The sequence below is a fragment of the Anastrepha obliqua genome, chromosome 3 (genome assembly GCF_027943255.1).
Source record: "Anastrepha obliqua isolate idAnaObli1 chromosome 3, idAnaObli1_1.0, whole genome shotgun sequence".
In the NCBI taxonomy this organism is placed as follows: Eukaryota; Metazoa; Arthropoda; class Insecta; order Diptera; family Tephritidae; genus Anastrepha; species Anastrepha obliqua.
In genome coordinates this window covers 73,031,285-73,153,180 of record NC_072894.1, presented here as the reverse complement: position 1 = coordinate 73,153,180, position 121,896 = coordinate 73,031,285, and the positions used below count along the sequence as shown (strand labels likewise).

Below are 121,896 nucleotides of genomic sequence, written 5' to 3'. Positions count from 1 at the left end.
ATGAGTTTATGCTCAAGAAAAGTTATTGAAGCTCCCTGAAGGCGATATTTGAGATCGAGATATTCGATGAATTACCCTCAAAATAAAATTTCACGATTTCTGCGCATTTTGCGACTGCGTAACGCTCCATGGTTAATATTTTACTGCACATACACACATTTCTGAATGAAGAAGCTAATTAAGCAAAAACTGTCAAAACATCTATTATAGATAACACCCAATACATAGGCAAAGCTCCTTATCATATATCATATCCCCAATAAATTTAGATGGACCTTTACGACGCTAGCTCTAAACAGAAATTAAATGCGCCTAAAAATAATAATAAGAAAATAATAAAATTTTTGTAATTTTAATATAAAAACATATACATATGTACATCTAACATCAATCATCAATCATTTATTCCACATTGAATACTACTCCTTGTGCACACGCTAGCTTTCCGGAATGATTCACTGTGATTGTAGCTCGCTTGCAATATTGTTTCCAGGCATCGGATCCTGATTCTCTTCCACCGCCGGTGTGTTTTTCTCCACCAAAGGCACCGCCTATTTCCGCACCGTTAGTTGTAGTGTTTATATTCACAATACCGCAATCGGATCCCTGCGAGCCGATCCATTTAAATGCATTCGAAATGTTTTCCGTAAATATCGCTGAAGACAGACCTTGGTCTACTTCGTTATTCCAGTCAATCGCCTCTTCAATGGATTTGGCTTTCAGAATGTAAACAATCGGTGCAAAAGTTTCTCGGTGTACTACGGGTGAGTTGTGTGGCAAATCTGTGATAATTGTTGGTTCAGCATATAATCCTTCCTTCTGTATTACTTTACCACCAAACGCAACATTTCCGCCGAGTTTAACTGCTTCGGCAATAGCGGCTTTATAGTTTTCTATATTTTGTTGCGAATGTACGGGACCAACTAAGGTTTTAGGATCTAATTGATGGCCGACTTTAGGCAGGACCTGAAATATATGCAGTATATAAATAGAAAGCCAAGGTAATTAGAAAAAAAGAAATTGTTTTAAATACTAAGTTACATAAATTAAAGTTAGAGAAATGCCTAAGCTTCAAAATAAAAATTATTGGGAAGTATCTTAAGGAGTTGCAATATCAACAAAATGTTATATGATTTTAGGCTACTCTATCTACTTATAGTAACTAGTCAAAGGCCTTCAACTGCTAGTGCTTGAAGTTAAAATTTAAAATTTGTAACTGATTTACTTTTCTAAATAAATAATAATAATAATCCATCCAGTGGACCAGTCATGACACACAGCCACTAATGCTCGAAAAAGGGGTCGAAAATTTTCTCTGCAGAATAATATAGTATCTAATATCCAGCACCCGAATTTATTGTTTATAATTTCTATTATTATATGTTAAGTCGATAATGTTTTCTCTCTCTCCCACTCCCTTTCCTTCTCTATCTCTTCTTTTTTTCTCACTCTCTCTCGATTACAGCATTTAAGATGAAATATATAAATGAAAGCTCTCTCGAAAATGATGGCGATTTTCAAATTATTATTTGTCAACCATTTCCTACATACTTGCTTGTATTTGGCAACCAATTCTGTAACCAGACGATCATACAATTTTTCGTGTGCGATTATCCGACGTGTAGTAGTGCAGCGTTGCCCAGATGTACCAATGCAGCCGAACAAGGCAGCTTCCAATACCATATTGAAATTAGCATCCTGATCGACGATCAAAGCATTATTGCCACCTAGTTCCAGTATAACTTTGCCAAAACGTTTTTGTACTTCCACACCGACATTACGTCCGGTTTCACAACTACCCGTAAACGATACGAGTTTCACCCTTGTGTCGGATACAAGCCTCTGGCCGACATCGGCGCCACCCTGGCAAAGTAACGCAATGGGTGGTAAGTTATTGCGTTTTAAAACTTCAGAAAGGATTTTCATAGTAGCCACAGAGACAAGGGATGTAGTTGGTGCTCCCTTCCAGAGGACGCTGTTTCCGGTGATCTGCGAAACATTTTAGAAATCTTATGTTAGGTATCAGAAGTTCAACAGATATTAATGTAAGGCCGGGTCGAAACTTTCCGAAAGAATAATAGCTTTTATTTAAATGCGAAAACAAATAAAATAGAATCAAAATTTAAAAATACAATCAAACTTTTTCTTTCTTAATCTTGAAATAGTCAGCAGCAGATGCAGATGCAGTCGACATCCAAGGCTTCATTTTTAAAAATGTTTTTATATATTCAAGAAGTATTTTACTACTAAATGTTCCACCACTAATCAAAATTTTTTTTTAAGTAAATTTGTTTTTAATTTTATCTGAGAAAGTAAACTACCCTTGTATTTTAGAAGAATTTGTAGTTCTAGTGGTTAGTTTCATAATGATAAGTCATATTTCGCAGGCACCGAAAGAATTTCAATTTTATATGTAGTAGCAAACCCTTGTTTCTCACCAAAAATATTTTTTTTATTTATAAGGTACTCTCTCAAGTTAAGCTTTCAAATGTACTCTTTAGCATTATGCATTCCATGATCCATCCTAATACATATGCACAGTTATCTGCAAATATGTCTGTTCTAGTAATATTTGTAGACTTACCAACGCAATTGCAGCATTCCAACCAAAAACGGCGTTCGGGAAATTATACGCAGATATTATTCCTACCAAGCCTAACGGACGCCATGCTTCCAATATTGTATGATCAGAACGTTCAGAATTAATCACCTGTCCCGAATATATGCGCGATAGTCCCGCAGCGTAATCACAAATATCAATAAACTCTTGAACCTCTCCCTGTCCTTCACTTAATATTTTTCCAACTTCTAAACTGACGAGTTTTCCCAGGGGCTCTTTATATTTACGCATTTCGTCACCAATTTGTCGAATAATATCTCCACGCACGGGTGGTGGTACCTCACACCATTGCTGGTATGCTTTAACTCCAATTCGTATCGCCTCATCCATCTCTTCAGTGCTACCCATTCGAATATTGGCAATCTTTCGCCCTGTTCCGGGATCTACGGATGTTATTACCTCTCCGGAGCCTTTCCATGTTCCATTGTATACTCCGCAATTGTCTTGTTCTATACCAATATCCTTTAGAAATGAATACTCAGCCGAATCAATTAGATAGTCATTTTTTGATTTGATCGCGGGACTTTTGTGGAAGAAACATGACTGGACAATCAATGCCGTTTGGTTTTGCTTAAATGGCAAACATCTGTTTAAATGCCTTAAAACTGACATGCTGGAAATAAAAAGAAAAATCTTTACATTATTTACAAGGTCTTTCAAATTCGAGCTAAATTTTTACATTCAAATTAAGCACTTAAAAGATCTTCACACAGAGCTCGTATTTCTGCCATGAAAAGGCTCCTCAAAAAAAACCATCTGCCGTTCGGAATCGGCTTAAAGCTGTAGGTCCTCCGTTTGTGGAATAACGTCAAGACGCACACCACAAATAGGAGGAGAAGCTTGGTCAAACACCAAAAAGGGTGTAATTTCTGTGACAAATTTTGCGTGCTGTTCGTGGCAAATTTCGTTAGTTAACAATGGATTGGGGAGCTAAGGAAAATCGCATTGCAGTGATTGCATTAAATAACTGCGGAAAAATGCAAGTGATTTTTACGAATTGCTGAAAAAGTTTTTTGTTTATCGATGAATCGTGTTTCCCAAACGTCTGAAGTGACAGACAGAAAAAGAAGTTTTCGTCCTCGCATAGTACGCACCAGTGCAACTATAAAAGCCATTCGAAGAAGAGTTCGCAGAAATATCCTTAGAGAGCAGAAACATGTGTCCAGGGAAATTAATGTACCGACCAGATCCATGTCAAGACTAATTACAGATGAGATGATCTCAACAGATGCAAGCAGCTTCTTTCGTGGCACGCGGTCAACGTCCATTAAAATATTCTTTTTAACGATGAGACAATTTTCGCTGTTAAAGAAGTTTTTAATAATGAAAACGACACAACCTATACTAATACTTCTAAAGACGCAAAAAATGTTGTTCCAAGAGTTCAGTGTGACCACCATCCATACTCCGTAATGGTTTGGTGGGGGGTGTCTTGTAAAGGCGTTACATTGAGGTGAAATAGGGGTTAGGATCGAGGCAAAAATGTATCAGGATGATGACTTAGAAAGCGTGGTAAAGCAGTTGAGCAGTACTCTCCTCAATGGAGAGCGTTGGATCTTCCAGCAAGATTCCGCTCCAGCCCATAAGGCAAAAGCCACCCAGCAATGGCTAAAAAACAATATGTACATATGAATAAAAAAATAGCAAATTCTATATGTCGATCAGCCATGATATGAATATTTCTTAAATTTATATTGTTTTAATATATGTATGTTGTATCTCTAGAAGGATTGTGCTCTATTTGGGATTACTCTAATCAAAGAGCTATTGAAATATTACATTTAGTTATGCTTCAGATTACGTTCTCGTATCTATAGGTACGTATGTATGTATGCATGCAAGAGCACATTTTTTATCATCTCTGAATGGTGCGATACCTAATCTTGTTATTCTGAGTTAATTTATAACGCAGATATTGTGGTTGACAAAAGTGTTGATTTTGATTGCTTGTGTATTTCATTGTTAGCTGCATGCTTCGTTTTGGATTTCAAACGGTGGAACAAATGCAACAAAATTTAAAAAAGTGCTGAAAATAAGCGAAGAATCCAAGTCAAATTATAGTTCCTTTATTTTCATACGACTAAATGTATTTATTTGTGCCATTATAGATTGGATTCAATATTTTTTTTTTGTATAAATGTTTGTTTTTATTTACGTATTTATATATTTAAGTAATTAAATAAATGGCATTTTTACGATATTTGTAGGAATTTCAACGTACACATTGCTAATTTTTCCTCAAAACTGTAAAAAATTACCGGCACACACCCAATACGACTTCACACAGCACCTTGAGTCCTTATACAGAATGGACAAGAATAGAGTTTTGGGCGAATTTTGATGAATTTTTATATGTACCTCTATACTATATGAATATACATATTTGAGGTCCCAGAGCTATCAATTTTTTTTTGTATAAATTGGCTTTAAAGTTACATTTCTGGCTTTTAGCACTTGTTCATATTTATTATTTGATAAATTTATTGGAATGCATTAGTGCCTGGCTACCATTTGGAAGGACCCAGGTTCGAATACGAAACACCAATTGATAGAAACAAGTTTTTCTAATGGCGATCGCTCCGCGGCAGACGATGGCAAACCTCTGAGTTTATTTTTGCCATGAAAAAACCGTTTATCGTTCGGAGGCGGCGTAAGACTGTAACTTCCTCCATTTGTCGAAAAAATGGTGCAAGTTTCCCTTTTATATATATATTGGGTATGGGAATAAGCTTCCGTTCTTTCTTAGCCAAAGGTACGATTTATTTAAACAATAAAATAATATATGATATAATGTGAGAATGTGAGAATGTGCCATTGGAAGCTATAACTTTACTCTATCTTTCAGGCAGCATACAGATTCCTCTGACGAAAAATTCGAGTTCTTTTGACTTGATCCATTCATTGAGCCAGTTTACGATAGCCTCGTAAGAAGTAAACCGCTCTCCAATTAGGGCTGACTGCATTGATGGGAACAGATGGTAATCCAAAGGTGCAATGACTAGGGAATACGGTGCAATGTATCATCAATCATGTCTACCGTCCCATTCCAGCCGTTTTTCTTTGAGAGCTCGATGCAAACGTATTAGCTGCAGTCGGTAACGATCGCCAGTGATGGTTTCAGATGGTTTAAGGAATTCATAATAGATGACACCCTTCTGATCCCACCAGATGCACAACTTAACCTTTGAAGCATGAATATTTTTTTTCGCTGTCGATGGACCTGGTCCACCTGGCAGGCTCTAACATTTTTGACGCTTAGGGTTATCATAAGAGATCCATTTTTCATCGCCAGTGACGATGCGAAGCAGAAAACCTTTTCTTTTTTGCCGTTCAAGAGACATCTCACACATCACCAAACGTCTCTCGATATACCTCTCCTTCAATTGGTGTTGCACCCAGTTATCTGCTTTCTGGACCATTCCCATCACGTGCAAACATTTACCGACGGTTGATCTGTCAACATATAACTCTTAAGACATATCATCTAGGGTTCGACATGCGACTTCGTCCAATAATTGTTGTAGTTCAGTATCTTCGAATTTTTTCGGTGCCCCTTCGCAATCTTTATCACTCACGTCAAAATTGCCACGTTGGAAGCGTCGAAACCACTTTACAAGTTGTATTTGATGGAGCGTGATTACAATAAATATTGATCAATATAGGACAAGTTTCAGCTGCACTTTTCTTTCTTTGTCTTTCTTTTTCTTTTCAAACGAATGGCTACTACTGCGATCGAGACCTCACATATGCGCCTTCAAATGACCAGTATATTACTGGACAAAACTGATGCTACCTGGTATGTCCGACTGACTGTCGCAGTTCCTCCTGTCACTAAGCAGAGGGGACTGTAGGCAGCTGATTGGACTGATGACGGTCCACTTTCTATGGGCAAAGCACTTGAAATAGGACGTTTTGTCCTCTAATTACTAATTATAAAATATAATGTAGAAATTCCCATGCGTATTGCTGTCATAATTTTTTGCAACCTCAGTAAACGTCGCTTACGGATTTCCTCCAACTGTTTATTATTATTAATCTTTGTCTTTTCTTCTTCTTTCTAAACAAACCAAAAACACCGAAATATTCCACCAAAATAGTTTCTATGAAGAAAAACCTTTCACAACAATATTGACAGCTGATTGTTAATTTTGAGGCAATCTGCCATATGTGAACGGGTAGATTCATTTTGTGGATTTATTAGTAATTAATGCATATGTGAACGTACTTTAACTCGTAGCCGCGGGGAGCATATTCATATTCATACTCATATTCAAAAAATAAATGCCATGATATTATCTACCAGATTATAATAAAAAAATTCTTTCCAACATTATTTCCGTTTTGTATTAGCATTTTAAGTTCTCAAGCTCTTAAAAAAACACCTGATATAACGCTTTATCGAATTTGAAAACTTAGCGGAGAGCAAGCTAACGCCGCGTCATTGCGAGATGTTTCAATTAAACCGACGGTACCAAACTAAGCTACATTTTCATATATCCTATTTCCTATGTCATCACTTAAGGCTTTCTATAGTCTCAGTCATGCATCAGAAAATCGAGTATTTTTACACAGTTCTTTCGCAAAACAACACACACTTGTACCACAAAACGTATTATTCATTATTATATTTTACTTATGTATAGCTGAACTTACGTTACGAATAAAAGAATTTTTATGCAAAATGAAAAAAAAGCTGTGTCAGAAGCCGGACCGTTTGCGCTCACTTTTCTCTTAAAACTGAATGCAGTGTAAGTTTCTACCCTACTCAATGGACCTTTTTATGATAAGCTATTCTCAGTTGCTGTTATCAGTACGATGATAACAAATGTTTTTAACAAACAAATCGTGCGGATCTATATACACATTATTGTATATATATGTATACATATACGAGTATATACTTTATTATTATTACCCGGTAGTAAATTGGTTTTTGTCAAAAATAACGAATACTGTAACTGTACTGAATAGTAACAATCACCAAGAAATAAAGAATTGAAAATTATTTGTAATGAGAGTGCAATATTATGTACAAATTGCATCATTTACTCGTATTCATTGATCATTTTGAAGTTTAACGGTAAAGCACTACTCATTAACACGGAATCTGCCATAAAAATAATTCCGTTAAACACGCAAATTTTGCTTAACCATTTCATTTAATGTTTATGAACATGGGACTCTATTTTTTATAAATTTGGACTTTACTTTTGAAAAGCCCATCTCTATTACTTTGCAATCCATCTCCCAAATGTAAATTTAAAATTTAATCCATTCACAAGAAGCAGACAAAGTTTGTTAACGCTTTCCAATTTCGAATGCATTTTCGAATTTGGAAACAGCTTTAGTAAAATTGATAATGTCAACCACTACTGAATTCAACACGACCACATCCTCTTCATTAAAAACTCACTCCTTACATACATATAATATTATAATTATAATTGTACGAGTATATATGTATATATATATAATTGCCGCGTACACCCTTTTATGGGTGTTTGGCCGAGCTCCTCCTCCTATTTGTGGCGTGCGTCCTAAAGTTGTTCCACAAATGGAGGGAATGCAGTTTCAAGCCGACTCCGAAAGGGCAGATATTTTTATGAGAAGCCTTTTCACGGCAGAAATACACTCGGAGGTTTGCCATTGCCTGCCAAGGATCGACCGCCTATTAGAAAAATGTTTTTCTTAATTTTGGTGTTTCACCGAGATTCGAAACGACGTTCTCTCTGTGAATTCCGAATGGTAGTCACGTACCAACCCATTCGGATCTGGATCTGACTTACAATGCTGAGTACGAATATTTCAAAGGTTAAGGATATTTTATGTACCACTCGCCACACAATTTCAACTCCGATTTTACTCGTTTACAAATCGTATGTTGCGCTTATTATAGAACTATAATTTACTTAAAATGTCAAACACCTCTGCTATCGGTGTTTAGTGCTGTGTAGTATTATCTTTTTTTTGAAATATTTAAATAATTCAATTCCGTTATGCACAAGTACGCGGGTACAAAAATGTTGGATGTTTTATTTATTACTATATATATATTAATCTACCAAACTGCAGCATTGTGCTTTCAAAAAAGTCAGCCTGGCGTATTTGAAAGTAAGCCCCTGTGTGACAGCCTCCTTAATACAGTATATCGATGGGCAATATAATAATGGACGATAAATGCGTAAATGTGCCGCTTATTCACAGACAATCAGCCATTGACAGTATTGGTAGGCAATTCTTCATAATATATGCAAATATTTATCCTCATATATATTGCCTTTATGAGCAATGAACGAGCTACAAACGTTTACCTGCACACAAATGTTTTTTTTTTATTTTCTGTACTGACGTCACTCAATTCCGCCAAATCAATCAACAAACCTTTGTATGCTCTATATTGAGCCTGTAATGAATTCTCGCATAGTAAGTTCGCTATAGCTGCTTTTTCTAAGGGGGAATGTTAAGGTGCCCTGCTTCCTTTTTTTTATTTATTTGTTTACATTCTCATTGAATTAAGGGTATTCGAAAAACCAAATTGGAAAAACAAAATACATACATGTAAATCTTGTTGTTACTCAACTAAAGTGGCGTCTTATGAATTCGACTTGGAGGTTTCTGAATTACCTTCTTCTTGATTAGCGCGATAATCACATAACCCTTTCAATACGGATTTTTTTTTAAGGGGAAAAAATATTTAACCATGAAAAGTTATTACTAGTGATCTAAATAGTATGTCCTCTTGTATAAATAAAGAAATTATTTCTAGGAATTGAGAAAATGTCCTGGGAAAACATTGTCCCACCCGTAATGAACAGTGGGACACACGTGTCTCAATAGTACCTATAAACGTAAACTATTAAATTAAGGACTCGGTGATATCCTTCTTTATTTTCATTTATTGAATTCATTTAGTTCCTTTTACAAGGTAACAAACAGTATTTTGAATCAAAGTTTATGTATATGAAATTAGCTTGTGTGATATTTGGCAAAACAGGCCTTGCATAAAGGAATATTGCAAGAAGAACATATAGTTTTCGTACGTTGTTCTTTCTTCTTATCGGCGCAACTTCTGCAACGACGTCGAGTTGTCTCCTCTATTGGAAGATGCTCTCCAACTCCGGATAAAAATTTTGATCGGTGAGAGAGCCGGCCGCTTGTACTACGACGTTTAACTTTTGCGCGATCTTTTCCATATGCCAAAAGCTGTTCTGATAATTCTACGAGAAAGGAAATCAATGGAACCTTTGTATGCCGAGTTTCATCAAAAGTGATCCAAGAATTAGAAACGCAAACCATAAGAAGCTTTTGAAAAACTCTTTTCCACCATTTCCCAGATTTTCTATTTGGATCGTAGAGAGATGAAAATTGATCTGAAAGGTCTACTCCGCCCATATATTTATTATAAAATGCAATAGCTTCTGCGCATGGAACAGCTAATTTCTCTCCTTGTCTATTGGTTCTTTGTACGGTTGTCATCTTATCAGTATGGCAATTTCTGATCAGTAAAACTTCTTTGGTGTCTTGCCATTTACAGACCAAACACCCTTTATTGTTAAATTTGAAGACGTAGGCACTTCTTCCCATTTTTGGTCCATCAGAACTTGGTAATAGCTTCCTATTCTTCATAATGGTGCCTACTAAACCAAACTCCAAAGATTGTGCTAAATGTACGGTAGTAAAAAACCGATCACAGCAAATTAATGCCATTGGATTCGATATTGTTGCACACAATTTTTTTACAACTCGTTCTCCAAGAGTACCCTCTGCTTGAACCTGTTCCTTCCCAGAATAAATATCAATATCATAGCTGTACCCAGTTATGGAATCACATCTTTCCCAAATTTTAATTCCTCTTTTGATAGGCTTCATTGGGTTGTATTGTTTCAAAGTAGACCTTCCTTTGAATTTTGCCATAGCTTCGTCAATCGATTGATAAACGCAATCAGTGAAGAGATTTTTTAAAAGTATATTTTTGGCAAGACACCATTTCATCAATATAATAAGTTTTAGTAGCATCTGATGGCTTCATTAGATCAGTGACATAAAGTTTTGATGACAGAAGGAAAAACCGATCTCGGCTGATGCAGTCTTCATAGCCATGTTGCCCAAAGATTGATTTTGTGACCAATACATATGCATGTGGGGTAGTTGGTTATATGACATGACCATGTATACACCGACAACGATCATCATTTAGTATTGATCAGTTGGTTGTACTAAGGCTTTTCCCTTCTCAGATGTAGAAGCATTTCGGTTACTATTGTTTATTTTATTGTTAAGTATTTCGATTCGCTTATTTGTGCAGTCGGCAATTTGTATAAACAAGCTTCTTGGGAAAATCTTGAAAAAGATATCGAGTTCTCTTGAACTTCTATCAATTTTAGCAAGAATGGTCGGCATTTGCAAAGCCGAAATAGTTTTTCTGGGAATGAAATTGGAATTATTGTTGTCCCATACTAAGTGTTCTGGGACTGGTTCTTGCATCTCCTCAACACGTTGCACTGGCAAAGTAAGGTCATAATCTAAGTCCGAATCACTTTCGTACGAACTTTCATCTGAATAATTTGGGTCAATAACTCTATCATCGTCGAAGTCACTGCAGCTCTCAGAATCACTCTCTTCTAATAAGCTTCGTATTACGTCTTCATCATTTATTCGTAAACGCTTTCTATCCCGGGTTGTGTCGCTGGTTGAAAAAAGTTGAAAATTGTAATTGTTTAATATGATACTGTTGGGACACATGCATCCCAATGGCAAGCTCTGCTGGGACACATATGTCCCAGATTTAGATTATGATCTATATCATATACAGTTTTAACACTATCAATTCCTCAAATGTTTATTTTTATTCGCACGATATTACCTGTCCATGTTTCCACCAATTTCATAAAAAAATCACACTCAGTAGATCTATAATTGTTGTTTTTCCACTTACTGACCTAGCACGTGCTACGATTTAACTACGACTACTACGACAAAACATGTGTAGAGAAGAATACAAAGTATAACGGGTCATATGGAGCATAATTGATGATAAATCTCGTAAAAAACTGATGGGAAGAAAATACACAGCGATGCAAAGAAATATTTGGCATGTAGTAAAACGAAAACACTCATTGGGACGTATGTGTCCCGTTAGTATTGAAAGGGTTAAGCGATTTTAACCGAGTTTAACAAAGCGCGCCAGTCATTTCTTTCTCGAGCTAACCGGCACTAGTTGGACACACCAAGTGAAGCCATGTCCTTCTACAACTGATCTTTCCAACACCGAGTAGGCCTTCCTCTTCCTCTGCTACAACCAGCAGTCATCACCAACATGCAAAGGTCCAAAAATCTTTAGTTAATTCTGATTAAAATTATAGTGTGAGAGATTAGTGAACAGCTACATAGTTCGTTTATTGGATGGTTTTGTTAGTAAAAGGCGGATCGCACGCGACAAATACTGTTGTGCTCATCATATTGTTCCAGAATTTTAATGCTGCAATGATTGTTTTAAGTCTTCACTTTAAAAGTTTCATTATTTTTTATTTACAGTAGTATTAACTATCATTTTTCGACAATGTTGCCATCGAGAATTGCCCTAACTCACTTATATTATAAGAATTAAGTCTAGTTGTCAATACGCATTAGATGCACTTCATTCCTGAGATAATTCCGAATTAAGTCTAGTTGTCAATCCACATGAAGTGCAGCTAACTTCATTCCTGAGATAATTCCGAATTAAGTCATTTATTCCGATTAACGCCACCGTCTGTCTAGGCTATAACAGTGGTGGAAGCGATCAAATTGTCTTCAGATGTAGCATACACTCAGCAGGGCATCTTCGTTCACAAATCCTCGTTCATTTTTTTACCCCATTTCTTCATCAGCGTTTTTCGCCATCCTGCTGCCTTTTGTTGAAAAATTGAAGAAATATATTAATAAAATCTTCGCTAAAAAATGAAGCAAAATCTTAATTTTAGTTACTTTTTTTCAAATTTATAAAATTCAAAAGCAAAATACATATATAAACGAGAAGAAAGATGTCAAAGTGAACTACAGGGAAATTCAGGAATAAGCTTGCGAATTACGCGTCGTGAGAACGTAGCATTAGCCAAAGCGACTCATAAACTATCGAAAAAAGATTGATATTGGATACATTGATGATCAGAAAAATACCATCATTGCCATTTTAATGCATCAGTATTTGGCGAGTACTATTTTTGGATTTATTTTGCTACGCCCACTTGTTTTTAGTAAAATAATGTTTTAGTAAGCTATAATGAACGATAATCAGTTCTACTATAGCGAAACGACCCGGAGTTATAATCGGCGACGGATTGCCACGCTACCAGCATTATATAAATATAATATTTATGCCTGTAGGTATGCAGCGAGTTTTCTTTCTTGTTTGTCATTTTATTTGGCAAGATAAGATATAGAAATTAACAATTGCACTTAAAATTAAATGAACTAATTAAAAAATAAAATTGAGTAATTTTCTACCGCTTCTCGCTCACTTGTCGTTAAGCCTCTTGTGTAATTTAGAAAATTTGTGTTTGTTGACACTTTTGTTGTTTTCAACACTCCAATGCAGTTCTTCCTATTTTTCGACAGACACCTTTGGTATGTGCCAAGGTGGATTTATTAAGGTGACAGCATTCACCCAGCTGAATTTTTCGCCGTAGGTATGGCTTACGTCAAAATGATATGCTTTGTTTGTATGTATTGGTATGTTTGCATTCGTATGTTTACATTTGATTACTGATTTTGACGTGATGCTTGGACCAAACGCAACAACAAATACATGTAGGGTTTTACTTATCTGTGTTTGCTGTCACCTGTAATAAATTCGCCTTGGTATGAGCTTAACAGGCTGTCAATTATGTAGTGGAGTGAGTGCTTGAGCGTACTGGCGGGGTTGCTATATCAAATTAGAATTTTTATGGTACCATTAAAAATAATAGAATATCGACCACAGAAAAATGCAAAATAATATCTTCCTTCTTCTTTTTCTTCATTGGTGCGATAACCGCTTACGCGATTTTGGCCGAGCGTTTCTTTCTCGTGCTAACCGGCGCCAGTTGAACACACCAAGTGAAGCCAAGTCCTTCTCCCCCTGATCTTACCAACGCAGAGGAAACCTTCCTCTTCCTCTGCTGCCACCAGCTGATACCGCATTGAATACTTTCCCAGTCGGAGGAAAATAATGTATCGGTTCTCGGAGCGCGACACCTTCTGTATACTGACACCGCAAGAATAATAGACTACCAGGCTTGGCCATCTGAAGCAAAATTGTGAGAATAACTTTGGCTGACACGTCAACGGTGATTCCGCCACAGAATTCTGCCCGCTCATATGACACTTACACAATCACCAATCAGTCATCGTTCAGATGACTTTTTTCGCGTATCACCCCCACAATATCAGTTTTTTGGGGATTCTGCTGTTTCCGTGGCGCCGCAATCTGATGACGGATTCTTATAGAACTCGACAAAAGAAAACGAAATGAATGAAACATACACGCATATGATGTTTTAATTTTGGGTTCAATGGTTTTAACACGGAAAGAAGTTCTACGCAAAAATACTGCGGATTGCGTAGCCGGAGTTGGACTGATGAGGGTTATTTTTTTTGAAGCGCGGCCGAAGGCCTCCCACGCGAAAAGGAGTTCTACGCAAAAATACTGTGGATTGCGTAGCCGGAGTTGGACTGATGAGGGTTATTTTTTTGAAGCGCGGCCGAAGGCCGCCCACGCGAAAAGGAGTTCTACGCAAAAATACTGTGTTAATTAATTTAATTTTAATTACTTTATTATTTTTTGAGATACGCTTAATATCATTGTTATTAAGTTTGAATGAGTTGTATGTTTTTATTTTCAAAATTATTTCTCAACTTAAAATTAGAGCAAAAAATACTGCAGTTTTACAATGAACCTTCTACTGAACATCTCTGCATACGAACTTCGTTTTTATTTCAGGTGTATGGCAACACAAAATTTCGCTAAATTAGAGAACTTTAACATTAAATTACTTGAAAACTAAGCGAGATATCAAAAAATTTTACTTTTTCATTTCGTTTTCTTTTGTCGAGTTCTATAAGAATCCGCCATTAAATTGCGGCGCCACGGAAACAGCAGTATTGCCAGTTTTTTCATAAACGGGGCCGGCTTACGTCAGCAAATCAACAGATTCCTTTAAAATCGCTGGTAGCCAGTTAACGGTCTTATGTTGGCCACACCTCTGCATTCTGTAAATCATGACCATACCGTGCTTAAAGTATCGATTTGTGAAGTGCATAATTTTATGTTAATTATAATTAATCGATCGTCCAAAGCTCATACCTAATCTAAGAGCTTTTTCTGCATCAAGTACTGCAGCAGTATTTATATAATGTAATTATATTTAAAAGCGTAGATGATTTTGAAAGTTAGATGAGTACGTCATAAAATGGTGACCGTAGGAGACGTTTATATTGTATCCGCCGCGCGTACAGCTATTGGTAATTAAAACGATTTATAAATACAAATAGTTTCTTGAAATTTCTTTATTGAATTAAAGGAAGCTTCAATGGATCACTTTCTAAACTGAAAGCCTCGGATCTAGGTAGTATAGTTATTAAAGAAGTGTTGAAGAGAAGCAATGTTGCGAACGGTGATGTGGACGAAGTCATTATCGGCCAAGTGAGTTTTGATAAAGCGTATAATTGTAGCAAAATGTTTTAATCATGCTAATATAATATATCACTTGCCTTTTCAAATAATTTCTTAGAGTCTTACAGCTGGGCAGGGACAAAACCCTACAAGGCAAGCGGCACTTCAAGCTGGTCTTTCTATAAGTACTCCCGCTTATAATATAAATATGCTTTGCGGTTCTGGTTTAAAGTGTGTTAAAAGTTTTTTTTTTGTGTTTTGAGTTATTGTTCATATTACGATATTTTCCAGAACTGTTGCATTGGGCTTCCAATCTATACGTTGTGGAGATTCTAAAATTGTTATTTGTGGGGGCCAAGAAAGTATGTCCATGGCACCACACGCCATTCATTTACGAAATGGTATTAAAATGGGCCCTGGGACGATGGTAGACACAATGACATATGATGGACTCACCGATGCTATGCATAATATTCATATGGGCGTCACCGCCGAAAACTTAGTGAAACAGTATAATATAACACGCAGTGAACAAGATGAATATGCCGTTCGTTCACAGAACTTAGCGGAAAGTGCCCAAAAAAATGGTTTCTTCGATAAAGAGATAGTACCCGTTGAGTTGAAGACGCGTGCCGGAATACAAATTTTTGATAAAGATGAGTACATCAAAGTTGGCACCACAAATGACTCACTGAAAAAACTAAAACCCTGTTTTGTTGATGTAATGAAAATATTTTTACTTTAAATACTAAATATTAAAGCACTCATGTATTTGTATAGAATGGGACCGTAACGCCCGGAAATGCTTCAGGCATTAACGACGCTGCTGCATTGGTATTGTTAATGTCAGGCGAAGAGATGAAGAAACGATCTATAAAACCTATGGCTAAAATTGTGGCGTGGGCGCAAACTGGAGTAGAACCTGATGTAATGGGTATTGGTCCCGTATCTGCTGTGGAAGCTGTGGTATGTATACAATTTTTTTAATAAGTCGGTGGGTCCATTTGTTAGTTTACGTTTACTTTTTCGTATAGCTGCTTAAAGCTGGATGGTCGAAGGAAGAAGTAGATTTGTTTGAATTGAATGAAGCATTTGCGGGCCAATCAATTGCAGTATTAAAGGGTTTAAATGTAAACGCTGACAAAGTGAATGTTAATGGTGGCGCTATTGCCTTGGGCCATCCGATAGGCGCCTCGGGTTGCAGAATTTTGGTCACTTTAATATATGCATTAGAAAGGTTAAATTTAAAAAAAGGTATCGCGTCCTTATGCATTGGCGGTGGCATGGGTATCGCTATGGCTATTGAGCGTATTTAGAGATAATGAAATGCATTCATACACCTATAAATTTTGCATTTCTATGTATGTACATCTACATTTTATATAATCATCTAAACATATTTTCAAATGCAAATGTTGACAAAAGCTAAAGGTTGGTTTAATGTCAAGTGTTATAACAATATAAATGCAAATATACTGTCAGTGTCAAAAGAAAGTGTACGCCACCACGTTGACAAGTTGTGACTATTGATTTATTATTTTTCAATTCAATTCAAGAACAATTATTGACAATGTAATCTAAATAAATGCATAACGTAAATAGTATAATAGCATTGAAGCAAACATAAAATAATCAGATCATGAGACGTTTATAATAGAAATACCTGTTGGAAATAAAAACAGTATTTCGCAAATATACAAAAAATATAGGATACTTCTTTTATGATGAAATATTTTTCAACAAAAAAAAAAAAATCCCAACGGTAGAAATGTAGAGTACAATGAAGGGTAACGTAATAAAGGCATAATTTCACGCAGTCCAAATATAAAGATAAACAAGCAGAAAAATTGAAAATGCTCTTGAGAAATGGGCAGGATATACAAAGATGAGAAATAAATAACGCAAGGAAATGAAATAAATACAGAGGGGCAAAAACAAATTTTAAAAATTTCAAAAAACTAGTTTTATGCAAAGAAGCAACAAAAAATAGATTGTAGGTATAAAAGTTAAGCGTGGAGTATGACAATAATATAATTGCAAATATATCAAATATTTTATATAAAGCAAAGAAGAAATTAATAAGTAAATTGAGAATGTGAAACCAGGTAAAATATCATTTACGGGTGGTGTATTTCCAAACTCACTGAAAGAGTCAGTGATAACTCCGGTCCAGAAGGTAAATCGAACAAAAAGAGCTGGAGAATTTACGCCCAATAATACATTTAAAACTAATGAAAAAATTTTGTGAAACATACTGACATAAAGGGACAAATTTATTTACAAGAGCATAATTCAAGAAGTGATTCTACCATTTGCTGAGCAGAGTATGCACTTCGGTGGCTTTTTATTCAAGATAATGACCCAAGGCACTGCTCAATTTTAATACATGAATGGTTTCTAAAAAATAATGTTAAAATTATTAGTTAGCCAAGCCAGTCCAACCGACTGAAACCACATTAAAAACCTTTTAAGAGATTTAAAGAAGCGAATCGGGAAGGAAACATTCAAAAATATAAATTTATGCAAAGAATCAGAGAAGTACGGCCGTTCCCACGACAGTCGGTTCTACGTTACCGAAACGACCCGGATTTATATCTGGCCAAGGACTGTCACTCCAGCAGCATTCCCCGTATGTAAGTATGGGAAATGTTTATGCTGCTACAACAACAACAAGAAGTACGGCCAAACGGCTACCGTAGCCGAATGGGTACGCGCGTGATTACCTTTCAGATAAAGCAAATTTTTTCGGAATTTATATGGAAAAAGACATATAAAAATGTTCCAAAAGATCAATGCGAACACTTGAAACTTGCCATCTTATTATACCAAAATTCAATGAGCTATAAATTAGATAACCCGGATTTCAGGTGATATAACTATTAAAAACAAACAAGCTCTTGATTTTTGACTTCACAATAGAATGATATGTATGTATGTTATTGCTCGATTAACGTCGCCATTATTCCATTAATAATATTTTTACAACAGTCCGGTTTACATTATCAATACAAAACAATTACAAATGTAGCTTCAATAAAATGCATCCAAGTCAAAGTATTGCATATATTTATATTAAAATTAACTTGATATATTCCTAAAACTAAATTTACAATATGAAATGTATTTTGAGCTTGTATCGTTAAAGTAAATTTCAGCTTCGATCTCTTCTTTTACTACTTAGTATTTTTTCAACTTTATCTTTGTACTGGAACTTTCTCAAAAATATCAATAGATCGTAGCATTAATTCCATTGCAACCTTCCCGGATAATATACCATTCAGCTCCATGTAATTCCATACAGACCCCATAAAAATGCAAAACAATAAAACCCCTGATATAGAAAATTTTAAAATTATGTACAATGTTCTAAATCCTGTTGGTGCCGAATATTCTAAGAAAACCACTAAAATGAATGCGAAAATAACAGCAACACTGTAGTAAAATATGCGATCAATATTTAATTGATCTAAAGACATCTCACATAAAGATATCGATTCATGCAATGCCGCAATGCGTCTCGATATGAGACACTCGTCAGCTTTTACAGAAGTCTCGTAAGATTGATCGCCATTTCGCTCTATATTATTCATAAGAGTGTTAACAGCATAACAACTATCTGCAGCAACAGAATGTCTACGGGAATCACTTAAATATAACTTAGCTAATACTGCTTCATGGTCTGAATAGCTGAAATTATGGCCGGGTACTCGCTCGGTTAATGGCAGTCTATAGTCAATGATGGATAGGTGGGTGTTTTCAGAACTACGAGCGAATATGTGATCAATATGCACTCCCAGCGATTTATTTCCGTCGGTGTTTGCAGGAGTATACGAATTTTTGTAGAATTCATTTGTTACAATGTTTTCCGAAGTGCAACAATCTTGCATTTTTGAAATATACAGGAGAACCCTGTAAGAATACAGAAAAACTACAATTAATACAAGTGGTGAAATATAATACAAACAAGTCAATACTAAATTCTATAATTTCTGCTTTAACCATTATTGGCAATACATATATATTTTATTTTTTATTTACTTGTATGTTAAATCATGAGGTTGAGCATTTAAGTCCCCAGCAAGCACTTGCAAAGTCGAATCACCTCTCGTTGCACGTATGAACTGTGCAGTGTCAAAGGCCTGAATAACACGATGAGTTTTGTAATCGTCATGGTTGTTGCTATATTCTGCATGTAACTAAACATTATTCCATAAACAGAAATTTTTTGTTGTATTTTTTAGTTTTATAAGAGAGTTAATATACATTTTTTAATAATCAACTTAAAAAATGTTGAGTTTATTATAAAGCCGTTCAGAAAGAAAAAAATATCAATATACCTAAACATAACAAGTGGTATTACTAAAATAGTATTTAATAAGGGTATATTTCAAAAGCAAAACGGTAGTCCCTTCAGAACAACTTTGATGGGTTAGACTTAAATATATATCTTACATGGGTGTTATACAGATGCACAACGTGCTTGTCAACTAGTATCCTACATAATCCAACACCTTTGCCTCCAAACCAATCTGCATGCTGAATCCGATGAAAATAACCATTAACACTCCACGAGTGAAAAAATGAACTTAAAATGGGATATTTAGACAATACCAGCAAACCAGAACCAATAACACCGCTAGAATAAAAATAAATAATATAAAATAAAAAATTAATTAAACCATAATTTAATGATTTTTACTTTACCTGTAGAAATAGTGAGCAAAAGGCAAAATCTGCTCGGTGGCCTTTTTTAAAGCCTCGCAATCTTTTCGAGACCAAACTTCCTGCAAGGACACTATATCATATTTGCCTGAACTAAGTTCTAGGCCAATAGCCGTGATTCGGGCTTCCCGATCCTTGGATATAAATGGGAAGGGAATTCCCCTAAGAAGAAAGTGAAGAGGATAAAACCAATATTTACTTTGTTATCTGATAGATTTTATTAACACCTTGAGATAATTTTCCTATATAGCAGATATTTAAAGAAGCGGAGAGGAACTGGGTCAAAGCACCTGGTAATGGTGCTTCAAAAAATGATTGTAAATTTTATTCTAGCATGGTTATCTACTGCACTTCCTTGTAGGTGACAGTATTTAAGCGCAAATTTCTTTCTTGCTTAGGCGTAGGCACCAGCATTTTTGTGCAGAAGTTCTTTCTGCATAGGCAGCCTTAATTAGTTTGTTGGATTTTTCTTTCCTTTCTCCGCAATAACCGTTTGACGGATAAATGATTGTATAGTTAGTAATAAATAATAAAGATACTTGTAAACAAAAGCGTGATCGCTTCGTGCGAACGTGCAAAGCATTAATTTCAGCCACCTATCCGCACATAATAGTCGAAACGAATACGATACATTTCTTTATAATCTATTATTTATATATTGATTTATAACATCTCAATCTAACTTTTTTCAATTGTAATATTAAATAATAGAAGTAATTTAAAAAAAAGTGTGATCTTAAAAAATGTTAATTTCGGCTTACCCATTCCGAATTAATAAGTAAAACACAAACGACCATAAAGGAAAGCCAACCCAACGTTTTTTCTGTGATTAAATTGTAATTCAGTTTTAAAAAAGCTGTTGGTGATCGGTTTGGGTGCATATACGTTCGGAATGTTCCCATCTTCTTCGTCCAACTTTTAAGTGAAAAAAACCTTAATATCCAAATAGAATAATATCTTACCAAACATTGAGAGTCAGAATACTTAGATTTAGTAACATTTTCAAGAAAATTAGAGAATTCTATATTCTGCCACATATTAGAAGCAGAAACTATTTATCAACTCAAAACTAGGTCTGCGACAACCACATCGATGGTTGTAAAATTTCAATATTTTTGCGATAACATTATTTGTTCAAAACGCCGATTTTTGTTGGCCGATATTTTTTTAAATTCGATACCTACTAATAATACGTTCACATATGCATTAAACACCTATAAATCCAGCAAATTAATAACCCGTTCACATATGGCAGATTACCTGCAAAATTGGCAATCAGCTGTCAATACTACTTTGAGAAGTTTTTCTTTATAGAAATTATTTTGGTGGAATATTCGGTGTTTTGGTTTCTTTAATTATTATTAACGATATGGAGAAATCACAAGGAGAAGGAATAGCTAATTTAATTGCGCAATTGGCTGCTAATAATAAACAGTTGGATGACATCCGTATGCCACGTTTACTGAGGTTGCAAAAAATTATGGCTATGGATATTCTATATTAGGGATATTCTATATTACATTTTATAATAAGTAATAAGAGGACGAAACGTTTATGGGCATACGATTTTTTCTGAAACAATAGCAGACACGATGAAACTAATGAATTTTCACCACCGTTCCGTATTATCGTAGATCTTTGTTTCATCACGTCAGCTGATACGGGCGTACATTTCCGTTCAAGTGTGTGAGCACCTTTAGACGTCAACAACCTAAGAAGGTTCTTAAACCGCACAAACTGGATATAGTCTTGCTGTAAATAATTATTAAATAAGTTGGAGGAATAAGTAGGAACGAGGATGTAGAAACAAAATGGTGCGGAAGTTCAAGTTGGATTCTGGATGAATCATCACTTTAACCAACCAACCAACCCATTGAATTAAGAGACTTTGTAGTATTCACAAGTCATGCCCGATGCCACAACGCTAACTTAATCGCCGCCGACCAAATAGTTGAATGTGCAGCCCATATAAAAATGTACAGTTTTAAAAAAGACAATGTTGTCGTGAAATAAAGTAAGAAGGCAAGGTAAAAAATTTTGTGTAAATTGCTTTTGATAAATTTATAAATCGCTGAGTGGTTTTCGTTGTTTTAAAATAAAAATTAAATCTTATGCCCATAGAAAATATGTATTTCTTTTGTACGTATAATTTTTAAAGCGTGTGAAGTTTTTCAGTTACTAATCCTTCTTCGCCTTTCAATAGTAGCAATAATAACACTTTGGAAAACATTTTGTCAATGAGCACAATGTAAATGAAAACTCACTATCGTTGATCGTGTACGTGGGTAAATGAAAAATTTTGGATTGTTCCGTAGAAATGCATTAGCTGATTTCTGTCTTAGCACACAGTGTTACATTTCAAAATCATTTACAAAATAAACTTAGATTAAAATAGATTTAATTCTTATTAAAATATCTTAAAAAAATGGTCATTATAGGTAAATATTGGTTGTTGGTTTTTGATTTTGGTTTATTAAACAATGAAAAATTGTAACTGATAATCCGGATGTGTGTAAAAGTATGTAGGCATAAATGTGAACGGCAACATTGTGTCGATACAACCAAAGACAAACCCACAGAAACCGATGTATTGTGTAAATATGTAACACGAAAGCAGCTATTTTTTACGAGCACAAGTTTTACTCAATTTTGTGTATCTTGCGGGCAAGAGACAGGGATGACGATAGGGTCAGTGGCTGGCATCATAACACAGATGTCCTGCGATAAAAAAAACAAAACGCTTAAAATATCTAGTTCGATGAATTGGACCGACTACATTGGTCATCGAAAATGCAAATTTTAAACTTCTCACCCTTTCATGACATACTACTTGATTTCTATTTTTAATATTGAATAAAACATCAGCCAGATACAATTAATCCTTCTGTATATACATATCATAATTTTTATTCAATAAAATAGAGCACCACCATGCTGGCATTGGTAGACGTTACTTTTCGCAATTCTCTGACACATATACACTCAACATTCTTCATTCATTCGGTCTAAATTGGGTTGAATTGAGTTATAATCCCGTTTTTTATATAAATCGATTGGAGATAGTTTTTTTATACTTCGTATAATCTTATATAAAACGTTTTACAATGTTAATGCTCCAGAGGTTTGCACGAGTTCAATTATTCACGATTTTTTAGATCTAGACTTATCGAAGTCAATATTCTATAATAGATTGAAGTTCTATTTAGTGTGTAATAATTTATCATAATGTTGTTGGAATTTATCCTTAGGCGTATTTAAATAAAGTATATTTTGAAATTTTTCTTAATGTTTGTACTATTTAACTCTAAACATTAATAAATAGATTGAAGCAAGTGAATTCATGTGTCATTTTTGACTTACGATTACTCAACAAGGATGATAGAATACGAGATTACTTATCTAATATATATCATATATGCAAAAAAAATACATTTGGAGGTAAACATGGAGCACTTCGTTTTCATCAGTTTGTTTAATTTAAACGTGACAAATCTTCAAATTACAATATTGAAAAGAGTGAATATTTACAAATAAGTAATTTTCTTTCCTTTTTTTAGTATTCTAACTCATGATGTCAGCCGGTGGTCAAATCGCGAAAAATAAAGCGGCTTTTGGAAGGCGCCACCTTTAGCTTCTGTATACCGTGACCTATCACCACATATCAATTTGCGATGTTCTACCCAAGGTGGATTTATTATTTTTTATTTTTATTAAATCCACCTTGGTCCAACCGCATGTGGACCAATTATCGTAGATATAGTTTTTACCTTGGCATTTCACTGCATAACTTTTCTTAAAAAACTTCCTCCACTCCTTACATTTTCAAGGAAAAGAAAATTTAGTTTAAAAAAATAATGTGGGTAAATTAGCGCTACCTTTATTGACTAATAATAGGATTAGAAAAACACTTCGTTTCTGAATTTCTCTTTTCATTTTATAATGTTGCCATTTAGACCGAATCAAAATTTGCGTTTAAGAAATCAGTTCCCAAATTCCTTTTGACCAGTATAATCTTATTTTCTTCCATTTATGATGTTTATCTAAAACATTAACCGGTTCAATCAGGGAAATATACCACAGCATTGACTTGATGAACAAAACTGACAGATAAATCGTATTTTGAGGTACGGTTGAATATACGGGACTTACTGGGGCTGCAGCCCTTGGTCGGGAAGAACCCGAGTCATTCCGGTAACGTAGAATCGGCTGTCATGGGAACGTAAAACGGCATTCATCGGGAGACCCTCAACATCTTCCTAAACTCCCAACCACCGAATGTCGTTATCGAAGTCCAACCAGCACCTGCCTTACGAGACCCGCGTAACTTGACCCAATTACGTTCTGTATTGTTCTATTGTAGTTTGTTTGTTTTTTAAGAGTAATAGAAGCCCCGCTATTGTAGGGCATATCACCAGGTTCAAGCAGGTGTCTGCAGGGGTGAAACCTGCGGTAACATCCTAACAGGAATTGCTTGCTGAGCAATTTGTTATGCTCCATTACTGGGAGCATTCGTGCCTCGTTGTGAAGGTGTTGAACGGGGGACATCAGGAGGCAACCGGTCGCTGTCCGAATGGCAGTATTTTGGCATGTCTGTAGCTTTATCCACTGCGTGTTACTAGTTCCAGGCGACCAGACAGGTGCAGCATAGTTCAGAACCGGCCGACCGATTGCCTTAAACGTCGATAGCAACAGTTCTTTGTCTTTGCCCCAAGTGCTGCCGGCAAGCGATTTGGGGACCTTGTTGCGATTTTGGACTTTAGTGGCTATTGCGGTTGTGTACGCTGAGAACAAGAGCAAAAAAGATTTTGGGGTTGTTTACCGTCGGAATTGGTGTGTTGTCGTGTAGTAGGTTAAACTGCTACTTCAACATACCCAATATATGTACATAAGTCCAACATATGAAGACCTACAGCACGACACGTACCCCATCAAACCTACTCGCCTAACACCACTCTTCCTCTGGCCCCAACCTCTCGAAAAAGCTCGTTTTCGGAACCTAGTATTAGATGACTTTGACGAAGACGATCGATGACTACACTGCACTGACGGGGTTTAGTAAACTGATACAAAACAACATACATCGTATTTTGCTTTTTATTTAAATAAGTAATTTAATATCATAAAACATGTTTATATTTCATAATCGCCATCTTCACTCTGATCATCCCCACCAACTTCTTCGTAATCACGTTCTAATGTAGCTAAATCCTCGCGAGCTTCTGTGAATTCTCCTTCTTCCATTCCTTCGCCAACGTACCAATGAACAAAAGCACGTTTTTTGAACATCAGATCGAATTTATAGTCCAAATTGCTGAATGCAACAGAAATAGCAGTCGTATTTGATAACATACACACCGCCCGGGATGTTTGAGCTAAATCCCCATCTGGTACACATGCGGGTTTTTCATAATTAATGCCAATTTTAAAACCCGTTGGGCACCAGTCCACAAATTGTATATGCCGTTTAGATTTTATAGCAGATACAGCCGCATTTACATCTTTTGGTACAACGTCACCTCGGTAAAGCATGCAGCAAGCCATATATTTTCCAGCACGGGGATCACATTTAACCATCATGTTTGAGGCCTCGAAGCAAGAGTTCGTTAACGACATTATTGCATTGTGCTCATGGGAAGCATTTGATGAAGAAACTAACGGAGCATATGCCACGAGTGGAAAATGTATGCGTGGATAAGGTACTAAATTTGTTTGAAATTCATTTAGATCAACATTCATAGAACCACTGAAGCGTAAAGATGCTGTAGTTGAACTCACTATTTGAGCAATAAGGCGATTTAGATTACGATAATTGGGTCGATCAACATTTAAACTATTTTGGCATATTTCGTAAATTGCCTCATTATCTACAATAAAAACACAATCTGAAGTCTCTAAAGTTGCATGAGTAGTAAGAACTGCATTATACGGTTCTACGACTGACGTTGAAACTTTTGGTGATGGATATACGGCAAAATCCAATTTACATTTCTTACTAAAATCAGCAGTTAAACGCTCCATAAGTAATGACGTAAAACCTGAACCAGTTCCACCACCAAGGCTATGAAATATTAAGAAACCTTGAAGGCTTTCACACTGTTCTGATAACTTCTGAATACGATTCATAACTTTATCAATTGCTTCTTTTCCGATGGAATAATGTCCACGTGCGTAGTTATTTGCTGCATCTTCCTTACCCGATATAAGTTGTTCTGGGTGATATAAGTTTTTAAGGCTACCGGTACGAACGTCATCGATAACTGTAGGCTCAAGGTCAACAAAAACTGTACGCGGTACGTGCTTGCCCATTCCAGTTTCCATAAAAAATGTATTTGAGTCGCTTGTCGCCTCATTACTTTGGACTAATTTATCCACTGTATTAGAATTTTCTTCTTTACTTTTCAAAGAGCCATCAATATCAATGCCATGTTCTAAAAGATACAATTCCCAACAAGAATTGCCGATTTGTATTCCTCCTTGGCCAATTTGTATTGATATGACCTCACGCTTAAATAAAACAAATAAAAATGAGTAGAACTTGAAAATTAAAAGAAATATTACTTAAGTTTACCATTTTTTAAATTTATTTATGTGTGTTAAAAAAGGCGGTTCGTTAGCCTACATCTGCTTATGAGGGAATGCAAAGCAAATTATAAGTACTTTAAGCATGAGGTATCGGAGGCGCCGTTACTAAAAAATGTCCTTAATGTCTAGACAGTCAAAGCATCGCATATTAACTTCTTGCATGTACACATATCCTTAGGCTAAGAAATGGTATGCAACGGAAGGAAGATAAATATACACTGCATCTTATTTCGAAATATTTTGTTTGAAGAAAAAATATCCGCTGAAGCCGAATATTTGCGCGTGTCTACCATTCGGTATGGACCGATTTGAGTCCCAATATTGGTAGGAAACATCGAATGATACAAAAGGATCCCTTGGCAGGCAATGACCAACCTCCGAGTGTATTTCTGTTATGAAAAAGGTTCCTCATAAAAACGATATGTCGTTCCGAGGCGGCATAAAACATATACATATGCATATAGGTATACATATGTATGTATAATGTTTTTAGATAAACGTGCAGGAATTGCCATAATATCTTTTTATCTTATAATGTAATGATGCAAAGTGTGTGAGATAGCAATGACATTCGTTTTCAGAACGAAGACTAGGCAATTAAACAGTAATTTTTTTTTAGTCTACTTGATTCTACCTCATTTTTCAGAAAATCTATTTAAAAAAGAAAATAAGGAAACTTCAAATTTGCGTACATTAAACTGCTGGCACACTTTGTATATACGACAATATGTTTTTATGCTGAGTAAAAAATACTTTAGCATATCTATTAATGGTATCTCATTCTTATCTATTATCTATTCTCATTCTTATTATATCTATTAATGGTATCTCATTCAGCTGCCTTTCTCGACATTTGTTTTTTTGTTTTTGGTTCTGGCACTCATGCAGTAAATGAGGATAATTATGTGTGCAATGTCTTTCAGGCGGAAGTACTGGCAATTGGGGGAACTTGTAGACTACTAATCGCAGATCCCTCTTTTAAGGGCAATATCGCTATTCTTTCGGATAGCCAAGCTGCAATCCAGGCACTGGGTTCGGCTACAACAATCTCTAAAGTGGTGGAACAAAGTAGGAATAGCCTCACCACCTTGAGTGAAAACTATGAAGAGACCAGACGAAATGCAAAATCAGCAGGACGTTATGGCCAACCCACAACCTCAAGCAATCGTCGACATTGATAAACATGAAACGACGGGACGCCTGTAGACTAACGACAGTCATAACTGGCTTTTGGTCTGTGGGAGAACAAGCAGCCACAATGGGGATCCCTCACAACACATACTGCCACAGTTGTAAACAACCGAAGAAAAAGGAAACAATCTTCCATTTCCTCTGCGAATGCCCTGCCCTTCCGTAACCCTAAGAAAACCGCTGTTCGAGAGTCTGGAACAACTGTCTGACTTAGATGTCAACAACCTGAAAAGGTCCATGAACCGCACAGACTGGATATAGTCAGGCTGTAAATAACTAGTAAACAAGTTGGTAACGAGGATGTGGCAACAAAATAGTGCGGAAACGCTAGTTGGATTCTGGAAGAATCACCACTTAAACCAACCAACCAATCAACATAAACAAATCAGGGCACGAGAAACTCAGAAGCAACGAGTTGAAGCAATAAAAGTAGCCCTCTATGAATGCAGTCTTATGAAAACTATCTATATCATAGATATGAGAGATTTTCAAAGGAAGTATTTCGATATCGCCACGTTTTCTATGGGTCTGTCACAATCGGTCCGCTGCGGCACGACTTTTGACTACCGTGGAGTTTAAAATAAATGTTGGTGCCACAATGACTGTATTCCCGAGTATAAAAAAATTTAGTACAAATACATAGGTTTCGACTTTTATCTCAACTTGGTTAAGCTTGACCTGTTTCTATGCTCTTCCCAATTTTAGTCGAAAATGCAGGTGCACATATAAATTGACTCTTGAATTGAACTTATTTGTATTTAATTAGATATAATAAAAAATACCACGGATAAAAATTTCAATGACACAAAATTTTTCTTCTTTTAATGTTGACTTTACTTTTGTACTCTCGGCATGACGTACGCCACATATGTAGCGCTTTCTATGTATTTCAGTCAATTACGTTGCCGGTTCTATTAGAATGGAGTTTTCATAGATATATATCGATATAAAATTAGATATTCGATGAAGTTTGGCATAACATTTTCTATGAGGCGCATTCATTATTTTCTATCGACCAAGGCGAATTCGCCTTGCGATAGTCTATTAAAAATTTTAATAACAGTGTTTTGTGAAGATGAAAGAAAGCTTCGTAATTGTTTCTGGGGCTCCTACTCATATAATTACTTGGGGTCGTTGGATCGAGGAATCTATAGAAGATGTACCAGAAATTGTGTTATGTATTCCAGGCAATCCGGGCTTGGTAGGTTTTTATATCGAATTTCTAAGCTCTTTGTACGATCAACTGGAACAAAAAATTCCTGTTTGGATAATTGGCGAGTATATTAGTTTTTGAAGTGGTCTTTGATCTTTATTTTTTTTTTTTGTTTTCAAAATAGGTCACTCAGGTCATGAAGAACCATCGGAGAATAGCAAAATAGCGGTGCCCTACCTTAAAGGAAATGAAAATAAATTTGACCTAGATGGCCAGTTACAACATAAAAAAGAGTTTATTCAGCGCTTTGTCCCAACTAACGTGAAAATTCATCTTGTTGGTCACTCAATTGGAGCGTGGATGGTCTTACAATTATTAGAATATGCAAATATTCGAGAGCGGATAAAAAAATGTTATCTTCTATTTCCAACGTTGGAGCGTATGCTTGATTCATCAAATGGCTGGAATTTTAGCAAAATTGGCGTGCCATTGTACACAACACTTGGTTTTCTAATTCCACTATTTAATCGTTTGCCAAAAGTTATGCAGACATTGGCTGTACAATTTTATTTTTGGCTCTTAAACATTCCGAAATCATTTATTGATACTGCTTTAGAGTACTGTAAAGCTCCGGTGATGGAGAAAGTCATATTTTTAGCGAAGGATGAAATGAGTCGTGTACGAGATTTAGATAGGCACTTAATTGAAAAACATTTGGCCTTGTTGAAGCTGTATTATGGAACAACGGATGGTTGGGTACCAGTTGAATACTATAATGAATTATGTGCCCAATTTCCTGAGATTGACGCTGAATTGGATAAAGAATGCATAAATCATGCATTTGTCTTGCGACATTCAAAACCTATGTCTCGTATTGTAAGCAAAATGATCAAAAGGTATTCTGAAATAAACTAGTTGACCATGAACTACAGTCGGAACTACATACGTGAATTTATATCCGGGCAAGGACTGTCACTTCAGCTGCATTCCCCGTATATGTATGCTACAACAACAACAACCATAAACTGCACTTCTATAAAAGCAATAATTCGCCATTTCTTCAACAAGAGGCATTATAGATTTAACCGAGGACATGCCTTGCAACGAAGCTTGCCTAAGCAATCATACATTTTTATTCTTATTTTCGAGCAGTTGGACTTAAGCTTAAAATATTGCTAAAAGTATGTGCGTTATTTTTTCAAATTGTTCAAAATTTATTACTAATGAGTTTCCATATGTAGATTTTTAAATTTTTTGATTTTCAACTATGGTAAAGATTTACCACAGAAATTATCACAAGGAAATACAAATAATTCAAGTTTGGCTACTTTCATTTTGTATTAGTTGTTATTGAGTTTTCCTATTAGGCATACAAAATAATTAAATAATCTGACAAATTTTCGTGGGGTTTATTATATACTTTATTAGTTGCACATATAATATTTTGGTAGTATATATACATACATATATTATGATGAAAAACATTCATAGTGTTTTATTCCGAATCTGAAATCGAAGGGCTGCGTGAGGGTGATTTCTTTGAAGACTTGTTTTTTGAACGTATCGGTGAAGACGATGGTGAACGTGAACGAGAAACAGATCTCGATCGTGAAGGAGATTTTGATCTTGAATTTGACTTTGAACGCGATCGTCTTACTGATTCGCTGCCAGAACGTGATCTATTTTCGGATTGTGAGCGTGATCTAGATCTAGATCTGGATTCGGAATTCGACCGACTTCCACTATGTGAACGTTGCTCGGATGGCGATCTTGAAATACGACGCACACGCTTCGATGCCACACTTCCATCACTATCATCACTTTGGTCTCTATTGATACTGTGTTTTCGCTTTCGTCCACCAGCATCGCTATCTGATTCGCTGGTTGATATAGTAGCTTTTGAAACAATTTTAAGACGCTGCTTGGCCGACAACTTATTTTTCATTTCCTTCGTTTCTTTAGGCTTCTTTTTGAGTTTCTTTTCCTTCGATCGAACCTCACCTTCACTGTCACTATCGTATTTGTCTGCAGCGGATTTTCGTTTTCGTCCACCAGTCTTTTTACGTTCCTTTGGTTTCTTTTTAGAAGAGCGTTCAGCACCATCTATTTCACCAACATCACTTCCTGAATCAGAAACATATCCATCTTTGCGGGGTCGACCTCCTCCTTAAAAATATCGTAAGATATAATGAAAATATGCTCAGCTTAATATTTTTTTACATACCTTTCTTGCGTTCTTTAGACTGGGAAAGGTTTTCGGGTATGATCAATATTCCCTTGGTTTTTTCAACATATTCTTGACGCTTCACAAGCATTTGCTCTCGAGACGTTTTCTGTTCTTCTTCGCGGCGTTTACGTTCTTCTTCTTGTTTCATTTTGAAAGCTAGGCGTTCTTCTTCTTGTTTGCGACGTAATGTCTTTTCTTCTTCATCTATACGACGAGCACGGGAAACATGGTACTGGGCTTGCGACAAAAGATCCTGACACTGATTAGCCTCAATACCAGCTATCTCAATGTTAAAACGAGTCTTATCGCCACAAATCGAAAGATATTGAAAATATCTATTAACGAAACATTAAATGTTTTTAAATTTGGTAATCGATCAAACAAAACCGTATTTACGAACAATGCATAAAAAATTAAAAAAATTATTGCATGCAGGTAGCCTTACCTTTGAGCTAACTCCAATTCATGTACGGCTTGCAAGACTACATCAAGGGTTGATTTTTCGTCCTTAAGTATGGCCATAGCTAAACGTTGCAGAACCACCGCAATGTTGAATAGTAATATCTGATATGGAATAGTTTATTAAAATTTTGTACTATTAAAATAGTGTTTTAGATTAGTACATATAATATCAACAATCGCGAGTTTTTGAAAATTGTCATTCCGTTATTTTTTGACTTCAGTTACAAGATCTGATTAAAAAATTAAAATGTTTGCACTGAAGACGTTTTTAACAACAGCAGGAATACAGTACGTCCCCATAACAGTAGTTGTTGTTGTAGCAACATAAACATTCCTCATATATGTATGGAAAATACTGTTGAATTGACAGTTCTTGGCCGGATATAAATTCGGGGCCTTACGGTCAGAACCGACTGCCGTGGGAACGTTATTTTAAAAATTACCTCCAAAACACTGTTCTACTGTAGATATTATTAAAAAAGACTTGACTATCTTACCGTATCCTGGGGCGCTACCTTTCTCGCTTTCAATAAAACAGTCTTTGCTTCCTTGAGTTTGCCCACGCGCAAGTATGCACGTGCTAAATACTGCATCACTTCAACGTTGTGATGTTTGTAAAATTTTTTCATACAATTTTCATACATTTGTATTGCACTAATGTACTGCTTCTGTTCGACATATATGTGAGCAATGTTTAACCATACATCGGAAAAATCAGCTGTAGCCTCTCGGACTTGTGCAAATATATCGCGTGCTTCTATAACACATCCTTTGTGCGCCAATACAGCACCAATTCCATTAGAGGCCCAAATGTTTCGAGGATCATTACGTAGTACCTGTAATTTTAACAAATCATTATTGAAGTAAGCATCGGAATAAAATAATCAAACCTGTTTATATATGGATAAAGCCTTTTCTTGATGTTTACGCTCCTTTTCCTTATCCCTTATGGGCTGATGAAGAGTTTGCAATGAAAAATTTCCTAGTGCAATCAACGAATATGCATCCGTAGAAGTTGCAGGATTTTTCAAAATGGTTTCAAAGTTTTTCTGTCCTAAAGCAAACTGCATTTTTGCCAAATGTAGGTTTCCCAACAAGGATCTAGAAGGAAAATATTAATTTAAATAAACCACAACATAAATTAAAGCATCAATAATACCTGGCATCTGGATTGTCATTATTGATATTTAATGCGTCCTTAAAGAAATCTGATGCTACGAAAATGAGACCCTTGTCACGGGCCATGCATCCCAAACGTAAATAACAGTCAATATAGTTTGGATGCTCCTTTAATATATCTTTAAATAGTTTGTCGGCTACGTCATAGCTGCACATAGCTTCGTTGAGGCGAGCTAAATTATAGGTCATTGTAACAGATATAGAATCATAATATTGCTTATCTGCATTCGAACTATCTGCTTCAACTTTTGCTCGTTGTATCGCTTCATTTAACTTTTCTTTCGCTAATGTTAAATTACCAACTCGATAATGTAATGCAGCAACATTATTTAAGATCTCTGCCGGTATGTCAACTTTAACTTTCTCAGTTAGAATACTAGATGCCGTAGCGTAAGCATTAAGTGACGTTTGTAAATCATTTTGTTCTAGTATTTGAGCTAATTCAATCCAAGCTTCTACGTCATCAGGAAATTGCTCGGTGACCTTTTTTAAATGTGACTTCGCCATATCACGCTTTGCTTGAGAGTTAGAATTTGCATAAAGAGATCCCAAAATCTTCATAGTTTCATAGTTTCCTGGCTGTATTTTTAAAACTTTTTCAAAACATTGAGCAGCCTACAAATACAAAAATTTTTAAATACATACGTGAAGCATAACTAAATGCGACTTACGTTTTCGGTATCACCGCGATATATATACATTTGACCAAGACCGTAATGCGGCAGGACAAAGTTAGCTGGTGCGATTTGCGTCGATTGATAATAGTATTGAAATGCTTGATCATAATCACATTGAGCATGGAAACTGCGAGCCAGCTGGTAACAGCTCTCTGCCCTCATGGCTTCATTTTCAGTGTTATGAAACGCGTGTAAGGCTAAATGTTGTACTTTTTGATAGTCTTTTTTGAAAAAGAAGTGATTTGCTAGGTGATTTAGCACCATCGGACTGGTAGAGTCAATAGTGTAAGCTCTGGACAGCATTTGAACACCTAATTTGTTAGAGTCGGGTTCATGCAAATTGAGTTTTAGGATTGCTAACCCAATGAGAGCACCCACACAGTTCGAGTCTAGTTCTAGTGCTCTCTCAAATGCCTGTTTCGCTTTTTCTTGATTATTCATTTTGAGGAAACAATGGCCCATACCCATGCGCACGTTTGCTGGGCAGTTTGGATTTGTACGCAAAGCTTTTTTATAAAATGCTAAGGCACCTCTATAATCCTTCTTATTGAACGCAATACATGCTTTTCCTAAAAGCGAAGGAATATTTGCTGGCGATTGATTAAGCACGAAATTGAACTGGGCGTCTGCTTGCTCCATTTTATCGCCTTCTAATAAACAGAAATAGGCTCTACCCAATAAATGATTTTGATCGTACATTATAATCTTGTCAGCAGTTGTATACAAATTCGTAGCTTTCATAAATAATTCTCGTTTTTTCTCTTTTGACTTCTCCCGGTTGGCTTCCTGTACGTAATGTGCAGCCAACATGTCATATGCGCGCATTTGATCCTTTTCCATGTCACGGTAGTCGGTATTGCCTTCTGTTCTCGCGGTTTCCAGTAGTCTTATAAAGTCACCCGTTTTCTTTTCTTTGTAGTATGCCAACTGAAATATATTAAAAAAAGGAAAAGAAAAGCACAATTAATGGCAATTAAAAATTTATTTTTAATCTAAAATAAATATATTTATGATAATGTAAACAATCCCGTATCATAAATTAACCGAACGCGCTCAAATTTACCGAGCAACACACAGCTCCGTTTAATAAAAATAGTGCTCATTTAGAGAAAAGATGGTTGCGCTGTTTAGGGTTTTGCGACAGTGTGTTTTCAATACCCCTGGAACTCAAACGGTTGCACTAAAACCAGAAGTACTTTTTTCAGATTTTGATATGAAGCAAGTGATTTCTCTCGAATTTGTTCTGGAAGTAAATCACTGTACTTATTATATCAGCTTTTTTCAGTGAAATTTGGGACAAGTAGGATACTTTTTAATTAAATTCATCGTAAAAACCCGACATTGAAATCTATGGTCCTATTCAAGCGACATCCAATATTCCGACTACGCTCACCAAAGTCGATCATAAAATTAAATACCAATTCTTACTGGCATCATCTCATGCCGAATACTTAAAAATATAAATACAAACAATTATGCAATACACTCTAACCTAATACAGTTACACCTTATCGGGAACCCGTTATTTAAGCATTCCTTGGAACAAAAAAACCGACTTAATTGCCATAACTACTAAGATAAATCAGGAAACAGAGTTTAATGAACACGTAAATTTAAGTTTACACACTGTACGAGGTTTGAGGAGGAAAGAAAAACAGAAACTCATGCACACAGTGTTGGACAAAACGGCACCACCAAAGTGTATAGGTGGAGCCCCGTTGGACCTTCGTACACAACAGTTCGTTATGGAATACTACGTGTAGGAACAACCTGACGTTTGGAGGAGAAAGTTTTTTCTCAAAAATTCAGACTTCCGATATCTATCAATACATTTTGGTACAATCTGAAGTCCGCTCTTTTAGAACTTTACATAATTGTGCTCCGTTAAATGAAGAGGGAAAAACATTTTTTTCTTCACGTTTTAAACATTATTGTACAAATGTTGGCACTTAAAGGTAGGTAGCATAACCTTTATATAATTTGAATATACGGTCGTCAAATTGACAGGCAAATCTATCGATCTTTAGGAAGCTGATCTTTCAATAACCATTTCCTTATTTCATTTTTAAAATTTTTAGAACTGGAACTCTTCTTTCTTTCAATTTGATACAAAAACTTTGTTCAAAACAAGAGAAAAGTCGTACATTTTTTGTTCTTTTTTTCAACACTGACTACTTTGTTGCATACATTCTAACACAAGTTTTGAACGAGCTGACTCCAGAGCATAAGGAGCGCTAGTATGCAAATTCGAAGCCTTGAATGCTAAAGCAAAAAACGGACCTTTGGTCCACAATGAGTGAATTTTTATTTTACAAAATAATTATACTTACGGCGACGTTGACCCAGGTGTTGAGCTGAGAACGCTCTTGGCGTAAAATTGCTAGTACTTCTTGACATTCTGGCAACTGATCTGGATGTACCTCAATAACCTGTTAAAATTGTATAAGTTATCATTGATACATGACAAAACCAAAATTTAGATAATGATGATTATTTACTTCATCCGTGTCCCGTAAGGGAATTTCTATCGGTGCCGACATGGTGAGATATAAACAAACCAAAATTTTTCTTTCGACAATACTAGTTAATTATGAGACCGAATTATCGCAAATACTACTAATCGATTATTCCTCTTAAGTAGCTTACGCACGGCAAACTCGCTGGCACCATCAATCTAGATTCTTAACCGCACCAGTCTGTTTATTCAATATAAATTTCTTTAATAAGAGGGCGTTGGGAAGATCGTTATGAATAAATATGCAATTTGTGAGGCAAACACGGCATAGACTCATATAACTCTCGGAAATCAATAAACAAGTTTTTTCTGTACTTTATTTAGTTTAAATCCCACATATCATAATATTACCAAGCAATTCACTGAATTATTACAAGCATGTAATATCTCCTCCTTTTGTTTGCTTTGTTCGTTTTTTTTTTGTATTGGCAAAGGACCTGACGTGTTAAAATCACGAAAAATAAAGTAACTGCTTTTGGATGGGGCCACCATGAGTACTCAATTCGCCTTGTATACGAGCAGTATTACCTGCATACACATGATGTGACGTAAAAAACGCTGAGCGATACTACAATGTACGCATTGTCTTATACCAACATATCAGCTATTCTGTTGTTGTTGTAGCAGTATACTAAACCCTGTCAGTGTAGTGTAAATCACCGGTCGTCTTCGTCTAGCTCATCTAACGGTAAACCCTGGAAACATGCTGTTTCGAAAGGTTGGGTCCAGAAGGAGAGGGGTGTTACAGTATCCAGAACGTAATTGTGCCAAGATTAAGCGAGACTCTCAGGGAAGCTGGAGTTTTTCGTCTGCAATAGGAGGTGGTTGAACTCCGATAACGACATTAAGGTGTCGGGGGTTAAGAAGTTGGTGTCTCCCGATGAATGCCGTTTATTATCTGTCTGTATACTGTCTGGTGCAGTAATTGTCGGTCTGTTTTGTCCTAGATCTCGTCGGTGTAGTTCAAAAAATGCCTCCTGACATGCCTGGGGAAAGAAGAGTTATCGTCCGATAAGAACCCCCTTGGTAGTGGGACCACTCTCGCTGATTTCCACTTGTCCGGAATTACGAGAGTGGCCATGGACATATCGAAAACCCTTGTGAGGTATTCTACTCCCAATGGACCCAGCTTTTACAACATCAGCATGTTTAGCCCGTCAGGGCCAATGGGTTTTGATGATTTCATTTTGTTGATGGCCCCCTGAACCTCATCACAGGCGAAAGTAAGTGGCGCACTGTTGTTCGTAAGCTTGTGTAACCGTCTGGGGGTATGGCGCTTGGATTTGACGGCCGGAGGATGCAGTATGAGTTGCCGGCTAAAATAGCTCCTGCATCTCTTCGGGTCCGACGAAGTGCAACCGTTGAAGTTATATCCACTTTCTCATTGCGCTTCGTCGGGTTCGACAGGGACTTTTCGCTGGACCAGAACTTATTCACACCAGAGGTGAAGTTGAAGCTCTTCAAATGTTCTTCCCATTTAGTCCGCTTGTTTTAGATGACCAGTTGCCGGATCTCCAAATTGAGATTCTTTATGCGAGAATCCGTGGGACAATCTGACGTAGGTGATCACGCTAGCTTGCTAGAAACTGGGAAAGCGGCGGGTATGAAGCGAGCCGCAGCAAATGTGAACTGTAAACACACATCGGTGGGGATTAGGAAAGCGGCGAAGGTGTCCTCAGTGAATTCCGCGAAGCTGGCCCAATTAGCTATGTTAAAGTTAATTTACGACCGGTGATCCGTGGAAACAAATTGTGATGTCAGGCGAGCTGCTGTAATTGCCCACTACCCTAGTGGGGGCGTCGTCGTTTACCGTGCGGAATGTCGAATCGTCTATCTACCCTGCCAAATGCTGTCACCTACTATCGTTTGGTAGGCTTGAGTGCCAATCGGTTTTCACCTCTGATGAGCGCACCAATTCTAGGGTGATATCCTGCTGAACAACGGTGACAGGGAGTATGTAGATGTTGAATATTTCGAGCTGGGCATCACCTGACCGAACGGCTATACCTTGACACTCTAAGGTCCTTCATCGATGAGACGATACTGTACTGGGTGGTGGACTTTAAACGCTACGTCTCTACCGTTGTCTTGCTCGCGATCCTTTCTCTGTACGTTTTATCCATCCCTGGTAATCAGAGAGGAGCTAGCGCGCAGTTTTGTCTCTTGGACCGCAGCTATCTTAATTCCCTGACGGCTCATGAGGTCGACTATCTCGTCCATCTTACTAATGAGTCCGTTGCAATTAAGTTGGAGGAGCTTGAAGCTCGGGGTGTGAGGGGTGCGTGCGGTTGTCTGCGTTGGTCCTGCTGTGCGTTCCGCAGTTGTTGTTGTGGCCTGATGTTGACGGGCGGACGTGCCACGGGGGGCGGTTGCGGGTGATTGCTCTGCAGGAGGGGGGAAAGAAGTCGCGTGTTCACTCACGGGTGGTGCGCAGGTCAGATCACCCCCGAAAGTGGCATCAGCCATTTCAAGAATTGCACTTAACTGATGGCAGGTTCCGAGGAACCCTGGTTTGACACACGGAACAGACTGTGCGGGGGACCAAGAGTCCCTGCACTGGGATTGCAACAGGAGGGTTGTGGGTCAGAGGGGCGTTGTGTTGCACCGGGGGCTCCTAACCGTTGAGGCTGGATTAGAGGCGACAGTTTGAAGTGCGGGGGAAATCCGACGATGAAGCCTTTGAGGCAGGGGCCGCCTGGTGGCGGTAGCAACACGTGACCCCATACCCTGTGGACCAATCTCTATGTGTTTTAAGGCCTGAGCACCACCTGTTGCACTTAGTGGCAGAAGCAGCAGTAGAATACTTTTGGTCCAGGGTTGGGTTCGATACCAGCCCTGAAGAGAAGGAAATTGTCAGCTATTCTCTATTGTATATTGCTTTCACTGTTCTGGACTTTTACAGAAAATAAAAAGAAAGAAAAGAAAATAAAAACAAATCAGCTGATTTACCGATACCACCTTTAATAGATTCGCCCTTAATTTCGGTTATATATATATTTAAATAATTTCGGTTATTCTAATGTAAATTTTAGCTTACGTGAATTTTAAATTGGGCTGGATGAAATGAGCTGACAGAGCTCAAGACGGATTCGTACAAAGTGATAGCAGTAATAGTAAAAAAATATTTACATGTATTTTGTTTTTGGTATTTGGTAGTTTGAGTGCCAAAATTGCAATCAGAATGTAAACAAAACAACGATTAAAAAAGTATATATATATATAATTAGCGCGTACACTCTGTTTGGGTGTTTGGCTGAGCTCTTCCTCCTATTTGTGGTGTGCGTCTTGATGTTGTTCCCCAAATGGCGACCGCCGTAGCCAATGGGTTGGTGCGTGACTACCATTCGGAATTCACAGAGAGAACGTTGGTTCGAATCTCGGTGAAACACCAAAATTAAGAAAAACATTTTTCTAACAGCGGTCGCCCCTCGGCAGGCTATGGCAAACCTCCGAGTGTATTTTTGCCATGAAAAAGCACCTCAATTAAACAAGTAATGAACTTAAATTCAGCCCTTTCAGACCTTTTTATGCCCGTGCACATTTTAGTAAAACTTATTTGGGCACGGGCATAATAAATATTAAAAAAAATTCTTTCAAAATTCTTTCAGCTCAAATTATATTGTACTAAAATGTGTACAGGTATTTAAAGTTTGCTTCCATCCGCAAAAATATCTCAACTTTTTCATGAGTTATAGCTTGTAAAAGTTGAGATATTTTTACGGATGTAAGATAAGATGAACGGACGGAAATTTAGTGTGAGCATATAAAAACGACCGCCGTAGCCGAATGGCTTGGTGCGTGACTACCACTGGGAATTCACAGAGAGAACGTAGATTCGGATCTCGGTGAAACACTAAACTGAAGAAAACGTTTTTTCCAAAAGCAGTCGGCCCTCGGCAAGCAATGGCAAACCTCCGAGAGTATTTCTGCCATGAAAAAGCTCCTCATAAAAATATCTTCCGTTTGGAGTCGGCTTGAAACTGTAGGTCCCTCTATTTGTGGCACAACATCAAGACGCACACCACAAATAGGAGGAGGAGCTCGGCCAAACACCTAACAGAAGTGTACGCGCCAATTATTTATTTTTTATTTTTTATTTATTTAAATAAAGTGGAGAACAGTACGATGGCGGAAGTCTGCAAATAAATTTTTATATATGTATGAATATACTATTTTCGATGAAAAAAAAGTACCAATTTTTTTTGTATGGAGAGTAATCCATCCTAATATATGTACACATATTATATATATATTTTTGTTATTTTATGTAAATATAACTTTTTCTAACAATTTGTCGAATGTAGGCTTGCTCACGAATATAATTTTTAAAATCGTTTTCAAATAGATATATATATATTAGGGCGGGCCGATTTAAAAATCGCTCATTGCTCTGTGAAAATCGTATTCTAGGGGTCAAAATAAGAAACTTTGACGAAGGAACCATGCCTCTAAAACGAATTCTGATTTCCCCCAATTTGAGTCGAACGAAAAATCCCACTTTGACCCATTTAGAGTGCTGCAATCGAGTCCAAATGTATGACCGACACCCACTAACTTTGGACGGCCGATCCACCCATGCCAGTGGCACACCCCCTGGAACTCCCCTGGGGGCTTCTCCACACAATCATTTCAAAATATCACCATTTTTAGCCTTTACATGAGAAAAGAAACTAAAAAGTTCGACCCAAATTGGGGACATCAGAATTCGTTTTAGATCCCTAGAATATGATTTTCACAGAGCAATGGGCGATTTTTTTGCCTCCCCACAAATCGACACGGCCTAATATATATATATGTACCTATATAATTATATAAATATCATTATTAATCTTCCCTTTGTAATATTCAATATATTACCCTTGAGAAAATTAAATTACTTCTAGCCAAAGCTTATTTGAGTACTACGATTACGACTATTATACTCGTATATAAGTATTATAGTATGATTGTGAATTATTCGTGAGTGCATGCAATAAAAAGTAAACTGAATGTTTTATATGAAAAAAAAAAAAAAATGGCTATACATATTTACGGTCTAAACGTGAGCACATTTCAATATAAGCGCCTATGTCTCTATGTCTGCTGAATATTTATTAAAACTGAGATGACTTACTATGTTGCACTTGGTCTGCATCACATTAAGTCGATCATATCATTTCAACTATTGCACGCTAAATTTATTTTATCAACGCCATCATCTGAATGCCAATTCTCTGTTTTCGTTTTCGGAACAGTCCTCCACTTATGTTAAGTTGAAAAATATTAAAAATTTATTTCGTTTTAAAAACGAGCTTCGGAAACATTTTACCAATTGATAAATAGTATTTTCTGCCTCTTGTCTTTCTTCCCCATTGGCTTAATTAACTTTCTCATCCTTGCCATTAACATTTTCTTTCATATTTTAAATGTTCTCGTCTTAGAAATAAGTTTTACATTTGAAATGCAATATATTATATAAAATATAGACTCGATTTTAGTTATAGTTGCACGTACGTTAAGAAAACCACCAACAAAAAGAGTTAAGAAAAGAGTAAGGATTTCATTACAGCTGTCATTTAATTGGAGATTAATTTATGGCGTGCGTCTTGATATTGTTCCACAAATGGAAAATTTGTCAATGTCTAGTAGTTTCGACGGCAAGGTTGTTAAAAACTATATGGTAATATAGTCGCGTATACGTACGTAGTATGTAAAAAATGGTGCCATAAGCATCCCCAAAAGTATCGAAGAATTAGTCATTTCCCCGCTCATAGAAATTAAATTTTTCACTTATCCCTAGAAACAAATCTATGCTTGGGGTGATAATTTTATTTTTTTATTTATCACTTTATTTCGGCATCCCTACAATGGGTATTCAGTCGATAAGTGAAGGTTTTTTTTCAAATTACTAACTAACGAATTCGTTCATAGTATATTATAAATATGTAGAGCTCAACGAATAAAACACAATGTATAACTGTTTATTGATCTCTGTGCGCTTTAAATTTGTTATTTTTAATAAAAGAAATCTCAATTTGCTCTTGTTTTAAATTGAAATTTATTCAATTTAATAGAAGTGATGGAGGATTTTATTAGAGCCTTTCAAAAGACGCTCCTAGATGTTGTTTTAAAATAAAACACGTACAAATTTTGACCCTTTCAGATTTCACAATTTCACAGCAGCAATACTACATTCTCTACAGAACGTCGAGCTTTTGGCCCAGTTCTGCCAGTTTTTTTCTATCCTCGATGGAACCAGTTTCTTGAAATTCGTTCACCAACCTTTGACATATCGGCTCCTTCAGACAATTATTTCTACCAAAAAAATCACAATTTTGCGATATGTTGCTCTTAAAGATCGACCATTTCCATAATAAGTTTCAAGCGTTGTTCTTTCGTGTAAAATTGTACATCTGTCTTCTTGGCAAATATCAAACATGACATAGAAAAAAGGTACCGTCTATCAATTATTCACTGCTGATATCTAAGGGCAATTTTTGAAAGACCCTTTATATGCACGGCGGGCTACAGATATGTGAAATATTAAGTGTGCAAAGATGGTGAATCAGCTTCTGAAAAGTATATAAGTATAGTAGACTGCGCGCCCTTGATCTGATTTTTTTTCTTGAAGTTTTTCTTTCATTTGTGTAATGGCCGTTATCCTACGGTAAGAAGTTACGAGCTGCCAGTTTTAAAATTACGATAGTTATTAAGCACATGTATATAAGCAGAGGCGTATGCCCATAGGGTATTCAGTTGGAAGTTGAACTTGTAAGCGAATAGACGAAAAGTAATAGAGTGATTCAGTCTTAAGGTTACATGTAAAGGAAAGAGTTGGAAGTAAGGTAAATAAAATGTGTTACCATTAATTTCTGACTTTTATTCGGCAATTCAGTGATCGAACTCAAAAAAATTATTGTGAGAGAATTATTTGGATTTTAATCTAAGAAAATTCGTAACGATATCTAGTAATTTGCAATTACAATGTTCGGTTTCGAATCGATTTGTTTTGCATTTTATAGTTTAAGAGCTGTTCATTTGACCCAGAAAAAACGAGGCGTAAGAAATTATAAACGAACGACAAACTAGCATATCTTTTGTTTAAATGTTATAAGAAACAATTTGCATTTATTTTCTTTAATCCACTGTTATCAACGGCAGTTGTCTTGTGCATTGTACCAGATAAGCTTTATAATAGTGAATATGCAGTTGGTAGACCCGCCAAAGGACGTACTCTTGTTTACAAATCTTTGGCAGAGAGAGTAAGGTAGACAATTTCGCTTTTTCATATTAGATACGATTTGAGAGAAAACTATTTTCTTTCGCGTGATTACTTTAATATGAAGTTTCCATGGAAGTCTTTGACAAAACCATTACTCATGCACGTAGTAGGAACAGGTTGTAGTATCATCTTTTATCAAAATATGCGTCATTAGTTAAATATTCTGCTTACTAGAAAAGTTAATTCAGTAAGTACGGTACCGGAACGATTCGCTTCAGCAGCATAATCAAACATTTATGAGGAAGGTTTTATGCTGTTATAGTAACAACCTCCGAAATTTCAAATTTCAAAAAATAGAGTTTAGTATCAGTTTCCAATAGATGCACACAAATAAAAATATCCTCTTATTGCTTGACACTAACAGACTGTCTGAAAAGCCGTAGACATGTCTGTTGACACTTACAAACTCGACCATGGAACATGCAAAAAAGTTTCATAGTAATGCATAGATCTTACACAGTTACATTGTTTTAGCGAAAACTTGTATAATTAAATTAGTGGAAATTCGTTTTTTAATTCATGTTTATAATATTGACTTTTTAATTGTGCTGTGTTAATAAGTGTTTTATATTAAAAAAAAATATTTGTAAAATATACATATATATGGGTGTAAGCTTATTAACTGGTAAGTACAACAACGTTCAAGTCCAACTCATGACTCAAATTGGTCCAAGTTAAATACGTATGAGTATAATTTAGATTAATACAGAGATTTTATGGATTCACAATTGTTTTAAATATAAATTTCGCTCTCCAATTCGTTAACTTATAGAAATAGTAATTTCTCTAATAATGATTACTGCCACGGTCTGAATACTTTCCGCTTACTTTACTTATTGAATAGTGGTCCGAATAACCGTCATATTTATTTCCTTTATAAGAAATTTCTTTGGTAGGTACATAGCCAATGTTATTTTGCCAATGCCGTGTCCAGTAAAGATTTTCGTTGCGCACTTGAGAAGGTGTTTTGGCATCTCTGCAAACATGCACGCAGTATATCATGCACCCAATGAGAGTAAGAAATCCAAATATCAAAAATATGATGCCAAGTATCCTTTATCAAAAACGAGCGGTAGAGTGAGATATTAAAAATATAACGTTATTATTCCTCATATATAAATCTTATAATACAGCTCAACGATGTGTAGAATACAAAGATGGCGCCATCCACAGTACCGTTATTTTGTTTCTGGTGAATTTGACATAATCAAGTCTTTTGAGGGATACCAGCACAGAGAATAAACAAACCTTTGTGTGAATATTTCTTTGTGAATATTGTGATTTTTAAAACTAAACAAAATAATAAATATAAATATCTATTGCAATTTTGTAAACAAATTACACATCTACTGCAAAATATCACAATCAACAACGCAAATTTATTGCGAACAAATTGAAAGACGAAAAATTAATTTGTTTGACAGTTCGTCTTGTTATTGCTTTTTCTTCCTCTTCTATTCTTTCTTTTGTTTCTGTGCTGACTTTACGGTCTAGGGATAGCGCAATCTTATATTCAGTCCCACTTACCACACATATAGAGGTTCATAAAATTGTACAACAATCACAAAGCCTAATGTTACAAGAATTAGGCCTAGATTAAGAAGCAGCATAAGGCAGCAAACTCCTTTTATATTAGGGCAGAATGGGTTTGGAGCTGACATCGCATCGATTTTTACTCCACGTTTCGTTGTCGAATGAGTACTCTGTCCAGTTTTTGCTGTGCTTGCCACAGAGTAAACGCTATGTGAAGCCCCGCGTGACTGTGGCCGATGGCTATAGCGACTATATAAAATATAAAATAAACAACAAATATTTACTAATTTTTTAACAACAAGAAAAAATATATAATATGTAGGTGTATTAACAATATCGAACATAACAAGTACATAAGAAAGTAAGGCTAAATTCGGACCGGCCCGTGCTTCATAAGCATACACGCCCAAATTTAAAAAAATCTAATTTTGAATGCCTGTTTTTAGAATCAAACAAAGTGGCGTCAAAATTTGCGTCGTATTTATTTCCTTAGGTTCATCTTTTGTATCAAATTTGAGTAATTTTTCTTCTTTTATAACGGAAATATTAGGGGTTTTTTCCTTTTGGAAGTTACTCTTATATGCAAGGTGGCTTATTGACCGATTTCGCCCCTTTTCATTACCAAACTAGATTGGACAAAGAGTAATATATGATAGAATTATAATACACTTGTGCACAAGTTTCTTTTTATTACGAAAAAAGTTAGTCTCTTTCCATTGCTTTCAATGTCATCACGAGAGGATATATTATATATATGTATATATATAATTGGTACTTGCATTCTTTTATGGGATATTTGGCCGAGCTGCTCCTCCAATTTGTGGTTTTCGTCTTGATGTTTTTCAACAAAAGGAGGAACCTATAGTTTTATGCCACCTCCGAACTGCTGAAGGTTTTTTTATGAGGAGCTTTTTCATGGCAAAAATATACTCGTAGGTTTGCAATTGCCTGAAAAGTAGCCACCGCTATTAAAAAAAAAATTCAATCATTTGATGTTTCGTGCCCGTGGTTTCGAACCCATGCACTTCCGAATGGTAGATCCATTTGGCTACAGCGGCCGCTAATGCTCCTATGGGATATTAGTTTTGCTGGTGCGTACCTTTAGGACCCAATTCTATTGCTCGAATTAAGCTTATTCTCACTCATCAGGTAAAGGAATCACCCTGCTTGGTTATGAGGCCTAAATTGGAAAATGAATTATAATTTTTAATTATATTCCGACAACTCACATGTGTACCCATTTAGCCGTTGACGGTGCGACTACGTAAGTCGTTTGATATTTAAAAAGGCTATAAAGTTATATATTGTGTGGAGTTGCCTGATCTCCCATCGGGCGCGTCCCAGGTGGTGGATAGGGAAGCCCTGACATCACACGAGTGGCCTTCCCTGATGGGGTGGGTTCAACACTGGTGTGATGACTCAAAGTTGGCATAGAATCAAGGTGCCATCCGGGAACCAAACTGGCTAGGGAGGAACCCGGAAGGGCTCTGCTGGCCCTTCTGAGTCTGTGTCTTCCAAAAGACCTCGGTCAGCGGAAGTGACACCCACGGAAGCTACCGAATCCTCGGTGGGCACGGGCGCTCTCAAGCTGTCTCGCTCTCGAGGTAAGCGGAGCAGGACGGTGGCTGAAAGCAGTACACCTCCCTGCCCTGCAGCTGCCGTCAATGGCCGAGCCACGACCCCCCAAGGTACGAGCACCGTCTTGGCGCCAGTCAATGTGGCGGGAAAAGGTTCTGCGGAGCCACGTCCCTATCGGCGCCTCGATAAAAAGTCCAGCGCAGCTGTCTGCCTGGCGAAATTTTCGTCAGTGGAGGATGGTCCAAGCATATCCAAGGGTGCGGCCAAGCCATCCTATAGCGAGAAGGCTGCTGACCCACGACCTGTGGCTGTGATTGGGGCCTGACCATCAGCTGACGGATGCAGAAATCAAATACTGCAAAAGTCGACTGATGCGCCAGGTTATTGCCTCCGGTCTTGAAGCCAACGCGAAGGGCTATGAGACAAAGGACGGCACCATAAAGGTGACGTGCGCGCCTTTGGCCAATTTCGAGTGGATCAGGACCATGGTCAATAGCGTGCCCCCCCATGGGGACCAGTCTACAGCGAGAAGAGTGTACCCCTCAAGAAGGCCATCTGCTGGATTCCGGATCCAGACCCGTCTACGGCGGATGTACTATCCTGTCTACGTGCCCAAAATACGGGCATCAGGTTGAGGCTTTAACGAGTCCTCTCGTACACCAAGAGCAAAAACCGGGAAGGAAAGGAAGGGGCTGCTCTTGTGGTGCGAGTGGATGAGGGCAGTGTTGATGTCATTGGCTCACGGTACGGTAACCGTCTGAGTCTCTTCTTTGGGACGGTCAGTTTTCACGTCTTCCCCAGATGATTGACTCAGACGGTTCCTGTAGCTACCGTCCCTTGACGGTGACGCAGATTAACTTGCAGCATTCCAAAGCCGCTACTGGACTTCTAAGTAGAAGGCTTACCCAGCTGCACACATTATCCCACGTAACAACAGTGCAAGAGCCATGGGTATTTAGGGGCCGCATCTGTGGCTTAAGAGCGTTGAAAGGGGCCACGTTATTATATGACAGGAGTTAGAGTAGACCTAGGATCGGTCTTATAGTATCATCCCATCTCACTGTGACGGGTCTTGAGCAATTCTGTTGCCAAGTCCTGGTAGCGGCTGAGGTGTGTTACAGAGGTAGACGTGGATGGTCGAAGTGTGTGATTGCACCTGCTTATTTTCCTTACGATGGTCTGGAGGGCCACCACCCGGGAAGGCCAATAATCTCGTGAGGTTCTGTGAGCGGCGCAATCTGGGCCTCATCCTATGTTGCGATGCAAATGCCCAGCATACAATCTGGGGCGGCAGCAAGTGCAGCAATGGACGGGGCTCTCGACTATTCGAATTTATCGCGTCCTCTTACCTAGACATACATAACAAGGGCTCACAGCCAACATTTGTAACAGCTAGAAGGCAGGAGGGGATTGATCTCACCCTCAAAACTTGGGTGGTCAATCAATAACTGGAGAGTCCTTGCCGAAGATTCGTGCTCAGACACATGTACATAAAGTTTCAGTGTGGCGAGGAGACACAAATGCCATTGCTCTCTAGAAACCCCAGAAAAACAGACTGGCAGAAGATTAGAGGGCTTTGCGGTACTTTGACGTTACGCCACCAAGACTTCGAAAAGAACAGGCCATTGAGGCTATTGAGAAACTCAACGCTGCCCTAACTGAATGTTTTGAGTCAGCCTGTCCAATTCGACCTCTCCCTAACCGGACTCCCGTTCCTTGGTGGAATCGAGAGCTCCAAATGTTGAGGCGTGTGTCGAGAAAGCTTTTAAACCGGGCCTTGAAGACTAACCTTGCTGAGGACTGAGAGCGATACCTTGATGTTCAGAAGAACTACAAGAGGCTTATTCGGGAATCGAAAAAGCCTCATATAGGGAATTCTGCAGCGGTATTGAATCTTTGAGTGACACGGCGAGATTGATAGAGGCGGTTGTCAGAGCTGCTGCACCTTCTAGGCATGACTGGTTTGTTGCCAGATCTGTGGTGAATGAGGCCACCATTCGATTTGCCATCAAATCTTTTGGCGGCTACAAGTCGCCCGGACCAGATGGCATATATCCTGCCATGCTGAAGGAAGGCGCAGAGTCCGTGACAGCAGCCCTGAAGAAAATCTTCTCTGCATGCCTGGCACTGGCCTACATACCACGCCATACCAAAGGTTGGAAGAGACGACTACACCAGCCCCAAAAGCTTTAGACCCATCAGCATGACTTCTTTCATGCTGAAAAGTCTCGAACGACTGGTGGAATTGCGCATACGTCATAAGTCGCTGAAGGCTCACCCTCTATCTTCATTACAACATGCCTATCAAAGAGCTGGCCATCGACAGGAGAGACTACGCTATGGGTATCTTTTTAGACATAGAGGGGGCGTTTGATAATGCCACTTTTGATAGTATGTGTAGCTCTGCTAGTAGGCACGGCGTAGACCGGGTGCTAGTGACTTGGATTCGTTCGAAGCTGGCCCAAAGAATCGTCTCGGTGCGAGCAGAGGAAGATCTGTTGGTGTCATCGGGGGTTAACAGAGGTTGCCCCAAAGGCGGTGTGCTGTCTCTATTGTTCTGGTGCATGGTAATCGATCCTCTGCTCACCACCTTAAACGATTCGGGAGTCTACGCACAAGCATATGCGAACAATGTTGCTTGTTTGATAACAGGCACCTCGCTTATGAACATCTGCAGAAAAATGCATAAAACTCTGGATCTGATTGACACTTTTGCTGTGCGAATGGGTTATCGGCAAATCCCACCAAGACTGTTATTGCCCTCTTCACCAGAAGGAGGAAATTTGAGGGACTCGTTCTGCTAAGCTAAAAGGAGTCACAATCCAGCTATCCAAGGAAATTAAATATCTTTGAGTAATCCTCGATAGTAAGCTCCTATGGAAATGACACGTTGAAACAAAGACATCAAAAGCACTGACCGCTTTCTGGCAGTGCAAAGGTGTATTTAGGAAAACGTGGGGCCTATCTCCTAGCAAGGCCCTATGGATCTGCAGGCTGAAACACAATGGGAACTGGTACGGCCTCTGTCCGGCATTGGAAAACAGAGAAGGCATGGACGTCGATCCAACGATTCTCTCCATGCCCCTTGACTCCATGCTATCAAGAGTCGTACTTGAAAAGAGATACAGTGTAGTGCTACCAGAGACTCAGTTGTGGTCAAACTCAGAAAATGAGCCCGGCAAACACTGTTTTCGCATTTTTTCGGATGGCTCTGCCTCTCGTGTCTACGTGGAATCCAGCGGGACAAAACTGCACTTTGCTCTTGGAATGCATGCATCTGTATTTCAAGCGGAGGTGTATGCAGTTCAAGAAGCGATGAACTTTGGAGCGATGGAGAGGCAGATCTATATGTGTCTGCAGCGAGAGCCAAGCTGCGCTTATGGCCTTAGACAGCCCCCCAACCACATCAGGGGTAGTCGAGTCCTGTAAATCCAGGCTGAACCATGTCGGTAGACATAATAGCCTGATGCTGACATGGGTCCCGAGACACGTCGGTATCGCGGGTAACGAGACCTCTGACTCCTTAGCTAAGATGGGCTCTGAGGCCAACTTCTTTGGCCCAGAGCCCGTTTTGCCACTCCCTTCTACGGCCATCAAAGCCACGGTTAGCAAATGGGTAACTACCACTCACAAGCGAGCTTGGCAGGCTGAGAGAGGCTGCAGATGGACTAAACTGATGTTACCTGTCATGCCCTATCGACTGTCGCAAACCCTTCTGATATTAAGCAGAGGGGAGTGCAGACGGCTGGATGACGGGCCACTTTCTGTGGGCGAAGCACATGGAAAGGTTGGGCATCTCAGACAGTGTACTCTGCCCAGCTTGTGAAGAGGAGGATGAGACGGCGGACCACTTTCTGTGCGTCTGCCCCGCCTTCGATCGAATCAGGTTTGAGGTCTTTGGCACTGATGTGTTAAGAAACGACCATCTTGGCTCCTTGGCACCACAACATCTGTTCAGATTTCTTGGGAGATTGGGTAGATTTAAAGAAAATTAAATGGGAGTCCAAGTGTAGTACAATGGACTTAATTAATGTCTGAGTGCTGCACTTGCTAGTTGTCCCGATAAAAAAAATATATATATGTATATATATTGAATATACAAACATTTAACATATTATATTTTCTAAATGTGATAAATAAAAAATAACAATGCCTTTGAAGTACTGTAATTTTTTACCTTATCTCCGAAGGTTCCCTGTAAGCAGCACTGGTCACATAGATTTCACTACTCACATCTCCGCCTTGATCATAACTTAGCGCTGATAAAGTACGTGCTTGCGGTGAACCATTTGACCATTTTTGATTATAAATTACGCTACTTTCATCTGCTGGCCTTTGATGGCTTTGATATAAATTCATTTTGCGCGCAGAACTGTATGGATACTCTTGTGCTACTGTATATCCCCCGATTGCGGGACCAGATGTGGCATTATGTGATTCCTCCCCATCAGTAGAGTAAGCACGATTGGAATGCGTATACGGTTGATATCCTATGGGTTGACTGTGTGTAGCAACATAGTGTCCACCTTTAATTCTATAATAAATAAATGCAAAATGGTTTTATTTTTTTTTATAACAAGACTGGCCGATAGATAAAAACATTAAGTAATTATTATTTATGTATGTATATATATGAAATTATGTTAGAAATTCTTATATACTCGTACTTACTTTTCAACGCGCCTTTCGTGCATCTTGTATGGATGTATTTTTTTTTTTTTTATTCACAGCAACTTATTTTCTTTTTAAAATAAAAAAATTCTCCATTTAATTTGAGTCAAAATCTGAAATTAGATATACATATGTATATTAATAGGTACATATTATATATTGCCATATGTGGTTGAAAATTATTGTAATAAAGTTCTCACAGACTATGGCTTTATTGCAGCTGATCAGAGTATTGCATTGAACATTTTTTTATACAACTTCTGTCATCTGCCCTTTTTAATTTGTGTTTTGATATATCAGGCCTGAGTCAGTTTTACCTACACCGACAAGTAGAATACAAGGTGGCTCCTTCAGTACATTATTGGGTGGTATGACCCTGAGTACCCCATCTAGCCCGTGAAGGATTACTTCGAAACTTTTTATTTTTCTTCTGGAACTTCTGGGATGATGTTATCACGACTTACTGATATATTTAAACCACTTCAACTTGTAGTTGACACTGTTTATGTTAGTCGAGAAACCCTTTTTTTTGTGGCGCTCAATAGACACCAGTGTAGAACTGAAAGTGAAATCCGCGCTGCTGTTGGTCCTGCTACTGCGAAGTTACCCTGCTTGAAATATCATATATATATGAAAAGGAAATAATGTTACTGCATATTATGAGTTGTACGTACATACATATGCGGTTCAAAAAAAGTTTGTAAACTATAGAGCAACTCACATTGCATTGCATTATGCACAAATTCCAAATTTCTTATGTTTTAAGTAGACGAATTTACTTCTTTAAATTATTAATATAATTGTTGTGCGTTTCTTAAAAAAGACAAAAAGCGTGCGTGGCAATGATATTCTATGCCCATAGAAGCATTATTCTGCTTGTTGTTCTGGAAATTCTTCGATTAACAAATTTCGTTTAATTACTTTTAGTTGAACTGGGGCATACTAGTGTATATTATTATTAATATTACTTATGCATTTTTAAATTAATTTCGTTGTAGTTTTGCTACTGTGCTACATTTTCAAACCATCCGATAACTTTAATAAACGAGCAGAGCTTCGTTAGTTTTAGATGGGCTATGTCCGCTACAAAGGATAACTAAATTAACAGCCCAAAAAAAATATCTTTATATCTTCCAACGAATAGAAATGGTGTACAGATTATTTAGAAACTTGGCACGTAATGGTCAACTACAGTTGCCAAAAAACTAACGACACAAGAAGGTAATATAAAAATAAATAAAGAAAAGCGACTTTTATTCCTAACAGCTATAAAACAAAAGTTGAGTTTTAGAAAAGCGCAATCTTTAGTGCCAAAAGCAAGTATAACATTCTTCAATGAATTGGATGGATGTCATATGGTATGACATTGGAAATCGTTTGGGGCCATATGTGAGCTCAGGGACTAAGATGACACAATGAATAAGCATCTTTATTTGTCCAATCCGGTACAGAAAAAAGGGGTACGTCAAGAAACGAGTTTTCATTACAACACAATAACGATCATCAACATACAGCTTATGATGTTAAAATGTGAATACTTTTTAACACCAAACACCTTTCCGAAGTTGAGGAAGACAAAATTTCATCAAGAAGTGATCGTAAGGTTATTTTGCGCGAAGAATGGGAGAAAAATACCTGCCCGTAAGCAATTTCTGTGAACGCGGTCTCTTATAAGCGTATGCTGAACGATTATTCTTTGCCAATAATAAGAGAAAATCCTTCCTTCAGTACACAAATATGGTTTCAGCAAGATGGCACCACGCCGCACACGGCCAGAGAGACCATGGCGATATTGCGTGATTTTTTTCCTTAGAAACTTGTAAGCAGTTTCGTTGACATATCCTGGTCCCCAAGGTCGCTCGATTTTATCTCTAGAAATTTTATTCTGTAGGGGTACCTCATAGGAAAGTCCATGAAACAAGCCCAGCGAACATCTTAGCGCTAAAAGAAAACGTTCGCGATATTAATGGCATCTCAACAAGAAGCACTGAGTAGGGAGGCCAGATTCCAAGAGTGTCTGATCCGACGTGACGGTCAATATTTAGATCATCTTTTAAAAATACGATCCCCACTTGTCTTCTTTGCTATACCATAATTATTGAAATAAACTTTTATCATTAATAATCCTTTTTTAATTTAACATTTAATTCCTAAATCCGCCACCCGACACCCTATATTTATACACCATTAGTACTCAAAAACAAATTATTTTGTGAGCAATGAATTCTGATTTTTTTACGTATTGCTAAGTTTATATGAAAAATAAAAATTATTTTTAAGTATCGCTGAATTATTTATGTAGCATAAAGCTCTAATTAATGATGTGGGAAATAAATTATAAACAAATACAAATATTTTATGGTTTTACTAATCGTCATTACATGGAAAATACTTATGTGAGCCACTGCATAAAATTGCGTTTTGTTGTATTTTTTTTTTTTTTTTTTTGGTTTTAATGTATTTATTTAAAAGAGTAATAATTATGAATAACCACTCCAATTTGAGATATGAAACGCATGCTACTAGTTTGCGTATGTTGTATATATGTATATTTATATATTTTATTACTTTCAATATTTACATATATAGTAAGGCTAGTATACGATTGCCAGTATGGATATTTTACAACAAATTTTTATTTTGGCTGCACATAAGTACATACGTAGGGATTGAATATGTATGGACATATGTATAAATGTGTGTGTTTGTGTATCTGTACACATATTTTTTACCACTGCTATACATAAAGAAAAAAAATTACAGAAAATTCGTCTGAATACAGCCCTCGGAAGAAACCTTTTGAATATTTGCATAAACATATGCGTTTGTACGTACGTGGGTGTGTACATATACTCGTACACCTTTGGAATATGCAAACATGCACGTATGGATATTTTTTTATGAATAGTTCATTTTTATGAGTATACTTACGTAATAACCTTAAAATAGCACCAACAAAAAACTGTAGGCTTAAATAAACACGCACAGATTTTGACTCGCCATCAAGGTTAGATATTGAAAAATATATTGAAATATTCTCTAACTATGTCTATGTAACACTATATACGATTTTTTGTTGTAAATTTAATATGAACGGATAACCAATATATTTTCGCAAATCTTAGATCTACTTTGTTCGCTATATATAAACAAACTAACTATTCTCCATTTTCTTATTCCTACTGTGGAGAGCTTTTTGTTATTGCCAAGCTTTAAGAACCTACGCTAAACTCTAATCCGCTCATACAGATATCTCTGTGCTTTTTGATTTGAACGTAAATGCATTTTTTAAACCGGTTTTCTTCATCAAGCTCAAAAGCATACTGATACAAACAAAATTTAACCTACGCCTAAGCGTTTTGTAAGTAGTCGGTTTTTACTAGTTCAGTGTATAGGTATGTTTGTATATACATATGCACATGCGCAATAACCAGTGAATTATGTTGTTTCTCGCGCAAGCGTGTTAATACACCTAATTCTCTTGTTACAGAATAGATACGTATCCAAAAAAATCGTGTTAAAAGAGAATTAGGTGAAAACAGTATTAAAATATTTTCTAAGGTTCACTTAAGAATTTATTTCGCGCTTACATATTTTAATTCATTAAAAATATTGTAAGAAATAAATTCCTAAACGGCAAGAGAAAAATCTACCGAGTCTCACAAACTTTTCCTGAGACTAATTCAAATTCGTACATGCGTCGAAAAATCTCACTCTATTTATAATCGTAAACTATTAAAAATCGTGTTAAAACAAAACAATTCTTGTAAAAAAAGATTTTTTTCTTTTTAACTCGTGTTAAATCAAATATGTTCATATATATATTATATTAGCAACTCAAGAATAGAGCTGAATTAAATTCCATGTGTTTGTTGAGTTATACCAGTCTAATGAGGTATGGTTATACTCGCGAATCTTGCCCGATAACTTTGTTGTTGCTTTGGCATGCAAATTTTTCGCCAAGTTAATCAAGCATTAAGACAGCGAGCGGCGAAATGGCGAATAGAAGAGGCCTAATATTAATAGAGGCCAAAAGTTAATATATTTCAATAAAACTTTGTTCACATACAGGGTACGGGCATCAGCTGTCTGTTAGTTGGCTAAATGAAAGCCCGGAGTATTGTTTACAAGCGGGCGGAAGCATTTTGCCGAGAGTAAACGCAAAAAAAACCGTAATGAATATCAAACGTAATAGTGTGATTGCATTATATTTGGCTGGGAAATCACAACGAGCGGCTGTATCGTGAGCTCGAGCACCTTAAAGTGAATAAAGTTTTTGTTTATCGAACAATTACTCGTTGCAATGGTACTGGTAGCATCACGGAACGTCATGGAGGTGGTCATCAAAAGACTGCAACGTCACGTGAAATGGCTCAAAAAATGAAGAAGCAACTTGACCGAAATCCCCGTCGAAGTGCCAATCAAATGGCGAAAGAACTGAAAATATCTGACCGTAGTATCCCCCGCATACTGAGAAATGATATCAAAGTCAAGACCTACAAATTCAAAAGGCGCATTATCTCACACCAAAGTAGCAACAAGTCAGACTTGAGAGAGCGAAGGAGTTGCTGCACTTGGCCGAAAGCGGTCAATTTCCGAACATTGTGTTTTCTGGCGAGAAAATTGTTCAAATTGAGTAATTCGTAAACTTACAAAACGATAGGGTTTATTTGAGTCATCGATTGGCCACCAGGAGGCAGCACCCGCCACAGGTAATAGTTTGGGCCGCTATAACTGCAGATGGGCACTCTCCAATCGTTTTCATCGAGCCTGGCGTCAAGTTAAATGCGAAATATTATCGGGAAAGTATTCTGGAGGTTGCTTTGAAGCCGTGGGCAGACAAACATTTTGGTGGCAGACCGTGGTCATTTCAACAAGACTCGGTCATCATTTTGTACCATTATTTTGCACCTTCTGTGCCATTTACATACTTTATCCAGTCATGGATTCCCCATTTCAGTAAGTGATACGTAATTGATAAATATCTGTGTTATTGAGATATGGAGCTATGCAAAGTTAACATTTCATATTGATAATTATTATTAATGAAGACGTGGGCCAATAATTTGTCAAGCAACGTAAAAATAAGCGTTGGGCAATAACTGTTGTCAGGCAATGTAAAAAGTAAACGTTGGGAAATAATCAAAGTGAATCTATACAAGGTGATGTCGATTCAATTTGGTGGGCTATTATGAAATTTCAGCTGAAGGAAGAAAAGGGAAGGAAGATACAAATACTCTAGCTTTGACAATCAGGCGTCAATCAGTTGATGGAACAACAGCTCCTTGTATATATTCATCTTGGAAATAACCCTGCAGGACGACTGTTATTACGCCCGACCACAATCGAAAATTTCGTTAAAAATACATTTTTTTCTTTGGAAAATTTTTTACAAGCGGATGTAAGACTTTTATAAAGGTAGGTATGTATTGAAATTTCTCAATTAGCTTGCACATAAAACATCTATTTATATCTTTTTATTTTTCAACGTAGCAGCAAGCAAAAGGCCAGAGTAGCAATTAGCCAAACAAAAAAAAAACAGAAATGTGCATTACTTTTTAATAAGTACAGTGAATTGCGTTAACAACTGTACATTTGTGTTGTAAGATCTGTTCGTTCGCTAACTTATTAAGTACGGTGCAACTTTAGATGCAAAGCAGATTTTGTAGGGGGGGAAGATGAAAACGACAAACATGTGCTGGCATCGTGCCCAGCACTGATGCATAACTGAAACAAACACCTGGGTAAATATATTTTACCAGAGGAAATAATTGGGTAACTGAACTAACTATGTGAAAATAACTTCGGACCTCAAAAGCATAAAAGAACGAAAAATATAACTCGACTAGAATAATGACAATGTTTTTGAAAATCGGTTAACAAATAAAGAAACCATTTCGGCGGTTTTTAGAAGGATCAAAAAAATAAATTTTTATGATTCAAATGCAGGGGTGGACTTTTGCCCAACTGTTTTGTTTTATCTGGCGACCGACCCGGTCTAATATATTGTACATATTCCTCTATAATCTGAAAAAACATGATTTTGCTTTTGGTTTGAACTGACTTATAAATTTACTGGGAAAATAGTATCTGAATAAACTCGACCTCATAAAAGCATCTACTTGTATTTAGATCGTATATTCATCCACCCCGTTTGCTATTTTAGTGGGTTTTACAGCTTGAAAATTGTCTATGTTAAAGTTAGTTTCTATAAAGTTAATCCTACGGAAACCACTCGAAATCGACGCTTCAATACGCCAAGCAACTCATATTGCTGTTTCTTATTCGCAACCGCTCCCCATCTATATTGGAAGGTGGGGTCGTGCTATACAGTAGGTTCTGTTTTTATGCGGTAGATACGTTCCGCAAGAAACAGCATAAAAAAGAAACAGCATAAAAAAAGCTACTAGTTCTATAGTAAAACTATAGATACGTTTCAAATGCTAAAACCGCATAAATCTGAAATAATCGCATAAAAAAGGGCACTAGTCCCATATTATTACTATAGATACGTTCCATAGACCGCATGAATCTGAAATAATTAAATAAAATCGCTTAAACAAAATATTGTATCTTTGAAAATTATATCTTTATATATCTTCCATACTTGTAGGGTTAGCATTTCTGATGTAATCTGTGATGAGTTTTTGCTTAGAATCTTGTTTATATGTACAATTCCCGATAGGTCGACATGCATTTTGTAATTTAAAAAAAAAACCGCACTATTTCAAAACCGCATAAAAAAAAGCCGCATAAAAACAGAACCTACTGTATATACATATTTACTAACACCATACGTACTGTCGCCTAGTATAAAGCAGTCATTAAATTAATTTTAACCAAAACGATGCTTAAAACGGCTAATAAAAATGTTGCTGTCATGTGCGGAATCAGGCCATCGGCATGCGAGATCCGTTCAGATTTTCATTGCAGCTACAGCGGAATCATCCAACAACTTTTAGGGAATTTTAGTTACAAAATTGTAATAAATTAGTGTTTGATATATTTTCAGAGCTGACAGACGGCAGATTTGTGCAAACAGTCTATTAAACCTTTTCCGGGTCTGGCGAATTAAAAAAACTCTCAAATTGTCTGAGCACCACTTCTCATCTTTTATTATCAGAAAAATTATAATGTTTGAATTCATTCAGGATTGATTCACAAATATGTAATCATACAATCAAAAATGTGCTTACTGTGGACTGAGCGTGAAATTGTTGGAAATATTTTCAGAAAAACTGTGACGTCGACGGTGTGAACGGTGTTTAGCCCTTTCTCGATTAGCTCCAGAAAATGTATTGAGATCAAAAAACTCATTGTTGAAAGTATCTGTCGGTTGAAGGTGTATTGTACTGCAATTAGTAGAATAAAACTTATGTTGAATTATTTCTCTAGCAGAAATTGTTAATCATTGGTTGACTTGATTAAATCAGGTACCAGATTTAAAAGAAAACATAATCAAATCCAATCAGTTTTAGTGTTTTAGTTATTCATTTTATTTAAGCATAAAAATTACTTATTTCAATTATTCAATTCAACTTATTAAATTCGCATGAATTATGTATTTCTTTAAATTTTTAAATTGAGGTTTGAGATAATTATCAAGACACTTAAATTTTCTTATATTTTAATAAGATACATATATGGCTTCTCTTGCAACTTATTACTTCTTCCAGACGTCTTAGAATGGAGTTAATAAGATTTTGGATATACATGGGATCATCGGTTTTCAACTAGTTTCTAGTCAGGACTAAATGCTAGCCAATCGAGATTGCGATTCCTCGCTGTTCCAGGAACTCTTTAATTTTGTGTGAGCATTGAATGGCGGCAATATCTTGCTGGAAAATGTATTCTAGCGTAGCTATTCCCTTCCCAAAGCAAATAAAAGTAATTCCTTTGTACCCGAGGCCGCCACAGATCATGACTGAGCGTCCATTGTAGCTGGTGCGCTACTGTGGGATGATTTTTAGAACGCCAATCCTTGTGCTCACTATCCGGGCCATGCAAACTAAACTTCTTCTGTGAACACAAGCGTTTTCCATTCAAGGGCTAGTTTGCAGAACAGAAGTCGGCTTAAAACTGTAGGTCCCTCCATTTGTGGAACAACAACAAGACGCACGTCACAAATAGAAGGAGCTCGGCCAAATACCCAAAAAGGGTGTAAGCCCCAATTATATATATATAACTTGAGAGGCCGTTATTGGAGCTTTGTCAGTAGTTACACATTTTTACTAGCTGAAATCATGGATGAATTAATAATTAGTGTGGATTGCATGCTGCTGCACGGATTTATCTTGGATTTGGGGGAAAATGTTCTTTTGTAGCAGAATATGGAGATAGCTCTAAATACTGGGTACGAGCCAAGTCTACAGTCCAGAAAGGTAACCCTAAGTCCGCCTCAATGGATTCCGCCAAAATCTAAGGCAGTCATATGTGCTAATGTGGGGGGAGGCTGTGGAGCAGGTGAAGTGAGGATCATAGAGTCTGCTAAGAAGAGGGCGAACATAATCGTAGTAAAGACGGGAAAATGCACGAGGGTTCTATCAAGGGTCCTAAATGATTTCAAGTCACTAGTTAGATTATTTTGGACAAAGGAGCTGGAAAATGTCGTGCTGTAGAAGCCATAGTAAACTGCGACGGACCACATCAGGAGCGGGCTAAAAAGGACGAAAGCTACGAGATTTCTGGAGAAATGCGGCTACATATTCAACGGTGGTTGTGGAAAGTTTGAAAGAAATGCCATCGTGAAACATTGAATAGACACAGGAGATGCAAACCTAATTCGACAAGTTCTACGTCGAGTTCTACTAGCAAAGCGCGAAGAAGCAGCTAAATGGAGTAATTGAACCATCAATAAAGCCGTGGAGCACACTCGATGTGCTGGTTAAAAGGGAAGATTGAAGCACCCGATTTTGTGTGGATGACAGATAGCTGAATGAGGTCACGAAAAGGACAGCCACCCGTTATAGTGCATAGATGACACTTTCAACACCTTATCGATCGTGATGATCAGACTTAAGAGCAAGGCAGTGTTACAAAACACGAATGTTCACGACCCAATTGTAGCAATACCGCGCGAATGAAATACTAAAACAAAAACATGAATTCGCCTTAACGACAGTGGCGAAACAAATTTCCAGTAAGGATATTGGAGAAATTGATGCGCCTTCCTTGTGTGTGAAGAAGAAGAAAGCAATATATATATTATATATAACTGGCGCGTACACCCTTTTTGGGTGTTTGACCGAGCTCCTCCTCCTATTTGTGGTGTGCGTCTTGATGTTGTTCCACAAATGGAGGGACCTACAGTTTCAAACCGACTCCGAACGGCAAATATTTTTTATGAGGAGCTTTTTCATGGCAGAACTACATTCGGAGGTTTGCCATTGCCTGCCGAGAGCCGACCCCTAATAGAAAAATGTTTTTATTAATTTTGGTTTCACCGAGATTCGAGCCAACGTTTTATCTGTGAATTCCGAATGGTAATCACGCACCAACCCATTCGGCTATGGCGGCCGCCGTACCAATGCAACAACCAAATACAAGAAATTATATGCACACACACATACTTTCTAGCAACTACGTCTTCCGCATAAAAACGCAAACAAACTACATTTGGAGGCTTTCTATTAATTTTTGTTTTTACAATTTAACACACAGCAACTTCACAAATCACAATATTACCAAGCCATTCAATGAAATCTCACAAACATCCTTTTGCTTGTTTTGTATCGGAGAGGGGGCTGACGCCAGACTTGTGGCTCATTAATTTGTGACTTTTATTTAAAAATCCAGTTTTCGAACTAGAAGTAATTATTTTTATTTGGATAAGAACGTAACCAATTCGTAACAAATTTGTTTTGCGGGTTGTATGTGTAGATACCCACTAAGACCAAAATATTTGAAAATTCAATTTGAGTTGCATATTATGAAAAATAAAAATTAGATTATTTTTTATTAAAACCTTTAATCCAGCAATGAAAATTTAACAAGACCTATATAATAATTTCTTTTCAAAAAATAAAAAACAAACAATAAGACATAAGGAAATTATATACACAAATGGACAAAATGATTCCCACAACTAATTTTTTATTCAATAAGTTGTATCTTCAGAAAAAATTAATGTAATTAAAAATGTTATTCTAAGAAAAATACTCAAATTTATTGTTTATTAAAAACTAAAAAAAAGTTCAAAAATCAATTCAATTTTAACAGATTTCATTTTCCTAACAAAGCAACTTATGCTTTCGAATAAGTCCCATTATGAATACGATCATTCGAAACTCAACTTATTTGGCCATTTCAAGTCTTGCTTTCGCGTTATTAATAAATCATGGGTCGGAAACAAGCAGACCCAACTGAAGCTGAAAGAAAAATAATTTGCATATGCATAATGAGGGCAAATCATGTGCAGAAATCGCCCAAACCGTGAATCGAAGTCGTTTTATTATTTATAGCATAATAAAGCGTTTTAAAGGGGAAAGGCAAATTTACCCTCAGTAATGAACCCGATATAGTAAGAAAAATAAAAAAGAATGCAAAAATTACATCAACGCAAGTGGTAGCAGAAGTTCGTAAAGAGATTAATACAGAAGTCCATCCGAAAACAGTTTGCAGGGCCTTGAAAGGTGCCGGGTATAGCTCGCGAATGACTCGAAGAAAACCACTCATCCGCAAAGTCAATAACAATAAGAGGATAGAGTTCGCAAAGGAGTATAAAAATAAGCCTCTTGATTTCTGGAGCAACATTATTTTTAACGACGAGAGTAAGTTCAACATTTTTCAATCGGATGGAAGGATTCGAGTCTGGAGAAAATCCAATACCGGATTCGAAAAAAGCGATAGAGTAAGTACCACAGGGTGGTGGTGGGGGTGTAATGGTGTGGGGATGTATGTCAACGGAAAGCGTGGGTAACGTTGTATTTATGGATGGTATTATAGATACATCACTTTACCTTAATATTTCAAAAGAAGACTTGTATGAAAGTTTGTTTGTGTATTTTTCTTAGAATAATATTAATTTTTTCTCAAGATACTGCTTATCGAATGAAAAATTAGTAGTTGTGTGAATAATTTTGTCCGTGTGTGTACGAATGTAAATGGATGTGTGCGGATTCAAGTACTTTGCGACGATATCTTGCCGCCCCTTTATTAGATTATTCAAAGAAATTACTGAAGAAAACGGATGCAAAAATATTTTAGTTTCCATTTCTGCCACAAATCGAAAAAAATACCCATTTTTTGAATTCTTCTATTATTAAAAAATTCAAAAAATGTACAATTTTATTTTCTTATACAAACCTTTCTGATCGCAATTCCTGATCCTTATAATTGCGTACTTCCCTTTCCAATTGTTTGCGCTCATGTTGTAATTGATCCAATTTCTCATAACCCTCTTTCGCATTTATCTCCATTAATTTGCAATTTTTTCTTATTTCTTCCAATTCAGAATGCTATAAATAAAAACTAAATGTAATATGTAGTCTCAATAAGTATTAAATTGCAAACTCAATAATAAAAATAAAATAAAAATAAATAATTGGCGCGTACACTTCCGTTAGGTGTTTGTCCGAGCTCCTCCTCCTATTTGTGGTGTGCGTCTTGATGTTGTTCCACAAATGGAGGGACCTACAGTTTCAAGCCGACTCCGAACGGCAGATATTTTTATGAGGAGCTTTTTCATGGCAGAAATACACTCGGAGGTTTGCCATTGCCTGCCGAGGGGCGACCGCTATTAGAAAAATGTTTTTATTAATTTTGCTTTCACCGAGATTCGAACCAACGACCTCTCTGTGAATTCCGAATGGTAATCACGCACCAACCCATTCGGCTACGGCGGCCGAAATAAAAAGGAAGGTTAAATTCAGTCCGTACCACATTTCATATACCCACCCAGATTTTATTAAATTTTATTTAGAATAACTGTTAATTTTTGGAATTAAGAAAACTCATAGACAATAATGCTGCAAACAGTCACCGACGTAAACGCTGTCCCCTGTCAGTTGTTACGATCAAACTAATGAGAGCCCTATGTAAATGAGAAATTACTTCCCTTCCGTATCGCAGTATCTCAGATTTTATCGCAGGATTTTTGAAAATTTCCATAGAACCGTGTCAGCTGATTGCTCTCTCACCACACAGTATTGCCAACCAGTACATTTCGAAATCATTTGCAAAATAAACTTGGAAAATTTTTAATTTTTGTTAAAATAATTTAAAAACAATGTTGAATAATGTTAATTATAGATAAATGAATTATTTGGACTTGGTGCTTTTTGGCAAAGCCTGCGATAAAATCTACGATACTACGATACGGAAGGGAAGTAAATTTTCATTTACATGGGGCTCTCATTCGTTTGATCGGAACAGCTGACAGGGGACTGCGTTTATGTCGGTGACTGTTTGCAGCATTACGGTGCTCACATTCATAACGTAAACGTACATCCGTATCAGCTGACTCGATGATACTAATGAGATACCCATGTTAATCAATTCTCACCACCGTTCTGTTCCATAGTATCGTAGATCGTTGTTTCATCGTGCCAGCTGAAACGGGTGTACGTTTACGTTGGTGAGTTTAAAATCCATAATGGTGTGAGCAAGTCGTTATCAAGATACACGACTTTACCCATAAAAGGTTATGGCACCAGCAATTTTCAAAATTTTCTTTTTAAAGTTGTGATATCTAAACCTGATACCATACATATGCATGTATGTATATACATACCTTCTTAATCATTCCTTTTTCAAAGTTTTTACGTTGATCTGCCTGAAATTTCAAAACTCGTTCAGTTGGATCACGCCATGGTTCAGGATTAAACAGTTCTTTAGTATGAGCCGGCATCATATTACATAATACCCGAAAACGCTGTACTCTATGGCAAATGGGGCAGTTTACTTCATTGGATCCATTTAAAACATTTAAGGAGGGAATTGCTACACATTTTTCACAAATTATGTGATTGCAAGCCAACAACAATATACGCCTTCGCGTGCGAATATATGTTTCATAACAACGATTGCAATGAATCCAATACGAAGAAATGTCTTTTGCCAATTTAGTTTTGTCTTTTGAAGAGAAATCATCATCAAATGATTCGTTTTCCATGGTTTTATGTACCAACACAATTTTAAATGTGGAATAAGTTAGTGGTACTTTAGATAATCTTTAGTGTACTAAAGAAATACCGAGTATCAATTAATTAAACAAGCCTAACGGCTCCAAAGCAAATTGACTAGTGAAGGTGGCTATGATGGAAAGAATAATGCGATGGCGCCTATCGTGGTACCGTTACTTAGCTCTCAGCGAATTTGACAATGAGTTACGTGTTTTAGCACCAGTGTGGCTAGATTACTATTTTCGTAATTTTTTTTTTTTTTTTTTGTTATTTAGCCTCGGAGTTTTAGTTCTTTCTTTATGACATTTTTCTAGCCTGTTCTAATTAAAAGTAATGTTTGTAATTTGTAAAATATACATTTTTAAAAATTAGTTCAATTTAGCTTTACTTTTTTTAACACCTGGTCGCATTTCCCGCAATTGCAGTTATTGTTGGTGTTCTTCTGCTTTCAGCAGTCAAATCTCTCTCTCGCTACTGCAATGTTTCCTAGCTTTGGATATAAAAACGCACTAAAATGCCCATTTAAAGAAAATAAAATAACAAATTTTAATTAAATTACTTAAAGAACTTTGTATGCGTGACAAATTGTCTTTAAAATGTGCGTTTTTTTAAATAAATGTGTTATGGATATGTACAATTTTATTTATGAGTTTTTTTTGTTAAAAGAAACTCTTTTGTTAAGCGAACGACTTATTTGCTATATTTCAGGTTATGTAACAAAATAAGGTACTCTTTTTGAAAAATTGTCGTTATGGTTTTTTCAGTATATTCTGGTATTCTTTGCTTATTTTTATTATGAATACACCTCTTGATGTCCTATGTCCCACTAAGGATTGAGGACGGGACGAAACGATTACACCTCTATGGTTTTTATTCGCATTCAGTAAGTTCAAACGCTTTTTAAAATGTGTAAAAAGATTTTCAATGTTAAGAAGAGTTGAGAGAAGAACATTTAATATTTTTGCATTGACTTAAAAGGAGCAAAAAAATAAATTTACAACAAATTAACATTAGCACTAAAATCTTCTCAGAGTGACCTTTTTTAACCTTATTTTGTTTAATAATACAGTTTTTTTAACTTACAGTTTCGGTAGTTTCAAATTAAAAACAAAGAGGTAGAAACACCAAACTTAAAAATTTTCGCATTTTGGGTATAAAAAAGCACTAAATTTATTGTGAAGAGCAAATGGTTGGCAACACTGCACAACTTGGCAAACGTGGCGTCACGCACTCTCTGATGCACCGGATTTACACACTGTGTGCCCAAATGTGTAAATCCGGTGACACGGAGACATCTAATTCTAGTAAAATTGTTGTTAAATTTTATTAATTATGCATGTGCGTGTGCCCATAAACGCTTTGTCCCCTTATTCTTCTTCTTAATCGGCATATCCATGCTGGATGTTCGCGATTACATACAGACGTTATTTTGATCTTAGCCGTACGGTTGTCAGGTTATATTATTAACGATGTCTAGGAATTTGAGTCCGTTTCTCGCTGCTACTGTTAGTTCGCCGATTGTTTTAAGACTTGTCCTCTTCTTGATGTTGTCGAGCCTCGTCTTTTCCTACCAATTCCTCTTTATCCTTTAATTTTTCCTTGAATCAGCAGTTTTAAAAGATCGTATTTGTCACCTCTTGTTATGTGTCCGAAATAAGCGAATTTTCTTCTTTTTATGTCCGTTGGTATATTCCTAGAGGTTTGCGTTCTATTTAGCACTATATCGTTTGATATTTTATCAGTCAAGCTTTTTCTCATCATTTTTTATGGCACCACATTTCAAAGGATTCTAGACGGTGTATGCTTATGGTTTTCAATGGCCAGGCGTCACATGCATTTAAGAGTGTTGACCATACATAACATTTTAAAAATCTTGTGTTTAATTTAACTGGTATGTCCCGGCGTGTCAGTATTTTTTTAATCTTCATTAAAGCCACTCTAGCCACTTCTTCTCTGCCTCTTATTTCATGACCATGGTCCCATTGGTCATTCAGCCATACTCCTACATATATTTCTTTACTTTCTCTATTGTTTTGCCCCCTATAGTTAGTCTCGCATAGGTTCTGCTGCTTTTATTTACAAGAATAAATTTGATTTTATCAATATTTATATTTAGCACGAAGTCTTTGCTGTGCTTTTTCCATTTTGTTTATAATAGTTTGGAGATCCTTCATATTGTCTGTTTCTAGCGTTGAATCGTCTGCGTAGCGAATGTCACTTATATACATATATCCCATTAACTTTAATACCTATTTCTGCGTCATTTATTACTCCTTCAAATATTTTTTCTGCGTACACGTTAATAAATTATTACTTCTTATAAAATGTAATATAAGGGAAAAATTTAGTATAATGTTTTTAAAAAAGGTTGTAAGGGGGGGATAGAGGGGTGTGCCCCCATCTTAAACCTGAAAACCGTACCCTCCGGAGACTCATAGTTTTTAAGTAATTTATTGTTAAAGTTGTGTAATTTTGCGAAAAGTTGGTGTTGCCAGACACCTGAAATAAGAACGAAGTTCGCATGAGAATTGAGAAACATTTTCGAAAATATAAACAGACAAAATTAAATTTTACAGGAGCGACGGCCAGAAGGGTATTTGTAAATTTGTAGAATTTTTGCTCAGAACTTTTTTCCTCATCAGTCCAAAATGGAAACGTCATATGCGTGTGCATAGTAAGGAGGCACAATAATCCCCATCCCCATCATCAACACTGAACTGAAATACTTCATTTTTGTTCATATTTTTATTTTCATTTGCAGGCATCTGGCAATATCAACTGTTGTCAAATCCAATTAAATCTTATTCGCGTTTAAAATTAGAAAATGGTGATATGGGTAAATGTATTTGCATTTAATTTTCATTGAAATATTTCGAATACATGTATAAAAATAAGTAAAAACACGCGTGTGAGTGTAGATTTAGTAGTATTATAATGTGCCAAGCTGTAGTGACATTCTCGAGGGCACTTTGAACGCAAATAATTACAAAACTATTATTTTCAGAATAAAGCTTTAAAGGTTGTTCCAAACTATTCCCTAACATCTCTACCAAGCTCCATTAAATAAGACAATATAGTTTGCCTAAAATTACCTATGTTACATTATAGCAAATCCCAGCCTTATATAGAATTTCGCATGAGTTTTTCTGCCATAACTTTTTGGAACCTCAGTAAACGTCGGTTACGGATTTCCTTCAACTGTTTATTACAAGCAGCCAGTTGCGCAATTAAATTAGCAATTCCTTCTCCTTATCTTTTCTTCATATTGTGAATAATAAGAGGGTCTATAAAGAAAAACCTTTTAAAACAGTCTTGACAGCTGATTGTCAATTTTGCAGGTAATCGGTCCTATATGATCGGGAAGATGCATTTTGTGGATTTTTTTGCTAATTAATGCATATGTGAACATATTTTTAGCCTACTCTTTCTCCTATTGAACAAGTAATTCCCCTTCCTTTAGTTTGTTTATTCTTGGACTCTTACGGCACAACAAATTCGGAAGGCGCAAGCTCTTCCTCTATCATTCTCGTACCTCATTCTCTATTTACATGACAGCCAGTTATACGTTACCGGATTGACTCGATTGTTTCCCGACCAAGAGCTGCCGCCCCCGTAAACTATTCATTTCTAGTGTACCGGGCTTTACTCTAACATTCTTGTATAATACGTATTACATTTACATTGTCGGTCACTAATTTTCAAAAGACAGTATTTTGCTGGAAAACTTCACGCCTTGTAATCGACTTCATACATATCGATAGGTTATATCCTTCGTTAGTCGAGTACGGCGGGAAATTTACCGATTGCGCAGGTAAATAGAATAATAATAGTAAACATTTTTAAATACGTGCATTAGACATTTTTATTACAATGGAGGAAACTGTGGTAGATGACACCATGCAAAAAGATAATACGCAAGAATTGAAGGTAAGTTTATTGTAGGTTTACAACGATTAAACTTATTATTTTGAGTGTTATCAAAAGCTTGGTGAATATATAGCATATGATGCAAAAAAAGTCTGATACGAAACAGTTTCCTTAGCGTGTTTGTGCTATTTCTATGATCTGTTTCTCATAGAATATAAATATTTGATGTAAGTATGTTAGATTAAAAAAGGATGTAATAGTATTCAACATTTCTCCAATGGATTGAACTATGCCCGAGTGAGTTTTCGGCATGTTATAAAACCTGATCGTTTCTGTAAAGTTTACCCACCTGTCTACTTGCTTTAGCATGTCTTCTTAAGCATTCCGGATTATTCGCATTAAAAAAAAATAAATCATACACGTATAGAGTTAAGAACATTTCTAAAAAAACGCTTTCGAGAGTAATTAATAATATGCTATATGTATGTATAGTGATTCTTAAGTGATTGTCTAATGTATATTAATTTTTTTATAAAAATTAATCTGTTTTAATTCTTTTAATTATATATAAAGAGTTTAAAAAACAATGATCTCCGAAACGAGTCTGAACTGATACAAAGTACCATGTCGGATATAGATGAAATTGCTTCCAGAGAAAATTGTATTAAAAATGCCAATTTTGAAGAAGTTGAAGACAATATTGAAAATGAAGGAAATATGAACGACAAATTGCACAATGTAAGTTTTGGTTCAAGTTTTGTGAATTGATAAGAACTTGCTAACTTTGCAGCGATCTACACAAAAAGATATGCAAACATTACAAAGTCAACAACAGCGATTACAAAGGGAAGCTCAGTTTAGGTAAAACCAAGGAAATTTTTTTTTTTTGTCTAACACTTACCTTAAAGTTTATAGCATTCCGTATCACAAGCCAAAAAAATATACACTGCAAGAATTTCTAAGCCGCCGCAACATCATAAAACCATCTGGAATTATCAATGAAAAGTATTCTTCCGGCGCCTTTGGAAAATCAAGAAATTTGAAAATGACCAGAGAAGAACTAGCGATTTATTCGTAAGTATTTAATACAATAAATGTCTAATACGAACAAAATTTACGTAGGTGTATAAAATATTTTGTACCTTAGCAAAACCATTTTATGTTTGTTATTAACAAGTGCATGTGTACCTATACGTTTTTATCAATATGAATTTATCGTCATATTTTGTTCAATTTAGTCAACTAATGGAGGATAGAGCGAAAGAGGCATCTGAATTTTTCAGACCTGAAAATACTGACAATTCCAACAAAACTGAATACGGAAATGGCGATAACAATAATCTTATAAAGAGTGCGCACAAAAACTTAATTACAGGCGTTCAGAAAGAAATCAAAGAACCAGAAACTACTGATATAAATGAGAGTGAAAAATGCAGGGACAAAAATGTTATAATAACTGAAATTTTAGAACTTCCAAAATTGGATCTAAAAGACGTAGCTAAGGACCTTAATTTAAAGACAATTGTCAATCAACCAGTGTTATCCAAAGAAAAAACAGCATTTTCATTAAGTTCAAATACATGTATATCTGGTATTTTTAAAGAAAGTCCTACTTTAAAAGACGATGTAGATATTTCATTCGATTTTCTTTCGAATGGGAAGGAAGATCCTAAATCAATTAGCGGGGCTAATAGTTTGCTGGAAAGACTTATGAAAACGAACCCTTGTCAGAAACCTGCTAGGGAATCCATTGGGTTAGTAGTTATGTCCACAAACATTTTATTATCTTATTCATACATAAACACAATGACATTATAGATTACTCAGTCCTAAATGTAATTCAAAAGCACTTTTAAATGGCAGTGACGCTTGTTTGAGTAAAAAACCAGGAGAAACATTTTTAAAATTGAAAGACAACTTGAAATCAATTATTATGGAAAAACGTAGAGAAGAAATGAAAAAACGGCAAGAGGAAGATAATGCCAAAAATTCATTTTGTGATACAGATGAAGATGGAACAGATGTTTCCACAGAATTAGGCGATAAAATATTGGTAAGGTTCTTCATAAATGTATAATGTTGTGTTTTTTCTCATATTGGTAATGTATTCCATTGTTTTATTTAGCCTGCAAGCAGTGAAAATTCTGAATCTGAATCTGATTTTGAACTCGAAAATAATGAAAACGACGACAAAGAACTTTCAATTTATCAAAGTCAAAATACCCAAGTTGAACCGGAAAAAGATGAAGATGAAGTAGACATTAAAAGGCGAATAGTATTTCTGTCTGATGATTCTGACGAGTCCCAACAACTTAGCCCGCCGGCGATAAGTCAAGTACCTGAAACTCAAATATGCAATCTAGAAGACGAAACGGATAAAATAATAAATTTGTGTTCTGGTACTTTCGAAACCCAACCTGTTGTGCCGAATGAGGATACAACTGATAATAAAATCATTTCATCAAATGAAGAAAACTCTCCACTTTCTGATTGCGAAAGGATAAGAACAAAAAGATATACTAAAAAGATAAATAAGTCTAAAATGAAATTGGGGTTTTCCGATGATGAGGCTGAGGAGTCCGATGATGAGGCTGGAGAGTCCAGTGAAGCTATGGGAGTGGACAGTTCACCCAAAAATGATAACCTACCCGCTACATATATTGATTATGACTCCGAAGAAAATGAAATAACGGTGGAGTTGACAAAACAAGACTGTTTAAAGAAAGCTGAGACCTTTTTTGAAAAGGAAGCAGAACTTTCGGAATCCGATTGGGGAAGCGCAGATGAAGACGAAAAAAATTTGGATCAGTACGACATTGAACTAGGAGACGAAGACGAATTTGATAAAGAGGAAGTGAGAGCTGAATTGGGAAAAATACATGCGTGAGTTTTTAAATTAAATTTAACTATTGATTTTATAAAAACTGTATGGGAATGCTATGACCAATTCAAATGTTTGTTTCTTAAGACGGTTGGGTTTTCGTTAGTAAAGAACTGTCTAGATATTTTTTTAAGAAAACATTTTCGCAGCTTTTAATGAAAATTTAAGTCATACATACATATGTAGTACTACTTTATAGTCCAGAAGTAAAAAGTACAAATTGTTTGTTTCTTAATATTTTTTTCTTAAGGTATTATGTGAAATGATGATAGTTTGTCACATTGTCGGTTTACTTCTTTTATAATTTTAAGGCGTAAAATGTTAGATGATGATATTCGGCAAGTAAATAAATTGCAAGAAATTCTCCTTGAGGACGAAGAAGATGACTCTGCTCGACGACAACGTAAATTTAGATGGAAAAATTTTGACACCGCGTTTAACCTTGAAATAGATCAAAACCAATTAACGGATACCAAACCCGAAGAAGGCAGTGATGATGAAAACGAGCATTTATGGAGAAAAATACGGTTTGAACGGGAGCAAGCAATAAAAAATCAGTCTTTGAATGAAGTATGATATTCAAAAGTTTTAATGCCGATAGTTAAAGACAAACAAGTTTTTTTTCAGACTTCTTTAGAAGCAACTGTATCAGTAGCAACTCCCAAAACAAGTGATATTAAAAATCTTACAATTGTAACTGCATCGAAATCTAAAATTGAAGAATCTGAAGAAAAGGAGAAATCTCAGTTTTTAATATCAAAGGAGCTTATCAAAGTTGAAAGTGCAAAAGCGAGGAGCTCGTTTTTATTACGGAATAAAAAGGCATTAACAAAAACAATTTGTTCTGTTAAAAATGGAAGCAATGATGTAAACACATCACCTGATAAAATTGGTGTCAAAACAATAAATACCAACAAATTTGTTTTCACTACGTTATCTTTTGAAGAAAAGCAGGTAAATTTTCATCTACTCAATAGTATTTTCTTATATAATTTGTTTTTTTTTTTTGTAGACTCTAAAAAGGAAGGCCGATGATATAAATGACGACATCGATGTGAACATAATAAAAAGATCTAAAAGCGAAAAAAGAAAGAGTGAATATTTAATAGACAAACTATTGTAAATCTTGGTTTTATTCATAACATTGCTTATAATAATGGAATATTTAAGAAAATACTTGCAATAATGAACACATTTTATTAAAATTATTTAGGGTAATTTGTTTTATTTTGTGCGACATTTTGAAACTCCATATACAATATGTATGTATACGGAATTTAAAACATACTGGCGGTATTCGCTTGAAATATCAGCTATCTGTTCAACTATGCTCAGAGGCGCAGCTTAATTGAGGAATTAAGTTTTAAATTTCAATCAGTCTAACGATGTCAATTAAAATTTCAGCTTTAAAATGAGTTTTACAATTTTATTTTTTCATCTCGTGGACAGTAAGTGTGCCCTAGATTAGAGAGGTCGCCTGTATAGATATGAAACTTTACACAAAGCTCCTCAGTGTTATTCTAAAAATTGTCTTAACTTTTTGTTCGATTTCATGTCGTTTTAATAACCTGCCTTTACTCTTACAGCTGTTTTCAAAGCAAGAATGAAGAAAACGCATTAGTTTGTTCAGTTTAAATGTCACAATAATGCTAAGCCATTGACTGAATTTTTGCAAGTAGGTAATTTCTTTTTTAGTTTGTTTTGCATTATTATGGTGCATAGCGTCAGCCTTGTCAAAATCGCGAAAAATAAAGTAACTGCTTTGGGAAGACGCTACCTTCCTTAATTAATTCGCCTTATTTTCATATCACCTTTAGTATATTCGCCGTGGATTTTACTATGCAATTGTAAGATTTCCGTCTGGCAGTTCCTCATAAATGCAATCGTGTATAGTTGAATAACACGCATGTGGCGTTTGGTCGCGTTTTTTGTCGGAAACAAAAGAAGAAAATATACTGGGAGCAAAACACGCAGCGGTTGAGCTTTTTAATATTTTGCAAATTCACCGAACCGGGTCCTAATTGTCGATACTGAAAACTCAGTGCTTTGTTTAATGGGAGTTTCCGCGGAGGAGTGATATTTAATGAAACGCCGCAAAATTTTTGGCGAGAGAAAATTTTGATAAAACCAGAATTAAGTTTCAATACATTCTGTATTGTACAGGCATATAAATGCTGAAGGTCCCTTCTACGGCAAACAATTTTAATATTAACCAAAATTGAGAAAAGCTTTTATGTTACTATAATTGAATATATTTCAAAAATCTGTGTGTAAATTTCAATTCCGCCACAACTATATCGCATCCATGCCAGTTTCAATTGCGTGTGATCCAGTGCCTAATGTTAGCGCAGTTTTGCGGGAATCTCTTGGCAATGGGTATTCTAGCAACGGCCGGGGTATTTGTAAATCTGGAGGTGTGGGAGACAACTACATTAACGATAACGATGGTTGCTTGCACACAAAATTAGCTGTGGCAGCAAAACGTGTGCTACTGTCGAAAATAGAATACGAGGAAGTTACCAACTATGGTCAATCTGTATTAGGCGCACTAAAATCAAAATATGATGTTCTAAAAGCTACTGCAGCTAATAAAACTTTAAGTTATGATTACCTTTCACTTGCGAAATGTACAACAAATACAGATAAAAATGGTAAGTACATTTTATATGGCAAAGCAAATATTTAAATTGACTCAAATTTTATTTATAAAGAATTAAAAAGGCTCAGTCATCTATCTTGCCCACTGGATGTTTTTATTATTATATATTCATTCAGGCTAAGGATTCAGGATCCGGCTCAGTGGCTTCACTTTCGTGGGATTGTTTACAACAGCATTAAAAGTTGTGGATTAAATAAAAAAAATCCATATATTCTAAAGCTTCAACTAGTAAAAAATGCCAGATTTAATTACATTCAATTTTATCTTGGCGTACATATCGATTAAATAAATGGTTAACACGCCTTTTATTTAAACACAAATGTTATTTTTATACCGCTTTTGCATGACTTTAATCGAAATTACAACGATTGCAGTTGTTAGCTCCTCCTCAACTGTAAACTTTCGTCGACATTACATCGACTATTTAGCTTAAATTTTAATGTTTTTATTTTGGTAATAGCATATTTCAATAGAGCTGCTAAAGCGTCAGTCTTTGAATTAATGAACATAAATCCATTAATACTAGTTTGTTGGTAGCAAAAATAATTTGTCTCTATTATACAGTTTATTCGAGTATAACTGATACTGATATATATATATTTTCTCCATAAAATAGACTCTGGTGGAAATTTGGGTCTTTCGAATAATGTTTGCAATGCCAGTGCATCAACTTCTAAGCGGCACAATCCAAACGAGCTTCCACAACCAAAGCGAGTGCTGTACCAACGAGAAAATGTAATAATTGGATGGAAAAATTCAGTACGAAAATGGCAAGTTGGAGTTGGTATGATGAACGTTGGTAATACGTGCTACTTGAACTCGACATTACAAGCACTCTTTCACGTACCTTCAATGGCGAATTGGCTAATGTCTGAAGGTAAACATGTGGAAGAGTGTGAATCGCCGGATAATTGTATAATTTGTGCAATGATTAAAACATTAGACGCGTCACAAAGCAATCAGTCAGCAATTCGACCATATCTAGTTTACTCCAAACTAAAATTTATTTGTAAACATCTACTTATGGGTCGACAAGAGGACGCTCATGAATTTCTTAGATATTTGGTTGAAGCAATGGAGAAGTCTTACCTCACGCGCTATCGTAACTACAAAGAGTTAGATCAGTATAGTAAGGAAACCACACCGCTTAATCAAATCCTTGGTGGCTATTTAAAATCAGCAGTCAGGTGTTTGGCGTGTGGACATGTATCAGTAACTTTTCAGCATTTCCAAGATTTACTATTAGATATTAGAAAAGCAGATACAGTTGAAGAGGCTTTAGAAGGTTATTTTTCAAGAGAACGACTCGAAGACATGGGATACAAATGCGAATCGTGCAAAAAGAAGGTATGTAAAATGTATGATAATTATATACTAATACTGCTAATAGTTTCAATTGACACGAAAGAGTAAAACTGTGATTAGTATTTATATGTACAATAAATCCAACAGAAAAATGGTAAATCAGAATTCTTGAAGAATGTTCTCCATTCGGTTGACGGTACAGTAACTGCTTCTTCAAATTACTTTAGATTCTGAATGAACAACTAATATCTTTGATATAAATATATATTCGTTTACGCGTTGAATACTAAAATAAGGCTCTAGACGCACAAAAATGTGAGTCTAATATAGGTATCTTAATTTGTCTTTACCAAAGAAGGGATCTTCTGATTATTTTGAAAAGTTTTTAAATGGAAGAAATGCATTTGAACGTTTGCCATTCCATGAAAGAAACACATTTTCAATAATTTTGATGTTTGATGCTCCAACTTACGATCTTTTGATTATGGTTTGATTTTCTATATTCTAGGACAAAATGTTTGTATAAATAGTTCGGTAACGAATTTGAGCAAATGTGTTTTGCTTTGATGTCATTATCAAAAGTTTAAGCTAACTATTTGTGTGTATGTAAGAAGATATACATACATACAGTGAGTCAAAAAAGTATTGGTACAATCAAAGTTCTCAGTGCCATATCTTCTAATGAAAGTATAAAAAAAATAGAACACGATATTTTCTAAATGTATTTATTTATTACGTATCTGAACAAAAAAAAGTTAATATCGACATAGGTTTACAAGCTAAACCTTGGAAGGTAAAATAAGGCACAGATTCACATCACAAAAGTATTGGCACATTCTTTATGTTAGCTTATGCTTTTGGTGTCGTAATGGTAAACTCCCGTTATTTTCACTCTTGCTTTTGACGCGATAACGTCTTATAATTCGATGTAGCCGGCTGCATGCACCAAAAAATGCGGCGTGACATTGCTCATACAGCGTTACCTTGCTCATGCGGCGTTATCTTACTCTTGCGGCGTTACCTTGCTTGAACTGCAAGGGAGAGCGCGGAACGAATGACAAAGAGGCACAATCGGCCCCCGCGTTCGGCAACGTTCGACATCTGGCTCTCTCCTACTTGAGTGACCATATATATGTATGTATGTTTGTATATGCGCATATTTATATAAATTCACATACAGTGCACTCGCGGTAACTCAAATAGCCGCTAAGTCGAACGACGTGCTAACTCGAACACATTTTTTCCCTATTGACTTCTTTGTAACTCGAACAATAAAAAAGCGCTATAACTCGAACAAAAAAACAAATTTATTTGTACACACATTCTTTTCAAACATGTACATTTTGTACATAGATACATATGTAATAGTATATGTATATAAATTATATGTATACTAGTGTATTGTCCATATGAATATTTCGGCGTTAATATCCCGTTAGTTTTCTGGGAACAACATCTTGCATTGACCAAATTGCTTTAAATTTGTCATTTGTAGTGTATCAGTGCACGTGAGTAATGGATCGTAAAAGGTTGAAGTGTTTAACATTAAAAGAGAGGGCTGAAGTCCTTAACAAAATTAAACGTGGACGTAGTGTTACTTCTCTAGCGAAGGAATATGAGGTAGCCAAGTCCACCATAAGTCTTATAAAAAAGAAAGATAAGGCAATTTATGGCTTGCACTAACGCTACCGGCAACCATAAGCTTAAACTTCTCGTTATTGACAAAGCAAGAAATCCTCGTGTTTTCAAAAATTTTAACTGTCCGGTGGAGTACAAAAATTCCAAATCAGCCTGGATGACTTCGGCGATTTTCAAAGACTGGTTTCATAATTCGTTCGTGCCGCAGATAAAATCCAGATTCATTAAAACAATTTTTTTAACCAAGTTGAATGACTTTAATATTTAGGTAAGAAAATATTTGAAAGATGGGGGACTACCTGAGAAGGCTCTTCTTCTAATTGATAATGCCCCATCACATCCCAACGAAATCGAATTAAAGTCCGAGGATGGTTTAATTTTAACTATGTTTATGCCGCCGAATGCGACACCATTGATCCAGCCAATGGACCAAAATGTAATTCGTATAACGAAACTATACTACAGAAATTTTCTACTGGCTTCCATTTTCAACAATCGATCGATATCGATGACTGTTTTTTTAACATAGCACACTCAATTGATAAGTCGAACAAATTCGATAAATCGAACAGCGCCTGTTTTAATTAGTTCGAGTTATCGCGAGTGCACTGTATTTGTATTTGCATATGCCTTCTTCCTGTGTGCATGGTAATGAACCATTTCTCTATGAGGATTATTAATTTGATTTACTTGAAGAATTTAAAATAAAACCGATTGTATCATCATCATCCTTACCGAATTTATAATATGACCTTACCGAATTTATGAAATGACGACTAGTTGTTAATAATACCTGTTGTTTTAATGTTTTTATTATTAATTTATTATTATACATATATGAAGGAAAAAATGTAGTTTACATTAGCTTACATTTGCTTGCGTAGAGAATGGATTCGTACATTTGTTATGCCCATATGATTTGTATGCATCTTTATATATAGGTTTGTTCTTTTTGTTCGAAAATTGCGCAAAATTGTATGTATGCATGTTTATATGTATTGGCATAGGACATATGTATATAAGACTATGAAAGTTGCACCAAAGTTTTTATATGTATGCATGTTTATATACATATATTAGTATACAACATATCTTATAAGGCATGTGGTAAATATGTATTACCATACATTTTTTTCTTTCATATATAATAATAAATTAATAATAAAAACATTAAAACAAAGCTGATTGGATTCACTGATAACGCCTTCGCCGCTCTTTCCATTCGCACCGTATTCCGCAAAGTGATCACTGCTGCTGCGACTGGCTTCATTCCTACTGGAAGACTTAAGGGCATTCGTTCTAATTTTCCCGCGGAATCAGCCACTTGGCACCTACGATCCCGGGGGCTGCCGAATAAAGGATCTCAATTTGGAGATTCGGCAACTGGTAAATCAACACCAGCGGAGTATCTACGAGATAACTTAAATACCTTTGAAATATGGGGTAGAATTGCGATTGCTTTGAGTTCTCTTTCGGTTTTGGGGATGGGTAACATTGTCGCGCCTTTCCAACATTTTGAGAAATCGGATGTGGTTAGTATAGTGTTTCCACGACAGTCGGTTCAACGTTACCGAAACGACCCGGACTTATATCCGGCCAAGGACTGTCACTCCAGCAGCATCCACCGTATGTAAGTATGGGGAATGTTTATGCTGCTACAAAAAAGTATAGTGTTAAGCAGAATCGTGGAGGTAGAATCGGCAAAACAGCTTTTATTCAGTATTCAATCAACCAAATGTTACATATAAAACTCACTACAGTGTTTCCAAATGCGATGTATGTCCATATATAAGTTTGAAACCGTCTTTTGACAATTTTTTGCTTAACTTTTTACAGGACCCAATTTTAATTAACAAAACTAATTTAAACTAATTTTTCTTCAATATTTAGGTCTCTGCAACTAAACAGTTTTCATTAGAGCGCGCTCCGATTGTGCTCTGTATACAGCTAAAGCGCTTTTCTGTAATGGGGACCAAACTAAACAAACAAATCACAATCAAACCTCGAATCGACTTATCCAAATTTGCTACTCGGAAAGACACCGGCGAACAGTTAACGTATAAATTAGTTGCGATGGTAACCCATTTGGGGGCTTCCCAACATTGCGGGCATTATACTGCTATAGGCTTGACCGAATCCGGTTCGTATTATAATTACGATGATAGTTACGTACGCCCTGTATCTGTACAGAACGTTTGCAATACCAACGCTTATATTATCTTTTATGAAATTGAGAAGTCCCAACGATCGATTAGTAGTACTGAATTAAGCATCACTGACGCTGTAAAAGAAAATACTATAAAACAAAACGGATATATGAAAACGGAGAATGCTTACCCAAATGAGATAAGTAGTTCAAGTAACTCGCAACATAGGCTGGATAGTAATATACTAATATCATCGCATTACATCAACAAACCGTCCACGAGTAATGGTTCCATATCTAATAAATTCTGTTCGAACCGTCAGATACATTTTAAAAACCAAAATAATAGTACACCATTAAAATCGAATGCTATATCATCAACAACTAAATTAGCATTAAATCAGGAAAATAGAAATAATATTCAAACTTCAGTTGAAAGGGACAATGATAAAAAATTTGATCACACAAACAACGGATTTAGAGAAACATCGAACAAATTAAACCCATCTACTAATGAAAATCAAGTATCTTCTTCTATCGAAGCAAAACGTAACAAGTGTGCAGAATTTATGCCGTTGCACAAAGCAAGTGCAACTCTTCCTAGTATGCCAACTCTGTCCGACACTCAAAATCAAAGTGTGATTCAACCTGCCAAGCACTCTTCACCGCCAACAGTCAATCCTTTGAAGAGTCTTGTACCGTATGAATCTGAAACTGATGAAGAATCGACGGTATCAGAAATAAAAGACACAGAAGAGACTAATAAGAAAAAGAAAGAATTAAAAAATGCTGTCAAACGTCCCTTAGATACCCCCATACGAAATTGCATTTCAGAAAATGCCAGTAAAGCTAAGAAACTTGCTATTATGGGTGAAGAAGACTGTAGCTCCATTAATGGTTCTAAGCAATCGACTACTTACAAAAATGATTTTACCAATGAAATATTCACTTCAAGCTCTACCGAGCCAACTAAAAGCAAATTACAAAAATTTGGAAATAGCCAAGAAATATTCAACACGAACAAGTTGGACGAATCAAATTTGAATCGATCAAAGATTAAGCATAAAGTTGATATTATCGATGGGATTTTCAATCAGAACAAATATGATGATAATAATGCAGATAAAGGTCCAAATGAAAATTTTATAAGTACGTCACATAATGAAGAAGAATGTGATGACTATTTAGCTTCAGTAAGTGTGTCTCGACCACCTTTCATACGCTCACATTCTACCCCGCCATCACCGCCAGTTATCAAGACCAAGACAGGATTGTGGCAAGTTACCACATTGCAGCCGGTGACGGCGTGTATCAGTCCGCCAGAGAAAATGGCCAAAAATCCCAAGAATCCTTTCGCCAAAAAATCAGTAGATACATTTAATAAACGCCCAAAATCTAACGCGGAAGGGAAATCTAATAAGGCAAGTTTTACAGGCAATGGGTATAGATGCAACAATACAAATGATAATTCTGTATCAAGTTTAATGAAGCAATCCCATCGCGGTTACGGTGTCCCCGTACTTTCTTGGAAGGGAGAGCAAACAAAATTATCAAAAGAGGTAAGTAATTATTTCATTATTGTATTCATTTAAAAGATAACTTCTTACAGTCAGTTAGAATTTATTTTTTTGGATTTTTGTGGGCCGGAAGATGATTAATGGAAGCCAAATAAATTGGGTGCGACTGTTCATTACAGACGTCTATCCCAAGAATAAACTCCCACATACACAACTAGAATATATATATTGTATATATATAATATGCTGTTCACTAGACAATATATAATATATGTATATACCTACAATTTCAAGCCGACTCCGAACGGCAGATATTTTTATGCGGAGCTTTTTCATGGCAGAAATACACTCGGAAGTTTGCCATTGCCTGCCAAGGGGCGACCGCTATTAGAAAAATCTTTTTCTTAATTTTGGTGCTTCACCGAGATTCGAACCGACGTTCTCTCTGTGAATTCCGAATGGTAGTCACGCACCAACCCATTCGGCTACGGCGGCCGCCTCACTAGACAATATATATATAGGTATATATATAATATATAATATATTTGCTCTTGGTGTGTGCAATGAAGGCATACTCTGGTCTACAGTGGGATATATGTAAGTTGCCTTGTACCTACTGCAGCCATATCTAGTTTAACCATTTTCGGTGGACAAGAATCGACCTCCACAGCGAATTGCTAGTATTGAAGCGGCCGCATTGGCTTATCTCTGCCACACCATTATGACTGGAACACATAGATACTTAGATAGATTCTTTATGAGGTTTGCACTTCGACCTCATAATCTTTTGTGCCCTCTACTCATCACAGTACTTCATCCAAACCCAGTTCCCTTATTAAAGTCGGGATAGAGCTGGGTTGGATTCAGCGTATGTGCCCTTCTTCTAGCTGCAATTGGCCAAGATGTCTCAACCTTCTCCGCGTTATAGCGGAGCTACAACAACAATAACCAGTAAAATGTGTACTAATTTTCATTGAAATATATTAATTTTTGCTAAATTCGTCGTGTGACATAAATAGTTAAATCAACTCCTCACTGAACCTTTGGTAAAGGGTAATCACCTTAAAGGTATTGGATTTTAAATTGATATTAAACAAGGAAAATTCAAATTGATTGGGCAATCTTCATTAGTTTTGTGTAGAACAATTAATGACATTTTGTTTTTAAAGTTAATCCCTTTCAAATGTTAGCCGCAACTGCGTAATTCGGCCATCCGTAAACACCAATTTTAAATGATTCGCTGGAGGACTTATGTCGGTATCTCTGTGGTCCATCGGTGGAGATAAAATGCTCACCGAAACGACGACGCAGTAAATCCATTGTGGCACGGGCTCTGTAGCAAGTAGAGTCGTCTTGTTGAAACCAAATGTTGTGGAGATCACGGGCTACAATTTTCGGCATTAAAAAGTCGGTTATCATGGCACGATAGCGTTCGCCATGCCCTGTTACATTGGCGGCGTAGTCATTAAGCCAAACATGGCCCTTATCAGTAGGACAGTTATATACACCACAGAGCGTTGTTTTTCGTAATACAATTGCACGATTTGTAAACGTTGTTGAGGCGTAAGTCTTTCCATATTGAAATGTCATTGAATACTAAAAAAAATTTTGTTTTAGTACAAAAGAACACGGCTAATGAATAATATTTGGATGAAAGACTTATACAATGTTATACAAATTTAAAACCCAGTAATATGACTTTAATTACATTTAAAAGTTTAGTTTCTAAAGTTTGACTTTTTAAATAAACTATAATTTAATTAAATAAACGTTTACGTTATTACGTTATTTTTCTTCAAAAGGTTGCATCTGATGCTCATCAACAACGGCAGCACGACTGGCAAGAAGATGAAGATGCCGAAATAGATCGTGGACGACAGAAAAAAGTTAAAAGCAAAGAAACATCTTCTCAATCAGACAGCCGAATCCCGGGCTATAATCCATTTCAGGAAATAGACAATCAACGGCAATGGAGAGTTGGTGGTGGGTCTAATAGGCCTTATAGCGGATATGTGCGTCATCAATTTCAACGAAACAAATTTAAATTTCAACGCTTCAACCCAAAATTCCAGCGAATGACTGCAGTTTCGTATATGCGGAACAACCACAGATTAAATAATGGTTATGTCCGTCGGAATTCATAACATTGCAATAAAAGCATATACCTAACTATAAATATTCATTATTTTTCCATATAACTTAAGTGGCTGCACGAGTAAAATAGTTAAATAGATACATAAGCTGAAATTATCTATTGACAGAGACGCAGTAAAACATATTTATTAAGTAAACATAAGGAACCAACAAGGCACACAGTGCAGAGTATATAATACATGTATAGTATAAGTATGAATGTATGTAATAGTGTAAGGAAAAATTGCATTAATTACTTAAAGCGTAATAATTGTGTTCTGATTTCGTAAAATTATTGCATACTAGAATACTGTAACACCATTTCGGATTCCCATCAATAGTTTTGCTTCATGTTGAACAGTAGTAGTAATTTACATCTAATAACCGAAGTTTGCAAGTTTCACCTGAACTGGTGAAAGAAAGACTTTAAATAAATGTACTTGTACCATAGATCAATAAAATACTTTTTTAAGGTTTCGATTAAATTAAAAACTCAAATAATATTGAATAAATATACTTTGTAAAAGTAATTATAAGCTATTTTTCAAAGAAATTTTCCCAGAAGTACCCGGCTGTTTGTTGTTGTTGTTAACAGCATACGAGTACCCGGCTGATATGCTTTACCTACCCATTATTTATGGCAGCAGTGCGGAATGTAAATTTTCAAGACCACATTTCTCATTCAGTGTATGAACAATATATTCTTACAGACTTTGAGAGTGCAAAAAAGTAGTAATTAGACTGGATACATAAGAAAACTGAATTTAAAATATCACAAAAACTACTTTGACAGTGAAGAATCAAGATCGATAGATTTAGAGATTTACTTGATCTCTGGAAAGGTGAACATTCTAAGTGTAATCTCCTTTATCATTTAAAATGTATGGGAAGCCGGAGGTTCTTTGAGGAATACCCAAATTAATATGTTCCAAAAGGCGAGTATAATCAACGGTTTTTTGATGATGCTAATCGCAAAGGTAAAGCCAAGGACTTTTTCTTTCTAACGATTTAAGATTATTCGTCAATGAGCTACTATTATAGGTAAGTAAAGGGCCAGAGAATCACAAATAACTTAATCGTAGCTCTTTTAAATTGATAGAACGGGCGCCTAAGCAGCATACTCCAAATTGGAGCGAAACTTTGAAGTACAACAATTTGACTATTCCCCCGACAAAACCTAGCACAGCGTATGATATTATCACTATAAAAATAAAATGGCTGGCTATTTAAGGACAGCTTGTAATAAAAAATAACAGAAATCCTTAATTTATGCTATGAAGCGTGGACCTAGAAATGCAATACGAGGTAACGTTAAATATTGATAGATTCAGAAAAAGTAACATGAACACATTTGGGCGCGATATTATGCACCGAGAGTTTAGATTAGAGCATCTAGCTCATATCATGTCATGTCGTTACGTTTTCGGCGATAACAAAAAAATGGATAAAGAGGGGGAAGAACTAACGCGTTTGTAAACAAAACAGAGTAGTATGAATGAATTAAGAGATGCGTTCGGATTTTTAGGTCAATCGGTTGAATCTGTTTAAGCATCATGTGGTGGACACTGAAAAATGTAACAGATAACGGCGAAGGACTGTCACTTTAGCAGCATTCCCCATATATGTATGTTGCTGCCACAAAAACAACAAGCCCTCAGCGCTCTCTGCATTATTTTCAAAAACAATAATCTTAAAATATTCCTAAAAGTATATACTTTAAAATAAAAAAAAAATCAAGTTCAGGGTGGTTTACCCCTAAAAAAGCTATGAAAAACATTTATTTTATCAAACAAATTATTTCTATTTTGTTTTATTTTACGAAATAACAAAACAAACTATTTTCGTTCTCCACGACTAGTGGAATGCCCTCGCTTGAATTGACTTGACTTTCTTTTATTCCCAGACGCACCTTTGCTACTGAATCCTCTATTAAATGACTTTTTGCCATGTCTACTGCTTTTTTGTTGTTTTTTCTTTTCAATACGTTCTTTTTGTTTGAACACCTTGCTTTTTTTAAATTCTTTTAAAGCTTTCTTTTTCTTTAATTTGTTTAACATTTTTGTATTTCCAACTTTGCCAAGCTCTGGCAATGAATTATCTTCCTGCCTTGATTTGTTTTTAATTTCTTTCTTTTTTACCGCTCCACCAACATTATAATCCATTCCTGGAATGGAATCAATATATGACTCCTTATCAGACGCTTCGCTTGCGCAAGAATCTTTATCACTGTCCTCGTCCAAATTCTTTTGAGGGTTTCCTGTTACTAATTCGATGACATTTATTTTCACTTCATCGTCTTCGTAATCCTTTTCAAGGCACTTTTGCTCCAATTCGGGATCTAAAGAAAGCGGTTGAAAGGTTTTCTTCATATGTGCCATACAATTTTTGAGATCATTTCTGATCCTTTTCCGCTCTTTTTTAATATTTTGTTCAAGTTCCTCCTTAGCACGAGCCCGACGTTCATTTTTGCGCTTTCGAAATCCAGACAAAAAGTTCCTGCAACAAATAGTTCAATTGTTACTTCAAACCATCTATTAAACTTTTTAACAATATTTACTTTCTTTTCTCTGGATCAAACACAATTTCTTTTTTCCTCATTTTACCATGCTTATTAAGAATTGAAGCAATAAGAGAAGTGACAAATATAATTTGACTTCAAATATCGATAAATATTATATACGCTTAATATGTGCGAAAAATGTCGATAAAACTTATCAAGTATGTAATATTATGTTCACATATGCGAGATTTTCGAAAGTGCTTGCAAAATTAATCCACTCTCTCACGCAGTCAGACTTAAAAATAATTAAATTTGCTGTTAAGCCTGCAATACATATGTATGTAAAATTCGTTGTTATATTTTATAATAAAAATAATATTCCAACAATATAGTGGATATTATTTTATTAAAAGGATCACTACTAAGCTTTTTACCTTGGATGCGCCCATTTCCGTCCACTTTTTTTATGTTTCACCTCAACTTCTCAATGCTAATAGAAAAATTATTGAAAACATTCGAAAACACAGAGTTGCACAACAAAAGTTAAATAATGTGTAATGTTTGGTAATAGGGAAGTGAATTACGATTTACAGAGCGAATTACGTGCCGCGGAAACATAGCATAAGGTATTCAAGACATTTTGTTCTAGATGTCTCAATTATACTATTTGGACCTTGACGGTTTGGAAAATCTGGCAAGACACATTTGCTCGATACTCCCTCAGTAATCTCCGATTTCTTCAAAGAGTAGAAATTTTGATGGGTAAAATACCTCAAAGAAAGGCGATTTATCAAAACCCACTCCAGCAATGATAGCGTGGGCGTATAAGCGAAATAATTAGTTTCAAAATAAAAAAAACACTGGAATGCAAGTATTTAACAAGTTTAATTGAATAAATCGATTCACGGAGATCTCACTCAATTAATTTGAAATCTGAGATTTTACATTATTTAAATGAAATACATATATTAAGATATTTTTTTAATTTAAATTCTTAGTCGAGCATTGTTTTTTAATTTTTCCTTAATATTCAACAGAACACAAAAAAGCAAGCATTTATGGTACGAATTCCGTCATAACCATTAGCTGTTCATCCGTTTCCGTTTTCATTCACGTAATTAGTCGTAACCTTATCTTTCTCAACCAAACAATTCTAATTTTTATAGCAATTTAGTTTTACTTACACAAGAGCATACCGAACATAAAAATTAATTCAATTATGGTTGATATAACATAGATTAATTCTAATTAAATAAAAGTAGATAGATGTGAAAACGATTTGCCATGAGAGACAATTCTCCGTCAGATACCTATCTGGTATGGAGTAGAAATTAAAATAACATATAGTATGTATAATTTATTCAAGTCAATTATTTTTTATAAAATAAACTTCTTGTATTACTTGGAAAGTATAAAACATTTAAGAACGTACTAGTTGTAAATTAAGATTCATAACAACAGCTTAACTGAATTAATTAGAAATCGAATTATTTTCCTATTTTAATTGCTGTAAAGCGCCATATTCCCTGTTCCATTCAATATATTGAGCTAAATCAACTCTTGAAACACTCGGTCGAACGCTGTGGACCGCAGATTTAAAATCGTCTACATTTACTGGTCTTACCTAAAAATAATTCAACACACAGCGAATATTAACGAAGGAATTAGGAAGTGTAAAACAGAATTTCAAGTAGGTAATGTTTCTAAAATAATGAATTTGCTTTGATCAATGTCAAGAAACAATCCATAAAAATTTTTAAGGGATGATGTTTGAGGACAGATTTTGTTACAAAGTAGCCCTTTCCTGTAAGACAAATTTTGATTACCTTATCTTTTGTTATGTGTGGAATTTGTTCAGCAGGTATTACACGCAAAGGTTCCATAGATGCCTCGCGGCAAAGGATATCCATATCTGCGCCGGAGTAACCAGAAGTTTGATGCCCAATCTCCTCTATATTGCTTTCATCCAAATCGTTAGTGACAGTTCCCAGCAAGTTTTTAAGAATTTGGATTCGTGCTTTTATTTCTGGAAGCGGTATGTATAATCTCCTTGCAAACCGCCTGCGTGCGGCATCATCTAACTCTTGTGGTCTGTTAGTAGCGCCGACAACGAGCACACGATCCTCCTCACTTGTGGAAGCACCATCTAACTGCACTAAGAATTCATTCTAACAAGAAAAGATTTAATTCTGAAATCATATTATAAAGCTATTCAGCTCTATAAAAGGCTGGCATTTTAAAGTTTTATATTTTTAGTTGTTCAAACGAAAAACTGCAAAACAAAAATTCGTGAATTGCATTAACGTGTTAAGCAAATCTAAATTTGCTCAGTTTTTGCTATTTTTCGTTAAATTGGATACTTAAATATTTTTTATATTCGCACGCACTTTTGATCAAGAATACCGAGAATGGTGCTGGACTGACAGTCCTTCGCCGGATATAAATCCAGGTCCTTTAGGTATCGTTCGTGGGAACTTTCCGGTATTGAAAATGGGTGGAATTTGTCAATAACCACAATCGCCTCAAATGTAACAAATATTTAAAAAAAGGCTGATGAGTCTATTATAAGTGCGATATACGACAAGAACAAAATGTGGGAATTGTAGGTGCTGCGGCCATTTCCTGGTAAATGGGTGTAGCTCAATAAGAGCTTAATAAAATTCGCCCGAATTTGGTGTATGGGTTCAGACGCCAGAGGGTTTAATATTGAAATGGAATGAAAAAATATCAGCTTTAGGATAAAAACCACCCCCACTTTTGATACGCCAAGACTAAATTTAATATATAAAGTTCGGTCCGGACCGAATTTAGATTGTCTTATTTGTTTTACTCACTTTCAATTTTCGAGAGCTATCGTGTTCAGATTCAGAGCGTTTAGATAAAAGTGAATCAACTTCATCAATAAACACCACCTGAAAAATTAAAACATTCAATCACTTAGTCAAAAAACTAATTAAATTAAGAACCTACCGATGGTTGATGTACAGCAGCCACAGCAAATAATGCTCTTACCATCTTTTCACTTTCTCCCACCCATTTTGATGTTAAAGAAGAAGCACTTATACTAAAAAATGTGGACTGCGACTGAGAAGCGATGCATTTGCCAATAAGCGTTTTTCCAGTTCCTGGAGGCCCAAACAATAAAATACCACGTGGAGGACGACGTAGTCCTGTAAATATATCTGGTCTAAGAAGTGGATAAACCACAGCTTCTTTGATAATGGATTTGACATAATCCAGACCTGCGATGTCATCCCAATCTAAAAGACGCTCAAAATTATAATAAAAGAAGGTAAAATTTGTAACCATTGTAGTTTAATGTCATACCCATCGGTTTATATTTGTGCATTATTTCACTTTTAATTAGATCCACCATTTTTGGATCTATGTTAATCAATCTTTCGTCTATGACGTCTTGAGATAACTTGATTGGAGGTGAGCAGTTGGTGGGTGGAGATGGGCTTAGTTCTATACAACTGAGGTCAAATGTATTTAAACCAATATTATACATGAAAATCCATACGAGTCTATATAAAGTGTATATAAATCGAATATGAATTGAATAATAAATACCAACCCATCTTTCGCCACAGGCAAGACAAAACCAGACCGCACAGTTCGTCGAGCACCTAACATTTTTCTTGTTATACCGTAATTGAAATAAACTGGCACGCCTGCTTCTTTTGAACTATTTACGTTTCCTTCCTCCAATGAAGGTTTGCTGTAACCTCTATTTTGTTTCTGTAAAATTAATGTAAAATAAGTAAACTCAACCTTTTCATTAGTTTGTTTAGTTGAAATCAAACTTGCTTTCATACCATACAACTTTTTGTTATTAGCATTTCCCGCGCAGTTCGAAACGGAATTTCTTCAGTGGCCGATGTTGAGAAACTTGTTTCTTTACTTTTGAAGAAGTCTCTCTCTGCTTTTTCATTGGTGGTCGCCGTTGATGCCTCAAAATTTCCACAATGTTTAGGTCCGTTACGTCTTTGCAAAAAATGTTCCATATTATTTCTTACAAGTGTACGTGTGTCTACATCGCTGACATTGTCAGTTTCTTCCACTTCGGTTTTAGAAACATGTTTTAAATGTTGTAGGCCATAGACTGTTATTTCCAGACTTTTACAACTTTCGTAAATGCCACGACAAGGGGGTTCAAAATCGCAATCTTCGAATAAATAATTGTCACATTTTTGCACTTTGGACATTTGCAAGTTATCATATTTTTTCAAAAGTAAATTCACAGATTCAATACGTTGCTTCCTGTGCGCGAGTAGACAATTCGAATCCAACCGGGTATAGTGTTGTTCTAACAGTTCATAAGTTTCTGTATTTGGTAATTCGCTGAAAATATGTACATATATGTTTCATTTAAATGAAATATACATATAATACATAAAAAAATTTAAATACGCATACTGAATAGGATTTTCCAACAAAAAGAGTTGTCGTCGCCATGCTGCTGCTTTTTCGTTTGTATTGGCTGTTGTTGATTTCCAAATATTTTCATTAATCACAAATTGTTCAAGAGTTTTAACTTTGTTTTCACACATTTTACTTAATGCACGGTATAATTATACATTTTCAATTACAATTAAATTCAAATGTTACTTCGAAACATGCAAACCAAGACGAATCTAAACAAGGTGATAGCACTAGAGAAAAAACATTTACACAAGGCGAATTGAGTACTGTTGGTGGCGTCTTCCCAAAACCGTAACTTTATTTTTCATGATTTTGACAAATCATACGTGAGGTCCCTTTCGAATACAAAACAAATAAAAGGAGCAAGAATTCCAGTTTCCACGACAGTAGGTTCTACGTTACCGAAACGACCCGAATTTATATCCGGCCAAGGACTGTCACTCCAGCAAAAATTCAGTGAATGGCTTGTCAATATTGGGAATTATGAGATTTCAACTAAACAGACTGATGAAAACGAACTGTCGCGTGTTAAAATGTGAATGCACAAATAAATATAAATGAATGCAGTTTGTTTGCGTTTTTATGCGGAAGGCGCCGTGACAAGAAAGTGTGTTTGTGGGCCTATAATTCCTTGTGTTTCGTTGGTTCTATTGCTTTCGCCTACTCTTCCTCTTCACAAATAAGTAATTAATTCATAATTATTCATAGGGCCTGACGACACAACGAATTCGAAGGATGCATCCTTGTGTTGTTGCTCTATTGAAGTCACCTTCTATGCATTCGCCTTGGTATTACCTGATCGTGAAAAACTTAAGGCGACGAAATTATCATATAAACTGTGCGAACTGAATTGTCGCAGTTTAATTAAGAGATTATGATGTTAATGCATTCACCTCAATTCCAAAAATCTTTTTCACAAACCGTTTATATTTTTATTAGGTATTAAGTAGATATCAAAACGCGTATCTCCATAAAACCAACATAATATTTTAGCAAATTCAAACTTGTATTTTATTATACTAAAAATTTCAGGTTAAACTGCATACCAAACATTTTTCTGGATATTCTAACTAAAAACCATGGTATTAAGATGAAAAGCTTGTGGAAATTTTCTAATTTTTGTGTAAAGTACGAAACTTGGATTTATATGCAGCTATAAATTTTCATGCATGGATATAATTTTAGTTTCCAATGTGCGACAATAATTAAGGATAAACTCCCGAGCCACATGGTGCAGTGAAAAAAAAAAATAAAATACTAGTCTAACGGTTAGACGCGATAGAAGTGAAACCTTCCTTAAAACAAACTGAGAGAGAATGAGACGAAAGCAGCAGTATTGCTATAAAGTTCATATTTTATTTTCATTATTCATCCTCAATGTTTTCAATTTCAACAAATGATACGAGTGACTTATGATAGCTAAAATATGATACAAATGCTTTGGTTTCGATGTTGTCAACATATCTTTGAAATACCGCGTCAATTGTTGTTTTTGATCGTGTTGTCGATTCAGTGCGATTGTTACACATTTTTAAATTGAATGTTGTATTGAGAAAGTCAATTAAAGGAACCGCTGTGTCCAATGCAAAATTTACGTTAAAATCGCCACTTAAAATCATTGGAACTTTATCGTAATCTTTTCTAAGTATCCGCTATACTTCTGGTGTATACTTTATTAAATTTTCGTGAATGAATTCCGTGATGATATTTATTGATTGATTCGGTGAAATATAAATTGCCACAATTAAAACTGTTTTTCCATTGCTCAATCTGGTTTCGCATGCACATATTTCTTCCACTTTAGAGAGCTGAACAGACAGTGATTCTGGTTGATGTGCATTCAGATTTATCTGTGGAGTTACAATACGAGCACCGTCATTTTGATTGTGGTATATTGCAACACCGCTGGAATTGCGGTAAATATTTAAAAATGAAAATATTTACGAATATAAAAATACGGACGCAATACAGCACACGCAGTTGCTATTATGAGCGTCGTAACGCGTATATTACACAGACGTAGACACAAACATTCGTAGGTTGCTTGGTCTAAACAAATATTAGGTAGTGTAGTATAGGTATACATAATGCCATCTCGCTCACCGTGGCTCCGTAATACGAAGGCGCGCACACATACGTACTAGCATACATACAAATATACGTATGACGCTTGAACTAAACACCAAAGCAAGTAATAGGCAGTGTAGTATACATACTACAATACTCACTATACTAGCGTGGCTCAACAGTACGCAGCCACACACATATACGAATATCAACATATAACGCTTCGTAGTGTCGCTTTTTTCGTTTCATCGAGTCTCAAATCACTCCCAACGATTCTAAAGAAGTTTTCACTTCAAAAATGGTTCGTGGTCTTTAAAAATAGATATTAGCATGGATTATGGATGTTTGTGATTTGGTGTACTATTATCATTTATTTTGACTGCGACCAATAAATTCTTATTACGTTTAGGCTTGCTCTTTTACTATGGTAAGAAGAAAATTGTGAGGGGAATTTCGGCTGCCACGTCACTTGGGAGATTCAGCTGGATTCTGCACGATCATGTGTTTATCTACTCACCCAATCAGTGGTTGTTTAGGTAGCAACGAAGCAATATGAGCGAAAACTGTGTTGATTTTTATTCGTATATTACTAACACAATCGTATATCATTTAATATATAATATATTCACACACTCGTCCAATCAGTCGTTCCTTAATAGCAAAGAAGCAATATGAGCGAAGATCGTGTTAATTTTTTTTTCGTATATCACTAAACAATATTATCGCCAGGCGAATTCAAAATATTCACACACTCATCCAATCAATCATTGTTCAGACAGCAAGGAATTGTCATTGATTGATTTTTTCGCGTTTTAACACATCCCAAGTGACGTCAGCCCATCAGCTGATTCTATCCAATTCGGTCGATTTTGGTTAAGCCCACCGTTGATCTGGGTGTTTATGGCAGTGAGTGCTGTGCACTCTGTGGAATACATGCTGATGTGTAGTTGGAGTCAGATATTTCGTGTAGAGTGAAAGACGAAGAGAATCAAGTGTCAAGTGAAAAACCCGAGTCATTCCGATACGTAGAACCGGCTGACATGGAATTGTCAACTACTTAGCTCATTTTCCCTACCTACCTGGGAGAAGGAGTAATATTATTTAATTTTTGTTTCCTTTAAGTCTACGCAAAATCTAAAAAAAGTGTAGTAACATGCTTCATATTTTGAAATGTACATGTAAAAGAGCCGTAAAGGTCGCTTAATGTTTTCAGACATGTTGTGTTAATAATGCTGAGAAAGTTTTGTTCAGATTTTCAGAAGTGTAATAAAATCGATTTGGTGATTTAACAAAATATTAATTTGTTTTGGGAAAGTTTTGTTAAGTGCCTATCGACATTTCTATCATAAGTTCATTTCCAGGGTAATATATGACACGTATGGGGTATAATTTCAATATATTCTATGTATTGGTTCAATCTAAGGCGATTAAATGTATAGTACACCTTTAATTTGAATAAAGAACTCGTTTTACTAGTAATCCCACTAATTTACAAATATAATATATATTTTATTCATATATTTTAAAAATTTAGTAAAATATCCACTTATTTTTACGGTCCTTTATAACTGTACGGAATTGCCATATTTTGAGGGTTAGCGAATTTATCTAGATCAGCATTTGTTGTTTCAATGGGTTCTACCATGTGATACATAGGCAAATTTGGCGCAATAGGGCTGGGTTGGGCTTGCTGAGCCATAAAATTTTGAAATGGCCTATGCATACGTTGAACGGGTGTATTGAAATATTGTTGTACAGCACCGGGCATATGTGGATTATTCGTGTGGGCTACTATTGGAGGCACCAAGTAATTTTGATTATTTACTGGTTGGTGACAGTTTTGTATCATTGTAGATGCAAATCCACCCATAAATTGTTCTGATATAGAGGAACCCACTTTAGGAATTACTGTTGGAGGAACGCCGATTACCGGAATACGCGTGTGCTGTGCAACTCCACTATTTTGCGCCATAGAAGGGTGAGTTGTGGGCACAGGTAGTAATCCCATTGACATATTTGTACGGGCACTAACAGGATCTTTTGGTGATTCCTGACGCTTCGGCAAGAAATGATTTGCTATCGCCGTTGATGAAATTATATGGATAGTGTTTCCCTTTATGCTGTTAGGTGACGTACTCGGTAATGCTGAGCTACCGATTTCTGTGTGGTGTATACTTTCGATTGGAGAATACATTTTATAGTTTATTTTAGGACTGCCAGCAGCTTGTTGCAATGCCGTTGTTGAAGGAATTGCCTTTGGTGAAATATTTTCAGTTCGATTCAATCGCGTGAATGTTGCGATGGGATCTTTTTTACTTGCATGCAAATGTGGAGCTCCCGCACTAATTGGCGATTGCATGTACAATGGAGATTGCGAATCAGTATGTTGTGAAACTACATTAATATTGCTCGATGGTAAACATTTTTGATTAAGAAGGCGAGGTGGAATTGGTCTTTCCATTTGTGAAACGTACATTGAATGTACAACTCCGTCAAAATGAAAATATAATAGAGGAGTTGGTGTATGAGTTCGTAAATAAATTGGCTGTTCCAAGTTTGGCGGTGCAAATCCATTTGGAGGTGGCGGTGGAGCTTTCTTATCGGTGTCGGCCTTTTGCCTCTCCTTGCGAGCTTTATCTTCGATCAAATTGTGACATGGTGGTGTTACGCCAAGTTTCTTTCTCAATCGTCGCATCTTTACACGTATTTTAGCTTCTATTACTTTACGGTCTTCTTCGTCACTATTATGGTTAGGGAAAACTCCATCTTCGAAGTTCACTTTCTTCTTCTTTGATGCTCTGTACAAAGTAAAAGAAAAATATATAAATCTGAACAGTTTGTATATGTAAATACATACGTACTCATACGAGATAAAAGTTTACTCACTACCATTCAAAAAAATTGCTATATTCTTACTAATATCTTATATTATCGGAAACTATGTACTTCCGAGCACTTTTTGTATCTGTTGCATTTTCTGTTCAGAACAACAAAAAATACCCCAAAGAAATATGTCAGGTTTCCGTGTCCTTTAAAAACTAATGGGATTTACTAATATTCCTCGAAAATCAATACCCTCATTATTTTATTGTAATATACTTAACTTGTGAAACAAGACAGTAGGTAGTAGCCACATAATAAAAAAATAAACTTAACATAAAATACGGCGAGAATCTGATTGGTGGGTAGTTATCATAATTCATATATATAAATATATATGTATATGTAAATAAAGTCTTGTAAAGAGACCTTAAAAGACCATAGACTTTCAGGTCGAAATTCTATGTTTACCCATGTCTTAGGATGCAAATCGAAAATTGATAAGGACTTCTGCCCCTACAAGGTGAACCAACCCAAAATATAAGTGTTACATTTACTTACCCGACAAAAACATTTCGCAGGGAATTAGTTTCCTCATCCAAAGGTTTTAAAATGCTGCGTTTGCGTTTCTCAGAGTTAGAGCTTGCTGCTTCTTCTATATCTTCTTGTTTGGAACTTCCTTTTTTATTATGATTTTCATTTTCATTTGTATTTTCTGCTATATTGTTGGGAAGCAAGTCACTACATGGCACGATTTCAAGGACATTTCCTTTTTGTACTGCTACAGTAGCTTTTGGAAGTTCCTTAAGCAATGGTGATGGTTGATTTAAACCAAATGGCTGGGTACCAAATCGATTGTAATAGAAGTTCGTTGCATTCACGTTGACGTGGTGTGGCATTGAAGAAAATAATTCCGATTCATCATTACCTATAGTAGTTAAATTCGAATATGTGTGCTGGCTGATATTACTTTGTGGAACTGTTGCACCAGTATTTGCCATTGGCACATATTGATTTGTGTAAAAGCTATTTGAATCACTTGGTAACGACATATACGTAGCGGGTCCATACTGCCCATATTGACTGTAATCTTCGTAAGTCGTGATGCTATTACTATCATTATGGCTAGATGACGGTCCATTGAGAACGATATTTATACGCGCATCCAAGGATATTCGACTTGGTGAATGATTAAAGTAATAAGAGGTATTGCTTTGTTGTGACGAATGCTGTTTATAAAGCCTATGCTTTGGCGATAATGAACGATGCCTGTCGCTTTCATGGGATTTAGTAGCTGGTGAAACAGTTATTTTCCTCGGTGAACGGGAAATAGAACGTAAACGTCTTACAGGTGATAAACTGCTTCGTTGTATATTACTTGGCGGCGATAAATGAGGGTCTGTGGGTGGTGAAGGTGGTTTGAACGGCAAAGGCGACCGAGAGTATCGATCGGAGCGATGTCGAGGGTGAGGCGAAGATGGTGACCGGGAGCGGGAGCGAGAATCGCGTCGAGGAGAGTGTTTCCGAGATCGGTCGTCTACATTTAAAATCGTTCGCCGTTTACGGGAACTGGGACTTATATCACCCGAGCGCCGACTAAGAGATCGAATAACACTAGGGCTACGACTTCGACTCCGCCGTTCATAATTTCTGTTGCGCGATTGTTTCAAAAAACCACGTCTTTGAGGAGATGCACAACGTCCGCTATTATTTCTTGAGGGACTCACAGACAGTGAACGTACTCTTCCTCGCCGCGAACGAGATCTTGACTGCAGAGCATGATGTGTTGGCAATGGAGATCGACGGCGTTTCTGATGATGAACAGATGACGGTTCTTTAGTCTCCATTATTGGCTTGACTATTGCAACTTCTTTCATTGGCTTTGGTGGTTTTACTGCTGAATTCGTTTTTTCACAAGTTTCTATTGCTTGTTTGGTGATTTCCATATCATTGTCTGCCTCGAATATAGCAGACGTTTTAGGTAACTTTACAGGGGATATAGTCAATTTAATTACTTCTCGGTTTGTATCAAATATATTTGATACCTGGTTCTTATCATCTTTGTTTTGCAACTTTTGCATAGACTGCACAAACTGCCCTTTCGATAATGATGCCGTTTGTAGTGATTCAATTGATGACTGTATTGGAGTATCCAACTCATTATCTTGTTTTTCTTTCTTTTCCGATTTGCTTATTGAGGTGCCCATAAACTTATTTAAAATTATATTTTTTTCATGTAAAAAAAGCTTTTCCATTTTGAGTAATTCGTCGCTTATTTCATCAGCTGAATCATAATTAGCACGCATCATTTGTATTCGTAATAAGTTAGCTTCAAGGTTTTCCAACTTTTTCAAATCTTTTACGACATTTGGTTTAGATTCTTCTTTCGGAGTTAATAACTGCTTTGTTTTCTCTTTATCCGGAGGCGCATTATTGTCATCTATTGCGATTTCATCGGTACAAGCAAAATGTGAAATATTGTTTTGAAGCATGTCAGTATCATTACTATCATCTGAAGCGGAATCACTTGAGCTCGTAGTACTGGATGATCCTGATGATGAAATACTTGTGTCAGATGTTGATGAGGACGATGAGGAATAGGAGGCGGATGATGCAGATAACGCCTCGTTTTCATTTTCTTTCTCCGTTTTTATCTCAATATACGTATCATTTCCATTCGACTCTTCAATTTTTATATTAGCATTCTCAACACTTTTAATGAATTGATTATATAATCGCTGCAATTCGTCTGTTTCTTGGTTGTCAATGTGTGCTTTAGGGGATTCTCTAGGCGTGTAACTTAACTTAGGTGATAACCGTTGTTGAGGGGGAGAATTTTTAGGAGTTGTACTTTGCATTTTTGAATTAGATTCGGAGTCTACACTATCGATCAAACTTGACGATGGACTAGATTTAATATTATGAACGTTTTTAGTATTTTTAGATAACTCTAATTGATTTATATTTTGAAATGCAGAGCTCATATCTAATTCTTCATCATCATTTTCCCAATTGTCCGAGTAGTCATCGGTATCTGGGCTGCCATCCATAGCACATGTTGTAGAATTAGTAAGATTACTAGGAGAATCTTCCAATAAATCTTTTTTCAATACGAATATTTTATTCTTGCTAGATTTCACTTTTGTATTTATAGAACGTTTTTCGTTTCGCTGTTTTACGTTGGGAGTTGTGCTGTGCAGAATTTTGGAATGTAAGGTTTTAGTAGCTGTCAATTCTTTTTCTCCTTTTGTATATTGTTTTCGATTATCCTTTTTAGTATCACTGAAAATATCTAATGGAGATTTGTCTTTCGATTTAGCACTAAAGGAAGATTTAGACACAAAACTAGTATCTATTAATTTATCATGTGATTTAACGATATTTAAGGGCAAACTATTATTTAAAGGACTTAAAATCTTAGTTTGCTTTGAAGATTTGCTTGAATTGATATTTTCTGCATGCTCTCGGGATTTTTGTAATAATTTATCCTTAGTTGCCTGTATGGCTTCCAGTTTAAGCTCATCGTCTTCAAGTAGTTTGTCAATGCGATCTTGAATTTCTTGGAGCTTGTTTGTTATTTGTAAGTTCGATGAAGTGTTTAAAGAGATCTTAAAATCTATGGGTGGCGATTTTTGCTTCGGTGGAGTTAAACTTGCGAACATATCCAGTACCTGTGATCTAGCCGAGTCCCCGCTAGCTTTATCTACCAACTTCGAGTGTTCTGTTTTAGATTCTAAACGTTCTGAAATTGCTTTATCAGATTCATATAGTATAATAGAGCATTGCTTTGGAGTATCGCCTTTTTTCGCCGTGCAATCCGAGTTTTCTGTTGCTTTGTTTACAAAAGCAGTTGTATATACCCTATTATCAGTTGTTAGAACGGCTGACTCGTGACTTGGAGAAATCATTTGATTCTTTACTGGCTGCAAGGTTTCACGGATTTTTCTGATTTTCTTCCTTTTACTTGATTTACGACTACTCTTTGGACTTGATTTATTGCTCCCTTCCCGCTCCTTCGACTTTTTATATTTTTTCTTTTTCTGAACACTGATCTCCGAACTATTCCTCTTGTATGGTACTACATCGTGCTCATGTAGATTTAATGCGTAAGATATAGATGGCTTTGTTTTGGTCCACCTAAATTAAGAGTTGTTAATTATAAAGTAATTTTTATTAAAAATGTTTTCTAGACTTACAACAATTGAGAATATGGTACATTGTTATGTGGAGGTGATGAATGATTTGGTTCTTCTGCAGGTGCATGAAATGAGCCAGAAATATACTGGGAACGGTATCTCGAGAAACGTGTACGATTGTGTGTAACAAAATTGTTGCCTCTATGGCGAAAATCAGTGCGGTAATTCCTCATAAATGGATTAAATGAACGATAAGTTGTAGGATTATTTAAGTCTGAAAATCGACGAGAAAAATTAGGCGATGCGTTAGACACTGCTGTAACAAAATTCAACTGTGGTAACATTGACAGTGACGTAGCACTGCGAATGGGTCGCATACTTTCACATGTCTCGGCAGTAGGGTGCCTAGAATAGCTGTTATGGTCTTCGTGTTTACTTTTCTTGTTTTTAGTTTTTGTTATGACAGCATCTTTAATTTTTTCGGTTTTACTTTCACCAAGGCTCACATTTTTGGGCTCTGTGTTGTAAAAAAATATATATATTTTGATATTTTAACAATATAGCAAATAATTTCATACCTCGTTTCTGAATTTTATGTTTCTTATGGTCCTTTTTTCTTGCAGTACTGTTGAGCAATGAGGCCTCAGACTTTTGCTCTTTTCTACGCTCCAATTCCTCCTTGCGTTTCATCGCGTCTATTTCGAGTATAGCCCGAACTTTCTCCGCGCATTTGTCGATCTCTTGTTTAGACGCAGATTTAGAGTGAGGTAAATAATGGGATGTATTGCATTTCATTTTTATTGTTTCCTCGGCTACTTTCGGTTTTGTTGTTTCAATGCCATGTGGAGGAGTTTTCACCTCACCTGGCTCTAAGCTGCTATCACCTTCCTCCATTAATAAATTTGTCTTGATACTGTCCTCTTTCCAGCTAAATACAGACATGCTTTTAATCGCGCAACTTATGTATTATATATAAACACAACGACGTTGCCGAATAAATCCAGCTTATCACTAATTACTTTTGTGCTTTCATGTAGTATATTGTAATACACACTTTGTTAGTTTATGCACTTATATTTTCAAAACCGAAATGTTATATCCTATTGAAAAATTATACTTCTAGCGTTTCCGATAATCTACCCAGAATGAAAACTCTTATATATCAAAATGCACATAAGGATAGATAAAATCGAAGTTTTTCCTTTTGTGACAACTCTATGAAAATATCGATAACATACATGAAATCATTTGTAACTGAGGGGCTACGTTGTCAATTTTTAATTTCGATTCACAATACTTCTTCACGAAATTCGCCGCGGTTACAGTTGAGATATTTGTCACAATTTGTGTGTTTTGGTATTCTGAATACCAAAGTTCAACCCATCTCAATTAAGGGAAACACTGTGATCACTATACCACAAGGTCACAAGCCTGCGCAACTATTGAAAAACAAAACAAAAAGTTATAAATTGAACGTTTGTTTGAGTTTTCGAAAATGATTCAGTCGCGGCCGTTTTAATTAAGCGATACACAAATTATTTTCCTTTAACTCACTATAAAAACCACTTTTATTTGGAGTTTATGGACATGCATCCCTATATATTTTTTAAATTTGGATGTACTTTAGCTAAATTAGCCTTTCTGTTGAGAAATGTGGCCGCTTTGTTGACTGACAGTTAATTAACATTTATATACATTTAAGCATTTATATATTGTGACAAATCACGAATATTCGCGAAACAACTGGTAAAAAAAACAGAGTAAATAAGATGCATGAATACCAGACTGCAAGACCGCAGTTGCCAGAAATAACGAGATGCACGAGACATCTAGAAATTATGATAGTTGTTAAACACAGGCATATAAGCAACACAAAGTAAACATGAATGTGATGATGACTGCAATATCACAAATGTTGCCACGAATATCATTGCCAATGTCATCACAGGGGCTGCAACTACCATCGCAGTTATCTTAAAACTCGTCGTAAATATCAGCGGAAATGTCATCACAGATATCAGAAATTTTCGCGGAGTTTTCGTTTCAGATAAATATATATATATATGTATTTACATATATACATATAATTGGCACGTACACCCTTTCTGAGTGTTTTTCCGAGCTTCTCTTTCCTCTTGATGTTGTTCCACAAATGGAGGGACCCACAATTTCAAGCCGACTCCGAACGGCAGATATTTCTTATGAGGAGCTTTTTCATGGCAGAAATGCAGTCGGAGGTTTGCCATTGCTTGCCGATGGATCACCGCTATTAGAAAAAACTTTTTCTACATTTTGGTGTTTCACCGAGATTCCAACCCACGTTCTCTCTGAATTCCGAATGGTAGTCACAATTCAACCCATTCGGATATAGCGGCCGCCGTATAAATTCGTAGCCGGAAAAGCAGGGCATATGTGTATCACAGCTGGAATCACAAAAGACACACATAATGTCGCAAACTGCAAATGATTTAGGCTGAAGTAGGTGCAGTGAAAGCTCCAGTTCAAAACAACAACAATTCACTGAATAACTGCATATAAAGTCGTTTCTTTGGTTGACTCACTTAAGAGTTTCGCCGCCGAAATATTGCAGGCAGAAGCCGATCGGAGTAACTATGACACTCTAATAGCAGCTATAGAGAGACGTTATAGGAGTGACAACAGGCAACAAATATTTCAGATGGAACTGACGAGCTGCCAGAGGTCAAGCGAGATGACATTGGAGAGAGACCAGCTGAAACTAAACGTCGATAGAAAGTCCTGTGGAAAATAGCCCTAAAATTCTACAATAGGCCAAGCGGCGGTCATCTGGGTATAACTAACACTCTGGGGAAGATTAAGCAGCGGTGAATTGGAGAGAATGGATTCCAAATTGGTCTACTTCAGCAAGTGCCCAGAAGTATATGCTGTACTGCTGTACCAAACCAAGAGGCCAGAATCATTGTTAAGATTTTTATGCAGAACTGGGTGGCTCGGTTTGAAGTTATATTCAGAACAAGGAAGAAACTTCGAGTCTACAGTCCACGCACAACACCCTTTTATTCCCAATCAGATGGAATGATCGAAAGATTAAATCGCGCTCTGGAGGGCCGCTTGCGAAAGGTAGTGGGACATGAAACTACTAGCCAAGCCCCCGCAAGGACCATCTTTCGAAGCGTTGTCGGACTTGCGGGTGATTTAGCGGTCGAAAAAGGTTTCGCTCCTGTAATGGACGAAGGTAGTTATTAAGAAATACTGCAGGGTGACATGAATGAATTACATAATCGTGTGAGGCAACATACCCAGCTAATGAGTAATAAGATGAAACATCGATTTGATCGAGCTATGAACTCAGAAGGATTTAGCGAAGGTAATTTGGTACTTCTTTATAATCCACAAAGAAAGAAAGGGTCTTCTCCAAAACTGGATTGGAGAGAGAGCGCTCTGTGAGAAATCACGTATATTCGCGAAACAAGTGGCAATAATACCGAGCGAATGAGATAATTATTAATAATATTATTAGGCTACTGCGCACATCGGGCTTTGTGCAAAGACCTATATTTTAAGGCTTTTTAAGAGTTTTAGCGTATTCTGGGATTTATTTTTCGACAGTTTATATGGATGCACCTACATGTGACCTATAAAGTAGCCAGTTAAAAGTCTATTCTATTCTGCTGAGCGAGAGAAGCTTATAAGCAGTTCCTTTGTCCGGCGTTAGGAACTATTTCGCTTATCGCTGACAGATAGAATTTCGCCAGTGTTCAACGAATTTCTTCTATTCCCATTTTGTGAGAAATGCGTTAATGTGGTTTTTATAAGTTCGCAGAACGGCTTAAGACCAATTAGAGGCATGTTCGCCTCTTTTTTAACTAGATGATCAGCCATTTCATTTCCTGCATATCCCTCCTGTCCAGGAACCCAACCTAATAGTACTGTATTGAAGTTTCCTAACGTGTTAAAAAGGTTCAGGCAGTAATTTACCATTTTTGAGGTGATTATTAGCAACTTTTGCAACTGCTTTCAAATTCGCCTGATTATCTGAAAGTAGGTATGGTAAATGTGGATTTTTCCCATTTTCCTACGCAGAAATTTCCTTCCACATACCTCGATGGTATCTATTTCATCCTGAAAGATTGTTGGGTAAAAAACCATGGAATCGATTTTTGTCCTACCATTTTTTAATTTCGAACCATCAGTAAGCCATATCTGGGAGCCTGGTATGAAGTTGATAGAATTTTTTCACCAGATTGTACGTTCGTTATTAAGCACTTGAAAATTCCTGAAGTGAATGGGTTTGGATGATAGTGTATCAACCCCATGCAGAAAAATATAATTATGTCGAAGACCTTTCATATCTCCATTCTTTATTATACCAACCATAAGGCATATAAAGTTTTATAGATTTGTGTAGACCCAAACAGCAAGGCCGATAGATTACCAGGCTTGACCATCAGCTATGGTGAAAAATCAGATTGAGCGAGTAACTTCGGCTGCCACGTAACAGGGGACTCGGCAGCAGAGTTTTGTCCTATCATTTCACACATATTCATGACCTCGTCCAATCATACAGTTCCACAGTGGCAGCTCTCTTAGCATTTTCGGAGTGGTATAATCTGAACCGGTGATTTCTTTTGATCTGGATGTTGTACCTTATTCTTGATTTCCAAGATTTACGTCTTGAGTAGCCTGTTCGACTAGGTAGAAATATTGGTGACATCTGGAAGTGTAACACCATTTTGGTTGGAAGACATTTTCTGATTGTTTTGCATAACAATTAGCTTTTTTTTCCATAGCTGCAAGCCCAATTACAATTAATAAGTTGCCGGGATGAATAGCTAAATATAGTAAGGAGATTAGTAAGGCAGTGAGATATTTTTTGAGAACTCTGTGAGGCGATTACCTCAACCGCTGTTGTGTGAAAGATCCATAGTAAATACATAGCTAAGGAGGGAGTTGATATTAAATTAGGTATCATAAAGACTGATGACATATACACTCGCTCCGGAGCACTGCACTCGATCTACAAGGTCTCCTGTACTGGACTACTCAGAAACCATAAGATGGGCTGATCATTACAAGGGGAATAAGATCGCCTAGTGGTTTTACAGCAAGGCGGAGAAATAAATCTACTACACCTAGTGGAGTCTATTTGTTGACGACATACGCGAATTACGTTGTAATCAATGCAAGAGGTAAATTTGAGAATGTCCCTTGCGATGTAGATGGTGACGAAGAGATGGTGTGCTGAGGGGGATCTAAATATAAATTACTTCAAAACAAACATCATTGTCTTCACTAGAAGACCATTGCCAGGAATGAGAGAAACTACTATGTACCGAGTCGTTATTGAAATGGTCAAATAAGTTAAATACCTTGCCCTTATACTGGACGCCAAGCTTAATTGGAAAAAAATGCTGATACGTCCATGGCTAAAGCAACTATTGAAAAGAAAGGATTAATAGGGAAATCCTCAGGCTGTACCCTGAAATCGATGTACATCATGATAATTAGGCTTAAGATAACATATGTAGCGGTTGCGTGGGATCGAGGGCCGCCCTATCGACAGTGCGGCCATGTCTGACTAAGCTTCAGAGCATGGTATGGGTCGGATCGGAAAAGAGCTAAACTTTTCAGTGATGCTCTATCAATGCCTGTCAAAGTTTTAAGTATTTGGAATGCGCCTATACAATCCGATTCTCCATTTTTCAACGCTTGTACTCAGACTGATTGAAAACAGACTGGAAAAAAACGTCAACTCAATTTTCACAGAACGGCAAGTTTGAAAATTGGAGAATAATGCGAAAAGGCGTACAACCATTTGTACAACAAAAGTATTCCCTTCCCGAGCGGGTCCACTGTGTTCAAATGTTGCCGGCTATATCATCCGAAAGGTAAAATTAAGCGAATGTGTCCAATGAGCCTTCGTTTACATGAGTCGACACGGTTTCCAAGAGGGCATTCGTTGAACCATACGCTGATTTTTTAAGAAAAATTAAGCTTTTGGAAGCAGCGTTTGGTAAATTGAATGGAAGCGAAATGCACGACGATACATCTATTACGAAAAATCTATTTTGGCACGCAGAAAATTATATATGATGAAGACGTGCAGAAGCTTTTTTTAACTGCCGAATGCACTTTCGCTTTAAATATTTGAACACGTGTTTGAAGAAAGATGGCACTTATTGAATCCGTGCTAAATATGTGTGTGATCAAAATAAACATATACAACTTGTATAAATTGAATAGATATATTATTTGTCATTGAGATATTTCTTATTACATCATCAAACGCATCTTGCTGTGATTTTGAATATAAGATGCAATAAAAGTGGTTTTTCTCTATAGAGTTTCCACTATAACTAAGGCGTTTTATTTATCGCTTCAGTACCAGTTTGTTCAAATAAATGTATTCGAATAAAATACAAACAAAATATAAATTATTATACAATATTACATTTTATATAATCTATAATATAAAAATGAATCGCAAAATATGTTGGTAAGCGCATAACTCAACAACGCATGGACCAATCTTAACAATTCTTTTTTTATGTTCGTTGAAGTCCAAGGATGGTTTTTACGGCGAGAAAAATTCGAATAATTTCCGGGAAAACCCTAAAACAGCCCTTTTCTTTTTCCCATACAAATATTGCGCGTTCGTGTGTGTGGTTGTTCGCGTTGGAGGATCTAATGCGTTCACACAAAAGTGATAATATCGTGAACTCGACCAAATTGAAAAGTCAAAACATGTAAGAGCTATAGATTTGATTGGACTCGTTATATTCTTTCTTTTGTTTTAGTTTCAGAACGCGACATAAATTACATCAGTTTTCACGTCGTTGCATCTGTCAAACAAACCGCGTTAAAAAGCATTTATTATCTTTAATGTTAATAATAATAATAATAATAGATAATTAATTATCTCTATGTTTTGTTATTGAAGAACCCTCTTTATAAATATATGTCACCTTTAGGTTCCCACTATCCCTTAAGATTATTTTTCAATCAGGTTTGAACCTTAAGTTCCCCTCTTAGTTTCAAGCCCTCTGGCAGACTTCCCAGTCGGAGTTTTTAGTGGGTCCCAAAAGGGGGGCCAAAGTTGGTGGAAGCGAATATACTTAGGTCACCCGAGCTGACCCTTTTCTTTAAATCTCCTGAACAGAACCGTCACCATGATGATAGGGCGGTGTGCGAGGGTCAGCAGAGTAAAAACGTCTTAAGGTCGAAATATAAACTGCCACATTCATAATCTATTTGACAGAACGAAGTCTCTCGGGTCCGTTAGTTTAAAATAAAAAAAAGGATTAAGAATCCAAATAGTTTCACTTTAGTTTTGAGTGATCTTTTAGTTTTAGCACTGATTTAGATTAGTTAAATTAACAATGCATATGTTTAAATATTTTCCTCAATATTTCTATTAAAACCCTTATAGGAATAATTAAAAATAAATTAATAAAACTTATTTATGTACTTACATATTTTTCACTTTGCGTACTATTTCTACTACATACACTCTTTCCCTTTCTTCCTACTTCCGAAATGTAACAACAGATTAAGGGTTGTCAAAGTGCAGTTGTCACTGAATATAAGGCATCTTCTATTCGTCATTTCCCCGCTCGCTATCTCTATGCTCGATTAACTTAACAAAAAACTTGCATGCCAAAGCTACAACAAAGTCATCGAGTAAGATTCGCCGCGGGCGAGTATGGGGAAATGGCGAATAGAAGATGCCTATTAGCTCTAAACCTGACAATGATGCATTTTTTATGGGTGTCAAACTAAGCTTTTGTGTTTGCTCCTAATGCAAAATTCTCGAAATACATTTGCTTACTTCAAAGACGTAAATAAAACGAAAATATTTTAAATTAATAAAACGGCAAATACATTTTTAGAAGCTGTCATAAAGTTCTAAGTTTCGTATTTTCTTGATGTTTTGATTTGTATGAAAGAGTTAATTCGAATTGCATTTTATTCTACAATATTCGATTTAATATAATAATTTAGAATTTATTTAGAATAATAATTCAAAAATTGTTAATTAAAGAATATAATTTGACAATTGAGGGTCGAGAATTCGTGATCCGTTCTGTATTGTTTACAAAACTTTTTTTTTATTTTTATTTATAATCGACATGGGCTAGTGATATACCTAAGGGCTGATTGGGTGAAATAAAAATGTTCAATTTTACCGAGGCTACTCTTTACTCCAACTCTCCAAATCGAGGAACTCAACTCACATACTGACTATTCTGGCAACATTGGCTCTACGCTAAGAGACGAACTGGTTTTATATCCAGCTAAGACATATGTGGAACAACATCAAGACGCACACCACAAAGAGGAGGAGCTCGGCCAAATATCCAAAAATGGTGTACGCGCCAATTACGTATGTATGTGATGTATGTAAGGAATGAAACTCCATAACAAAGTTTCCCCCGAAATAAACAGGAAACGTTTGACGCTAATATAAAAAACAACGGATTTCAGTGATAATACTATATAAATTAAATTATATAAATATGTATTTATCTATTAAATTTCATGTTACGACTTTTTGGTCAGTCACTCCTACATACAATCAAATATTTTTTGAAAATTTACAATATACAATTTTTCTTCTTTCTTTCTTCAATATATATTTCATATAAATACATCTTGCATTGAATTTTAGTGGTGGCGAGATTTCTGCAGTGAACAATTAGTTTCAATAAATATTTAACTCATTGTTGCTACTAAGAAGATAACATTTAATTAGTTTGATTAAAAAAAAAAATAATCTAATCAAAGTACTAAATATAAGACGAATTTAGGAATTACATTAGACCAAAGTATTGCATAAGATATAAATATATGTAGTCTAGTCTATTTTAACATTAGAGTATATTTTTCGTACAAATAAGCTTGTGCCCAAATAGCCGACTGTGCCACATATAATTCCTAGAGCGCCACTGAACAGTGCCATATAGCCAAAATAAAAAGCAGTTTGGAAAAGACCATACATTCTGAAACAAAAACAAAGAAAAAATACATGAGTAGTAAGATAAACTATTCCTCAGAAATTAGTACTTACTTTGTTTTAAAGAAGAAATAGTAGAATGAATACGCGTAAACGTATATGGAAGTCGAAGCAGCAGACATAAAACTTGTCCATTGCCACCGATAGTCCTCTGCGTTTAAAAGGAAGTAAGTGCATACAATAGTAACGCACACCGTTACAATCATTAATATGGTAAACACCAGAAGCATAAAACCGTAAACGTAGTAAATTTTATATGCCCAAAAAGAGGTGAAAATAAAGTACCTGAAAAATAATAGATACATGAATATACTATACAACTTAACACCATTACGGAAACATATACTCCATGACTCTTGAATTTAATTTAATATACAAAACTGTGAAATTTATATGTATTTTTCTAACTTTTAGGTTTCTAGCTGAAATTTTTTAAACAGGTACTAAAGCCCCGACAGTTATACTGCTACACATGTGGATTGTACTTTTTGTGATCGCTTTTTATCTAATTTCACTGTTGTCAGATATTTGATGCATTTGAACTGTATAGGATACACAAAGAAGTCAGATGCATCATCTATATTTTTTCGGCGTTTCATTTCATCAGCCAGGGTAAAGTCTGGTGTCAAATTGATCACATTTTTCTTGTTAATGCTTTATAGTGAAGATACAATTAAATATGTAGAGGATGGACTATGATTGTTTCCTTGAAGTTGCGGAAAAAGGTGAGAAATTTTCGCATGCATACAATCCATAGAAAACACTTTTGATATGCATACTCCATATTTTATTCTTTTCATATTTAGGGGTAATAATAAAGGAAATTAAATTTCTTAAATAAAGGTTGAATATAAAATAAATATTGTTATTTTAAATAATATTAATTAATTCAAATTTAAAGTAAAGCAATTCGATGAAAAATATTATTAGTTAATCCATCTTTTGGCAATATGAAGATATTCGATAGTTAGCCCAGACGTGAGTGTTGGTACAATCGGTCAAGGGAAAAACTTGGGCTTTCTAAGTCCAGACCACAAATCCACATTGTCTGCATTTGAGATTTATTGATGGGAATTGCGAGTGTCAAACGAATTGGAAATTGAAGCCATTTGAACAGGATATGTGTGTGTATGATGTATCATTGGGGTAAGTGGTAACAGTTGAAAAATGGTTGCTTAAATAACATGAATGCTGCTGGAGTGACAGTGCTTGGTCAGACATTAATCCGGATCGTTCCAGTGACGTAAAACCGATTGTCCTGATATATCAATTGAATTTAGAAATTCAGGTGGATAATTTACGACTGTTATTGTATATTTGAAAGTTGATTTAGTTAGTCAACATTAAAATTTTAAATAATTGGCGCTTAAACCATTTTTGTATGATTTCATAATTGAAGAGTCCTACAGTTTTATGCCGCCTATGAACGGTAGATGGTTTTTTATGACGAGCTTTTTCATTGCAGACATACATTCAGAGATTTGTCATTGCCTGCCGAAGACGACCGCTTTTAAAATGTTAAAATATAAGTAAATTTACATGTCATGTCTGCGTAAATACATACATATATGCACATATATATGTCAGTGAGAACCATTGAAATAATTGAGTGTGCCTGCACAGTTGAATGTCCGGGAGTGATGTGCAGAAAGATTTGAAACTTAAAAAAAGGTATATTTTCAATAACCGGTTGAGATCAACGCACTTCGAGTATCACAACACAACAAAAAATATGAAATGTTTGCCAATTGCAGTACAGTGTCATCCGTAACAACGAAAGATGAATTGATACTTTCCCACGGCAGTCAGTTCTATGTAACCGGAACGACCCGGATTTATATCCGGCCAGGACTGTCAGTTTAGCAACGAATTCACTTTAGGGAAAGTTTATGCTAATACAAAAAACAGTGATTAATTTTGGTGTAATGCCTCATGAGCAATTTTACTCAAAATTTAATGATTTATTTAATCAAACTTGGTGGAGATGTCAAATAGGGGCCTTGGATAACATATTTTCTCTCATTTTTATATTTGTATTAAAAATATTTCAATAAAAATTAAATTAAAATAAAAAAAACGAACAAAAATTAGGTACCAAATTTTAATAATAATTTACTTAAAAAATATTAGCTTCCGGTGGGTTCAGTTTTCAGTTTTAGGAATGGATACGCCTTCAACACCCCTGTTTTCAAAGCGTGCGACATTATACCACTTATTTCGTTTCCACGACAGTCGGTTCTACGTTACCGAAACGACCCGGATTTATATCCGGCCAAGGACTGTCACTCCAGCAGCATTCCCCTGTGTAAGTATGGGGAATGTTTATGCTGCTACAACAACAACAACATACCACTTATTTCGCCACTAGAGGAGCAATTGATTGATCTCGGTAATTTACAAAAACAAATATGAGTTATAGTTTTGCGTACTAGTAGACAGATTAACAATGAGCAAGTTCCACATATTCTTAATTTTGAGTTGTACCTGTTTTGAAGCTGTGCCCGATATGTTAGTTGCATATAGGTACCAAATATTTCTTCATAACATGAACATGCATATGTATGCAATTTTGTATGCGTAAATGAGCATAGTAACACGGAATTTGTATATGTATATTATATTAAGAAGCATCCTGCTAGCAAAGAAAGAAATACTGAATTGAGTTTTTTATGCCTATTAGAAAGGAAAGATATTGAGGGCATTGCGAGGACAAATTAACGTCGGTTCCAAAAGTATCCTAACTCTCAAATGGGAGCCAACTATACAAACACACATAAAGTTTCATTGGCCCGTTCCAGAAATTAGCCAGACAAATTTCATTTAAAAATATATATAAATAATGATGCCATCTATCATGCCCTAAAATCAATCTCGGATGTAGTTTTAGATAGGTAGTTCTAAAGAAATTAAAAAAAAAAATGTCTCGTTATCGTCATATCGATTAGCGTAAACGAACATAGTCACACGAGATTTTTATATATTAAGAATAAAATGCTACTTACATTTCGATAAAAATTGACCCGAATGGTAACACGCCGCCAAGAAGAATTATAATAGCCGGTTCCATAAACCACTTTTTTTCGGGTATTGGACGAGGTACTGCATTTACTCGGCAAGGATGGTCTGGTTGCCCATCTAAATTACGTCCTACCACAGTTCCTGCTAGTGTTAACGGCAGAACAACGAAGATGCATATACATGTAACGGCAATCATTGTTCCAAAAGGTATAGCGCGTGATGCATGGTAACCAATAGCAATAAAATTAATGAGAAAGGCCGTTCCGCAAACAAACACTGGCACCATGAATGCAGACACTAGCATTTGGCGGATCCACATTCGGCCGCCAAGTCGAGCATATAACGAACCCCCAAAGTAACCATTGACAGGGGATGTTGCTGCATATACAAATATGGCAGTAGATAGCATCGACCCACGCCTTTAAATAAAATAAATTTTATATATAATACAATTGGAGTAAACTATCGTTAGAAGAATTTCGCCAGGTATCAAAAATAAGTTATTTTCGAAATTTCAATTCAAAAAGTCGGTCGGTCGGTAAAATTTGTATATAGCAATGCGATGCTTTCGGTCTTTTTTTTTGTAATCAAAAATAACAGTTTAAGTTTGACTTTTATTTTTTTGTCGAATATATTAATCATATCGGATGATTTTTTAGCTGCATGAGAACTATCGATATCGGTAACTCTGGTTTGACAGTTGAGAATAACAAACTGTGTTGACATTTCGTTTAACGCCAGAACAATGCTCCCGTATTGTGGAAATTTACTTTATAAGAAAAAACCTGTTCGCGAAGTTCATAGAACGAAGTACAGTAGGTTCTGTTTTTATGCGGCTTTTTTTTATGCGGTTTTGAAATAGTGCGGTTTTTTTTTAAATTACAAAATGCATGTCGACCTATGGGGAATTGTACATATAAACAAGATTCTAAACCAGCTAAGCAAAAACTCATCACAGATTGCATCAGAAATGCTAACCCTACAAGTATAGAAGATATATAAAGATATAATTTTCAAAGATACAATATTTTGTTTATGCGATTTTATTTAATTATTTCAGATTCATGCGGTCTATGGAACGTGTCTATAGTAATAATATGGGACTAGTGCCCTTTTTTATGCGATTATTTCAGATTTATGCGGTTTTAGCATTTGAAACGTATCTATAGTTTTACTATAGAACTAGTAGCTTTTTTTATGCTGTTTTTTCTTTATGCTGTTTCTTGCGGAACGTATCTACCGCATAAAAACAGAACCTACTGTATTGAAATGTTGATTCGTCGTAGTACTCAACTTATTGGCTTTTTTCCTTCGACTACGTGGCAAATCTAATGTAAGATCTTGGCTTGCATGCCTATCAAATTCAGTTCCGGCAAGAATTGAAGCCAAATGACCATCGTTTGCGTCCATTTTTTGCTGATTGGACTCATTTAGATTTATTATTCAGATTTAATGGAAAAAGTAAGCAAAAATTGGACTGATCGAATGGACCATGTCATTCATTCGAAAAATAATTATATTTTGTATTATCATTTTAAATTCTCAAGCCCTTAAAAAACACCCGATATATGATTTAAATTTGTTCGAACTTTTTCAAAAAAGTCAGCAATTAACCGTTATTTTTTGACCGATATTTTTAAAGTTAAAGTTTGTCTTTTATTTTTTGGTCAAATATAAAAGTTAAAATTTGAATTTTTTTTCGGCCTAAGTACAATTTTTTTTAATGGAAAATAGCTGTTAACATTTTCATAAGAACACATCATGTTTTTACTAAAAGCAGACTATTAAAAACTACTCTGGAGTTACAATCTCAAAAAATATGAAATTTAAATTCATATTATATCTTTTATTTTCGACCTAAAAAATAAAAGTGAAAATTTAACTTTTCGACTGAAAACAAATTGGTGAAAAACAATAATTATTTGTTGCTTCTGTTATATTGAATACTTAATTATTGCATACATTCGTGTAAATGAAAATATACATTTTTTCTCGTGGTAAAATATTTTATAAAAACCTTAAGCTTGATAGGAGTATTAAAGGTATAAGATAAGAACACTTACTCTGTATATAATTCACCTACAATCGCAAATAAGATGACACCGAGCACTACGGAAATTAATTGACAACCAGCTCCGATCATAGCAGAAAATAACAAAGCATGTGGAGGGGTCCGAAAGACATCTCCATGAACTTGTTTCCAGCCGTATTCGTCACCCAAGTCACGTTCCTGAACATTGGAATATAAATAAGCGATGTAATTGTCCCCCCCCAATTTCATACCGACGTGTTAACCATAACTTACCATATCATCCATTTCTTCATCTTTGCTGTATCGTGCATAGTCTTTGCGTAACGTACGCATAAGTATCATAGAAACCAATCCAACCAAAAATATTACCATCATAAAACTATTAAAAATACTGAACCAGTGGATCTGTAAATATTTGTTTTTGTCAAAACTTTGGTTAAAAAGCTGCAATAAATCCTACTCACTCTATGTTGGAAAAATTTTGGGTCCAGATATTTGTCGAATCGATTTTTAAATTCCACCGAATTTGGTTTCCAGTTTACTTCATAAGAAAACTTTATTTTAGAACCTGGTATTAGCAACTCTTTTTTATCGTTGTGCAAAGTTACGTCAACTATTTGTTGACCATTGTAACCAATTTCAAATCTTTTGTGTGTAAAAATATAATACTTTTCTTCCTGGTCGTCCTTTTTCCCAACCTCGCCCCAAATCGGTAAGCCATCTATATACATTTGATACCAGTATTGGTTTTTAACCGCATATGTAAATGCTTTAACTTTATCAATTGTTAGATCGATCATGCATATTACGGTTGGAGAGACGTCAACTACATAATTTTCAATTAATACCTGATATCAAGTCGAATTTTAATTGTTTACCTTTAAAATCTATTTCGTAGCCACTAAATTCTAACTCAACACCTTGCAACGCTTCACTGAGCGTCTCATGATAATGGGAAATGCTTTGTTTTGCACCACTACAAAATGGTAAGGAAAAATAGGCATATGTCTCCTGCCTATTATGGTACGGGCCAACTGTGTTCATCCAGAGCACCACCTCTTCACGGTCATTATACTAAAATAAATATGATTAATAATAATCAATGTAACATTTAAATTCCTTCTTACCTTGTGATTATGTTCGTCTGCGTACGTACACCAGGCGCTTAATATTAGTACAAAGCAAAACGTGAGCACTTGGCTTGGCCACATATCAATGTATTTGTTATAAAGATTCAAACAATATATCTTCTATAGATTCAGATTTTTCACATCCATATAACACGGCCTTCTAGCCAACTCAAATGCTGGGAATGTTACGAACCCATATACAATCGTTTTCTTCAACAATATTTATAGCCCTTTGCAGTGGTCATATAGTGTGAATGCCAAATCGTTAGCTATACAAACTTTTAAAATAATACTAATGACTTAAGTGGCGTAACATAAAACGTAGTCTATACGCAGTCGGATACAATACACGTATTGAAAATTCAATGCAAATACGATAACTCGATAAATTGAATTATCGCCCGGTAAGAGATGCAAGTAAAAACGGCTATCGAACGGGGTTGTCAGCTCATCGTATAAAATTATACATTTCATTACAAACTAATGATTTATATTTATCAGATTGCAAAGAATATCAGAGTGAGCACAATCATTTTAATAGGTTTTTATAGCAAAAAGATTATATATATATATATATATATAATTGGCGCGTACACCCTTTCTGGGTGTTTGGTCGAGCTCCTCCTCCTATTTGTGGTGTGCGTCTTGATGTTGTTCCACAAATGGAGGGACCTACAGTTTCAAGCCGACTCCGAACGGCAGATATTTTTATGAGGAGCTTTTTCATGGCAGAAATACACTCGGAGGTTTGCCATTGCCTGCTGAGGGGCGACCGCTATTAGAAAAATCTTTTTCTTAATATTAGTGTTTCACCGTGTTTCGGCCGCCGCAAAAAGATTAGATATAATAAATAGCAGAATAACAGTATATAAGTACTTGTACAAAAACGAAAACAAAACTATTAAATTAAGGTATCAAGTCAGCTAATTCTTTCAAATTCACTGGGAGTAAGTTAGCGAAATACAAGCCGCTACTCAAATAGCTTGACTAAACAAGATTTTTTGTCAAGTTTGAGAAGCCGTTTACATAATGTATTCCCCGCTTTAGAAAAATTGATAAAGTTTATTTTGTGCACAAGCGTTGAACTGCAATGGCAATAAATTTATCCCGTAAAGCTATATACATAGGATTTAAAGATGTATGATAACAAAAGTTCGTGAACAAATCACCAAAAACAAAATATGTTCTAAAACCGTTGATTTATCCACTCCAATTCACAGCCACATATTCGTTGTTGTTGTAGCAGCATAAACATTCTCCATACATATACGAAGTGATAGTCCTTTGCCGGATATAAATTTGGGTCGTTCCGGTTACCGACTGTCGTGGGAACGGGCAAATATTCGTCGCCGATTGTGCCGTTTCAATGAATAAACCTTTTAAGAAAGTTTCGAAGAGGATTTAGGTCAGCAAAAATACAGCTATAAATTATCCATGCACAAAATTAAAAATATTTACAGGCATCCTGCTTTTGGAAAGACTTTTAGTCCAATTATTAAACAGAACGAACACTCGTTCCTGTTTTTGGAAAATCTTTTAACTCAATTATTAAAAAGAACGGGCACTCGTAAGTCAGAAGTCTGCATAACAGAAATATTCCTTGTTTCATTCCAGTGTTTATAACGTTATTTTTCCAAATAAAAAGTTCTTTCAAAAGACGCTCCTAGTTGGTGTTTTAAAGTAAAACACTGTTTTTATTTGAAATACGGCTCTTAACAATTATTATTTATGTGCAAAATAACATTATTTAAATGTCCACCATCAGTACGTCTACAGGCAAAATCCTTCAAACAGTCGATTCATGAATGTCTAATTGTTGAGAACGTCGAGATATCGATGTGGAAGGTTGTTTAGCAACACTTTGAGCTACAGCAGTAATACCATATTCTCCTACAGAACGTTCAGTTTTTGGTCTGTCAGTCCTTTTTCTATCCACGAATCCAGAAACAGTTGCTTGACATTTTTTCACCAACCTTTACATTGACTGAATTGCGACTTCATGAAAAGGGGAGTGGAACCTAGCTGGACTAATCGGGCCCCATGCAAAACAGCAATATTTATGTGTAGAACTAACGAAAAAAAACTGACTCAATTCGTATTTACGCTCTCGCAGAACTATCGTAGATATGCTGACAAGTCATAATCTATTGGCTGCACATGCGCACAATATCCAGAGAGAATGTTGAGGAAACTTTACAACACTTTTGTGTGTTTGTCCGGCATTATTAAAAACGCGTTCAAAATGTCTGCGAGCTTCGCTGTTTGAGGGTCTGGAGGATGTCTCAAAAGCGGATCCCACAGCTCTGCTTAGATTCGCTAAAAACGTCGACATCCTACATGATGCCTACTTTCAGTATTCGTAGTGTTCAGTCTCCATCTGGTATCGCTAGGGACCAAAAGGTCTATGAGTGGCTTAATGTCAACCAGGCTAACCTAACCTAGCATTTGCATTGTCGACTCATTCGGCTATTATATTTATATTATATTTAAAATCATAAGTTTCAATAACCTTAAGGCGTGGTTCTATCTCTATCTCATATCGTGGTTCTATATGTATATCACTCAAATATGGCATAAAAAGAGATTATTCACTAGTGACATCTAGACGTCCCTTTTGAAAGACCCTTTATTACTTTTAGAGCTATTAGTGGATGAAATCATACATTTTTTTGTACATTTTTGAAATTTAAGTCCTGACTAGGTTTTTCTCACTACAGATACCCAGTATTTTTTCAACATTTCAATTTTCATTCCCAAGTTATTCGAAAATGCGTAGGTGGAAAGAAAAATTAACACTTTTGCAAGTCCAATACAACTCGTGGGTGTACTAATGCCCATCGTCGTATGCTTGGACTAAATTGCATTATTAATAGGCATAATAATTAAATTTTGCAAATCAATTTTTTTTTTAATTTTAGATTTGCTGGCCAATTCATATAATAGAGACATTGGAATCGTCTGGATACAACTTTGCCGCTGTTGTTAAGGAGCCAGGCTGTGCAAATATTTAGTGAGTTAAGGGTCGATACTTAACTAGTTTATACCATTTATTAACGCAACAATACTTAAATTTTTGGTTCCAGATAACTCATTTATTCTACTAGTTTGGGGAACCCGTCAGATTCAAAACATCACAGAAAAAGATACATGCTACAATTCACTAGATCGGCCCGATCACTTAACTTACTTACTTACTTACAGTTGCCTTGTATCTGAACGTCAGTTCTTCGTTTTTGCTGTTCGTCTTTGGAACAATCTGCCACAAAAGATCAATTCATTAAAAAATGAAAATAAGCTCCTACATTATTTTACCCACTAAGTTTCTAATATGCACATACATTTCCATTTTGTAATAGTGTTCTTCTAATGTTTCCTTGTTCTTTTCCTTCTAATTCCACTTTTTACAGCCTACTATTTACCTTTGTGAAATCTTTTTCTCTAAAACGACTCTATTTTTAATGCTATTTTTAAGCTCTTAGAATTAAGGCCAAACATTGTAAAATAGCTAATGGTTGTGTGTTTGATAAATAAATAAGTGAAGTAGGCACTTTCAAAATGTTAAAATATCGGTTCACAGTACTGTCACAGATTTATAAAACAGCTGGTTTTGACTTACTGCTTATTGTTTTTTTTATATTATTGTTCATCGCGGAAGAATTTAAAATGTCTTATGTAGTAATAAAAATTGTATTATTCTTTTTAAATATTCTATATTTAATGGAAATCATGGAGAAATTATTTGATGCTAAGAGTCAAGCAATGAAATGTTGGTTTCTTGCTCAAATGAGGCGTCTCTGCTTTACGCGCGCCTTCTCCAATTTATTACACCAAGCGATGAGGAGGAGGCATAGTCTTCCCCGTTATCCTCTAACTTGCCATCCGAACACATTCTTTGCTGTAGCTTCTGTATCCATATGCCCGACGGGAACCAGACAGTGCAAGCGCTGAATATTGCACTATGTCCACTTCGTCGTACAGCTCATACAGCTCGTGGATAATTCGGCGGTAGTAGTTATCGCCAACACGAAGAGGACCAAAGATTTTCCAAAGAATCTTTCTCTCGAATATCTCAAGAGCTGCTGCATCAGTCTGCGACACGACCCATGCTTTTGGCACTGAAATAATACGGACGAGATGAGCATCTTGTAGAGTGTTAGTTTTGTCGGGCGAGAGAGGCCTCTGCTACGTATTTGCTTACAAAGACCATATTAACACCTATTACCAAACGTGATTCGCCGGTTTATCTCCAGGCTGATATCGTTTATTGTTGTGACGGTGGTGCCAAGATATATATACTCTTCGAGGGCTTCAAAGGTATATTGTCCGCTGAAATGCTGTATCCAAAACTCCTCGTAGCTTGCCTAGTGGCCAGCTTCGTCTTGCCCTCGTTATCCGCTAGACCCACTCTATTTGACTCTCTTTCGATAGCGGAAATGCTGCGGTAAAATCTCGCTTGCAGTTCCCTATGAGGTCAATGTCATCAGCATATGCAAGGAGCTGGACACTTTTGGTGAAAATAGTACCATTTCGATGAACAACGGCTCTTCGCAGTACCCCTTTCCATGAGGAAGGTGAAGAGGTCGCACGTTAGTGGATCACCTTGTCTGAAACCGCGCTCGCTATTGAAAGTTTGCGGGGGGTCGTTTTCTACTTTGACAGAACTGGACGTGTTGCACAATGTCATTTTGCAAAGCCTAATCAGTTTCGCGGTAATACCGAACTCAGGTATTGTGGCATATAGGCGATCCCTTATCGGTCAGCATTATAATCGACTGAGATTTCAATCATTGGGCATGCTTTCTCCTAGCCATATCAGCCAATCAGTCCATTGCCGCCGGCCTTGAACAGTTCTGCTGGGAATTCATCTGCTCCGGCTGATTTATTGTTCTTCAGCCGCTAGATAGCTACTCTGACCTCGTCATAGCTAGGTGGGAAACATCCACCCCGTCCTCTTCAATTGGCACTACCGGGTTCATTTCCCTAGCAGCAGTATTGGTAGCACCATCACCAGCCAGTAATTTAGAGAAATGTTCCCTCCATAATCCCAGTATCAGATTCGTATCTGTAACCAGATTCCCATTTTCATTTTTACAAGAAGATACTTTGGACTTGAAACCTTCGGTCAGACGTTTGACTTGCTGATAATATTTTTTGGCATCCTTCCTGGCCCGGTACACTGCGAGTAGTGTTGTACTAGTATTTTTTGTGCACGGCTCACGTTGTCGCCGTCTTAGCCTTGATACGGATCGTGGAAAGTCTTTTGCTCACGGCTGTGAACCTCGACTCTTTTCTCGAAGCTTCCCACGTACCGGTAATCCGCATCCCAACTTGGGCCTCTCCGCATGGCAGCTGTAGTAAATATCGTAACTCACTTGCTTGTATTCACCTTGTCCTTCCATCTCATTTCCTGGATAGCGTTTATGTCAGGGTTTCATACGAGGTTTTATTTTTATGTGTCGGGTCACAAACCCTGGGCATAACCAAATATTCTGGGTTGCTTTGCCTTCTCACTTTAGCTCGCTCTCAAGCGAATGTTTGGAAGCTACCTAGAGATACTTGGGTGGAGCTCGGAAGTTGTGAGCTGCTTGGACCATATGCAGAAGAATCGTCCTGGCCACTCCCAAGTGAATACCGATCAGGGACTTTCCCCACTTGCGTGGACTTCTACGCACAGAACCATCCTTCCCGATGCACAAAATAGTCAGTATAATATTGTGGAGTAGATTACCAGCGGAGTTCCGATGCATTTTTTTAATAATCTCCGAATATGCGTGCATCTTTTTAAAAATTGTTTATTATGCTAAACGGTCTCGAGAGGAGAAATACTGACTATCGCAAGACATTTACATTGAAAACCCGAATTGCAGTTGTTATGTACGCCGTTGATACTTCGGCGGAGAAGCACACAATTGCAAATATGCTCGGAATCGGTAAAAGCACTGTTTGCTGCATTTAAATTGAATTTTACCATGAGGTCTGAAATTTAATTAAGTGAGTATTTAAATCGTTTTGAGTCATTGGGTTTCCCTCAAGTGTGAGGAGCTATTGGTAAGAATGTGTGCTCTTTATAAGGGAATTGGTGTAACATGAAGGTTTCAGATTGGTGTCACATAAAAGATTAACCAGCAGCAGGCTATTACAATTATAAAGGTTGGTATTCTGCAAGGATGATAGAATAGAAGGTTGCAGCTTTCGATTTCGTGAGCTAGAAGATGTGAGCAATGCATTGAGAAAAGGGAGAGGTAGTAGCATTAAAATTACGAGCGCGTTTATACGAATATGTGACACCAAACCTAGAAAAATCTGCTTCATGAGATTAATAGATTTTACAGGATACTAAAAGGAATAACTTAATTCGCCATTTTCTCAGTATAATAAGAATAATTTTGTAACTGTAGTGTGCCTAATGGCCGACATTTCGAGCTAAAAGTACTTTGGGTCCTATTACTGCTTACGTGCTTTCTCAATCTACTTTTCTTGTAAACTATTTTTACATGTTCATTCTTGCAGTCTTAAAAAATGTACAGTTGGACTGTAATTAATCATACAATGCATTGGAAAACTATTTCTTAGTTACGTATATTGGACATTTTCAACTAGATATATATAATTTGCGCTTATACCTTATTTGTTCGTGTTTGGCCGAGCTCCTTATCCTATCTGTGGTGTGCGTATTGATGTTTTTCCACAAATGGAGGGACTTACAATTTAATGCCGCCTCCGAATGCCAGATGGTTTTTTCTGAGGAGCTTTTTCATGACAGAAATACATACACTCGGAGGTTTGCCCTTGTCTGCCGAGGGGCGACCGCTATTAGAAAAAACTTTTTGGATCAGTTGTTGATAACTCCACCTATTCGGCTGCGGCGGCCGCCGTGCCATAAATAAAAATAAATAATACATTAATGAAATTTTGATAAAGTTTTGTTCAATTAGTCTTGCATATAATAAAGAGTCACCTGCGTACATAGGTGCAACCATGAGGGATACGATGGGGTTTTCAATAGGGACGAGTCGATGTTGGCAGGTTGTGGAGGCCAGGTAAATCACCATGATATGTTGAACGATTAAGCAGCAAATGCAAATGATTAACCACTTATACATTATAAATGAGTTAAGGTTTTGGTTATATCTCATGGAGGTGACGTGAATTTACTACCAGGATCGTGTGATTGGACTACACTGCACTTTTTTTCCCGCGGAGTTTTCTGAAGCCATAGATCTATGCCAATAAGCGCTAATTGACCGATGCCTTTCACGTAGATTTACTAGACCAGTCAAAATGGCTGCCTTTGCAATTTAAATTCAAAATTCTTGCTGCATTTAATATTTTTTCCGTTTTCTGTTATTTTACATACATATGTACATATATTCGTATCAAATATATATTAGGGTGGTCCAAAAAAAATTTGTATGCTGCCGCCCCCCAAAATAGTAAAGAATGAAAAATAAAAAGACCCGTATTTTTTTTTTTTTAATCAGACCATATTTAATGGTGCCGCCGGGGCTTTGAAATATCCCATGTATTTTGCATGGGAAAAAAATACTTTTTCGTAGATTTCATGTAAAAACCTGGAAAATGAATATATTTTAACCGGATAACTCAGTTTCTCTTCATAATTGGTCAGGGAATAACAACTAATTATGAAATAATTAATTTTTTTTGTATTAACTATTTTCATAAAAGTAATATAAAATATTGTTTTTCGATTTTTTCTTAGATTTTCGTTTTATGGGGGCTTTTTGGGGTTCTATAAAAAATAGTTAATACAAAAAAATTAATTATTTCATAATTGGTTGTTATTCCCTGGCCAATTATGAAGAGAAACTGAGGTATCCGGTTAAAATATATTCATTTTCCAGGTTTTTACATGAAATCTACGAAAAAGTATTTTTTCCCATGCAAAATACATGGGATATTTCAAAGCCCCGGCGGCACCATTAAATATGGTCTGATTAAAAAAAAAAAAAATACGGGCCTTTTTATTTTTCATTCTTTACCATTATGGGGGGCGGCAGCATAAAAATTTTAATATAAATTTTTTCCCATGCATTTTTGGACCACCCTAATATATATTGACACTTATATACCAGTACCAGTGAAATAGACTGGTGCAAGTTTCTATGTGATAAAAGTGCAGTGGGGCAGCTCAACAATTGATAGTACTGCAAAATTGTTTCAAGGCAAAATATATGAATGCGGAAAAACCCATGATTTTGAAGCATGACGTGTGGTGGCCCTTTGCTTCAACTTATTTTTAACACACTTTTATTAGGACGGGTTGTATGTATGTATGTATGTTTGTATGTATTTATGTATGTATTTATGTATGTATGTAACGGAATCTTTGAGCTTAATTTTCACTGGCTTCTAAACATCTCATCGACTTGAAATTTTGCACACCTATCAAGGACCGATGACAATGCAATAATTTGATAAACATTTTCCATTATCCTTATTGGGATTGCCAGGATTAATATTTTCTTTTTTTACCTGTGGGCAAAAAG

General features: G+C 36.1%; 15 protein-coding genes across 17 annotated transcripts; 5 read left to right on the top strand and 10 right to left on the bottom strand.

The window, feature by feature from the left end:
- Positions 1 to 336: 336 nt before the first annotated feature.
- LOC129242426 (putative aldehyde dehydrogenase family 7 member A1 homolog) lies at positions 337 to 7,354 on the bottom strand. Its single transcript, XM_054879054.1, has 4 exons — positions 7,274 to 7,354; positions 2,585 to 3,233; positions 1,552 to 1,989; positions 337 to 966 (listed from the first exon to the last, which is right to left on the bottom strand). Exons 2-4 carry the CDS (start codon positions 3,230 to 3,232, stop codon positions 403 to 405), a joined length of 1,650 nt encoding a protein of 549 aa, XP_054735029.1. The 5' UTR covers position 3,233; positions 7,274 to 7,354; the 3' UTR covers positions 337 to 402.
- A 7,584-nt stretch (positions 7,355 to 14,938) lies between these two features.
- On the top strand, positions 14,939 to 16,957 carry LOC129240644 (acetyl-CoA acetyltransferase, cytosolic). Its single transcript, XM_054876570.1, has 6 exons — positions 14,939 to 15,100; positions 15,160 to 15,281; positions 15,370 to 15,482; positions 15,543 to 15,972; positions 16,032 to 16,217; positions 16,286 to 16,957. The coding sequence occupies exons 1-6, from the start codon at positions 15,049 to 15,051 to the stop codon at positions 16,565 to 16,567; spliced, it is 1,185 nt and encodes a 394-aa protein (XP_054732545.1). The 5' UTR covers positions 14,939 to 15,048; the 3' UTR covers positions 16,568 to 16,957.
- A 1,091-nt stretch (positions 16,958 to 18,048) lies between these two features.
- LOC129240643 (putative neutral sphingomyelinase) lies at positions 18,049 to 21,061 on the bottom strand. The gene is made up of 5 exons (XM_054876569.1): positions 20,936 to 21,061; positions 19,956 to 20,135; positions 19,704 to 19,887; positions 19,290 to 19,447; positions 18,049 to 19,160 (listed from the first exon to the last, which is right to left on the bottom strand). The coding sequence occupies exons 1-5, from the start codon at positions 20,971 to 20,973 to the stop codon at positions 18,446 to 18,448; spliced, it is 1,275 nt and encodes a 424-aa protein (XP_054732544.1). The 5' UTR covers positions 20,974 to 21,061; the 3' UTR covers positions 18,049 to 18,445.
- Positions 21,062 to 25,049: 3,988 nt separating this feature from the next.
- On the bottom strand, positions 25,050 to 26,668 carry LOC129241670 (tubulin alpha-4 chain). Its single transcript, XM_054878128.1, has 2 exons — positions 26,542 to 26,668; positions 25,050 to 26,477 (listed from the first exon to the last, which is right to left on the bottom strand). Exons 1-2 carry the CDS (start codon positions 26,542 to 26,544, stop codon positions 25,104 to 25,106), a joined length of 1,377 nt encoding a protein of 458 aa, XP_054734103.1. The 5' UTR covers positions 26,545 to 26,668; the 3' UTR covers positions 25,050 to 25,103.
- Positions 26,669 to 28,737: 2,069 nt separating this feature from the next.
- Positions 28,738 to 30,232, top strand: LOC129240523 (lipid droplet-associated hydrolase). The gene is made up of 2 exons (XM_054876383.1): positions 28,738 to 29,020; positions 29,084 to 30,232. The coding sequence occupies exons 1-2, from the start codon at positions 28,822 to 28,824 to the stop codon at positions 29,812 to 29,814; spliced, it is 930 nt and encodes a 309-aa protein (XP_054732358.1). The 5' UTR covers positions 28,738 to 28,821; the 3' UTR covers positions 29,815 to 30,232.
- A 64-nt stretch (positions 30,233 to 30,296) lies between these two features.
- On the bottom strand, positions 30,297 to 36,047 carry LOC129240522 (RNA polymerase-associated protein CTR9 homolog). Its single transcript, XM_054876382.1, has 9 exons — positions 35,943 to 36,047; positions 35,775 to 35,873; positions 33,439 to 34,371; positions 32,748 to 33,382; positions 32,479 to 32,689; positions 32,086 to 32,424; positions 31,572 to 31,690; positions 31,124 to 31,461; positions 30,297 to 31,065 (listed from the first exon to the last, which is right to left on the bottom strand). Exons 1-9 carry the CDS (start codon positions 35,982 to 35,984, stop codon positions 30,395 to 30,397), a joined length of 3,387 nt encoding a protein of 1,128 aa, XP_054732357.1. The 5' UTR covers positions 35,985 to 36,047; the 3' UTR covers positions 30,297 to 30,394.
- Positions 36,048 to 43,724: 7,677 nt separating this feature from the next.
- On the bottom strand, positions 43,725 to 54,177 carry LOC129241435 (uncharacterized). 2 transcript variants are annotated; one of them, XM_054877736.1, is made up of 5 exons: positions 53,934 to 54,177; positions 51,003 to 51,115; positions 50,509 to 50,865; positions 44,748 to 45,002; positions 43,725 to 44,274 (listed from the first exon to the last, which is right to left on the bottom strand). In XM_054877736.1, exons 2-5 carry the CDS (start codon positions 51,023 to 51,025, stop codon positions 44,007 to 44,009), a joined length of 903 nt encoding a protein of 300 aa, XP_054733711.1. In that variant the 5' UTR covers positions 51,026 to 51,115; positions 53,934 to 54,177; the 3' UTR covers positions 43,725 to 44,006. The 2 variants fall into 2 exon arrangements, with proteins under 2 accessions (XP_054733711.1, XP_054733712.1); XM_054877737.1 differs by lacking the exon at positions 53,934 to 54,177 and adding an exon at positions 51,203 to 51,604.
- A 3,913-nt stretch (positions 54,178 to 58,090) lies between these two features.
- On the bottom strand, positions 58,091 to 64,248 carry LOC129241437 (RING finger protein vilya). Its single transcript, XM_054877738.1, has 3 exons — positions 63,733 to 64,248; positions 62,307 to 62,458; positions 58,091 to 58,354 (listed from the first exon to the last, which is right to left on the bottom strand). Exons 1-3 carry the CDS (start codon positions 64,111 to 64,113, stop codon positions 58,195 to 58,197), a joined length of 693 nt encoding a protein of 230 aa, XP_054733713.1. The 5' UTR covers positions 64,114 to 64,248; the 3' UTR covers positions 58,091 to 58,194.
- Positions 64,249 to 67,895: 3,647 nt separating this feature from the next.
- On the top strand, positions 67,896 to 72,079 carry LOC129241434 (claspin). Its single transcript, XM_054877735.1, has 10 exons — positions 67,896 to 68,050; positions 68,564 to 68,728; positions 68,781 to 68,851; positions 68,906 to 69,064; positions 69,229 to 69,744; positions 69,809 to 70,043; positions 70,116 to 70,873; positions 71,183 to 71,441; positions 71,499 to 71,825; positions 71,884 to 72,079. The coding sequence occupies exons 1-10, from the start codon at positions 67,994 to 67,996 to the stop codon at positions 71,992 to 71,994; spliced, it is 2,658 nt and encodes an 885-aa protein (XP_054733710.1). The 5' UTR covers positions 67,896 to 67,993; the 3' UTR covers positions 71,995 to 72,079.
- A 667-nt stretch (positions 72,080 to 72,746) lies between these two features.
- LOC129240461 (ubiquitin carboxyl-terminal hydrolase 36) lies at positions 72,747 to 82,799 on the top strand. Its single transcript, XM_054876267.1, has 4 exons — positions 72,747 to 73,522; positions 74,147 to 74,877; positions 78,364 to 80,178; positions 81,939 to 82,799. Exons 1-4 carry the CDS (start codon positions 73,177 to 73,179, stop codon positions 82,278 to 82,280), a joined length of 3,234 nt encoding a protein of 1,077 aa, XP_054732242.1. The 5' UTR covers positions 72,747 to 73,176; the 3' UTR covers positions 82,281 to 82,799.
- A 1,208-nt stretch (positions 82,800 to 84,007) lies between these two features.
- Positions 84,008 to 84,937, bottom strand: LOC129240462 (uncharacterized). Its single transcript, XM_054876268.1, has 2 exons — positions 84,827 to 84,937; positions 84,008 to 84,765 (listed from the first exon to the last, which is right to left on the bottom strand). The coding sequence occupies exons 1-2, from the start codon at positions 84,865 to 84,867 to the stop codon at positions 84,105 to 84,107; spliced, it is 702 nt and encodes a 233-aa protein (XP_054732243.1). The 5' UTR covers positions 84,868 to 84,937; the 3' UTR covers positions 84,008 to 84,104.
- A 1,169-nt stretch (positions 84,938 to 86,106) lies between these two features.
- On the bottom strand, positions 86,107 to 89,407 carry LOC129240216 (fidgetin-like protein 1). Its single transcript, XM_054875864.1, has 8 exons — positions 89,189 to 89,407; positions 88,588 to 89,113; positions 88,347 to 88,510; positions 88,097 to 88,245; positions 87,740 to 88,029; positions 87,604 to 87,681; positions 86,596 to 86,937; positions 86,107 to 86,393 (listed from the first exon to the last, which is right to left on the bottom strand). Exons 1-8 carry the CDS (start codon positions 89,320 to 89,322, stop codon positions 86,265 to 86,267), a joined length of 1,812 nt encoding a protein of 603 aa, XP_054731839.1. The 5' UTR covers positions 89,323 to 89,407; the 3' UTR covers positions 86,107 to 86,264.
- Positions 89,408 to 92,728: 3,321 nt separating this feature from the next.
- On the bottom strand, positions 92,729 to 99,373 carry LOC129240215 (serine/arginine repetitive matrix protein 2). Of its 2 annotated transcripts, XM_054875863.1 has the most exons (5): positions 98,796 to 99,373; positions 98,597 to 98,734; positions 98,278 to 98,491; positions 94,643 to 98,218; positions 92,729 to 94,059 (listed from the first exon to the last, which is right to left on the bottom strand). In XM_054875863.1, the coding sequence occupies exons 1-5, from the start codon at positions 99,157 to 99,159 to the stop codon at positions 92,814 to 92,816; spliced, it is 5,538 nt and encodes a 1,845-aa protein (XP_054731838.1). In that variant the 5' UTR covers positions 99,160 to 99,373; the 3' UTR covers positions 92,729 to 92,813. The 2 variants fall into 2 exon arrangements, with proteins under 2 accessions (XP_054731838.1, XP_054731837.1); XM_054875862.1 differs by having other exon boundaries at positions 98,278 to 98,734.
- A 5,270-nt stretch (positions 99,374 to 104,643) lies between these two features.
- Positions 104,644 to 105,202, top strand: LOC129243071 (uncharacterized). The gene is made up of 3 exons (XM_054880166.1): positions 104,644 to 104,692; positions 104,757 to 104,942; positions 104,994 to 105,202. Exons 1-3 carry the CDS (start codon positions 104,673 to 104,675, stop codon positions 105,109 to 105,111), a joined length of 324 nt encoding a protein of 107 aa, XP_054736141.1. The 5' UTR covers positions 104,644 to 104,672; the 3' UTR covers positions 105,112 to 105,202.
- Positions 105,203 to 106,674: 1,472 nt separating this feature from the next.
- LOC129241392 (transmembrane 9 superfamily member 3) lies at positions 106,675 to 113,750 on the bottom strand. Its single transcript, XM_054877680.1, has 8 exons — positions 113,387 to 113,750; positions 113,138 to 113,333; positions 112,724 to 113,085; positions 112,533 to 112,664; positions 112,291 to 112,457; positions 110,212 to 110,646; positions 107,264 to 107,494; positions 106,675 to 107,195 (listed from the first exon to the last, which is right to left on the bottom strand). The coding sequence occupies exons 1-8, from the start codon at positions 113,468 to 113,470 to the stop codon at positions 107,051 to 107,053; spliced, it is 1,752 nt and encodes a 583-aa protein (XP_054733655.1). The 5' UTR covers positions 113,471 to 113,750; the 3' UTR covers positions 106,675 to 107,050.
- Between the last annotated feature and the right edge of the window lie 8,146 nt (positions 113,751 to 121,896).

What these genes read in the sequence shown, in the direction of transcription:
- LOC129242426 (XM_054879054.1), bottom strand. Translation starts at nt 3,232, where the DNA reads ATGTCAGTTTTAAGGCATTTAAACAGATGTTTGCCATTTAAGCAAAAC. An exon ending in GGAATGCTGCAATTGCGTTG is followed by an intron (nt 1,990 to 2,584) that starts GTAAGTCTACAA and finishes AATGTTTCGCAG; the next exon opens with ATCACCGGAAACAGCGTCCT. An exon ending in TGGTTGCCAAATACAAGCAA is followed by an intron (nt 967 to 1,551) that starts GTATGTAGGAAA and finishes CATATATTTCAG; the next exon opens with GTCCTGCCTAAAGTCGGCCA.
- LOC129240644 (XM_054876570.1), top strand. Translation starts at nt 15,049, where the DNA reads ATGGTGACCGTAGGAGACGTTTATATTGTATCCGCCGCGCGTACAGCT. An exon ending in CGCCGCGCGTACAGCTATTG is followed by an intron (nt 15,101 to 15,159) that starts GTAATTAAAACG and finishes ATTGAATTAAAG; the next exon opens with GAAGCTTCAATGGATCACTT. An exon ending in TATCTGCTGTGGAAGCTGTG is followed by an intron (nt 16,218 to 16,285) that starts GTATGTATACAA and finishes TTTTTCGTATAG; the next exon opens with CTGCTTAAAGCTGGATGGTC.
- LOC129240643 (XM_054876569.1), bottom strand. Translation starts at nt 20,973, where the DNA reads ATGTTACTAAATCTAAGTATTCTGACTCTCAATGTTTG. An exon ending in TGCATCTGTATAACACCCAT is followed by an intron (nt 19,448 to 19,703) that starts GTAAGATATATA and finishes AATAATGTTTAG; the next exon opens with TTACATGCAGAATATAGCAA. An exon ending in CCTCATGATTTAACATACAA is followed by an intron (nt 19,161 to 19,289) that starts GTAAATAAAAAA and finishes GTATTCTTACAG; the next exon opens with GGTTCTCCTGTATATTTCAA.
- LOC129240523 (XM_054876383.1), top strand. Translation starts at nt 28,822, where the DNA reads ATGAAAGAAAGCTTCGTAATTGTTTCTGGGGCTCCTACTCATATAATT. An exon ending in AATTCCTGTTTGGATAATTG is followed by an intron (nt 29,021 to 29,083) that starts GCGAGTATATTA and finishes TTTTCAAAATAG; the next exon opens with GTCACTCAGGTCATGAAGAA.
- LOC129240522 (XM_054876382.1), bottom strand. Translation starts at nt 35,984, where the DNA reads ATGTCGGCACCGATAGAAATTCCCTTACGGGACACGGATGAA. An exon ending in ATCGCGGTGATACCGAAAAC is followed by an intron (nt 33,383 to 33,438) that starts GTAAGTCGCATT and finishes TTGTATTTGTAG; the next exon opens with GCTGCTCAATGTTTTGAAAA. An exon ending in CTTTATCCATATATAAACAG is followed by an intron (nt 32,425 to 32,478) that starts GTTTGATTATTT and finishes TTAAAATTACAG; the next exon opens with GTACTACGTAATGATCCTCG.
- LOC129241435 (XM_054877736.1), bottom strand. Translation starts at nt 51,025, where the DNA reads ATGCACGAAAGGCGCGTTGAAAA. An exon ending in CACGAAAGGCGCGTTGAAAA is followed by an intron (nt 50,866 to 51,002) that starts GTAAGTACGAGT and finishes TATTTATTATAG; the next exon opens with AATTAAAGGTGGACACTATG. An exon ending in AGGGAACCTTCGGAGATAAG is followed by an intron (nt 45,003 to 50,508) that starts GTAAAAAATTAC and finishes TATTTTATATAG; the next exon opens with TCGCTATAGCCATCGGCCAC.
- LOC129241437 (XM_054877738.1), bottom strand. Translation starts at nt 64,113, where the DNA reads ATGGAAAACGAATCATTTGATGATGATTTCTCTTCAAAAGACAAAACT. An exon ending in AAAAAGGAATGATTAAGAAG is followed by an intron (nt 62,459 to 63,732) that starts GTATGTATATAC and finishes TTTTATTTATAG; the next exon opens with CATTCTGAATTGGAAGAAAT. An exon ending in CAGGAATTGCGATCAGAAAG is followed by an intron (nt 58,355 to 62,306) that starts GTTTGTATAAGA and finishes TACTAATTGCAG; the next exon opens with TACAATACACCTTCAACCGA.
- LOC129241434 (XM_054877735.1), top strand. Translation starts at nt 67,994, where the DNA reads ATGGAGGAAACTGTGGTAGATGACACCATGCAAAAAGATAATACGCAA. An exon ending in CAAAGGGAAGCTCAGTTTAG is followed by an intron (nt 68,852 to 68,905) that starts GTAAAACCAAGG and finishes TAAAGTTTATAG; the next exon opens with CATTCCGTATCACAAGCCAA. An exon ending in CCTGCTAGGGAATCCATTGG is followed by an intron (nt 69,745 to 69,808) that starts GTTAGTAGTTAT and finishes ATGACATTATAG; the next exon opens with ATTACTCAGTCCTAAATGTA.
- LOC129240461 (XM_054876267.1), top strand. Translation starts at nt 73,177, where the DNA reads ATGCCAGTTTCAATTGCGTGTGATCCAGTGCCTAATGTTAGCGCAGTT. An exon ending in AACAAATACAGATAAAAATG is followed by an intron (nt 73,523 to 74,146) that starts GTAAGTACATTT and finishes TCCATAAAATAG; the next exon opens with ACTCTGGTGGAAATTTGGGT. An exon ending in AAACAAAATTATCAAAAGAG is followed by an intron (nt 80,179 to 81,938) that starts GTAAGTAATTAT and finishes TTTCTTCAAAAG; the next exon opens with GTTGCATCTGATGCTCATCA.
- LOC129240462 (XM_054876268.1), bottom strand. Translation starts at nt 84,867, where the DNA reads ATGAGGAAAAAAGAAATTGTGTTTGATCCAGAGAAAAGAAA. An exon ending in TTTGATCCAGAGAAAAGAAA is followed by an intron (nt 84,766 to 84,826) that starts GTAAATATTGTT and finishes TATTTGTTGCAG; the next exon opens with GAACTTTTTGTCTGGATTTC.
- LOC129240216 (XM_054875864.1), bottom strand. Translation starts at nt 89,322, where the DNA reads ATGTGTGAAAACAAAGTTAAAACTCTTGAACAATTTGTGATTAATGAA. An exon ending in ATAGCTCTCGAAAATTGAAA is followed by an intron (nt 86,938 to 87,603) that starts GTGAGTAAAACA and finishes TTTTCTTGTTAG; the next exon opens with AATGAATTCTTAGTGCAGTT. An exon ending in CACACATAACAAAAGATAAG is followed by an intron (nt 86,394 to 86,595) that starts GTAATCAAAATT and finishes AATTATTTTTAG; the next exon opens with GTAAGACCAGTAAATGTAGA.
- LOC129240215 (XM_054875862.1), bottom strand. Translation starts at nt 99,159, where the DNA reads ATGTCTGTATTTAGCTGGAAAGAGGACAGTATCAAGACAAATTTATTA. An exon ending in ACATAAAATTCAGAAACGAG is followed by an intron (nt 98,735 to 98,795) that starts GTATGAAATTAT and finishes TTTACAACACAG; the next exon opens with AGCCCAAAAATGTGAGCCTT. An exon ending in GTACCATATTCTCAATTGTT is followed by an intron (nt 98,219 to 98,277) that starts GTAAGTCTAGAA and finishes CTCTTAATTTAG; the next exon opens with GTGGACCAAAACAAAGCCAT.
- LOC129243071 (XM_054880166.1), top strand. Translation starts at nt 104,673, where the DNA reads ATGAATCGCAAAATATGTTG. An exon ending in ATGAATCGCAAAATATGTTG is followed by an intron (nt 104,693 to 104,756) that starts GTAAGCGCATAA and finishes TGTTCGTTGAAG; the next exon opens with TCCAAGGATGGTTTTTACGG. An exon ending in AAATTGAAAAGTCAAAACAT is followed by an intron (nt 104,943 to 104,993) that starts GTAAGAGCTATA and finishes CTTTTGTTTTAG; the next exon opens with TTTCAGAACGCGACATAAAT.
- LOC129241392 (XM_054877680.1), bottom strand. Translation starts at nt 113,470, where the DNA reads ATGTGGCCAAGCCAAGTGCTCACGTTTTGCTTTGTACTAATATTAAGC. An exon ending in CTACGAAATAGATTTTAAAG is followed by an intron (nt 113,086 to 113,137) that starts GTAAACAATTAA and finishes AAAATTATGTAG; the next exon opens with TTGACGTCTCTCCAACCGTA. An exon ending in ATGAAGAAATGGATGATATG is followed by an intron (nt 112,458 to 112,532) that starts GTAAGTTATGGT and finishes TCCAATGTTCAG; the next exon opens with GAACGTGACTTGGGTGACGA.